This window comes from Falco peregrinus, chromosome 11, assembly GCF_023634155.1.
Source record: "Falco peregrinus isolate bFalPer1 chromosome 11, bFalPer1.pri, whole genome shotgun sequence".
NCBI lineage: Eukaryota > Metazoa > Chordata > Aves > Falconiformes > Falconidae > Falco > Falco peregrinus.
Genome location: NC_073731.1, coordinates 7,265,349 through 7,388,181, shown reverse-complemented (window position 1 = coordinate 7,388,181; position 122,833 = coordinate 7,265,349). Strand labels below are relative to the sequence as shown.

The window sequence follows — 122,833 nt, the reverse complement described above, 5'->3', positions numbered from 1 at the left end:
AGACAAGTCTTGAGTCTTCCCATAGCATGAAGGTCAAGCAAGATTTTATGTAGGACAACAAGATGCTGGAATTGCAGCTTGCCAAAAAAAAAAGTTAGTATATACATACGTAGATTTCCATTGGATTAAAATATGACAACTTGAACAGTTTTTGTTTATTGAAGGCAGTTCTTTTTCAAAACCTTCGAAAACAATTACAGAGGACTATATCTCCTGAGAACACGCATGCCTGAAGATGGAGTATATTCTAGGAAATATGTGACCCTTAAGCTAGATGTGCTAATTCCCTAATAAGTACTCCATCGTTTTTTTTCTTATGCCAGTTAAAATAGAGTCTCCAAGTGCTGATCAACTCTAAATCTGTTAAAATTGATGTAAATCTGGAAAAAATCCACTGAAATTACACCGGCGGAAAAGCCAGTGCCAGACCATAACCAAGCCTCATGGGGAAAATCTAAAAGTCTGAGGTTCCTAGGAGTTTTATTATTGCACCAATGGAGCAGGGATTGCTCCCTAACTGCTCCCCAAGCCCAGGGATAGTCAGCCTGTGCTTTCTCTAATGTGTAAGGGATGGAAGAAATCAGAAGAGAGCATATAATAAATCAGCTGACAGTCTCTGAAAAATAGCTGTCCTGTCTCCTTAATATGAGAGAGAGTAATGTTCTGAGGGCAGGAAGAATTCGGCTTTAGACAGAAAACATTCCCCTATAGGGGGACAAAAAGCGATCATTCTGTAGTTTAATCAATCTCAGGCCTCTCTTTGAGGGAAATAGTGTGTTGCCTGCAACAGCACGTGTAAGAACGTTTGCTGAAATATAAACTATGGCTGTATACCCCAAGATAGAAGGTCAGAAGTCAACCGAGGATCTGGCCACAGAAGTTCAACAACAGATCAAAACGCGATGTATCAAACTCAGTACTTTTCCTTGAGGAACAGGTTGCAGTAATTTCTCAACCCATCCCCTTCACAGTAAGTGCACTCACCCGACACAGAAGGAAGCTGTACATCCCAAATTGCCAGGTTACTCAAAGACAAAGTTCAAGTTTCTTAATTTCTCCTCATCCCGTGCTTGAGTATTTTAATATTTATACAGTGAGTTTGCTTTTATCCACAAACACAGCTTCCTTGAACCTCTGCAGTGTTTTTCAGGTCCGCCTACCAAAGTGAAGGATCATACGGCACCATTTAGTCCTCCCCCAGCCCTTGATATATGTTTCCTAAAGCCGACATTTGATATTATGGAATGTGTTGTAATCAATTCTTAAAGTTATAGCACCACTGGATTTTTATTAACTTGCACAACAACAACAAAAATCCAACAAAAAATGGGCCCTCATAACCAATCAGCCTTGTTATATCCTGAAAGCTGCTTTAACAAGCAGGGAGTAATATAGTGTAATTGGTACTCCACAATTTAATTGTTCTGTTCTTAAATCTAATATTGCAGCTGCGGGTTAAGTTTACACCACAGCTTTCAAGAGAACATGAAAGTGTGGTACATCTGTGCAACAGAAAGCTAAACATCTCTCATCTGATGTGTTTACAATGACATTTGATAGCGTGGAATTGTTTGGAGTTCATTCTTAAAGCTGCAGAACCACTTTTCAACACCGCAAAAAAGGGAAAAAGCCTCCAAATCTCCTTCAAGCAGCTCAGCCCACATAAGCCTGACAATAATGCTGCTGCAGGCGTTGCAGGGAAACTGCCAGCTGTAACAATTCTTCCAAGTATCTTTGAGCGTTTGTCACCCTGACAGTGGAAAAGGGGAGAAGGACATCTTCCTCCTCAGATGACATAATCAGTTATTTGAAAAACAAACCACTCAAAAAAACCTGCAACTAGACAAGTAAACCAACCCCGGACGTTCATAAAACAGACAAACATATTTCAAGAAATGTTATTAGGTGGATGACTTTAGCACATTTAGAAATGGCAGAGTTTTCAATTTAACAGGTGGCAGAACTGCTTATGGTATCCTGAACTTCACATTCTGTATAACTAACAACTTCAGCATTATGTACTTGTTAGTGAATTTATTAAGCCCATAAGGAGTTCAAGAAACTTAGGAATGGGCCCATAAATGTCATCTGTAGTTTGTGAACTGCAAGTATCTGACTGTTTTGATCAAGATTTTTACGGGAATGTTAAATGGTTATTAAAATTATTTACTACTGCTACACGAAAAGGGAGCAAGCCTGCTGAAGAACTTACGTTGTGGTAAGATGTGCTAGGCTGTAGGTCAAACGCATTAGCAGAAAAGCATTTCTGTTTATGTCTAAGCCCAAATTTTTGTACATTACAAAGCTTATAGTGTATTTAAGTAGCAGAGAAAGAGCCTGTGGGTTGGAGGAGGCATTTTCCCTTTCCATAATCTACTGTCAGAAATGCATGATCTGGTCAGGCTACTTTTCTTGTTCTCAGCATTAGCCAATTTTTAACATTTTCTGTCCTTGGAGAAATGTGTGATAGGGCAACTCAGAGAAGCTACTTTCTGCTCATTCCTCTGTAGCAGTCCATGCCGATGTCTTGATATATGCTTTTCAACAGATAAAAGTCCATCTCACTGATGAAGCTCAGCTATATCACCATACTGCACTGGAATCCATTCCATTTTTAAACTTTATTATTTCAGTCACAATTAAGACTATCTGTAGCCTTTTCATAAAAAGGGGCCATAACAAAAGCTGTATGTTAGCAACTTGATCAATGGATGCATTCATTCTGCATCAAAAATACCGTAAGAAGGACAGATCTCCTGGGAGGCAAATCTGTATCAATATTTCAGTCTCTTGAATACAGAAATCTGATACAATAAAATGCAACACCTGAGCTTCCCCTCCTTTCAATTAACCAAGAAACAAAAATTGTCCTTAGAAGGAAAGAAATGCATTCATATTTTTTAGTTTTCAGGTTTTCCCCCCTTTCGTAGCATCATAATGTTCTCTTCATGGGTGGAAAACTTAATCTTCAAGTTCAAGCCTAGTTTCTTCATACAGTTCGGGATGAGATGACTTGGAATACCGTGAATATTTCAGATGTAGAAAATCACCCAATTCATCCAGAGCATTCAAAACCTGTAAGACCATCATACTGTGTCAGTTCTCTGGGAAGAGAAATGAAGTTCTAGTAAACTCTACTTTACAGCAGAACGGGAAGATTATAAAAGCATCAATTAAAGAAAATGTAAAGGGCAAATGGGCATATTTTGTTTTCATTCTCCTGTAGTGAATGTTAATGGAGTCATAGATGTACAAAGCATCTACAAGAATAGAGTTCACTCTTTCAGTAGGTTAGAGCTTATTAGTAAGTATATTAAATGAGCACAGATGAAAAAGAAATGACCTTTTTCTAAAAGCACAGGGAGATAATAGTCCAGATAAAGTCATCTTTGCTTGTACAAAAAGTATGTGTAAGGCAATACTTCAATATTTCCCTGTAGAACCCAAAGGTTGGAGTTGCCACTGCATATTCTTAGATGAACTCAGCCCACAGTGCTGATCCAAGTCATCATAGTCTGAATAATGTAAGATATTTTTAGTGCATTCAATTATCTTCCTGTATTAATATCACAAGCATAATTAATAATGCATTAATATTGTAATGCAATTTGCTGAGCTGCGTCCCTATCTTTCAGTAGATTCAAAAAGTAGCCAGGGAACTCTATACCGTAAAGAAGCAGGCTCGGTGTTTTGCATCATCTGATCCACATTCAAGAGCAGCCAACCTTTTGGCATCAAAGAAGGAAACAGCAATTTTGATTTTGAGCCTGTTTCTGTTAAGCCTATAAAACAAGCTCAAAACCAAAAAGAAGTAATTTAGTAATGGTTTATGCAGAGAGATAGCTTCAAGGTCATTAAGGAAGTTATTCTTGGGAGCTTGCCCTTTCATGGATCTTTCCTCTTTTTAGTTCCAGGCTGAGATTCAAATCAAGTTTTGCCAAAGGGAAAAGTTTTCATTGTGCTTGTTACCTGTTGTTACCATGGGTTTAGGCATAGTCACAAAGTGTTTGTCCTAAAACACTTTCCACCTGCAAGTAATTAAACTCAGGGTATTTCCATTCCCCCATACTGTAAGGACATGTAAAGAATGCCACAAGTGCCACAGCAATGATCCCACTTTCAAAGGCACGTTCAAGAATGATGCCTGGGGAGTGTTTCAGACCTTCACTGCTATCAGGAAGCAGCAAGGAGTGAATATGCAACGATAGCCCAAAACTGTGATGGGCTTGATATTTGGGGGTGGGGGAAGAGGAAGAAAATTAAAGCAGCAACCTCAAGAGATTAGTCATCAGATCAACTTCACCACCTATTACTAGTTACATAAGCCAAAATCTACACAGTCAAACCGCAGAAGCTGACAATGACCAACACAAGTACGTAGCTATGCCTTCTTCTATGCAATATATCATCATGGTATTATACTTTGTTAATAAGTATTGCATCTTTAAGAGCAGCAGGAATTTTACAGTGCACACATGCAAGGCAGATTTTTTGATGTTTGGAGAGTGTCTACACAGGCATGGGAGCTGGTCAGCTGGGCACAGCTCTGGCCTCAAGCTTCACATGAATCTCAGAATGCAAAGAGTGAGCCAGGGGCTCTCTGCAAGCACAGGTGCCTGCCTGCATGAAGGAGTGGCATCTTTCACTCAAATGCCTTCCATGTTCATGATGCTTTGCTTTGCCCATCATACGTGTGCAAAGAGGAAAAAGGAAGCCTGAAATTTACTGTTAAGCCTCTGTGTTTCATGCCTCTAAGTCAGCTTATTCTGAGAATGAAAGAACGTATATCAAGCCAGGCCAAAACCACCTTTGGCAAGAAAGGGAGATGGAAAATTTCAAAGAATTTATTTTAAACACATTTCTGACTGCATTGGAATGGAGGTTTATGATGGAAGTCTCAACATACTCTGAACAGTATTTCTGATATCAGAGAAAGATATGGAACTTGAGACAGGCCAGACAGCACCAATTAAACTTCATTAGGTTCAAACAGTTCCAAATACTGCTTGCAATTTCCACCTGTACCCCCAAGGCTGTCCCATATACTTCTGCAATTCAAGAAACACGTGGAAATATGGAATGAAAATAAGGGTAAGGGAATCTTGATTTTCAATTATTTTCATATCGTTTCAGGTTTCCTACTCTGATAGTTTTGACCTAGCATTTAACTTTTGTCTTGCTGTGCTCTTCATGTAGGTCTTTATTAGTGATGACGGATTTGTTCACTATTAGAAATAGAAGAACATAACAAGTTAACTGTCCTGTAATCTATTTTAAAAAATAAAATATATAAGGCTAAATTGCCTTTAAAGATCAAGTGACAAGGCCAGAAAAACAAATGTAAAAATGAATTATTGAGATTCAAAGTAACACACAGAGAGCTTCTCCTAACCTCCTTTGCATCTGAAGTTAATTTCAGCGGGACATCTGCTGTGCTTACCGTGTTTAACATCTCCCGTGTATGTGCAGCTGATACACAAAACCGAGCCCTGGATTCTGTGATAGGAGTAGCTGGAAACCCAACCACAACCACCCCGATATTTTTTTCTAACATGCGTCTTGCAAAAGCCCTAAGGAGAGAAGAAGAAGAAAAAAACCAAAAGCAAATTATCTTCAATAAACTGACCACAGAGAGAAAACATTCAAGTATAATAAAACAATGGGTAAAATCCTGTCTTCAATTGAAGTGGATGGTAATATTCCCATTGAATTCAATAACAGCCAGAATTTTACCAGTAGGACTGAGATTCTTTGCTGCTTAACAGCTCGTGAAGCCAAGTGTGTGTCAAATACTAGAAGTGTGATGGCAGAGAGCACTGTAGAACAGACAGGATTCATTGATGTCAGTGAAAGGCTCTGAGTGCAAATCAAATCGTGTGGGCATTCACAGTCCCTAAGCATGAAGAGGTTGGGCTTTTGGAAGGTGTAAGAGCTGAGTTCCTGCACAACAACAGGAATAAAACAATCTACGTGATGGTGTCTTTGTGCTCACAATTACTCTGCCAGTTTAAGAACCTTTTGTGTGGTATGTACTAGACCTAGAGCATATCGACAGCCTAAGCCACTTGCAAATATTCCCTTACAGCACAACCCTTACATTATGCTGTTACCGACTTTTGGTCTGCATGTCTGAGTCAGTGCACAAGTGCTGCTTGATAGGTACCAAATGGTAAAAAATGCAAAGACTGTTCAAAGGTCAGATGGGGGAAAATAACATCCATCCAAAAAAATTCATACATCAAAGGCAATATGTCTCTTGTAATGATTACAAATTAAAAAAAACCCCAAACAATCCAACAAATTCAAAATGGTGTCAAAAAAGTATTATTCCAGAGCAAATTAAAAAGGATAAGAGAAATTTTAAAACTTCTGAATACTGAAACAGCTCAAAATCAATCCTAGGGCCAAATCTAAAATAGAACATAATTAAGTGATGAATTCACCTAACAGCATATGTTTCTCCCAAGAAGCATCTAACACACATAATTAGATTTTTCGGAGTGTATACCAAACAACCTATGAACTTGACCAGTGTTTGTTTTGACAACAAGGTTTTTTTGGTACTTACCCTATCTTACCAGGCATATAAAGGAGTAAAGGAACAACAGGAGAATCATCATTGCCATAAATGATGAAACCCATTTCATGCAGTCTTCGTCTGAAGTATCTTGTGTTTTTCCCCAGCTGGCGCACTCTTTGGAGTCCTGAAATGAGTCAGTCAGGAGAACAGTCAGTGCAAAGATCATAACTGGAATCTAGTAACAGGCAAGAAACAGCTGTGGGTAACAGTTAAGAAGTTTAGCTGAAACACGTATGTTGCTGTCTGAATCAGAAAAAAACCATGGAAAGAGCTAAATGCAATGACATTGATTATTATGGCATTGTAGGAGAGGTAACTGCTATTGCTGTACTTGTGAGGTGCTTCCCCACCGGCAGAACCAGTATGCCTGCAGGGGATAGGCAGGTGACCAATTCCCTTTGCTGTATTGCATTGAATAAAGCCTACTAAATGACACACACTATAGAGAAGTAGTTATATGCTTCTGTGGATACAATACATGTAGTGTGTGTTCCTCCTCAACATAATTCACTCTAAAGGGAAACAATCAATGTATACAGATGTTGATGACAGATGTCAGTATATGCATATCTTTTCTCATTTACAGTATTACATAGGGGTCCTCATATTTTAGTTGGTTCTGTGCATACACTTTTTTTTTTTTTTTTAATTCTGTGACTGTAATAAAGCTTAAAGGAGAAAATACCGAATTTTGGGTCAGCTCATACTGATGCTTTTGCTGCAACTTTTTAGACAGAGGAAAAGCATCCAATGGTTACCAACATTCAGCATAACTCCAGTTACTCTAACACGTATCTACAGATGTAATCCCTTGCTGAGTTCTGCTCAGTTTCTCTGTACTCTTATCTTGCTATTATTATCTCAATATCATCATCTGACAAGAGACTAGTCATTCAAGACTTTCAGACACAAGTTTTGTTCTCTGCATTGTCCCTGGCCTCATTCAGTCATGAATCCACTGATGTGTCCCCCAGCAAAACTGACAGGAGGGTTGAAAACAATTATATTTAACGAAGGAAAAAGGCAAAAACCAGCAGAGAAAAGATGTGCTTGAAAAGTCATCTCAGTCTTTTCTTTTGCAGTGTCACCAAGGAGGTGGTTTCTGACAAGTGCAGTTTCTTCCCCACCCATTGCATACAAAAGGGAAGAGCCATACTCAGCATTACTGTAGGCAGGAGATAGAGTATGTCCATTCCCTACTCCACCTGCATTGTATTTCATCAGAGAGCTGATATATGCACTGCTCTTCCAATGCTGGAAGGTGCTGACAGGGATGGTGCCACCTACCCCATACCCACATGCTGCTCTTTCCCACCAGTACCAGTCCTAGGTTCACCTAGCCACACAATGAATCAAGTCAGGTCTGTCATCTGCCTGACCCCGCCAGAAAGAAAACTGCCAAACCAATGTCAAACAGATGGATTCTCTAAACCTAATCGCTGTGCAGCTGCTTGTGCCTGCCCAGCAGAGGTGGTGGGAACATGTGGTAAGGCTGGGATTTAGCAGGACACATCTCAGCTACGCTCTTAACTTTCATTTTCCTGCCGTTCATCAGCCCATACTTTCAATATCACTTACATTATGTCACCAGACATGAACACTGAAGCCTTCAGTACAACTCATTTCCTCTTTTTCCCTTTGCTTTTAAGGTGCCTTTGCACAGATGTATTACGTTTTCACTCTCCATTTATTTTTTCATTTTACTTTACTTTTCGTTCGCTTCATTCTTCATTTACTGCTTTCTGCTGTCAGCCTCCTCTGACTGGATGCCTGTTTCCTAATTTCCCATCTTCCTCCTTGTAACCACAGTGGTCAGTTAGGCAGTTGTAACTGCTACCTACCACCTTCAGCAGATTTGTCCTCAGACCGCATTCTGCCCCACCACCTGCTGTGGCTTTTCTTCCTATTCCCTCTTGACTAAGATGGGGATTACCACACCTACACAAACCTCTTTTCCATTAATCATTTCTGAGTGCACGTAGGTTTGAACAAGATCTACGGCTTCATCTGTTCTGTATCTTCCCAAATCAAGGTTCTGTCAATGTTCTGACTGGGAAATTTATAGGGAAACTGGGACTTGCTTCACAGTGATCAGTGTTTTGCTGAACAAATTAAAAGATCTCATAAAACCAGTGTATTTGTAACTTCATGCACAAAACTGCCCACACAGACAACCTGTTAGTTACAGTTTCAGTCATTCAGTTTAAAGCATTCAGTGGAAGAGATCTGCTGGGTTAGAAAGGGCCACAAATAGTTTAACCATCTCTCCAATGCTGCTAAAACAAAAACAGCTGTGCCAGAGCAAGGAAAACAAATGAAACACAAAAGCATCCTACTACAAAGCTTTCCAGTCACTAATAAAAACAATAGTCTGTGGTATTTCCAAAAATATTTTTGGTGTAGTAGATCTCAAAGAACCAGGAGGAAATATTGAGGAGGAGGAGAAATGGGGGCAGGGGAGATGGCAAGGAAAGGGAGTTAGAGAAGAACTGCAGGATAATGTGTCTGAAGTCTAAGAGAGTTTTTCCCTTGTTAGAATTTGTCAAGATGTTATTAGCACCTCCTGAATGCCCAATTACAAGGAGGGTGGAGGAGTAACCTGAACTGGGGTCTCAAAACCACTGCTGCTTCTTGCTATCTCAGCAGCCTCTGAACTACTTTCCGAACTCTCAGTCTACAGCATTTGAAACTACTAGATTTTCAATTAGGGAAAGTTTTCACAAATGCAGATGTTCTTGGCGAGTGCAGTCTAAGACTCACTGCCTTCTCCTTTCTATTCAGCTGTTTACCACAAAGCTGGAAACAAAGTGTCAGCCATGCAGGATTCCAGGCCCTTTGCTGTTTATCAAACCATACGCGCATGGCCCCAGTTATCAGTTTGTCCCTACTTATTTTAGGTACTGGAAATTTAGACTCCAAAGCAAGAGGGGAATCCAGTGAAGGAAACATCAGAGCTGAAAGGGAGTTTCAGGCAACCCCCTAAAAGTCAAACACCTCTTCCTTTTCCAATCTTCCCTCACTAAATCTATATCCTCAACCAGTTTGTGATGGGATGGATCCCCTTTGGAGACTCCCTGTGGGGCTCATTTCAAGCCAGCCAGTGCTGATGCAAAAGAGCCACTTTAATGTTTTAGCAACAACCCAGAATAGTAATTTCATTTGCAGGGATGTATTAAAGAGCCAAATAAAAGATCAGAGCTCTCACATATATCTGGAGAGAAAAAAAGCACATTAGGAGACGATTGCTACAACACTGCATTTGTGGGTGGGTGCCTGGGAGGAACCTTTTTCTTTACCAAATGTCAACACTTTCCTTTCTCATGTTAAGTTTTGTGGTCAAAGACTACTTGCACACATCATATACACACCCATCTTATATGCTGTCCTGATAAAAGCAATAAAAAAACCTTGAAGTTTGTAACTGTATTTCAATGCTTTTTCGTTCCTTTATGGGACCCTCCGATGTCAGATAAGGAGGCAGATCTGAGCAAAATGTTTATTTTGGTCTCATTGGCCCAGTTTTTCCCCCATGCTGTAGATTAAATCAGTATAAGAGTGATGAGTTCAGTTTAGAATTAGATCTTAGTCTAAATTCACTGGGGTATGTTTAACTAAAGGCATTGCATTTAAAAACTATTTTCTTTGATTCTTGAAGCTGTGATCTTGCATCCTTTATTTTTATGGGGTCAAAATCTGCCGAGTCAGACCCTTGAGCTAAAATGATATAGCTGCTTATATTTGACTGTAAGAATTTACCTGTAGGCAGTAATTAGAGAATCAGGTCCTTAAACATTAAATATATTCGTTCAAAAATTCTTAATTTGCAAAAACTTTGAGGATTTACAGTCTATGCAAATAGCTTACAGCACACATGCAGGATATCCAGTTATATTCTATAAAATATGTGAACCACAACATAGCATATGTTCAGAGAAAACAGCCTGGACAGGGAAAACTGACCTTTAGCTAATTAAAACTAAGCGCACTAATGCTCCAGAGTTTTCAGCTAAGGTTAAGCATGACCTCATATTAAGAGCTGTACATGTTTTTATGAGCTGAATTAAGAAGGAATAGAAAGAGGGAAGACCAAATGAATGATCAAGGATTCTAAATTTTGCAAGTTATTTTCACACTGCTTGGAGCATAGCCCATGATTATTCCAGCCTATACCCGAATTTTGTTGAAATACAGTATTAATTACCTGAATGGTACAACAAAAACAGATTTACTGCATCTGCAGTCCACCTACTGCTGGCAAATTTAGGATTTACATTCATTGCACTGCTTTAAAAGTATTCGGTTTAATGCAAAGTTCTAAGGTGTTTGCAAGTCTGGGGAAAATGCTGATTATATTTTTATTTCACATGCATTATTGCATATTGCCGTTTTTAGCTCCTTAATTTCTGCAGCCTTTTAGAAGGCTTTATAGCTCTAAATTAATATGGTTTAGTGTAAGGAAAAATACAAAGAGAAGGCAAGAGAGGGAGAAATGATAAAAGATAGTGGCTTGCTCATAATTTCTTTGAAGCAACAAGCTTTTTAAGGGAGCCACTTGGAGTAAAATTTGGTAGATATTTTGTCACATGCCAGCCTATGGCTTGAGACCTGCTTTCAGTGAGGAGCTGCTCTGGAGTTGGACAGCAGGAAGGCATCCTGACTACACATCTGAGGGCCTGATCTCAGGCCCGTGCTACCTGGCACAGCTCCACGCACTTCAATAGAGCTCTGCTATTTATGCCAGCTGGGGACCTTATCCTGGCAGTGAAAGAGGTAGTAAACCTATCAGCTCTCTGAAACAAAAGTTTGTTTTCCTCTTCCAGAGATGTCTGCTTTTCACTCCTGCAAGATTTTAATAAGCAGGGAAGCTGGCTGTGTTCAATTCCTGCACAAACATTCTACCTTTGAACTCTTCCTGTAGGCTTGTACCCTTGGAAATTCTGACTCAGTATATTGAAAACAGGAATAAGCAACCTGTAGCCTTTCATAATCAAGATCTCAGGTGTATTTTAATTGAAGGAGAGCTGTTTTTCCTGAACCCATTCCAGGAAAGATAATTCCACGCCATACTTTTTTTTGGCATGCTGTGGACTCTTCAAGGCACAAATCCACCTGCTTTAATCTTCTCCAGCTGTTGTTTCATGGAGTCTTTCTAGATAACTAGTTACACAATCAAACTTTTACATACTGGTGTCAGTGTGTCTCTTCAATCTGTGTCCCTCGGATGGAGAACTCCCTTCCCTGCCCTGCTCTACTAACTAGATAGTAAAAAGCAAACTTTCATAGGCTGAAAAAAATTTGGAAAACAATAGCTCTTCCCCTCTAAACTGTTGCAGATGGACAGATTTTCTTTTTTTTCTCTGGTTCCATTGTAAGAGTAACACACATGTACCTCCATGTGCATTAAATCACAAATAGAATGCTATAAAACTGGGGTGCCTAAAGGAAATATGTTCTCAGATAAAAAATCTTTATAGAAAAATAACTTTGCTATGAATTGGGGAGAAGTGAAGACATTTTCTTCTACAATCTAATGCCAACTAGAAACCTAGTAATTTCAACTTAATTCGGCTGCTAAATAAGCCCTTAAGGACTTCTTTAGTCAGTCCAATTTTAACTGTGAACTGCTGAAACGCTTTCCAGAGCAGATTAAGGGAAGAAAAAGTCACAATTTCAGCTGAAGCAGAAAGGAGAAAGATTGTACAGATTCTGTCATTTTTACCTTATTTCTCAAATGAGTCAGCTGTGCCTACCCAGCACCTTCATTCAGATATATAATGTAAGCATTCAGTGTCCTGCACAAAAGTGGGGACAGAGCAGCCAGCCTTGGCCGAGCCTTATTTACTCCCAGCACAGGTGATTAATCACAAAGCACGTCAGTCCCCCTGCTGAAAGCCAGCCAGTGCACAACACGCTCCATCTGTATCACATTAGGTGTTTCTGAAATGCCAGTGATCTAAACGCTGTTAGAAAAGGCACTTCTCTCCTTTGTGCTTCTCAGGCTGATAACAGTGCTGGATTCCTTGGGCATGGGCAAGCAGCATCTGGAACAGAGGAGGGATCCTCACGCTCTGTCCCAGCAGCAAAGGCACCCTTAAAAGGCGACTGTGCCATGGAGCTGCGTGTTGCTGTCCCTGGGGCTACGAGTCACATCCAAGTATGATCACATCCCTCCTCAGCCTGCAGTTAATACTGATTTGAGAATGCAGGGGACACCTATCCATGGGTGGAGTCTGCTGGAGGACTGCAGCACTGATTTAAATTTGAATATGGAGAAAGTGACTTCAAACGAGGTAGAATTTGCTCAAGCCTCAGAGCTCTTGCAAATCACTGTGAACACTACTACTCCAAAGCCCCTGCTCGTTCAGATCAACTGACCTTTCATGGGTACATTTGGCTTCTTTTAGGAGGTGGACCATGTAGCAGGTGGCTCCACTGGACAGTGCTGCTCACTCATTTTGGGTAAAGATAGCAGAATTTAGCTCTGTTTCATCATCCACTGCTAAGAGAGCATCTGTGGTGTTCAGCTTAGACGAGTAATAATCACAACGACATAGTGTCATCATTAGCATCTTCACTGTCATAGTGACTCGGAGCCCTGGTCATGGAGCCAATGCTTGCAAAAAGGAATAAATTTGCTTATGTGCTTTAAATGTAAGTGCACGGTTATAGGGAATATTAACTTAAAATTAAGCCAGGGTTCAAGCATTCTACTTGATGAGGACCCAAGAGAAGCAAACATCTCAGAATGAAGCAGCAAAATGAGAATTTGAGAGGGAACAGTAAAAAGATATATTTTAGTATTACTGATTCTGCAAGCTGTTTTGAGCAGGTTCAAGGGCTTCGTCACCAAGTAGCTTGAGGTATTAAAGCTTACAGCTGCACTTTCATGATCAGTTCAGTGTGGCACAGATTTTCCTAGCTGCAAAAGGGATTGTTCCTTTCAGCTCCAGCTGCGCAAGTGCTGGCACTGTAGCCATATGGTAGATTGGCTCAGCAAACCGGTTTGGCTGTAGGCTAACCATTTGTGGGAGGGCTGGTTATTTTTCAGCTGGATCAGTTCTCTGATTCAGTTCATTGCATGACTGCACGAACACTAATGCTGGTGTTAGGAAAAGGGGCATGAATAAGGGGACAGGCATGGGGGAAAGGAAAAAAGGACAGCAAGACTGCCCTTCCTTGCGCCAGCGCTGGTTTATGGCAGGTTGTAGTGATGTTAAACTAAGGTTTTTGAATTTACAGAGGACCCTGACAGGCAAAGCTAATATTTTCAAAGGATTGCTGAGCACAGGTAACAGTGGAAAATGCTGGAAACTGAGCATTTTAAGAAGCTGGTCGTCCAGTTATACAAAAATCTAAGGCAGACAGAAATGTTTTAAAAAGGAACCTTTAAAACCAGATCTTTTTAATGCCAAGCCCAAACAGAAAGTGTTCTGTTGCTTCTCACAATCTGAATGAGCTCAAACGCAAGAACTCAGTCTACCTAAAACAAAGATGAAAGTCTGCCTAAAACAAAGATGAAAACTAGTAGTTGCAAAAAGACAATCAGTAAAAATGACAGCATAAATTAACATTTTAAAGAAACATTTTCTATCTAAACAGCCTTAGGAATTATCTTTTAACATAACAATGGCAGTAGATTCCCGAGGATAGGGTTTTAAATTTTTCAGCATCCCATAAAAACTTACGAAAAATACCTGTTGCTGTTGGTGAATTGTTGTTTGCCATGCATTAAACAGAAAAAAATGATGCCTTTGCAATGCTGTGATTTGTTTTTTACACCACTATAATATATTATTAGTTATCAAGAAAATTACTTTAGATTTTTTAGCAGTCTTAACTCTGTCTGCCTAGTAGTTCTATTTTTTACCTGTCATATTTAAGTGTAAAAATATGCTTTTAGCATTGTCAGGCAGAAAAGGAAAAAGAAAGGTCTGAGGTCACAGCTGGAGGGGCTGTGTTGCATGCAAGTATGTGTACTTGAAAATCTGTGCAGGGTCCAAACACTGAGTCAACTACAGTCTTATCATGGGGATAAAACCACTAAGGCAGCTGCTGAGTTTCCTGAGGTATCTCCAGTGGTGTAATGAGAAGCTATGAGGAGAACATATAAAGAATATCTATATTATGAATTATAAAGAGTAAAGGCCATGGGAACTTCTGCTTCTCCTATCTCCTAATAAATGAGGAGAGACACATTTGAGATGAAAAGGCCACAAAGGCTTAAGAGGGATAAAATGATATTTTTTTTTAATAGAGTCTATGAACTGAACCGTGGAACTTGCTGCCTTATGACATTACTAAAGGAAATACAGCTGCCAGAAGTTCATACACTTTTGAACAACTCTATTATAGGCACTATGATAGTATCTATGACATTATGGTACCAAGAATGAATGTGCCTTGTTCTACAAGCCATCAATTTTCAGAGTTGTGTGAAACATGGCATTGAAAAACATCAAGCCTCGAACTCAACTAAAAACCTGATTTCACATAAAAATGGAAATACATTTGCAATTTTGCTTGTCAATTTCTGACTCTTCCGCCAGTCCCTCAAGAAACAAAGGACTCTGTCATAGTGACCCCAATGTACTCCTCCTTCCCAGGCAGGAACAACTGTGCATATCAGTTTTGAGGGAACTACTACTATCTTCTCCTAATTCAGCATTTCTTGTGCTTCATTTTCTCAAGTCACTGTGGGCTGAGGGTTGGCTGCAGGCTCTGCAGTATCCTCCCAGTCACGTTGTCATGACATTAGTGTCTCACAGCTATCACAAATATTAATATGGGACATACCCATCCATTTATAGATGGTTTCTCTGGGAGTTACTATGTCTTCTCTGTATCTTTTCACTTACGTCGGTGCAAGGCTTTTAAAATGAGAACTTGCCCATCCAAACTGGAGTCTCCTACTGCAAAGGAAGGTAAACAGACATCTTGCTAGCCTACCTCCACAACAGTTTGTTGGCCAGACAAGGCAAAGGAGTGTTTGAGGTACCAGCACCAGTTTGGAGGGTTCTGTGTTTGCTATAGTTTCATGCAGACACATTTGTCCCTCCTCCTCTCCTTTCCCATACTAGGCCCTTTTTGTTCACTGCCTTTCCAGCCCATCTCCTCAGCACCTCATTTTATCCTGGTCTCCATCCTTATCCCTACGTGCTATCTGTTCCATGTTGTGCCTCCTTTGCTTGTCAGTCTCTCCTCTCTTTAATCTTCCTGCTTCACCTCCCTAAGTGCCTCACAGTGCAGGATGGATGCAGGTGCTCAGGCCCATCCCAGTCATCTGTTCAGGCTTCAGATGAGGCAAATTCTTTTCAAGCCCCCCCAGCTGAGCTGGAAGTTGCTTCCTCACTCAGTGGATCTTGGCATTTGTCTGTGTTCTAAGTAGAGATTTTTTAGAGATTTGCAACATCCCAAAATTCAGATGGTATTCCACAGACATGGCAAAATTTATAAACTTGGCTATCAAAATCAAAATCTTCATCCCAAAGCCTGGAGAAACTGAAGTTCTTCAGGACAAAAAGGATTTTCTAAAATCTGGGGTTTTTTCCCCTTTTTTGTTTTTCCTAGATTATCAAACCCCCATATGTATGTCTAGCCTTCTCCTGAGGAAGGACTGAACCTTTTTGTTGATATGAAAAAATTGTAGCCTGAAACAGACACCTGCTGTAGAATATTTCCAGCTAAACAGTTTACGTTTCATAGAATTATTTTTAAAGTGCTAACCTGTTCCTTCCTTGTAATGAAGCTGCTGTGCCCCCTATGTCCATAAACATCTATTCATATCCTGCAGTCATGTGTCCGGTATACCAACCCTGTCCTGGAAATGCACTTCCTTTCCAAACGACCATATTCTTACTAATTGAAAAGAAGGGAAGAAAATGTGGGAGATCAATCGGCTGGATATACACCAGGATAAATGCAAGCAGTATTGCTGCCTTTTGGGCCTCTGGCAGCACCACTATATAATTCCACCTATGTTACTCTTTTCTAGATCAGCTGCTTAACAAATCAGTGGAGAATAGCAAGAAATTGAAAGGAATGTAAAAGCTTGATAGCTGGGAAAAATCAGAAGAAGATGGCTTGAAGTGCTAAAAAATATAAAGAGTTTTCAGAGCAGCAATTTAAATTATCAAATCAGCCTTCTTTCTCTTAGATTTCTATTAATCTACCGAGGCATCAGTCATGAAGTTCAGATGTAAGAACATGCTGGATTAACACATTTGTCATCCCATTATTTCATACTCTTTTCAAGAAGTACCCTCCAGTTAACATGGAACTTTCTAGCAAACTCTAATTACACTCTTTCCCAAAACATTCCCAGTATTTTTTGCAAGGCTCCCTCCCCCACAGAAATGCTCGCTAGAGGACAAACCATCAGTGGACATCTCCTTATAAAGGATTCCCCAAATCATCCTGTGGGAAGAGAATGCCATTTGAAATAAATTACAAAATAAACTCCTTTTATCGATTCAACAGGTTTCCAGAGAACAAAGGTTCCATACCACCCTGTGGCAACTCTGGCTCACTTAAAACTTCTCTGCCAGGTATCTCTGCTACACAGTGGCTCATGCTCTCACAAGGACGGCTCACATGCAGGATTCACCATTTTCTATGATAGCAGACCAAAAAAAAAAACCTCAACCAAAGCCACTGTTGCACTTAGAAACAAAAATATCTAAGAAAAGACAGTGCTTTCTCCCTTCTGTTCCCCCCTCTTTTCTAAGCCACCACCTTCCTCTCTCTGATGTCAAAGCAGCATTGTAGTATAGTCCAGCATAACATTTTTTCCTGTGTTTTGGGTTGTGGGTTTTTTTGTAGTCCACAAGACAGCCTAATGAAGGGAGGCCCACATGAAAGAAAAACCAATAGACTAAAATAATGAGTCTGGCTCAGAAGGACAAGAAGCATTTTTACACATCATAGCCAGTTTGCTAGCCTTTGTGCAATACTTTAAGTTGAGATATATGATTTATTTATTTGTTTTTCTATTCTTTTGCATTTCAGATTACAAGACACATTTGAAAAAAAAATGACACAATTCTAATTTATTTCATAAAGGATTTACAGAAGACTTAATAAGCACTTATTTTGTGCAGAAGTACAAACATTGTGTCATTAAGCAACCACTGCTTCTGGAAGAGAAAATACTGCAAACTCTTAGCCCTAAGACAGTCAGACACACGCATCTTAAAAGACCGTCTTGAACCAAATTCTCCTATTAGCCGGCACTGAACTGCGTGCAGAATCACGCTAGCTGAAGAGCATTTTTAAAAGGCTTTGAAGGTTTGGAAACGCTCTGCATGTTTAATACTTTACACGCGGCATCTAGGGGAGCCTGGTAGGCAGCCCTGGGGACGCTCGGTGTAAGGCCGCCCTCTGACGGCAAGCGCTTCCCCCGGCCCGCGCAGGGAGCCCCCGGCAGCGCGGGCGGCACCTGGTCCCCAACGTCAGGGAAACGTCACAGCTGGTCCCTTCCACGGAACAGCACGTAGGCATCTGCACACGCAACCTCGACCTTTCGAATTTCAAGCTGGAAACAGTTGTTACGCTCTGACTTCTCTGCCAAAACGACAAAAGCATCGTTTCCTCACTGTCTACACGTCGCACTGGAGTTCTGCTGCGCGTTGTTACTGCACTCAGCAGTTTGGCGCTAGGACCAGATTCTCTGTCCCTCCTTTTGTACACTGGGGTCTTGTAAATTCTGGCCTCATTGAAGGGCTGCAATAAACGTCTTAACAGCCTCGTGCCTATCACGGTTTGAAACTGCCCTCTAGGGCACTGCAAAGAATAGTGCAGAGCACTATCTTACCTGCTCTCATACGTTCTTTTTCCTTTCCGTTCCCACCTAACCCTGGTCCTATCTATCAGGGAGGACTAGTAAAGAATTGCTCCATTAGTCCTACACAAGGTAGGAGAAAACAGCACAGCACAGTGCTGCTGGACCAGTATAAAAGAGATTGCAATTCAGAGCAGAGCCTGCATCTTTAGGTTCATGTTGCAAAATAATATGATTCTTAGGCATTCCTGACAAAAAATATACAAATTCAAAACCCACCAGCTTTCCTCTGAGTTTAGATTTAAGACCTAGAACACTGGATACATATCAGTACTACTTTGAGACAGTAACAGATAGATAGGTCACACGATTGTTTTGTTGCTTGCTGCATAGAAAGCATGTTAAATGGAGGAATGAATGGTAGCTGCATCTGAAACTTGAGGAATTTATATTCCTAATATACCTAAATAAACTTATTTTTTTCATACAGATACCCAGTAGTCAATTCTTTTGGCACAAAGTGTACTTCAAAACTAGCTTCAGGACAGCATAATCAATGCCTGAGAAAGATAGGAATTATCACAATCATCTTCTCACACCATTATTTAACATACAATACCTGTTTTGAAATTCTGCACCATGCTTGAGTTGCTTGCCATTTTGAAGGTTCACACTTACAAAGAAGTTAAACTGACAGCATCTAGCCCATAAACAAAGGCATGTTGTTACGAACCCCTCCTACAAAGTCAGAAAATCTACTCAAGGGCAATTCACATACTCCTAATTTGTTGCTGTAAATCAGATTGGGCTGGCAACCATAGATCCAGAATTCCAGAATGTTTCCATCCCCGCTGCACGGGAATGAGTGTGGAAAAATAAATAGAGTTGATAGGACTTATAAGCATGATGATTTTTATATTAATTTTACAGTAAGAATTATTTCCTTTGTGTTACGTTACCATACTATTTTGCTGCTGGATGACATTTTGCATGTGCCTGTAAACAGTAGATGGTCTGGTAGTAATTGAAATAAGTGGTTAAAGAAGGTGGCTTACCTTGTGTTGTCCCGTCTAGTCCCATGAGACATTTCATTGCCCTGATGATTTGCTCTGCTACAGGTGGACACATAGATGTGGCGTACACAGCACTGTGAGAATGAGTTCGTAAAAAGTCCACAAGGTCCTTACACAAGCAAAACAAAGCATGAATGAGCTTTGAGCTTGCCAAACAGCAGATTTCCCTCTTAACTACTGCAGGAGTGAGAACACGCAAAAGGAGGATGATGTTGCACCAGTTATTGGTTTGCTTTCTTGGCTGCTACTGTTAATACATGGCCTGAAGAAACATCAGGCAGGTGCAAACACTTTACCGTTTAAGTGGGGCAATTACAGCTGAAACAGAAGTCTGGAACAGAATAATATTTACTTCTGCGCTAAGATCTATTATAAAGGAGCCAAAATAATTTAAAGACCAATGAACAGCTGAACTTAAAATACTGTCGGTTCCTCTCTGTGAATGAAACAAAGCCTACATGACATCAGCGTAGTTTCTCTGCCACAAGACCTAATGCAGGAAAAGCAAGCTTATTGCAATCTGGTTTTGGCTATTTAGCGTATAAGTTTCTTCCATCTGATACTTTCCATCAGTGCAGCAGGGGCAGTCATGTTAGAGCCGGTATAGTTGCTTTAACATTTCCTTGTGTAACTAAGAGCACAATCTGCATTGATGCACTGTTGGCACGTGTAAAGCACCAATAACTCTCCTGAATCCAAGGATACTGTTGGAATTTGGCCCTTGATTGAGATCATCATTGTTATGACAGCTGATACCTCCCACTGCAAAGTATCAGAGTAACAGTTACCAACTAAAAGCTAAGCGCATGTTAGTGAGAAAGGGGTGCGGCCTGCTTGAAAACTGGCTTTGATAAAAAATACCACCAGAAAAAAAAAGCCAAAAAGAGTAACACAAATTATTGCCAAAAAAGCTGTATGAGTCTATGCTCCAGTGTTCTAGTCTAGTAACTTCAACGCTAAGGATAAAGATTACCTAACCTTATACAGGTTATGCATTGCTATAATGCAATTGTAATCCTAAGGGTTTGATTGAATAGCTGAGAAGGCTTCTGTGCTCTAACTGACACAGAATAAAAATGCCACGGTGAACTTTTGGCTACAGAAATGAATGTAGGTATGCTAGGTGTGTTGGGTGGGCAGCTGCCACCAAGGCCCTGAGACAAAATTTAGTGATACATGCAGCGAGGAAAAGAGTGACCCACTTTCATTTCAGAAGACTTCCAAGGATCAGGTAATGAATTAGTTCAGAGTGCTTTTCACAGGTCTAGGCTTACTATAATTTCTAGTACATTAGCCACATTGTCTTTGATAAGAGTTAAACCTTCAGATACAAATTCAGGAAGCAAAGGAAACAAAAAAAAAAATGATTCTTGATGTATTATGATAGCCTGCTTTAAGATCTCCAGGGGCAAAACCAAAAAAGACAGTAAGAAATATACACTTTATACTTTCTTATAGCCCTTTTATTCTACTCAAGTGCTACCCTTATTAATGTTGTCCTGACAGCAACCATACGGGCTGTCTAACCAGACTTCCTACTCATTCAACAAACTGCTTCAGAAATACATTCAGCAGGATATGAAAAGGGTAAATAAACAGCAACCACTTGATATCTCTGTCAAGCAGCAAAACGGATGACATTTCACAATGGAGATGATTATGCTTTCTCTTCTTCTACACCCCCAGTTAAAGCAAGCTCAGCTCTACTTTTTGTTGACATCTGTTGTTGGCAAGAGGTTGTTTTGTTAATAGACATAGAGCAACCAAGGACATGGATTTTACTATTGCAAAAGGCCCTGAGTAACCCTCTTTCTTCATCCTCCTAAAAATGCAACTATGAAAATTCACAGCTGCTTAGGAATTTTATTATCAGTGGACGAAACTGTGGCTTTAATCTCTCAATATTGCTCCACACACTGTTTACAAATGTGAAATAAAGTAATGAGCAATCTGCATGCAAATTAATGTAGTGAAGTATGTTTAGCCAACCACAACGTGTCTAAACATTTCCAAGACAAACAACAATCATCAGGGTGGCACAGAAATACCCAAAACAAGCAAATTACATAATATGAACATGAGACAAAAATAAGAAAGTCTGACTGTTTGATGTGCATTTGGGATCCAGACATAAATGGTACTAACTTTGGAATAGTGCTCCTGTGAAGCAGTCAATGCAATAAGATAATTAAATATATAACATATTAACATAATAGGAAGGTACTCCCCACCATGTTAAAACATTTGTGTTTTTCTTTTACCTTTCTGCCAGCTATGTATCCTCCAGCTGCGCCAAAGCTCTTTGTGAATGTTCCCATTAACACGTCAACATCATCAGGACTCATACCGAAGTACTCCACAACTCCTCGGCCCGTTGCTCCCACTGCACCAATGCTGTGAGCTTCGTCCAAGTAGAGGTAGGCTTTGTATTTCTTCTTCAAGGAGACTATCTCTGGCAGACGCACAATGGATCCTTCCATGCTGCAGATAGAGAGAATCATGGATGAACAGCAAATCCTGTACTCTCTTTAAGATACTGCCAGAAAACATAGTCATTAATTGCTTTATTCCATGAAAGATCTTCTGGAACCTCGATTTGTATTTACAGTTCAAAGAAAAATTGCAACCCTTTCCCACCTGTAGGTGAATATAAAACAGTCAAACAGTTCTAGCCTTCAAACAATCCAAACCAGTCAAAAGTCTTTGAACATTTAAAAATTTTCAACGCGCCAGAAAAGGAAGGAAAGGTATAAAGCAAGACGGAGATACCCAAAGCAGCACATTGCAATTTACTACAAAACGAATATTGTAATGAATTCTAAGGAATTTCTATAATTCAGTCTGGTCCCTGCTTACTTCATTGTCAGCTACTGTGGCAACAATTGGAGGTAACAGCTCTACAGTTACGGGCGCAGAGGAGCTCGGTCTGACATGCACAGGAGATGGGCCCCATGAAAATCACAGATGGTGCTGTGCATAACTCTAAGCAGCCCCAGTCTTCAGAGCGGACAGAATTGGTGATTAGAAAAGGGAGCTTAAATCCACTCTTGCCAATAGTTGCTCCTAACATGTACTTCTTGGGAAACGTAGCCTGCTACCTAGTACTCAAAAGGGAAAAAAAGTAAAAATCCACTTTTTCTTTTTAATTTCTTACAGCCATGCAGGAAAAAGAAATATTCTGAACTTGCACTAATGGTGTACTGAGATTTGTAGAAATGAGAAAAGATGATAAATCTTTTGTATTGTTGGTAATCACATCAGTATGTTAGAAGGCACAGAGGAGTTGTATAGCAAAATGAAAGCCCAGGGAGATGAATAAGAAATGCACTCTAATCCCATTAAGATAAGTATCAATAATATTGCTGTGAAGACTATTATGTCTTGAAAGCCTTTGTGAGATGACTATAGCTATGCTTGGATGTGCTCTGATGCGCTCAGTGTCTGTTTCATAATGAGTTAAACATATTCTCTTCCGCTAGCTGTAGTGAGCAGGGCCTGAAATGCTAACCCACTTCCTACCAAACACAAAGGGAGTACGCTGTGTGCCAGGAAAACCAGCGCTCCCTGGCTAAGGTGTGCAGCTAAGGGGTATCCCCTTGCAAGTGCTACAAGAGTTTCAGGTAAGCAGAAACATTGTTCACAAATAGCATGTACAAAAGGGCACTACAATCACCACAACTTCTTAGCAAGTTTTAGGTCCTGGATCACTGGCTTTCACAGAGTTTTTTATTGCCACTCTAGCTGCACTATGCAGCTGGCAGTTTGGTAACACAAAAGGAGCAGGATGTGCTTTTAGAACTTGGGAAATTTCTGACAATTTTAGTCGTCCTTCATCCTTTGGTCTCCTGACTAAGCTTGGAAACATCTTGGTCTCCAGCTTTGAAGGAGACCTGCCCATAGGCAAGTCTCCATTAGTTTGAATGAACAGCATGGGGGAGCAGCCCTGGACAAGGGTTGCCTGGGCTGTTTGTACTGGGAGGTTCAGAAAGCCTGACTGTATGTGCCTGGAGGCATATTTTTGGCTGTCAGGTGACTGCTGGCAAATCTTGCCCTTCTCTCTTGCTCAGACATAGAAGGGGCAGCTGTGGGTCTGTATATCGGCACCATGGCCGCAGCAGTAAAAAAGGGTGGGTTTGTACTGCAAGCTCCTGAAGACTGGGCTTTCTCACTTTTCCCAAATGTCACTTGGCAGCTTGGGGAGTTGCAACTTGAACTACCACAGCTATTTTCCTAAGGAATACAAGGGCAGAGCCCACAGTCCTCACATAGCCCAGAGTCAAAGCATTAGTCAGCTAAAAATTATATGGAGCCACTGTGTGCACTTGGGCACGCAGCACCATACGTGCTGGGGGTGGCAGCTTTGGGCTGCACCTGGTCAGCCTCCAGGTTGGCTATATGGTCAGCCCGCTATATGGCTATATCAGGTCCCTCTGCAGAGGGAGGTAAATAGACATCCCACCCTCCACCTTCCAGCAATACGTGGGCAGACCAGCTAGGCAGAGAAGGACAATAATACTTTTCCCCACATTTACGTGGATGTTATTAGGTTTAGTGGCTCATGGCAATTCAGATGGGAGAGACAGCATTTATCTTCAAAAAGAGAAGAGTAAGAACGTTAAATTAAAAATACAGAGCTTGATTAGCTGCTTATTTATGGAATGGAAGCAAGTTGTTGCTGAATCCCAGAACACATAGAGCTGGTACAGGGCTGTTGTCAGATTTAATCATTAAAAGCATTCATGAAAACTTTTCTTACTTGTATGAGTAGATTTCTCTCTGAACTCTAGGCTGTTTAGCAAAACTAGGCACTTGTATTCAGTTCCAGTGTTGATTTACTGCTCTTGAAAGATGCTGTCTGACATAAACATTACAATAGTTAACAGCGATCCTAACATGGCCTTGAAGTGTCCATGAAGTAAAGTGCTGCTGGTTTCGTGTACATTTTCTGTGCTGCCTTTCAAACAGGCCTCAGCCCTCCTGATGGCAGAGATGAGAGTTGTTTTGCTGCCTACTCTGTTCTTGGTCTCTCTTTTGACCCTGGGAGATGGTTTGTGATATGAACACATAAGCTCTGTTTAGAATTGCTCCAAGATAAAGCTCACTTCACATAACCCCTTGGATAGCCCAGATGGAAAGTTTACAGGATCCTTCAGTAAATATTGATGTCAACTGAGTTTAAGCCAGAGAGCCAGAAGTTCTGTCTCAGTCTGGTTGTGTCACTTTTACAAAGCTATTGATCTGTTTCCAGATCTGCTCAAGCGCGCAGGGCACATTGAAAAAGCTGTATGCAGATAAATATAAACCAACTCTGCCCAGGCCAGACGTTCTCATTACGTGGTATTACATCCTGTCTTGTAGCAAAAATTATTAGCTTGGTGACAGGGATGTAAAGCTGCTAGATTTCAGCTGATCCTCATCTCCCTTGTTCAGTGGGCAGGCACAAAAGCTTGCCTCAGTACACGCTTAGTTTAAATCTGCTTCCAGATGTGAGGAAATAATCCAAAATTTTGGGATCACTGAATTCTAAAGCTTGATTTAATCCCTACCAAATCACTGATATTCCTCCTGATGCAGCTAATGAATTGTGGAGCCAGGTGCTTTGAGAGGCAGGAGGTGTGCAGTTGTGCTGGTCACTTCACTTGGAACACAGGCTCGCGCTTGGTAAGTTTTTGTCCAGTTTATTTCAAAACTTCTCAGGAAAAGGGTTTTCTACATCCTACTATGGCACCACAGTTTCAATTTAATTTTTCTGTCAGGAAAGTTAATTTACCAATATTGAACCTGTTATCTTCTTCATAATTGTACCACTCAATGTCTTTAAACATGTCCTATAGTAGCACTATCCTTTCAATGTTTGCAAACTGTATCTGTTCCTCTTTCAGGCTAGTTTGTAATTGGGAATATCCCTCCTTTCCTGACCTGTTACTCCCAAGACTTATTCATTCCATTTTAATGTTTACTTTAGTTACTGTTTTCTTACATAAGCCTTGCACATTCATACAACAATCTGTTTTGCAGTTTAGAGCAATAGTTTTAAGGAAACTTTCTGACCCTGCTCTCAAACACAACCCCATACGCTGAAATGATAGAAATGTTAACCTTTAATGCTGGTCCCCAGCCAAAGATATTAAACGTTACCTGATTCTTTTCTGGAAGTCCAGTCACTTAATCCCAGGAAATAAAAAATAACCCTGATAAATTTCCTAAGGTATTGGCACTGAATCCCAAGGAACTTCTAATGTACATGAAAAGGCACTGGACAGTATCTAACTGATCAGAGAGCTATTTTCTTAGCTGGAAGGGAAAATACCCAAATTAAATTAGAAGCAGGGAAAAAACAAATGAAAAACAATCTGTTCTGAACAGTTTCTGGTGCCCCATAATTCCTGCCCTGGGCTTTGGCCTATCTGACTCCTAGGTAAGCATGTGTGCAAGACAGCAGAAGCCTACCACAAATCATGCAAGAACACAGTAACTGATTAATCCTGAACTGGAAATGGTAGAAGCCAAGGAAAACATTATCTGGAATTTAAATAATAGAAATATGATTTAGCAAGTCTGTTTAACCTGTGTCCTGGACACTGCCAAAACTTGTTCATGCTTTTTATACTGAAGATCAATGGTTAGATGGTCTCAGTTTGGAACACAAATGGAATATATTTGCTCCTAGGCTACCCAAGTTAAGAACCAACTTTCACTAGCAGTTACATTTACTTCTGATTTTTTTTTCTTTTAAAGATAATAGAGACATTAAAAAGCAAAGAAACATATACTTATTGCTATTTATTTGACATGTTGCTTGAGTGCTTCCCAAGTCGAGGGGCCAATTCTGCTTTCAGTTGTAACCAAGAAAAATCTGCGGCTTATGGTTTCAAACACAACTCTGATTTCCAGAAATGCTCATGTTGGCTAACAATGACCCTTTTTAAATTCTGCCAACTGGTAAGTCCGGGCTCACGCACAGTGTAAACACTTTAACATACTCCTAATGGAAACAGAAAGCACATTTTTTTCCATACCATCAACTTGACCATACTAAGACTATGGTGTCCCATATAACAAGTTTTTTTAAAGAAGGAAAGCTTAGTGTTTCTTTTGCATCTCTGGAAAAAGCATTTCTGCAAAAATTTGCCAAGCCAAACTTGCAATTCAAGATATTTTAACATGAAGAAAGGCTCTAAGTTATTTAAATTCTGTATTAGTTGTCCCTGAAGCATAACTTAAGTCCTTTAAGGAGGAGTTAAAAAAAAAAAAAAAAAAAAGGAAAAAAAGGCAGTATTAACTATTGTAAGAAGAATACTCTAACAACACTCTACCTCCTCTTAAACCCTTTAGATGAATGTTAATTTGGCATCTGGCAAGTATTCATAAAACCTAACATTAGCCAATATGGGGTCTGGAAAATTTTAGTCTCTCAAAAATCAAGGACCAAGAAAAGAACGAACATGCACACAAAAAAAAGTAAGACTATTTCTAATATCTTTCTCCGGCTTTTCTTTTGCACATGAAATGTTATTAGCTACTTACTGGATTAGACTATATGGCCTGCAAATCTGTCCCCAGCTGTGCTGTTAAGGACAGATCAGCTGTGTGTGTCTCGGGCTGGCAGTGGTGGCAGGGATACAACACGGTGGGGCATGGTGGTATTCTGCCTCAAGTCAGAGACTTGCTTTGCAAGCAAACCGTAATCTTGTACTATCAAAAACAACTAATCAACCAAACTAGCTACTGCTAGGGCTAGTTTCCAGTGAGAGACTATTAGAGACCTGAGTTTTGTTTTTCTTCAACATTATGCCTCGCACAACAATAGACACTGAGAGCACAAGTGGTGTCAGCGTTATTTAGCCCTTATGAGGCTGAAGGAACTTTACGGTTCCTTTTTTGTTGAAGTTCTCTGAGGTTTAACATGTTTTTATTTTGCATTCCAACAGAAGGTTTTTTGAAGTTTTGAGAACAAAATCTCCTTTGACAATGAACTGCAAAACTAGAGGAAAACTATATCAAATACACATCTGGAAATATAAATTGCAAATATCTTACAATGGGTTTGTCCCACTGCTTGGACCAAGCTGTGCTTCTGTGTCACCAGTCTACCTTCTTGCTCCTCAGAGATCAATATCCAGGGTAAAGGATTTAAAAGTGAACAAAGCTCAGCAGCCAGAGCATTTTCTGCAGGCCATGTGACTGATGGGAATATTTGTCAGTAAAATGTTGGTGGTCTACTTAATTTCTGCATGATCAAAGTCCTTAAATCTGAACTTTCTTTTAGTAGTGCCAAGCTATGTTTATTTGCAGATTTGCTCTGTTTATTCTGGTTGAAAGGAGACATTCAGCCTGCTTTGGATCAGCTGATCTGCTGTCGACCCGTTTCAGCTCTGAGTAACAGGTGTTTAGATAAGGGGTGATTCGTTCTCTATGCAGATGGAAAGCGTTAGGTAAAAAGAAAACACTGAAAGCTATGAAGTTGTGATGACATGAGAGCGTAAAAGATTCCTTAGGAAAAAAGCTAATCAGCTCATCTGTGCTAGCATTTCTTGATAAAATGGTGTAAATGACTGCCCATTCAGACTGTTTATATTTCAGCAACACATGATATGATCCCTACATATAAAGTTTAATGTTGCTTTCATAAACCATGTCACATCCTGTGAATGACTGGTTCTGGTTCCCTTCTCTCTGGTACAGGTGGTGCTACTCCCCAAACTATCCTTCTCTTACTCCCTTCCCTCTCTCATCATCACCACAGTAGCTTTGCCTAGATCCCTGCAAACCCTCTTACTGTCCAGATCCCTGCTTCTTCAGCCCTTCCCTCCTCTTCACGGTCTCAGCCTCTCCCTGCTACAACTCCTTGCCCACCAGTGGCTCCCCCTTCCATGCCACCCACCAGCCCCATGGCTCCCTCCTCAGCAACCTTCTCCTGACTTGAGTGGTTGCCAGGATGATGCTTAGGACAGTGAGCGTGGCTGGTGCCTCTGCTTTGCTGCCAAATTCTAGTGAAGGTATGTCTTTCTGGTTGGGTGTAAGATGCACCACACTAGTGAACTGTAGCTATCTGATTAGGATGCTGTATAATTACATGACATTATTGATGCTGAATTTGATGGATTATCAAAGGCACTTCTCTCATTCAGATTCCTACAGGGACTGGGGCTACATGAAAGACCACTATATAATTCTTTGAAAGCCAATCTTTTGGTGGTTTTTCCTGTTAAAATGTGAGTCCATTAGACCCACCACTGGTTACTAGAAAGGTGCTGATATCACTTGGCCTATATTTATCTTGAGTTTTTAGATTCCAACAGCCGGGTAAGAACTGGGTATGCAAAACTTAATTAGTTCTGCATAGTTAGTTGTCTTGTGATCTGTCCATGCACAGCAAACAACTCTAGAAAACTCAGCTTACTCCATAAGTAAAACTCCACCCCTACTATAGTTCCACGGATTTTATCACATCTGTGACAACATACAACAGCTGATGACCTGTCTTGCTCTTAAAGTACATTTCCCACTTCACTGTGATTTGCTACATCAACTTTCAGAACACCACAGAGGATCTAACTGGAGCAAATTACACCAGGACTCAGATTGATGTAATGGAAATCAACACATTTATAAGATCACAGAATGTTATTATAGCCTCCACTCTCATTAAGATTTCTCTCAGATACCTAGAGTCAATGTTCGCTTCACTCAATATATAATTTTGTCCTCAGAAATGATAAAGGTTACTCACGTTTCTAGAACACAAACATACCTGTAAATGCCCTCCACAAGGATGATAATTTTCCTCCATGCTCTGCGGCTTCGAGGCTGCCCATATATTATTGCATCTCTCAGCAACTTCTCAAGGCTCTGCATATCTTTAGTTAAAAATAAGAAAAAGGAGGAATAAAAAACATTAACAATGATTTTTCTAAAGAACTTTCAATTTTCTCCTGACACTATTTTTCCTATACAGAAAAGAGAACATTAAAAAAAATGTGTCCTGAAGACAAACTCATTTTATTAGTAGGCAAGACCCAATGATTAATTTAATTTGCCTGCCTGCAATCTAGCGACAAGACAACTTACAAAACCCCTCCAGTTATGCACCTTATCTGGTAAACTTTTAGAAATTCTAAAAGTAAATTTTTATTTAAAGACAAAAGGGAAGTGCTTTGCTTAAGTACTGAGGCTAAGTGCCAGCAGTTCTCTGTATGCATTGCTGACATTCATAATGTCTCAGTGTTTCCGGATCGTAAGTTTTTGGTTGCTTTCCAACATCACCATGGGCTCATGAATAACATCCATTCCTTCAGCAAAGGCTTAGATCAAGCTGCATGAATCATGTCAGGATGGCAGCAAGAGAAATCTTGTCCTCAAGAAGGAAAATGAGTGAAAGATTGCTGATGAGAGAGGGAGAGACAACTGGATACAAGCACATGGCATAGATGCATTGATTTGGCACCAAAATGCTTGGCGCTGGTGGGACTTTAATATAAGGAGCCTGGAACAATGCTAGAAATTTAGCTTCTTTCTCAAGGGCTGAGTGTGGGTAACCTAACAAAATTCTAGAAGGAAAGTCACCAAAGTTTTGAAAAACATGGAAGAATAGAAGAAGTAAGAAAAAATATGACAGGAACAAGGGTCAGACTAAAGTGACTCTCAAGGCAGAGCTGAAATCTAACCAGCATTCTGGGTTTCTACGTGAGTGAACGCTCCAAACCGAATTATTCTGGTACTTTTCAGGAATCTAGATTGACATTTCAAAATGTTTCAAAGAACATCTTACAGAGACTTGTAATGCCCCAAGGAACCCCACAGATTAACTCAAACTGTGGGTTGGGAAAATCAGTGGCATTTTTTCACAATATAACCACACTGTTTCAGCAACACATTTTAACGTAGTTATTAGAACCTTTGAAAATAGTACAAAGCTAATCTGTAAAATCCAATTGTCCAAGTGAAGAAAATACACCTTAAATATATTTATACTGATGTATAGTTTGGTTTCTGCCTGAGTGGAACCCGTCCATTTGCATATGAATGTCCATCACGAATAACCCATGACCTGAGGGATGGCTGGGTTATGACCTGAACCCTTCCATCCTGATACCTCACCTCTTGCTCGTACCTTTTACTGATGTCGGTAAAAGATAAATTTCTCAGAAACACCTCTGCCACTCTGCACCTTAATGCGTAATCTCTTGACCTAACAAGACCTTGCTATAATTTCCAAAGCACAAAACATGCACGATAAGTTGCCCCTTATTTCAATGGTGCAATCATTTGCACAGCTCAAGGAACTCCGAGATGGAAATGCATTATGAATAATGCAATGCAGACAGCACAGTTTCCACTAGATGGCAATCAAAGAAATAAAAGTTCCTTGGTGCTTTAAAAGGGGAATTCATTAGCCAGCTGACCATTTGCAGCATGTAAATATTTCATGGAAAAGAGCTGCTCACCTTCTCTTTTGTTTTGAGTAGATAACGTTCAGAAATCCTTCTGAGTTCTGAGCAGTAAAGGACAGTCCAGGATGACAGAAAGCTCACTCAGACACTCAAAAGCAAAATTTTTGTGTCCCCCTTTTTTCCACTGATTTTTTTCTCTACTGATGTCATTGTCATCCACATTCTTTTGGGACCTTTGAAACCCTCTGTCTACACGTCAGTCCAGATCATATCCAGCCTTCAAGAAAGTCGGTTCGCCCAGCCCTCTGAACTAAAAGCATAGCTTTGAAGATTCAGGTGTTTCAATGTACTTCCACGTGAAACAGAGAAAGAGGATAGGATAGAGAGAAGTGAAATGCATACAACTGTTTAATAGAGCTGCTGAAAAAATCCATGGATGTGAGGAGCTCCCCTGTCCAAACTAGTGTGGGACATGAGACCGCAGATAGGGAAGAACTGCTCTGAGGGATGAGCTTGCCTGACTTTACACGTGACATAGCCCTGCTGGAGTACAGGCTAAGGACTTGTTTGTTTGCAAGATCAGGGTTATCTCACTTTGATTTTGCCGTCTCATTCTGAAAAATTTACGTGTGACCATTTCTTAGGCCTGTAACTGTCAATGCATGATTTGTTTAGGTGCAAATGAATTTTACTGACCTTTTTACTCTATGCTTGTAGTGCCTTATCTGGAAAGGGGAAATTGGGAGGAAGAGAAAATCTGTTACCTTTAATCTTCCCCCCAAAAGGCTGTTTCTGTTATTCCAAGTGAAGATGCAGTGCTCTCTCTGTGCTCGTGCTCAGACTTTCCAGAAAGTGGGATATACTGAACCTCAGGAAAAATAACAGTGCAACTCCAAGTGACTTTCAGATATCAAATTATTTGCCCATTAAATAGAGTTACACTGTGAAACACTGGAACATTGAGATGATGAGTTGCACAAGTCCATCTTGAATAACCAGTTATGGGGAAAATAACTGTCCTTCTTGTTTGACCATCACAAGCCCAGGCTTTTCAGTGGTAATGGCTAACAACTGTGCACCAGCCCAGGAGGTGGTAAGAATTTCACTTGATTAATTAGTCAAAGCACAACCAAATGTATCCTTGCCTTACTTCCCACCTTCTCCCTATGGCATATTGTCTAGATGTGGAGGGTAAAGTTTCCTAAGCAGGGACAAGGAATCTCTTAGGGTTTTTAGAATTTAATACAGACTTGCATAATCCTTGTTTGGGATCCTTCAAAATTACTTCAACAGAAATACCAACACCACAAACTGCCAGTGGGTGTAAGCAAGCCTGGACCTGGGCAGGCAGCCGTGTGTCATGTTGCCTCCAGTGCAGGTGGGACTCCAGACTCCTGGAGGGGCACCTGCCCTCTCCCAGGCACACTCACTGCCTCCTTGCAGGGAGACACAGCGTCTCCACCCCTCATCCTTACACTGCAATGCTGGCGATGTCATCACCATTCCTCTGCATGGACTGGAAATCTCCTGTGTGATGTGAGCTAAAGCCTTTTTAATTAAAATAACAGGCTACTACTACCCTTATCACATTCTTCTTTCCTTTGCCTTGTGTTTGCCACTGTCGTTTTCAGTTTCTCCTCTTATGCAGATTCATGCAGACTCTGTGGCTACCTGGCCCTTCTCAGCCTCCCATGCAACCACCTCTCCCCTGCTACAGTGCATCTGCTGCAGCACCTGCCTCCTCCTCTCTTGCTTTCCCCCTGCTGGTACCTTTTCCTGGTCACTGTCCTTTCTCGAGTGACTTCAGTGGTTAGTTCCAATGCTGTCCCCTCTTGATCCCTAAAGCAACGAAGGGAAACCACCACAAGGGTTTTGTTGATGTAAACAGTAGCTGTATGACAGTAGAAGGTGGTTTTCGTTCTAGTGAAAATTAGCCTTTGAAAAGTCCCTGAGTGCTGGCACAGCGCTGAACAGCAAAAACATTTTTAGATCCATTTCCCTGAAATCACAGCTTTGAATATCTTTGTTTGGAATAGGGTGGTGGGAGTGGTGATTACTGCAGCCACAGTAACAGTCTGAGACTCCCCTCCCTGCCCCTCAGTGAATATATATCTCTGGGAAAGTTAAAGGGCACTGGCTCAGGAAAGCTTCCTATTCACACTTGGCAATCAGACATGGCTTTCTCAAATCAGAGAGGGCAAATGCAGACACAGCATACTAGGAGCAGGATATACCAGTCTCCTCTCTGTGGCAGCGTCTGTATGTGTCACAGGGAAATACAAGCCAAACTGGATTAGGCTGTGGTCCACCTATCTGGTGCAGTAATCTTGTCTCTGAGAGTGGCCAGAGGCTTGAAGGAGGACAAAACCCAAGTGGGTAACGTGCCTCTCATCCTGCTCTGTAGTAGCTTAACACTGCCCTCCCTTCTGAAGTTCAAGGGCCACATACACCTTTGGGGAAAAAAATAAATATTAAGAAACTGTCTTGTACCAAGCCACTGCAAGCTCTTTGGTTTTTTTGACTGACAAGGTTTTTCACTAGTTTTTACCTGCTTATTTATCTCTTTTGTTTCCCCCCTGTTTTGTTTGCTTGTTCACTTAAAGGCATGCACTTATAGTTTTCCACTTCTTTTTTCTCTCCTTTCCTTCTTTTTTGCTAGATAATATATTTGCACTGAAAGATGAGGACATTCTGCTGCCTAAAAGTTCTTTCACTGTTAATTACAACTCCTCCTGTGTTTTCCTCCTGTGTTGCTGTGTTTTTGCTTTAAGGTGTCCTCGTGGCACACATATCTGAACTCCAAAACATTAATCTGAGTGAGTAGACTCAGAAATGTCAGAGTTGGATTAACATAAATTCACAACTGTTGTCCAAGCAGGAAACTATATTTTGTATGGAAACCTGAACAGCTCATACCTGCATGACACACTTCTGTCATCAACCACCTGATTTGTGAGAACTTAAAAAAACCCGTACTACTTCCACGACACACTGGAAAGGTGAGTAAGGAGGAGCTAGGAATGTACTGCTGTGATTCCCATTTCAGATGTAGATTCAAGCGCCAGATTAGAGGCCAGGTTTTCACCTAACCAAGGTGCTTGGTTGTGCCTTGCAATTGCCCGCCTTCCTGGTAGCATTTGTTCTGATTCCATGTTGAAGTGTCCTTGCAATGAAGAGAATTAGATGATTTTTTTTTTTCCACATGGCCTGATTTCTGTGTGTAGTCAGGACATTCCCACACACTGCTCACACAATTGCAAATCTAAACCTGAAAATGTGACTGCAATTGATTTGCTTGATGTTATATGGGAGAAATATAGTAGAATTAGAAAGAATAAACAAATCCTAAGCCTTGTACAGCACCTTCTTATACAGGCTGATAGGAACAGAATTCACTTGGGTGTAGTTAGTCAGTGGCACACTCATCTGTCCACTGAATGAACAAAGACATTCTTTCACCTGACACCAGTACAAGACCCAGAACTGCTGCGCCTGATACCAGTATAAAACCTGTAATTGCTGTGACACAAAATCCTTGATAAAATCACAAACCAATTAATGGCTAGCTATTTGGTTTTGCTTTTTCAAGTTTTATTGGATGGGTCAAAGGATTTTGGCTAATATTTAACCAAGATCAAGATTAGAGGTTCTGAAAAAGAGCTTTTAAATATATGACATTAATGAAAGATTGTCTTAGAAATAGAAATAGTTTCTCCTGGGACCAGGAAATAAAAAAATCCAAAAGTGTAGCACCCATATAGCTAAGGGACGCCCATTCCAGTCCCTTGGGGAGGGTGGGAGAGGCTCCCTGGAGTCCAGGCCTGGTGAGGGTAATATCAGACACCTTCTGACATAAAACTAACCAAGACCGGGCTACTACTGCCAAAGAGCCTCCCACCTTCCTCCCACTGCATACTAGTTGTTGGAAGGTGCAAGTGTAGAAATGCAGCCTTTTTCTAGTGTCCTAAATGAAACACTGCCTGGGAAATGGTGACTTGAATGGTGCCCACACTACAGCAAGGGAGACAAAAGGCAGATGCTTTATGGGTGCAGGTCAGAACAATTCTAGCCCTAAAATCACTACTACATAAATTTAGGACTGCTCAGGTCTTAAAATAAAATGAAACCCCACCAATTAAAAATCCCCCTCCACCCATTCCTCAGAGCAGGGGCTCCAGGGAGCTGAGCTTTGCTGCTAACATCCACAAAAACTCACAATTACCTGAAACAGAAAAAGTCCAGTACAGGCCAAATACCCTGTGGCATACTGGTGTGACCTTGGCAGGGGGGAGACTAGGAAATGAAAGCCCACAGGAAGGGAATTCCCTGTTCAGTAGTTTTTAGTTATAGGGCTGAAATATTCTCCTAAATTTCTCTCACATAGATCATCTGTAGGTGTGTGCCTGTGCATTCTCTCAGCCCAGACCTGTAAATTCCTATCTGATCACAAGGAATGAATTGTTCACTGGCAGGCAGGATGTAGGGCACATTCCTAAGTCCAAATAAAAATGGACTTATAGGTCCACAGCACATTTTTGTTCTGTTACTCACCTTAAGGCTTGAAGACTTTCTCATGCACCTGTGCAATATTTTTGTTAAAAAAAAGAAACACCCAGATGCCTTTTATTTTACTTAGGAGAAGCATTAGAGGGCTAATAATTTTGTCTCTTCTAGAAAAGCTGTTCAGATTTTGTGAAAACTGTAATGCCTAGAACAGATACCCACTTATAGAATTAGAATTTTGTTAACTTTTGTAAGAATAAGTATTATACATAATAAAGGTAATAAGCAGAGATTACTTGTTAGCTTACTAATGAAATAAAAATAATCATTTGCTTTTGAGCAATGAGAAATAGATCCAGTATTACAGATTATATGCTCTGAAATGAAATGAGTTCTACAAAATTAGGTACAGCATAGCCTTTGAAAGATGAATGTGCTTCAGTAGCAAGTTTTAAATATCTGGGTTTAATTTGTTTTCTGTGAAATATTTTTCTCATAGGACAAAGTTTCCTGCATTTTTTTTTTCTTGTAAAAATACTTTTTCCATAACAGGTGGGAAAAAGAGAGCAGGGAGAGATTTACAACGCCAATCTTGTTAGAAAGAGAGGTTACTAGCACACACCTGTGTATGTTTTTAGTATAACATTCCGGAAGTAGCTGGTTGAGAAAATATATCACTACTTCACTAAATTGTTACTTGGTTATTCCTCCTCATTTTGATAGCCATTTATAGTAACTGCAAACATTCACACCTCACCTGTCTCCCAGTGTCTCTTCTACACATGTGCAACCAAGGAAGCTGGAGCTGAAGTAAATATGTTCTAGGCAGTTTTAACAGGGCATTTATCACAGCATTTTAAAAGAGGCTGATGTAAGCAACAAGGAACATGGAAAAAAGTCTGCTTTCTCAAGCTGCATTGTAATAGCAAGAAGCTAACTTTGAAATCTACTGCCTGATTTGAATTTATTTTGATTCTCCTGCACAAAAAGCGTGTCTCAGGCACTAGTGGTGGTGCCGCCTGGCATCTCTTCCATTTTCTTTACTATAGGGCAATACTTGGTCAAACAGTATATGTGTGTAAGTTGGCAGAGCTCCAAAGGAGATCGGCCAACTCACGCCAGCACACAACTTGGCTTTGTACATACAAGTAAGAATGAAATGCACATTAAGCCCTAATCCGATTGGTGCCCAGGGCCAGGATCTTTAAAGGGTCATTGATTTCCTTCTATGAAATGACATACATCAATCCCCTGACCTTGGAAAGAAGAGGTGGAGGGTATTACCTTTTTTGACTAGAATACAGAGGATTTTCAAAAGTAAGATGAAACACATTACTACCTGATGCTGAAATTAATGATCTTTAAAGATCTTCAAGTGGTAACTCAAGGGGCAAAGTTTTCTATTCATCCACAGGGCCAATACAGCATAAGGAATCTTTCTTTTACATCAAGCAGTATGACATGGATAATGGCTTAATTCCCCTGTTCATAAGCATGACAATAACAGCACAAACATACTCTGACAATTCAGGCAAGAGTGTGCATGTCTGTATATATGCTATATATCCACATATTAGCAAGAAAGATAATCTGGAAGCATAAGCCACACAGCTCTGATCTAACAAAACAAACAAGCACCTGCCTTGCTGAAAAGAACCTTCCCAACACAAGGTGGAAGTTTTGGTTATGCGCCCTTAATTAATTTGCTGTACTGTCTTTATCACACATCTCCCTGGCAAATCCATATAGAACAAGGCTGTCTAATTCATTTTGGGTGAAAGTATGCAAGTTACAGAGGCAGTTCTGCTGGATTATGCTTTTCATTGCTGTCCTCCCCGCATACACATCCTATTTTCTCCAAAGCAAGAAGCATATCCATACATTTCTGCACATGTGATTTTAAAAGCTGTTGGTGATGTGTAACTTACAGGTATGATGAAGGAAATATTTAAAAGAAATAACTTTCTAAACATGGAACAAAGGTACTGAGAGATAGTAGGCTAAGAGAGAGAACATGAACATGTGAAGTTTCTTCCCATGAAATGCTCTCTAAATGCAACTTAGGTTAAAACTCAAGGCCTTTTTGTAATTTTGTAAGATTGTGATGACAAAAGCTGGCATTTAGATTCCAAACAGCACTTGCATAAGCTCCCAGTTTCATTTTGAAAATAAGTTAGGATGATGTCTCAGAAACAGTATACAAGACTGACTTTGTCAAATCAGATCTCTAATCTAGAAGGCAATGAGTTTTTCAAAGCAGTCTGAATAGGCTTCTACTGATATTTGCTAAAACCCTTGAAGGGACTGTCTAAGTTTTCAGGTGCTGCTTTAGTGCTTTTGGGACAGGCCACTATTATTTTTAGGTTCACACATTATTTGGAAGAACATCAGCTTTAATTTATCGTGAGTGCAAGCAAAGGCTGGTTAGGTATCAGGTGCTTGGGAGCAGAATGAAATATTGGGAGGTGGTTAGAGACTGATTTCCTTAGAGAGAGAATGAAGCTCCCAGTGATGTCTTCACTGCTTCCCTAGCAGTTGAGACTAATACACTCCTCAAAGTGGAATGTTTGAAATGCTATGGGAAGCAACACAAGCCAGCTGGGCTGCACACAGCGTAGATGGGTGGAGAAGCTGAGAAAACTTGAATTTGGGTAGCGAGAGGTCATCCTGCAAGATGTGATGCAAACCTAAGTTTGAATGGGATAAGGCACTGAACAAACTAAGGAAGCGTTGAGAAAAGCCTGGTGTAGCAACCATGATAAGCATATCCAGATTTGCGGAAGTGAATCAAACTGGGCTACACTACAGTCTAATCTATGAATAATTACTTCTGTAAAAATATTCAGGTTCAGATGAACTTTAATTCTTCTATGATCTTCAGAAATTGCTTCTTGCCCAAATTATGAATAGATATTAATTATAACAACACCTTATATTATAATTATAGTGTGCTTTTCATTCCAACAGATCCTTGGGCCTTTTACAGCATATGCATAAATCATTTTTGCTCACCTCAGGGCTGAACAGAACACTTAATAAAGAGAAGGGACTGTATTAGCTATTAACAGAAGTGATCAGACCTCTTTTCTCATTCCTTACCATTTCTCTAGCTTCATAACTTGTGTGGCAATCACTGCCTGGTGGCAGCAATGGGGATGGAAAAGGGAACTGCAATGGGGAATAAGGGAAAAGAACAAGCTCTTGTCATCAAAGCCAGTCACAATGTCTCTGACAGTAACCACAGCAGCATTAGCTAAAGAGAAGCTAAAAAGCATTTTAGAAGTATTTTAGAAGATAGTTATATGATTGCAAAGTTAATGTGTGATTTCTACACTAAAATTATACTTCAAAAAATACTGGGGATGATGCTTTTGATATAACGATCTGCATCTTTGGTATAGTCCCCTAGGAATTTGAGGTAACTGTTTTAAAGTAATGCCACATTAATGTAACTCTGGTTGCATTAAACCTGCTAGAAACAGGCAGGAAATACGGAGTATGTTTCCATAAGTATGTTTGTACTATTTTGGCTATAGTGACAATAACAATAAAAACTTTATCACAGCACACCGTCATTCAGCCTGTCAAAAAGACAGCAATGAAATTAAGACTCTGGATTTGGAAATTAAGATCCAACCTGATGACCCAAATCATGTGCAATAGCAATTACAGTATTACACTATTAATTTTTCCCCAACAAAAATCACTCATAATGTTTAATAGTTAATCCTTCTATCTGGACAAAAGTATTATCTGGGATTGACAGCAAAGCAAGCATTGAAAGGAAGCATTCTTGCCTTTGAGGTGTGAACAACTCTGTCTCTAAATATTTCCAACTTCAATACTCACTATTATGCTTGAAGATTCTAATAGTAGCACCTGAAAGCCTCGCACCAAGAACGAGAGAAGTGTGGTTCAACTCATCACTTAAAATGAGGCAGCCCTGTGGAGAAGGAGTACAATAAGCATCTGCATGAGTTGGGAGGCTGTTGACATGTGCATGTGTGTGCCAGCATACATGTGTGTCTATGATATAGCATTGCACCAATGAAGCTGTAGGTATTACGCATGAACTGGATTTTCTGCCACTTTTCTGAATGTGCCAAGGACTCACTGCAAAGGCAGGCAGAAAGTGGGGTATCAGATTCTCAGACATTCCCAGGTGGTGCAAAAGAGCCAAATATTTCCTGTAACTGGAAAGTAGTGAATAACACTAGTAAAGATTGACTGCTTTAAAGTAAAACCAAGTGATGTTGCTTCCTCTACCATCTTTCTACAGTCTATTTGTGTTGCAGGGAAAATGCAGTCACCACTCCATTTATTCACCACTCCATTTATAAAGACCGCATGACAATAGTGGAAGGAGGCTGGAATGACATCTGATCTTGTTTCTGCAACCCAAAGTGCTGAACAGATCAGTGTCTCATAAATCCCACCTCTATTAAAATGTGAGGTGGGGCCTAGGCACCAGACAGAGTTGTTCTCTGGTAAATGCATATACAGTTCACCTGTAGTATAATTTTTCATCAATTAACTCTGTTGAAAATTCATTTTGTTTTTGGAAACTAAAATAGAAAAGCAGAATAAATAAATTTGTATATTATATTGACAGGAGCCAGGTTTCATGGTAGAAATTCACACTGGAACCCTAATTTAGCTCTGCTTTCTATTACACAATTACACATCTTGGCTGTGGTTTCATTACTCAAAGGGCAACACAACATTAAGTAATTTTTTATTTTGGAAACACAGATTATACCTATGAGAGATACACAAACCTGCCTAAAATCTGGTATGCAGAACTAACATACTGCAAGAGTATGTGCATCTTGACAAGGAAATGTAGCTGCTAGGCTTAATTATAGAGGAAAATTTAGGAATAAATTAATCTCCTCAACATAGGGCAATTATATAATATCTGTAATATATATATATAATATATACTAAATTGTTATAGTTATAATGTATATAGTAATATCTTTATCTGTGGCACTTATACCTAAATATCCCACCTCTGACAGAGGCCTAAGTCTCCACATAAGGCCAGCTAAGTGGGGGGAAATTATTTTGTAGGTAAGCAAGGGACAAGCATTTTATGCTGTTATGTATGTCTGCAATTTCATAAATTTATCTTTATTAATTCTCTGTATCTATTCCTTATGAAATTGTTGGACAACTTCTCCAGCACCATTGCAGACTGAAGTTCATGTTCTGGGCAGCTGAAGCAATTGTCCCTGCCCAACCCTTGTACACATGTAGTATTTTAGAAATTTCTTGCAAAAGCTGGATTCATCCTCAATAGTGAGTAAAGAAGTAGCTGCACCCCTATGCCGGTACTTCAGAAGAAATCTTAATTACACACCACACAGTGAGCTCTTTCTGTTTCCATCAAGAAGAAAATACTGTCTCCCACTTGCATGACACACTTCTGTTTCACACTTGCATGAACTAAAGAGGAGCTATGCACTTTCCCAGCTAACGGCACAGTTTATCTGCTTGTTATGTCAGGAGCTGTGACTGACAGGATGACGAATTTTTAGGCCTTTGTGTTAGGTACCTCAAATTGGAGATGAAGTCCCTTCAACACTAAATAAAACCCCAACTTTTGGTCACACGGTCACAACTTTAGACTTGCATTTGCTGCCTGCTTTCTTTGCAGGGCTGGCTGGAGATCTGTTCATCAGGAATGCTAAACACTGTGCTTTCTTTATTCTGAAAGTGTTGTAAAAAAATATTTTAATCATCACCTTTCATCACAGGCAACTGGACAATATCTCTGCAAGTAGCCTGAATACTTCATCCCACAACACCTGAGACATGGGATGCAACATTTGCTTACTTTTTAAGGAGAAGCAACTTTGTTAAGAGAAGCTAAACAACCATATTGCTGATCCTTAAACAGACGCTAGGTATGTGTGAAAGCAACACCCAGAGCTAGAAAAAATGATGAAGGAGCATATAGTGAAGGTCATAACGTCATCAGCCTTATGACTCATGCATTCCTGGTATCTAGCTTTGTTCCTTAATCAAGCCTTTGCACTTAACACATGCCCAGAATACTGGAAGAGTTCTTAAAACAGTTAACAAATGATTGTTCTGTATATTCCTTAAGGAAGTACTCACCTTTCCAACAAGGGCTGGAATATTCATCGAGTTAGTTGCAAAGCCCATACCAAACACCATAGCATCTTCCACACCAAGGAAATTGGCCACAAGTTTCTCTAGTTCTATATGTTTGTCTAGGGTGCCTGCAGAAATAAGCACAGGGAATCTTAAATCTCATTAAACTGTGGAAATTATTTATTCTAAGGACATAAAACATACAAAAGGAACAGGCCAGAAATGTGTCATTAAGCTATATGACATTAAGTTCTAATGAAGGTTTTCCATTTATATCTTCTGCATGTGGGATAAAGCAAGAAAAAGCAAGGATGCAAACTAACTATAACTAATGCTAACAAATACAAGTGCTATTAAGGCAGCAAAACAGTTGCTTTGGGAAGAACTTTCCTTTTCCCATAACAACAACTTTGACATAGTTTATTCTGAAGAGTAATTTTTTGCCATTTCCTCCCCCTGCAACACCTCCTTTTCATAGGAAACGTGGGACAAACATCTTGGGCATTCTTTGAGTTCTCTCTGGATGTGAAAATAAAAACAAATGACAACAAAATTCTTCCATTTTTTTCTTGAGTGCCTAGGTATGTGTACAAAATCCTTAATTATGATTTTGTATGGACAGAAAACCAAAAGTGTTCTTCATCTTTTTCTGTTTTAGAAGGTGAAAGCCACACCACTCTCCATAACTGATGATAATTCTCCTTTTTCCTCCCTCTCAACAGTCAAACATAAATGATAAGGCAACACTGGAGAGCCTTCTTTATCACACGTTACTGATCTAATATTAGTGCCTGCAGTCTCCAAACAAATGAGGTGTTCCAGCTATCCAACAAAAACTGTATCTTTCCCACCCAACTCACAATGAAGGGTGACAAAATAAAAAAGGCAACAAATGAAAGAGTGGTGTTAAGAGATTCAGATAACAAGTAACTTTGAACAGTAATGAATCATCTCAACTTGCCAGCTCTCTAGTCTTTGATTGCCTGGCTGTGCATTGCAGGTACCAAGGCAGAAGGAACTCTTACAGGACGATCTGTAGGGAAAAAAAGAAAGTGGCCTGTGGATTCTGACAGAGCATTTCCCCTATGAATAAGGCTGTAAGCAGGGAACAGAAGAAAAAATTAGGGAAGTGAATATCTCACCTCACTTGCACTGCCTAAATTGATCTCACAATAATATAAGGAAAGTGAATTACAGCTGATGGAAATAGGAAATCTGTGTTCACTGTGATGGACCACGGGCAGAAGAATGGAGGAAAGCAGAAGTTTGGCTAGAGTGTCTTGACAAGAATGGTGAGTCACAAAGATAATCTTACCTTCACCATGGAGGAAAGCTCATAAAAAAAACCCAACCAAATAAGAATGGCAGCATTACAGTTTCAGCAACAGCACTAACTCAGCTTGTTACAGTGAGGTAGTGTTTTTGTTATTTTTTCTTGTTAAATATCCAAAGTAAGACTGGCATTCACTTGGAAACAGAATGTGAAAAATATCATGCAGGCAGGTAACTCTCCCATACCCAGGGAGATAAGGAGCAAGGATCATGTGGCTTCTGGAAAAACCTGTATTACATGGACAACAAAGAACAGTGGCGCCATGATTTTGCACAGAGCCTGCCTGGGCTCTGCTAGACCTGAGCCAACTCTGGCAGAGCGTCAAGAGCACCTCTGCACTAGTATCACATTGGGTGTACATTGATCTGGGTTGTCTCTGGCTTTGTGCTCTGATAAGTTAGGTAACATGATGCAGAAAATTTGGCTCTGCAGAACCTCCATTAGACGTGAGCTGACTCAGCATAAAGTTTTTTGAGGATTTCTACTTTTTGAATTTGTAGATCCCAAGATATACAAGGATACGTGCTGGCTTTGCACACAGCCACTGCTTAGTAGCCAAACTCCTTTAGCCATACAAAACCACACAGTGTTTCATAGTTGAGCTGCTCACTAAAGATGTGTGTGAGAATCTACATCTTAACTTGTAAGCCCAGTAAGTCCCAGGGTGTATTTGCATGGTTAGTTCTGTATTTTTTGCATTTTGGGCCTAGTTAGGTTTCAACCTGGTTGCAGCACTCATTGACAACTGGAGGTTCCAGCATAATCACCTGCCCTAGTGTTCCCTGCAGATGTTATTTTGTCACTTGAGGGTTATTGGCACACAAAGAGAAGACGAAGTCTGAAATGGAAGCTTGAAGTCAACCACACTATGGTCACAGCTTGAATTAGGAGGAGGTTTGTGCAAGCATGAGAAACAAGTAGTATGTGCTTTGCAAGACAGGCATCTTAAGGCATGACAGAATTGTTGCTGACTCTTCCAGGGATAAATCCAACACTACTGGGGTGGAGTTAAATTGCTTTTTGGGGTTACATCATATGTTTTCTGTATTTACAAACAAGAAAAGCCTGACTCACTACAGACTATTCTGGTCAAGCATATATTAGATGAACCAGAAAGGAACAGCACATTTTTGACCTATTTTTATTGATTTTGTGACTGTGAAGAATGAGACATTCTGAAATTGACTGATTCCTACTTATTACTTACTAATCCTAGCAGAGAATGCAGATGATATTATGTATTGTTATTGCCTACAAATCCTGGAATACAAATTGGAATCAATGAGGGTTTGGTTTGCAAAACTAAAACCTGAATGACAACTATTTGCAAAATAAGTCCTTCTTTTGAATTACTTTAATTATAATGGCAATAATGTATGTGGTAGGTGAGGTGTGGTAGAAGCAATACAATACACATCAGTACTGACAGTGGGAGGTTTGTGACAGCAATATACATTGAATAGAGCTGATAAAGCACACCAGCTTGCATTTTCCCAGGTTTAAAGTAAAAGGGGAATTTATTGAATAAATTATGCAATTATTTAACCATATCATAAGATTTCTCCGGTATTGGTCAGTCCCTGGACACCATGTAAACTGCACCAGTTATATCACTTCTCTCCAGTGGACCAGTGGCGGAAACAAGGGGTCAAATATGCTCTGCTGGAACGAAGGTTATCTACTAGCATTCTCAGCTGGTTACAGCAACCACCCCAACAAGTAAAAACAGCACTACCAGACACATGCAAATTTGATCCAAAGGAACTTCCACTGGCACAGGCTGCTAACATCTCAAGCTACATAAGAAAGGCAGGAATTACACTGGTCTTCATTGAATACAACCTTAGCAGCCTCAAGTCAGGTTATCATCGCCCTTAAAATATCTTGTTATTTCTCCCTGCTGAACAGCAGGTGTTACTGTGTTCTGGGATTGTACAGGTGTTATGGAGAGTAAAATTGAAGATCTTATAAAAAATGGACTTTTGCGATGTTAACCACCTCCACAAATTTCCACACTTTTCAAAGCAAATGCCCTCCTTTTCAAAATCTGATGACCTAGTTCCCTCCATTAACTTGCCACTGCACTCTGGGGACAGGGAACATGAAATACACTGTGCTTTGGCAGGCTTTCATAGTTTTAACCATGCTTTTGGGTTGAAAGTCACTGTCATTCTACTAGACAGATAAAGCCTGAAAACGCACTTCCCATGATCTATACAGTTCATTATTTAGTTTTGACACTTTCAGCTTGGACAAGGTGGTTTATGCCACTGGTTAGTCTGCCCAATACAGTCTTTCAGGTTCTTATGTGCTAATGACATGTACTAGTTAAACTGCCAACACTGGCAACAGTATGTAATAGAATTTCTTGTTTGGAATTCTAAGACCCAAAGAAGACAGGAAAATACCTTCAAGTTAAACAAAAGCTGGAGAAGTAAGCTGATATAAGCAACAAGTCAACGAAAGAAAAATAACAGATTCCCATAAAAGCTACTTCCACATAAGGACAGCGACTGGAAATCCTATGGATCACTGATGTGACTTACTAAGATGAATAAGTACCATTACTGTATGAAAATTATGGTTTGTCAGAGGTATTCTTAGGAGGGTGGGGAACAGAATAAAATACCTAAACCTTCCTGCCACATTTGAAACTTAAGGTCACAAACTCACTCTGGTAAGATATTTGTCAGAGATGAAAAATAACATTACTGAAACACCTACATACTTTTAAAAAAGCAAGATTGAGTGAGGTTTTATTAGAAGGATGAAGAAACAGAGATGCAGAAAATGTTTTATTTACACCATTCTACAAGAGTGGATGATGCCGATAGCACCACTACCATACAGAGCCCACTCCAAGAGCAAAGCCTAAACTTGTAGAATGATATATACTGGCAAGACAGAGGGAGGGAAGGACACAGGAATGTTATGTAGTTGCTCATTTAACACTGCATGTGCATAAAAGAGCCCCAAAAGAATGGGTTTTGAGGAAGCATTTGAAAGAAATTAAGTGCTCAAGCTTTCTTAATGTTCTTACTAGTCAACAGGGCTTTCATACCACAAAGATGCTGCAGGTGTCATAGATATAATAATGTACCTGTGTAATTTACTGATTCTCAGAAAAGAAAAGGTTCATTTTAACAAAACTTATAATTTAATTTAGATCTTCCTGTTTTGTTTCCTTTTTTTCCTTTATAAAAAACCAAGCTAAAAGTAACAATTTAAGTCCAGCCTCTTCATGACAAAGCCTGGATGGCAGTATCTTAAGTATCTAAATATTTGTATGTACATAAATAACATCATATATTGGAGACATTTGAACAGGTTTACACAACCCTTAGGTACTCCTGATGCCTTCAATTCCACCTGCCAGAAGACGGACTATCCAGAGCTTAATCATGTTTTGTAAGGCATACTTTTGCAATGGTGAAATACCAGGAACAAACTTGACTCTTTGATTATAAGTTGGACCAGTTATTTATGCAAGGGTAGGCGCGAAAAGGAGAATTATGTTAGCAGGAGATGACAAAGAAGGAAAATTCCTCTTGTGAACTGTTTCCTAATTTATACCATACCTTATCAGAAAGTAGCCAAGATGACAAAACACAGATATATATATACACACACACACACACACACACACAAATTCTCATTAACATGGTTCTATTGCTCCTTAAGCTCCTCTTTGGAAACTGTAAGTTATGGGAAGTTTAGTTCTTTATGTTTTTCTCCTAACTGGAAAATGGACCATTTATTTCTGTGCTTGTACAGAACTGAGTTTAAAATGAGCCCTGGTCCTAATTAATGCATTGAAGTGGTATAAAAAACCCAATGACTGAATAACTATTTTTACCATCTTGAAATGCTGCTAGAAATTCATATTAGGCCTTAAAACCTAATAGAAGGAAGTAGATGGAACTACTTTTGTAGTTTTAATGTTGGCACAGGTTTTCAGATCCGCTTTTTAGAAATCAGATCACAATCAAGTATTAAAAAGTCTTCAAACAAAAAGCCCTACAGCTGAGTGCAAGCCAGGCGCTCAAAGGTGATCTCCTAACCATGCCCTCCACAATGAATCACCCCTGCAAGCCTTCTGTGCAGGCTCCGTCTTGTCTTTCGGTCCAAGGCATAATCACTGGAGAAGGATTTCAAAAGGCAGGAATCCTGCTGGGCGGCTTAAGCAGTGCTAATGATACATTTGCTCCTGTTACTCACGTATATAATCTCCATAAGGAATAATAGTGAGTTAGATAAACAGAGCATTGGAACTACCAGCTGCTCACGTGACCAGCCCCGCCACTACCCTGGTGCTAAGCCTAGAAGTGTGTTCAGGGCATGATAATCTGCTTTATTTTAAAAATGTGTAACATTACTGATTTTATTATCACCTGCAATCAGCAAGCAGGAAACAGTGTTAAATAATAATTTGCATGTTTCTCCCTTAATAATTTTAGGTTACGTTGCTTAGGAAAGGCTCACTGTAAACATAAGAATGACACGATGGGCTCAGACAAAAGGCTCGTAAGCTTGCCTCCAATAGTAGCCAACTCTCACTCCAGCCATTAAATAAATTGATTTGCATGGGAAAGAAGGACTTTACATTCAAGTTGTCATTCTTTTCACTATATAGAAGGAATACATACTATTTCAAATTTATTTAGATACCCATTAATCAGCATTTTTATTAAGCTGAAAACAATACTTCTGATAGGAAGATTAAAATACATAAAATACAACCAAAACATAAATAAAACATAACATAGAGAAATTTTGGAAGTAGTTTACATGAAATACCCTAAAGTTCCAAATGCTCCCGTTACTTTAATAGCTGGTTTCCAGTTACATAAATCCTTTAATATTTAAGAACTATTGACAGACCCAGTATTTATCCCTGGAAAATGAAATTGCCTGCATTGTGATGTCCTGATTGGTTTCTTGGCTTATAATAAACTAGCCAAAGAAACAAAAAAATTTACTTTTTCTTCACCTGCAGGAGAGACTGCTGTTGGACAAAAGCTGTTTTAATTTAGATTACAGCCATGGCCAGTTTTGTTAGATATGGTAGGTGCAGATCTCTATCCTCTCTTGACATCTCACATTGTTTATGCAGCATCTTTCCCCCTGGCTTTGGTAAGTTTACCCTTGGTGTTCTCAGATGTGCTCAAAATACTCTTACCGTTCTAGGTGAACAGCTCTATCTTTCCTCCCAGCCTGTCCCTCTGACCAAGAGGATCCTCATTCTACATATCCAGCTTCTCTGAGATTTTCTGAAGGGTCTTACTTATGCCTACATTTTTGCTGCCAAGATCCTTCCATCCCATGCACCACACAGAACTGAAAAGTCTTTCCTCTCTAAGAGACCATGATATCAGCATTTTTTGCCTTTTGTCTACCATCTGCAAACAACCACTTTCCCACATTCATCCAAGCTACTGCTCTTAGAAGACATGCCCCAAGCATATGTGCAACTCTCTTGTTGCTCTTTGTGTTGATCTCTTACAAGTGTCTTCCCTTAATGTCTTTTTGATCTTAGTGTCCTCAGAAATACTGAAAACATCCATGTTACTGCTTTATTATTTCCTTATATGCTACCTCTATAGCAAATACTGCTCAACTTTACAGAAAATATGAGTATGTGCACGTTCCTGATTGAAGCCAAATTTGGACAATAATTTGCTAGTCCACAGGTCTGGTATTAATGATTGCACAGTAATGGCCATAGGCACATAAGTAATAATATAAATTAATACTAAACAACTAATTACAGAAAATAATGCTAAACAGCTAGTATTAGATGCACTGTGCCACACAAAAGGTCCCTTTTGCCCATAGTACTTCATCTGACAGTGGTCTTGTATTGATGAGTGGGGAATAATGAAAGCAGGACGAACATGTATATATAGTAGCATCCCAGCTTCTAACTAATTTCAGCATAATGATATCCTGAATCAGAAAACAGTTTTTTGGTATTTCTAGTAACTGTCGATGATCTGTCCTCTGTATGTGACCAGTGTCCCCTGGAATGCAATGGACTGTAAAGTTTTAGGATCTGCAGACTTCTTTGCAATGAGTTCCTTGGGTCTGCCAGCCTCCAGTGTGAAGAGCTGCCTCCTGTATTTAGATGGAAACCTTCTACCAACTTCATATGATGGCCTGTAGAATATTGTAGTGGAAGAGACAATGAACAGCCAACCCTGACCACTCTTCCAAGCCACACATAATTTTGAAGATTTCCGTGATGTCCTCCTTTGGGCTCTGATAGGCATTTCTGACAGCTGAAGACAGCTAGCTCAATAGCTTTTTACCCAAAGCTGTTTGAGGCCTCTGATGATCCTTGTTGCCCTTCTCTGACACTTCCCAGTTGTGCTAAATGTTTTTGACCAGAACTGCACAGAGTACTTGAGACGACAGCCAACCACAGCTTTATGCAGTAGCATACTGAGGTTCTGTGGTTGGCTTCTGTTCACTTCCTAATGATTTCTAGTATTTGATTTGCTTTCTGACCACTGAACAATAAGCTAATGCTTTCATGGAACTACCACTTATAACCCAAAGATCTTGCTCCTAAGGGATAGTAGTTAGCTTGGTCTTAAAAAAAAGGAAAATATTTTTTTTTCAGACTGAAAGTCCCACAAAAGCCCCAGGAATGTGTCTTAAATGTAACTGTGATGCTAAGAAAGTTGTTTATTATTATTTTAAAAGAGCATGGAATTAAAAATGGAGTGAAAAGCCTTATATCTTTTTACGGAGGACAAATCTCAGAAGAGCAGCCACTGTTTTTATCAGTTTCCTAGCCATCCCTGTTCAACCACAAAAGCATGTTCAAGTGGTGTGTGCATTATTATTTTACAGAAAGCACGAGCAGGGCGTCACAGTTCTCACTGAAGCTGGTTTCCAAACTGTGTTTACACACAGTCTTATGTTACTGTTCTGGGAATGTAGAATAACTATTTTACATTTAGCAAGATTTAGCTTCACTAAGTTTCCTTACTGAAACACAGTTTTGTCAAAATATAAACCCACCATGTTAAAACGTCCGTACTAACTTATTTTGAGAGCAGCAGCATTCTCATATGACAGTATTTCATAGACACTCCATAGCCTGCATAGTTTTAAAAAGAGAAGTTTAGGCAGGAGACCACAAAAGACAGTTTTACTATCATTTAGTCTTTCAAACAACACTTGCATTACTTTTATTTGTTTCTTCTTTGTCTTCCCCTCTCTGAAATCTTCCTAAAGTAGTGGAATGATCCTTCTCAAGAGAGACCTATCACAGCTTTGAGAGAGATCTTGGTAACCCCCCAAACATGCCAGACACTTAAATGCACGTAAGCAGAACAGTACTTTCAAAATCAATTAGCTTGAAATTATAAATACATACAAGTGCTCTCTCGGATTGAGACTTCACAAGCAATTTATAGCCTTGCCTCCTATAGCTCACTTCATTTTTACTTCAAATCCCTTTAGCTCAGCCACACAATAATGACAGAAGTTTTGAAATGTTATCTGCCCAGGAACAAAACCATTCGGTTCTATTTTTCTAAGATGAAGATAGCAAATGATAATTACAAAACATGAGACATTTCATATAGACCCTTCCTTACCTATCTTTTGAAAGTATATATGTATATATAGATTTAACTCCGATAGGATTTCTCAAATCTGCTCAACTGTGAACCAGAATAGAGCTGAAGCAGCACAAGAGGGTAAAGCAAAAAGAAAAGAGGGTACCCACACTACTAATAAGAAGGTAATTTCCTTAGGTTGTTTATACAGCTTTTGGTGGTAGACAGGCTCCAACACAGCCAGGGCCAGTGAAGTAAGAATTGCTCGGAATTGCTCTGTGGAGCAACTTCTCTCCACTGACTATACAAGCACAGGGTCTCTGCTAGCTGCCTAGGACAAAATGCTATGACTGCGCATCTACACCATCTAACCCAGGTCTTAACACCCTGCTTCCCTATTTTAATGTCTTGTTGTCCAAGCTGCTCTCTGAAATTCACTCCCTAAAAGACTGATACTGACAAGACTTATACAGTGTTCTTTATCTGTAGCGCATTCTTGCATTGTGAATAGCCTGAGTGGGATTATTTGTTGTGAAAGCAATTAGAATTAATCTAAAGCTTTGCTCAATCTATCAAGATAACTTTAAGTACTGCACAGGAGTTCAGATGAAGAGAAGGTCCTAGAAATCAATATACATTGGCTGTCAACAGACCAAATGAAGTTAACTAATAAGATTTTTAACATTTGAAGACAGAATCAAATCTTTGCATAAGGTTTTTGAGAACAAGTCACACCAGGCATATTCTTTGACATACTGAAAACAACTTGAAATGTTCTCAGACAAAACAGAATCCAAGAGAAAAAGACAGAGAAAAATGTTCCTTTAATACCTTAGATGACTAGTAATGGTGACCACTGTCAAGCATATAATCAGGTTAAACAATATATTGCAGTCCCCAGATAGGTTGCCTACAAAAGGAAAGTAGGGTCAACCTGTCAACCCTCTCTGAATGGAATGGTGACACTGACATATTTGTTACTGGAAATCAAACCATGATGACAAGAAGCAGATGACAAGGTTTGCATTATGTTTTTGTCTGGAAATGAGACTTTAAATAAAAACCTAAATGAAGTACAATACTTTTTCCATGAGATATCTGGAGGAAAATAGTTTGCTTTGAGAGATACAAAGTGACATTTTTTCAGGTTCCTAGATTGGGGTGGCATGAAGTATATAAAAGACTTCTCCATGCTGAGAAGCCTACCTTTTTCTTTTACTTTTTTTTTCTTTTCTTTTTTTTCCTCTTTTGATAGCTCCCAAGAAAGACAAAGACTGAAGAATAATCTCCCCTTGCATTTCTACAGCTCAAAACAGTTTTCTATGAAATGCAGGCTGATTGCATCATTAGGAATGCACAGCTTTGTGTAAAAATATACAACTGTAGATAATACTACACACAGCCTACAAACCAAAAAACCAAATCATAAAGGACATATAAACCTAAAACATCAGATGGAGCCTTCCTGAATTTATTCATTGGAGGCACACTAGAAATGTCTACATTGTGTCCATTAATGTCACACAAAACTTTACAATGTGGTCTTAGAACATTAAAAAAAATAATATGTAAAAGCTCATTTTAGTAATCAAAACACTCTGTATGTGTTAACTGATATAAATCTGTGATGCAATTAAATTTGCCCTAGGATAATTCTTGAAGTCTCAATCTTTATTTTACTTTTTTAAAAAAGCAAGCCTGCTACTTCTATCATTAAAAGTCCCAGGCCATTAGATGACAAATTAGCTTTTGCTTTTCCAAAACCCAATAACATTTTTTTCTTTTAAAAAAAATCCTCATGTGATAACGAATAAAACACAGCATCATTTTTAATAGTGAAACAAGTAATTGTTGATGTAACTAAAATTCTCTAAGTATCCAATTTCTTCAAGATATCTGTAATAAAAAGCATGTAGTTACAGAAACATTGGTGGCCATCTAGCTGTTTACTCACCCATTTCCTGTCTGGTACTGCAGATTCCTGTCCCATATTTTTGTAACTCTATGGTCACAGTTTTCAAAGCGTTAACATCCGTTTCTGCAAAGCCGAGGTAGTTATAAGAACCCATATTGATTACATTCTTGATAGTCCTTCCTGTAAACCTATAATTAAAGAAAATCTTAAATAGTGCAACTTTCCCTCCAACCCCAAACTAAAAGAAAAAAACCCAAAATTTTCCCACCAAATTTTATTCCACTGCCTAATTCCTATTTGGGAATTCACAATCTTCATACTTTAATGTTCCAAATGTTTTTCTAGCCTTTCTGTTTTCCTGACTAAATACCGCTTCTTCATCAGAATGTTTTCCAGATTCCAAGCTGTAAATGGCAATATACTGGTATTAGGTGAAAGGGTGCTTCTATGGATTTAAATAAATAAATGAACCTAGGACTGTATTTCAGGAACAACTTACAGACCTATTTTTTCAAGCAAATTGTCAACAGCTTCCACAAAGTCATCAGTGTTCATGTACACACAGAAATTAAACATGAGGAAAATATTGCAGGAAACACTATGATACATTCTCAATAAGCTGAAATATAGTCAACCTACACATTGACCATGTGGTGAATTTCCATATTTATTTAATTCAGTAACAGTTGCGATACACTGCAATCAATCTTCAAAGCTGTGAACTGCTTAAAACTCACTGCCAAACCCTCACTACGTAAGTAGGAAGCCACATTTATGCAATGCAAGAAATTATGATTTAAATCGTAATTAATGGATACAATTTTTTGTTGTAATATTGACTAAATGTCTGCTGTTCTAAATGAAGCGTACATAGTCTTACTTGTGCTGACACACCAAATATCCATATTGATAGCATTCTGTCCCTTCCATACTGCATTTCCAAACAATATTCAGAAGAAAGGGAGAGATTACCAGCACAGCACTGATTTCAGAAAAGCATATGCTGATGTATATTAGTTGGGCATCTAGGTATGAGGGGCTAGGTGCAACTTTCTGTGCTTTGCAGATGTATTGGAAGTACTCTTACAAAGCTGACAGCTGCAGAGTGTAAGCTGACTCACCTAAATGTCCAGTTGTAATCATCTGTAACTCGTTCCATGAGGTCAAACTGTGGCCCTGGGACACTGCAAATTGGACGATTCCAGTTATCCCGTATTCTCATATAGAGGTTTCTGGTGTAAAAGTTCTCAAAATCTTGATAAAGTGGCACAAAGTCCTGGTTTGAAAACATGCACAGGGTTATGTTGCTAGGGAAATGTCTGCTTTGTACCCAGGTCAGTCCCATTAAAAAGGAAAAATTGATTCATTAGCAACCAGAGAGCTCTAACAGCCACGTGTTCCTATGTTACAAACAACTCCAACCAACAAATATCTTACTTCAATTCCCTGGAAGTACAGTGTTGGCTTTTTTAGGAGGTGGGGTTTTGTTGTTGTGAGTTTTTTGTTTCTCTTTAACAAACAACAAGTTGGCCTAATTCTCCAGTCTAATATTTGGAAAGTTGGAAACGACTCATGATTCTTTCACTCGGAGAAACAAAATGTTTCAGCTTGGGCATTTTGCTATGTGTGGAGCAGATTGCAGAACTAGGATAAACAACTCGTTAGATTTCATGAAATGCTGGATACATAAGATTAAAGATAGTCCAATGTATCTGATCTGGGCATTATTCACCTAGACTGGACATGCAAACAGCCAGTGAAGACAACTAGTTTGGTTGACAACTGATTTCTATCTATGGATTTTGCTTGGAAATTAAATTAAAAGAATGGTGTAGAATCTCAACAAAGTTTTATGTGAAAAACCAATATAGCCATATTAGACATTGGTTACAATAAAATGAAAAAAATAACATGGCATGTAGTTACATATGTGGGAGACCGGAGAATTAAATGAGCTTGTAACCCATGGTGGATGGCAAAAAGATTTAGCTGGCATGTCTGCAATCAAAATAGCTCAACAAATGGCCAAATCATGAAGCAAATTGAAAAGGGTATTCCATGAGAACACTTATAGAAAGACTATACTATGATATTTCATTAAGTTGTGCCTGCACCTTTGAAAAGCAAAAACAAGAAAAAAATTGGGGAATTTTATTTGTAAGTGGAACAGTAACACTATTGGCATTTTCCCTCCATTATGTCAGGTGCTACTTACTGTAAATGATGGCTCAAACTGCACAGAGAAAGAGGAGCAAAAAAAAAAAAAATTAAAAAAAAATTCTAAACAAAGTTGGAAGGCAATTGAGCTTGCCGAGGTGCAAGTTTCACTTAGAAGAATGCGGGATGAAAAAATTTCCAAGTTAGGACTCAAAAGAATTCAGGCTACATTAACTTTGTGCTGGTACAATGATTCCTGAATACTCTGTGTCCAGTAGTTCAGCAACTTAAGTCAGCAGTTACAAAGATGTTAGCTTTGCCTTTAGTTATGGACAAAGCAAGACCGCCGGATGGGACAAAGAAAAATTTGGGTTTAAGAGATCTGGAGAGATAATATGTTTAACAATAAGGCATTTCTGAGTTTTCTTTTTCTGTGGATTGACCTAGTACACTGAGATTCTATTTTGCTTAGAGTATTCTGACACACTTAGAACAAGGTGAACATCTCTTTGGCTGAAAATTACGATTTTACATATGTATAGGTACATATTCATACACACAAGTTTAACTATACTGCAGTGTGTGTCATTCCTCTCATCCCTATGGAATGTTCTTCTCTAAGGTGAAAGTTGTCTGCCTTGTTACTTTGGCAGGTTATTCTACACAACTTGAAAGGAGGGGAAAACTCAGCTGTGGATACATAATGTCTTTTTCATACATACTTTTTGTTGTTCTCTCTCAGTAGCAACGTTACGTTTTTCTAGTCCCCAGGCTCTCATAAAATCTCGCAGGTAGCCAAATACTGTTCCCACTCCAAAACCCAGGAAAGTAAGAACAGCAACATACATTGGTGCCTGTTCAAAGTGCTCAATAAATGTTTTTTTGTAGAGAGTTCCATTTGATATGCCATTCTTCTGAAAATATAGAACAGAAACTTGTGATTAATACATTTAATCTCATCAAAGATTACATGTTAGATCTTGAGGCAAATATTTTTCTGCAATATGCTACAGATTAGGAGAGACATTTAGAACTGACACCGTATCAGGTGGTTCAACCTATACCTTAAGAGCATAAATTGAACATATATATATATATACACCTTCAAGTTTCAATGCTGCGGTTGTTACTGACCACTACAAGTATCTTCCATTTTCTTTCCGCTCCACCAATGTTCTCAATTGCATCTGTCTTCAACACCACTCCCTTGTCTATTTTGAAATGTGAAACTTATAAAAGATTGGCAACATATTATTGTGTAATTGGACAATTATTTCAGAGGTGATTAAATAGAAACCACAATACTCTGTTCTTGCAAGACAGAGCTATAAAAAGGGAAGGGCAGCATTAAAAACTCACCTACACTGCACCTGACTCTGCTTCTGGAAGTCTTGTGTAATACATTGCAGCAACTAACCGATACACAACAAATCCCATCTGAAATAGGGCAGCTTTACCACGGTACTCCTCAGATCTGAGGAAGTATCCAAAACACCTATGATCTTGGCCTTCTATTTCTGTTCTGCTTTTATAAATGCTTTTAATCATATTTTCAGTGACCTTTTCCATACTTCTAAGGGAACTTAAAAAAAAAGGGGGGGGGGGGAGGGAGTGGGGGTAAGGAAAAAAAAAAAAGATAAGAGAGACACAGACATCCTGCTTGGTGGAATTAGTGACCCTGTTGTGAGGAGCTTCTAGAAATTTACAACCATGTGGGGACAAAATGTTTTGTCTTGAAGACAGTCTAAAATTTCCATTTTAAAATTAAAGTTTTTTAGTTTCAATCTTCTCAAACCAACTTTTATTCAGTAGCTAATCAGATTATTCTTTGGAAGAGAGGTAATTCCTTTATTTCTGCAAAATATGATGGCATTTAGAGATACTGGCTAGTAATAACCAACCTGCCAATTCAAATATAACAAAATTTAATCCAGAAAAAAAGTGTCCTTTGTTAAAAAAAAAAAAAAAAAGACACACAAGACATTTTTGCACACATTATAAAGCAAGACTTCCAACATATAAATCCCATTAATACATTGCTGCCTATGGGATGGATGAACTACAAAAAGTAGATTATCTATTTATGTAATGCAGCAAGCTGAAATAGAATCATTATATTAAGAACAACTGCAAGTTCATGGTACTTGTCAGACCTAAAGTATTACTGATCTTCATACTGCATTAAAACACCTTTATCCTTAAAACATTTTGAGTTCAGTAGCAACTGGCTGTTCAATCCTGGATTCACAAAGTTTTCTGGGGTGTGTGTGTGTGTGTGTGTGAAGACAAAAAGGTTTTGCCCACAAGACAGAATATAAAGATTTTGAAGGAAACCAAAAAAAAAAAAAAAAAGGAGAAAATTGTTAGCAGGGTTGAACAGAAACCATTTAGGCTTTGGAAAGACTTACTGCCCTGTGAGGGAGAAGGAATGCAGGGCTGGCTCTCAACATGTGAGTGTAGGCAGGCCTTGGGAAAAATGCTATACATGCACTCCTACCTCAAGCTAATTGCTCTTTTAGGGTAAACTATTTACCATGAAAAACATTTTATGAGCATGAGTTAAATACATGGTCAAGTCATATTTCACATGAGTCACAACAGCTGTGTGCATACAGCGTGAAGATAAATTCAAGGATTAAGCTCAGTCATCTTACCTTACATGTGCCATGGGCTAAGAGCATACTTATGGTCATCTGTGGCAATTCAATTGACATTGTAGCTTGTCAAGCTGTGACGATGTGGTAATGCACTTGAGCCCGGAGGAGAAAATTAGCATGGTGATTCTGTTTATAAATTTTATTAAGAAACACTTTGTTGTCACTTCTCTTATGGATGAGGGAACAGCGAAGTTCATATCCTGCACTGAAAAATCCTTCCAAAATAAAACTCTTCTGTGTGGAACTGTCATTTCAGCTGCTGCTGCTTTATGCAGTATGACATGCATTTAAACAGGTAACCACTGTCACCTGCTACCCTTAATACAAACAACTAGTAGTAAAAGGCATCAATAGTAGTAAAGCACTAAAGAATGAGGAATCAGAATGCAACCCATATTCTCCAGTTTATGAATGACTAAAATGAGGGGTCTTCAAATAGCTCAAGGTTAGTATAAGGCTGGGAGAATAAATTCAAAAGAACACAGTGACGTCTCATCTGAAAACTAAAATGAGGAGAGTAAAGAACGTTTGATCCAACCCTAGAGTCCCACAAAGTAGAGAAAGGGTCTCAGCATTGAAATAACTAAAACAAGTGGATTTGCTGCTTCTGGAGAGCAGTAATAATGATGCTTTTGTGCAGCACTTCAAATCCAGACTTTGGGATATAGGTCATTGACTGAACATCATGAGGAAGTTCAATTTCAGCCAACTAAATGGTCAGTGGATGAATGGTTAATTGCCATTGTGCATTACTTTACTGTTGATTTTTTACATGTTATCATAAAGTTTAATCTGAGAAGAAAGAGGTGGGATTGGAGACCGTGCATTTAAAACACCTAGACAGTGAAGGTCGATGTAACTAAGCTGTTGCTGGCACCAAAATTAAATACAGCAAATCTCCTACAAATGCCTGAAATGATTCAGAGATCACTAGTTACACTAGTTACATACTGGGTGCTCTGCTGAATTGTACACTCACAAGTATATTATTATCTGTAATAACACCTGTAGTAGGCAGTAAATTTTCTAGCTCCATACCTCAACTCTAGCAATCCTAAGTAGCAGACTATTAAGCAAAGATTCTAAAAACTAAAATGATACTTTCTTCAGCATATTCTCCCAGCTTCCAGCAATGGTGGCTTTGAGACTGCATGAGTCTGATTGTGTTACCACATTTAATAGTAATCAGAGGATAACTATGAATTTGTTCATAATCGCTGAACCCATAGACTGTGGAAAGGAATTATGAACTCTGATGATTGATTTAAACTGTAAAAACAGTATTTATTTTGTTCTACTATAAAATTGCCTAATAATTTCATTTGACAATTTACTTTGCCATTGTTGTCTGTTAAGCTTTTCTACTCAATTACACAACTCATAATTTTCTGTTCTTCAATGACGTCTGCCTCTCCACTTGTCTCTTCCCAAGCTGAAGAATCTTGATCTATTTAATTCTAATCTAGTCTAGTGTTGTTGTACTTGCACAGATTTAAAAGATAAAAAAAATGATAAAAATCCATATTTTAATGCTCAACTTTCTCTTCACTATACCAAGTTCAGTAATACTTTTTTGAGATGCAGAGGAAGGGAATTAAAATTGCATACAACACTTGAGGGCACAGTATGGATTTATAAATCCGTAAATGACACTTTGTCTTGTTTTCTGTTGCTTTTCTAAAGTTTGTTAACATTTTATTTGCCTTTTCTGCCACAGTTCACCGTTTCAGAAATATCTCTTATGATTACAATATATCCTTCCTTAGACCACACTGTTGCTTGTGCATTTTTAGGATCATTTCCCCCTCCAATTAATTAATTGGTTTTTACTTAGTGACCTGCAGTTCTGTCTGTTTTTTTTTAACAGCAATACACACTACCAAAGAGTATTTTCTGCAATGTTTGTTGCCCAGAGCTAATATTTCACTACCCTGAAGAATTTGGTCTTGTCAAATCATATTGTCACCTATTTCTCTCTCCCCCTTTTCCAGACCATTGGTAAAAATGTAAGAGAGTACAGGCTGAATTAGAGATTCCCGTGGGACTCCATTCCCTCTATCTCCCTTGTTGCCTTTTCAAAAATTGTCTCTTATATGTAATCTCCCATTTCTCTGGCAAAAATGTCAACTTAATCAGCAGCCCAGAGTTACTCAGCAATTTTATGTTTGTCTTCCTCTAAAAACCTTGAGTAAACACCCTTTGTCATATCGTAATCTGCATTTTATTGGCTTGTTTTAAAAATTCTGCTGGCATTCCAAATCAGAATGGTTTCTCAGTAGTCTGACACAGAGTTAAGCACACTGTCCAGGCACAAATGCAAGGAATCTACTGATACAATGTAAAAAGACACCCAATCCAAAAAGGTTACAGATGAAATTCAAAACCAATGGATGTTTTGCCATGGATTCTGAAAAATCTAGGATTTCATTGACTTCTTGGAAACCAAAAACACAATCAGGATATGCAATTTCTCTGTGTTGAATATTTGCTTAGCTTATTAGATCATTCTGTCTTTAACTTTTTGATACCAAAGGCCACACTGGCATATCAGCCTTATAACTCTGAGCGCATTATAACTCTGTAGCACATAGCTATAGAGAACACGTCAGCAGATTTGGCAGCTGCCTTAAACCACAGCTGCAAATTGGTTTCCAGTAAGGCACATAAAGAAAAATAATTCCTAGGGAAGATTATGATGACAAGGAAGTCAACAAGAGTGATGCCAGTGCAGTAAAGTCGGCTTTAAGAGCAGTACCTCTTAGATCCTCATATCCTGCAGTTACCCAAAGTATTCTGAAACTCTTCCCTAATGAAGAATTCCCTTCCTAAATCCCTTCAGTTTTAAAATGGAGAAATTAACGCTAACAAAAAATCTGAGTGCTATTAGAATGGATATCAGTATAAAACACTGAATATAACAGACACATAATCAAAATATCTTGCTCCAATAATAACATAAACTTATCTCTAAGCCTATTAAACACACTCCTGGCAACACCTTTATAAGGAATAACTATAAAACATGATATTTGTATTAGCAAAGAAAATTAAAAGATAGCTATGCAATAGCATGAATAATACTTGAATATACTACCCTTAAAGTTAGAAAATTTTTCATTGCATTTAGGTCCTGCAGCCTCTGGGATAGTGCTAGTTGGCATGAGCCAGATTTTGTATCAAGGGGAAACCTAAAAACTGAACAGCATAGACATAGTGTCACAGTACTAAATCTGTGTGTTGGCCCTGATTAATTTACTGGCAAAAAGGTAACCACCTATGCTGGCATAAGTTAGGAGTAAATCTGTGTGACTGGACCTGCATCAAGGGAACTGAGACCCAAGAATTCATGTATTCATGCAAGTCTATTCTGTAGAGACAACATAAACTCTAAAGAAATCCAGAAATCCCAATCTGCTTTTGAAACCCTCCTTGAGTAAATATTTTTTGAGCTCTTATGGCCACTTCCAATACAGCAGCAGTAGGTGCAGAAAGCTATATCCTTGAAATAAAACTACTGGGAGAATAATAAAGCATTTATCTTTAAATATATGTTCTCCTCTAGGAATAAAATCTGATCCAGAAATGGATGAAATTTTATAATTTACTCTCACTCAGTTTCAGAAGAATGTTTCTTCTGTTTCTTGATTACAACCTATTAAAAAAGCAATGCAAGGTGACTGATCTACATAAAGCTTCCGAGACAGATATGTATATTAAGAGATAGGTGTTGAGAACTATGAACCAACTGATAGGCATATTTGCTCAATATCTGCACATTTCAAGATGAAATTGAAATCTTGAGCAAATTAGGACAGCGTGTTGCTTCAGCTAAATACTGATGGGAGAACAGACTGATAATCACTGATGCAAGATCTGGTTGCTTGCAGATGGTTTGGTTCAAAACAGATGTTTCCTCCCCAACATTAGAAGAAAAGCATATGGGACAAGATCCTAAATGTGGGTGATTTTAGATGTCCTAGGATGTGTGAGACAGCCACATGGGTGTGACAGGACCTGTAGAGGCCCGTACCCTTCTGGTGCAGAAGCTGAAGACGGGGTACTGCAGTTCCATTTTATCTGTGAGAAGAGTATGGACTAGCTGAATGTCACTGAGAGCTTGCCACTGGATAGTCATAATTTGAAGTGGCTGATGTGCAATTCTGTTCCCTATGGATCATTGTCACCAGAAGGCTGGATCTCAAAAAATAAAACTGTCAGGTTCTATGCAAATCCACCAGTGGACTGCAATAATTAAAAAGTTTTCATAAAACCACCATACATAGGCATCCATAAGACATTGGGGGATTCTTAATGATTGTATGCAGTTCCCCAGGAACAGAAAAAAGGAAACCGAAACTATGAAAAACAAAAGTTTCCTATAATGAATGTACTATTGACACAAATTGAGATTACTTCACAAACCTTTTCAGTTACTGGCAATGATAACTTTTACTTTAAGTATGTGGTTTCTTTTCTGTTACAACACATTTCAGATCTTACAGGCTCAAGTTTCTAAAACACAAACCAAAAATCAATACATGGGGAACTCGTACATATACAGACAAAACTTAAATTACAAATAGTTGTGAAACTTCTATGTCTAGAGGGTGCTAAAATGAAGGTCACAGCCTCTTGCAATGTGACAAAGCCACAGGAAAATATAATCTTCACACAAGACAGACCATAAATAGGAACTAAGCCAAAAAACCTTTAGTTCTTATTACTGCATGTCTGCAGAATCCTTGTTTAGACTGATTATTGATTTCTGCTGAACCTTCAAGAAAAAAATATATGCGTGATAATAAGTCAATCAATAAGGACTAAGAGTAAAATTTCCAAGACTGTCCAGAAGGTTTAGGAAATATAGAACACCTTTAGAATAACTTGGGAATCCATGTGCAATTGAACTCATCAGAGGTTTAGAATTTAACAACTCAGGAACTCTGAAAAGTTTGTTCCCTGTAACGGTATTAGCTGCTGCTAGTTCTGTTCTGCTGCTTGAGTTTTGTATGAAGATTGGGTCCTTTCACCATACTTTTCACAAGCACCAGTAAAAAGGTTTTCATTTTTTAATCAACTGTCATCTAATTACTGTCTGGAAACTTGCAGCCTCTCTACAAATTCATGACAGCATACATACAGGCCAATACCCACAAAGGTATGCAAAGACAGGACCTTCACCTTCCAGACTTGCATAATTTTTTCAGTTGAGCACAAGTGAAACTCCAAAATATTCACCTTGTAATAAATTCTTTCAGCACCAAATAGTCAAGTCCTGCAATGCTATGACAATAATGCTATAAAAATACAGATCTGAATGATAAGCACATTAGAAATATACAGTTAAAAAGAAAACATCATATAATAATTAGGAAAACAATACCCTTACTATATAATTTTCAGACTGACAGTGTACTCTGATGCTAAAATGATACTTTTGAGTGCAACACGGGAGGTTGAAAGGATGCAGAAGACATTATAAATAACATTCAGGAAGAAAAGAAGTTGGTAAAAGCCTAGAGACAGAAGTGACAAGAGGTCCAAACAAGAACAAATTTGATCTTGGAAGGTACATATTTTGTTATCTTAATTTTTTAAGTTTTAATGCAGATATTTATATTCATTCATGAAGTCTCTTAGCCCGATACATCAGGATATGAATTTCTAGCCCTGCACAAAGCACAAGCAACATGCATTCCGGCATCAGTGAATGATTATTTGCAACTATTAAGTTAACTGTCTACTGTGTGCAATTTTCGTAAAACCTATAGATCAGCGCTTTTCATCTGGTATGACTTTGGTCCAGCAAGTAGAACTGCATGTTGCAGAATGGTCATACTACAGTGTTTGTCAAAAGAAAGGTTGCACACATCTCTCTACAGTACCAAAGCTTAAAGTCATACACACTGACTTTAGAAAAAATACCACTAAGAAACCATAAAAACGTAATGTGATGATGGAGACAAAAATCTAAGGAAGCACTACTTTGAACTGTAGGTTTCAGAAATTGCAATATAAACCATGACAGATACTATCCAATACCAACCAAGGCACTTACATCAGACAGTACATGGGAGATAAAAAAAATCCTGCATAGTAAACTCTTCTCCCAATGGCTTTACATCTGTACATTGCAAGTAATAGCAAGAAACTGCTCTGCTTGCCATTACCCCCTGAAATTCAAAACAGACTCAACTCCATATAACTAGGGATGCACAAGGGCAAAGATGGAGTTTAGTAATTTCAGATTACTAGAGACAAAACAGTGAAGTTCACTACTCGGAGAGATACTTAAAAACAGCAGAAGGTATTTCCTAACCTTACAGCAACCATGGAGTAGAAAGCCAGGCATGTTGAATCAGACAAAAGAACTGGATGAAACACCTAGGTTACAGCAATCCTGACATAGTTCGGGGCATCAAGTTGCAACAAGTGTTCGCTATTATTGCCAAAGCTTATAGTAAGCTACAAGATTTGCACTGCTTGGCCACATCAGAATATCTCCTGATCACTCAAATCCCATAGCTTTGGCTTTAAGAATAAACAAACAAACTAACAAGACGATAATTAAGTGGTATCACTTCAAAGGCTGTTGGTTTCTGCACATCACTGGTGATGATCTGCTAATACAGGAAATTTCTCCCAGAAATGATATAGCATTTAGAAATTAATTCTGTGCACCTCATATACCTTTTTGATAAGAAACTTATATTTGTTGGGATCAAGACTAGCTGAATGGAAGGATACTTTAGATGATCCAACCAGAGTGTTAATGATTCTGCCCAGTGTGGATTCTGAACTAAAATCTCCTTGAAACAATCCACCAACTCATTTGCCCCGCTAGTGACTTTGCAAAGAACACCAGAAAACGTTTTAGCTAGCATCACATTGCCCTCCCAGCAAAATTATTTTGTGAAGAAAATGCTGTAGGTGAACAGACAGATCTTATGCATGAACTTGCATAACTGAATCATCATTGGATCCCAGAGCTTTTCCCATTATATAGTACAACAGCTTCAAACAGGGCCAGGCATTTGCACGGGTGACAAATGGAAACAGTTTAATAATGAGACACACATCCCTGATCAGAATGGATGTGTGTCTGGACTTCCCTGGATCACACCAAATACAAGCTTCAGTCTTAATTATGTTAAAACTTCAGAAACAGATGACAGTACCAACTTTGATGAGGATTTCTGGAAGGTATAAATACATCAGGTCCTTTGTTAAAGGACCACAAATGTAACTTACAGCATTCACACTTCCTACCTGAAAGTTGCACCTCATTAGAATAATTTGCATATTATTCTAATTATTCTGAGAGTTATGCATAGGTTAAGTTGAAACACAGCACATTCCTATTATCGCAAGGAGTAACATATCCTATTTCAGAACTGTGACAACAGAAAAAATCATTGCCTATTTTGTTAATGCAATCAGTGTCTTAGCTGGATTTATGCTATATCTTCCAAGGTAATTAACTCATTTTAAATGCTATTTAAAAGCAGATCTCTTGGCATACCATGGATGGAGAGAATGTGAAATACTGTAATCAAAAAATTACCGATTTAATGATGGGGAAAGCAGAATTCCTCAAGAACAGTTGAGAAAGAGGCAATCAGGATTTGCATTGCTAGTTTTACAGGTAGGGGAATTAAAATCTCAGTAGGAAGACCACCACCAGGGTAGACAAGGTCCTTTTCTGAGCCCTAGTGAAAAAAAAGCATTCAGAATAAACCCACTTATTGTATAGCACATGAGTTTTTAGGACAGAAGAATTCAAGGAAGATGAAGGAGAAAGCCATCTTATAAATGTGCCAGCAGTCTCACAGCACATCACAGTGGGAATAAAGTTGAGAAAACGGATAGCTTGACACCTTCAAACACAGGAGAAGCTGTCTTAAGCAAGAAGACAGGAATCCATTTAAGCAATAGTTAGGCAACTTGGCAGCAGTGACCATGGCATAATTAACGTCAAACAGACTATAACAAAGCCAGCATCAGAACTGGGATACGTGATCAAATCAGTGCACAATTTAGTTTCACAACATGGCAAGAACTGCAACCGACCTATTGTCAAATTATCTTACAAGAACCCCAGAAAGTTTACAGAGTAACCTGGATCCACCAATTTCTGCCTTAATGCAGAAAAGCTATAAATTTTAACAGATGACAACCAATTACTTTATGTTTTTGCTTTTCCACCTGAAACTCTACAAAAACAGTAATATCTCTCTCTAGCTATTTTTTGTTTGGAAAATATAAGGAAAGGGTACTTTCGATCTGCTATGATTAAGTCATGTCCACCTCTACGCCTATGAGGATCTCACAGGTGGGCTCTTCCAGGATCCCAGAGGTGGTACAACAGTTCTGCAAGAGGCTATGTCTTCCCATGGATCTCAATTTCTGCCTTGTACAATTGGAAAAGATGATCTGGGCCTTGATGACTTCTTAATGTCTATTTAATTGTAATGATATTCATTGATCATTATTAAAGCGGCTAATTCAATCTCAGAGCTCAAAAGAAAATAACTATATGCTACCTCAATTATTTAAAGATTAACAAATAAGAATCTAGAAATAAATTGTTACATGATTTTTTCTGTTAGTACATCATACATTACAATAGTCTTTACAAGCTGTTCCAGTAATTATGTAAGTCATAACACTGAAGATGAGAATGGCTGGCTGGCTTTCATCTGAACCTTCTGTAACTACCAGGTTTGCAGAAATCACCCTTAAGTAAATGCTTTCCTCAGGTTTTATATCAGTCTAGATATAGACAAAAAGGAAAGTCCTCACCCACCATGTACTAACTTTCATCAGTAAATCCACATGTACCTAGAGGCAAACACCTAGAGGCTGTGGTTCTTGGCTGAAAAGACAAGGATTAGGGAAAAAAAACCCCACACCAGAAATTAAATAGACAGAAAGCAGGTTCAAGAATTCTGAGGGAAAAGGGCAACTGAAGCATGTTTTGTTGGTTCGGCAAAGGAAGACAACTTTCAAATACATAGTAAGAAGCAAAATGTTAGTTGAATTAGCCTTTGGATTTGAAAAATTGTAACCTGTATTTTAAGCAAGCAATGGCTTATGTCTTTATGTATACTCCTCAGTCTGCAAGTACCCCTCTAGTAGATTTTGAGATCATAGATCAATTTCAGTCAAATCTGATGGAAGTCTTCAGGATATGAACTTTCCTGAAAGCTTCAGGAAAATCTGAACCTGATAGTGCAAAGAGATCCAAATCCATGTGGTGAAGGAGAGACAGCAATAACTTGGCTCTTTAGCCATTCTTGGAGCAAATTACACGAGCCCAAGTGTAATGATCCATGAGCCAGCACCTACGTATCTCTAAACAAGGTTCAGCACACTCTACCTCTTGTGCATCTGGAAAGAGAGGACATGGTAGGTAAGCTGGGATGTTCTGGGGTGGTAGAAGATGCTGGACAAAACCCAAGATGCAATCAAGCTTCATTAGAAAAAAATGAAAAAAACCCAGTTGTGGACATTTCACAAGCCTTTGTCTTACCTCCAATATTATTTCTTCCCATACTGATGTAGGGCAAATTAAAAAACAATGCTCAAAACATTACTCCACCTTGGAATTAGTTTAAGCAGACATTAGGGTATCTTAACTCAAAGTTTTCATTTATACTGATCGTAAAAAGGTAGAAATCAAGGGACTTAGGAAAAGCAGGAAATGGAACAGCAGAATAACAGATTTCTACTCAGAAATAGCAGGCAACTCTACAGGAAGCAATATTAAAGGTAAAAGGAGTTAGGAAAAAAAAAACCCACAACAGCCGTCTTTTAAGAAAATAAAGTTTAGGGCAAAAGGACAAACCCCTCTAGTGCTACTAAGCAGTAAGCAGGTCTCGGGTGAAGTACTCCATCCAGCTTTGGGCAATGGTTTTTGAGAAACAAGAAGTGAACCAAATGGAGAGAGCTAGGAAGAGAAGCATAAAGCCTGGTCAAGTAATTTGTGAGGAAAGAATGAACGAATTTGAATTGTCTGTCTAAAAAGAAAACACTAATGGCTGGCATGCCAGGAGTCCTAATATGTAAAAGGTAACTTGCAAGAGAAAGAGAATAATCTATGCATCGACATTCGTAATTCACAGCCAAGGTGATTTAAATCAGACATTAGAAATAACTTTCTACTGATAAAAGCAGTTAAACATGAAGTTATAGCAATGGAAGTGTTTAAGACTGGTACAAACAAACCTCTGTCAGAGGTTAATTAAAATTGAAGTTTGGACCAGATGATCTTTCAAGATCTTTCCAGGTCTCCCAACCTGGGCTGTTCTATGGTCCTATGTTTTTATGAAAATAAAGTAAAAAAAAGAAAATTATTCTTTTAAATGATACTGGTCAGGAAAAAAAAGGGGAGGAGGGAAGATCAAACTACTTATTGTGCTCTTGTGCTTATTATGTAAAGTCAAAGCTAATAATGTCTAGCAAAAGATATTAGAAAGCCATGCTGTCAGTCTCTTAACAATCCCAGAACAGAATGGCACAGATTATAGGCTAAGAGGCTCCAAAACAGCCTTAAAGATATTCTAGCATGAAACTAGCCCTGGATAAAACTGAATCTGCCTGGTATAAAAATGGTCTACATGATACCTCAAAATACTTTTAAGCCCTATTACCTGTTTTTCCCCATTTACCTTATGTTCAGAAACCTCACCATGACGCGGAATGTGGAACAGGAAAGACCAACACTCTGAAAACAGCTGATATATGTTTTGCACAAAGTGAAATGCAAGCAGATAGAGAGAACCTTTAACCATGGCTGCTGGAAGAAAGAAGTAGTTTGTTTAGAATTAAAATAAGCTTATCTTGACTCTGGCTTTTGTCTGGATTTGGAGAACTTAAATCTGTTCAGCACACAACTCAGTGAAAAATGTTCTGACTAACAAAGACTGTATAGACTACTTTTTTTTTCTTTTGTGGCCATACAAAAACCTCTGTTATCTCTACGTCATTAACATCTTTGTGTAGCACCATCATAGTATACCAGTCCTCTGAAAGATATGATGTTTCTCTGACTTTTCCATTAAAATAACACTTCACACATCTGTGCCTGTTTTCTTAAATTTGAGAAGTACCAAGATAGACCAACAGTAGTCAGCAAAGCAAAGGCTAGACAGGACCATCTAGAAGGGATGTGCTGAAGTTCTGAGCAACCACTCTCCTGAGCCACTCAACACATTTCAAGAGTGACAGAAGATGGCCATACACCAATCTTATTTCTAAAATATGACTATCATCAACTAAACCCAAAAGGAAGGTGCGTGCTCTCTCAGAAAGGAACGTAGTTTTAAACCCTATTAAAATGCAAAGGTTTTAAAGTACTAGTAAAAGAAATAGTCTCATATTTCTGAAAAAACCCCACAGATATTGCTTGAAGTTATACATGATAAGCAAGTCACAGTAAAACTTCACATAGAAGATAAATAAACCTTTTTCAGAAGACCTCATGTTTCACCTCTACACTTCCACAAAAATAAATAAATAAACGAATAAAATAAATAAATACATACATACAAAAATAAGATTAATGTTGTGCCCTTCCAATGCTACAAATACATTTGTGCAGTGGGGCAAATAATAAGCAATGACAAAAGGTGCAGGTGCCTCTCTCAACTGCAGCAGAGAGGTGTTAAATTTGACAACTTTAAATTTGTGATAACTTTAGTTCATCTAGTAACTACTCTGAGAGGATGAACTACATACCTACATCCTACCATCTAGCAGAGACAAATATCATTTACTTTTGAGGAGTGTCCATGTGTGCAAAGTAATATGATCTCACTAGCACATCCCACAGTACAAATGGGTTGATGAAGAATTAATGAAGTTTAGTTACAGTGGGGAAAAAAAAAAATGAACTACCTGAGGTCTCATAAACATCATCAGGCACATAAACACCTCACAAAATCTGTCTAAGGAGACACTCCTTTAGGTAAGATGTTTCAGACATAATGCTTCACAGGGAATGCTGAAACAATACTAGTATACTTTGGCAACTCCTTATTTTACATTCTTTCCCATTCCACAGGGACGGAAGCTGTGCACTCCACTCATTCTCATATAGGAAATTAATCATCCTAAACTGAATTAAGAAATTTTATGTGTCCATTCTGACAGCTCCCTTAAAGACTAATGGAATAACTTAAGCCTGTGTAAAAAATCAGTTGATACAAAACCAAGAGTGACAAGAGGGACATGCAGAATAACTACCATAATTCAAGAATATCCCCTTTTGGGGACAAATTAATACCAGATAGTATGGTTGTCTCTTCCCCCATTTTTTTTCTTCATTTTCATGGATGAAATTAATCTCTTAGAGCATAGCAGTGCTGGATGATAAAAGGGTTTCTGCATGTTAGTATTTTTTCTGCATTCTGCTCATGAGGAAGAAAGTGGAACTCCTAGAATAAAACTCAGGTAGAGCTGCCCAACAGCAGGGACTCATGAGGCAGAATCCAGGGTATCAGTGTGGGAATATGGTTAAGGCACTGTGAGCTCCAAAGAAAGCACAACTTGGGAAACACAGCTATGAGTGCTAGCACAAGGCCCTAGAGAAACTTCTAAAAAAGATAAATCTTGTTTCATCAGAAATGTAACTGTCAGCTGCAAAGGCTAAACTATGTAATTAGCTTGAGTTACCTGTTTAAATAATTGCTTGAACTATGGGAGGAGCTGATGTTTCCAAAGATGTCTCTTCCTCTTCTCTTTAACCAGTGGTGCTTCCACGCCAGGCTGGCAGATCACACAGCATGTCCTTCGCTGCCAAGCTACACTCCTTATTTTGCAGTAAGTCAGTCCATGTGGCAGGTGGTTTCTGCAATGCCTGAAGGCATGGTCTTGCCTTGGTGACATGCAGGGGCTCCTGGCTCACAGCTTGTACAGGAGCTGGCAGGCTTGCCAACTGCTTTCTGATGCTGAGTTTTACAAAAGCAAGATACCTTGGCAGTACCTTCCCTCTGCAAAAGGTAGTGGCTCTGGAATTGGACTCAGCTCAGAGCAGTGGTCTGGTTTGAGTCTTGCCTACATCCACACAGAAAGAGATGGCAGTTCACATCCCTATCCAGTTCTAGAGGCTAATCCCAGAAGTGTACTATGTGCTCTAGCTTTAAGTCAAATTAAAATAGAAATAAATGAGAGGTTTCTCCTTTTGGATGAAAGGAGGGTTAAGGCAGTTCAGACTAAGCTAAGTGCTCAGTATTGCTATACCCTTTGGAGCTGTTGTGTGGAAATGATCTAGAAATGCACAGTGAACGACATTGGCTTCCCTGAGGTACCAACCAAAAGTTATGACCATTTCAGAAGACCTGGAGAAAAGCATGTAGAGAGATGATATCACTTCATGTCAAATACTCCAAAACATAAAAATCTATGTTCACATAGTTTATTTACGGGTTTGCTTTACCAAATGCATTGCTGCTTCATTTTCACAGAATCACTGTAAGCCAAGGCATAGGGGTAAAATCCACTATCTTCTGTTATTTGTTAAAGAAAAAAAAAAAAAACAGATTAGAAGTTCTTCTGGAAAGAAAAAAACCTTGAACAATGGAAAAATGTCCAAACTGGGATTCTACTATAGACACATTACCCCAAAAGGTAGGCTTGGCCAGTTCTATCCACTATATGCCAAAAATGCTTGAGGACAGCCAAACAGCAAGATTGGGTCCTACACCATGCCTAGAAAACTGAAAATGCAACTGTCAGAGAGTGTAGTGGTAAGTGAAGATATACAGGAAGGTTTAGAAACAAAAAATGTAATTATGCTTAAGGTTCAGGTTATTGCTTATGTTTTTGACTGGAATAAAATGTCACATCTTTAAAGTACACTCATTCAAGTGTGTCACACCATGTAGATTATTTGCATTAAAACGGAACCCTATCTCGGGGGGAGTAAATTCATGTCAAGAATGGAAAATATTTAACAATGGCATTCCTGTGCTACCAGGAGAAAGGATCACAGACCACAGAATTTTGAAAGATTTTTATTTTCTGTGGGAGCTCTTCCAAAAATCTGACCACTTAGTTTGCAAAGCTGAGCTGAATTATTTTGAAATTCCATGTATGTCCATGTCTTTAGTGAACAAGAGCTAAGTGTTACCAACTTTTTCCTGTGTTACAAATCTCAATAGAATAATGTGGAAGGCTTGCATTCCTACACAGTAAACTGCGTTTCTATCCTCGTTTCCTAAGATCCATCTCAGCCCTACACAACCCTCAGATCTGGTATCTTAAGAGACATACTGCAGAGGAAACCACATTTCCCCAGAAATACTACAGCCCAATTTTGGATTTAGAAATAAAATTGTAAAATTTAAGTATATTTTTGAAGAATGTAGGACAAAAGAGATTAAAGCATGCTTACTAGCCCAGATGAACAGAACACGGGTGTCGTAAACAATTATAAAAAATATTATGCTAGAATTCTCCTAATAGGACTATGGTAAAAAGCTGGCAGTAACAGCCATGGCCAGCACAGCTGCTTTTGTTTTAACAAAATGTTCAGTCAACACCAAAGTATTTAATTTCAGAGTGCTATGTGTTAGTCAATACACTGTGAAATAATTCATGTTTCTGTGGCTACCCACCTGCCAGTCCTACTTCTTTGCTATTTCCAAAAAATAGGAAGGAAAAAACCACACCCCAGCAACTCCCTTTCAGCTTGCAGCTGCTTACAGATCTGCATCTTCCTCTCCTTGTGCCATTCCTTCCCCTCAGTTCCTTGCCTTCACCCTGGCTGAGATCACCTGCCACAGACTCAACCCATCCACCTTTCACCTCCTCTTGGCTTTCCCTCTCTAGCCTCTGGCTACTCTGGCAGCCCCAGCGAGCTGGGCACTCCCCTGACCTAGTTCTCACAGTGCATTTTGCTCCCTCGGGCAGCTCCACCTCGCTCCACCCGAGCACTACCACACTGCTGAACACAGCTTGCTCCTTGGGACAACCAAGCAAGCCAGACTCTCCAGTTCAACCACTGCTTTATCTCACTCCCACATTTCCACCCTGCCTGGCCAACTGTCACTTGTGAGAGAGGTCTGTGTCCCTTCCATTGACTAATACGGATTTTACTGACCTTGACTTGAAAGTGAGAAGTTACAAAGTTCAACAGTGATTTCTTGTCCCTGGTATTGCCACTTGAATAATTAGAAGCTGTTCCAGGTAGATATGTCTTTTTTCTCACTACAGATGTGAAAGTGGGGCCTAAATGAAACTATTTATAATTGTAACCTGCTTGGCTTATAACATACATGGCTTTGTATCTACCTAATGAGTAATCTGAATATGAGAAACTAACCAATATTAGATAAATTAGATATTATGCATCTCAAGAATTAATTTTCCTATTCCAAAAGTGATCAGTATCCATACATAAGGGCCTATTTCTGACAGCTTTAGGGATATCCTTCCCTTCCAATGTCTCACATGTGTGTGCAGATTTGATTGTGTTGGTTTTTTTTTTTTCCAATTCAATTCTCTTTTCTAATTACAGAATGTCTCAAAGTCCTGGCAATGTCCTTACCTACTCAACTGTTAAAAGAGTGTTATTTATGAGCTCTGCTAAATCTTACATGGTAAAAATATGGGTTGAAAGAAACCCCCAAAATCACACACTCCTGTTTAGCTTTTCAGTCATCTGTCAGAACACGTGACTAGATAAAATGCAGGTGTGTCTGCTTGTTTTAACCAGGGCTAAAGGAGGCTAATTAAGAAACAAGACTCTAGCAATTGTTTCAAGTTAAGAAAAAAGTTCTTTGTCCAATAGCATAGAAAGTAATATTGGTTCATTTGCCTCTACCATGAGTTTCAAGAAATTGTGCCAGAAGATTTCTCATCAGACTTGGTAACTCTGTCTGTTGTCATGATCTCGTAGTAAAGCTGTTTCTTATTCCAGGAAGGTATAGTTGGCAAATCTGATTGCCAACATGTTTGATTACAAACATGATTGATGCCCATCTTTCCTGAAATACTATGTTTCAAACCCTGCACGAGTCCTGTGGGAAATGGCTGGTTTTTAGGGCCACACACCAAGTGAGCCTGTAGCACAGCCACTAATGGAACACACTGTGCAACAGTGGCTAAATGCGCCTTGAAATGTTAGCCATAAGCCAGGAACATGCGGGGGGTTGGAAGAAAAAAAGATAAGAATAAGCAGCAAACAGTGAAATCCGTAAACAAATTCTTGTCTGTGAAGCACGGTGCTTACTTACTGAGAAGCGTAAGGGTGTGGAGACATTTTGATTAGCTTTCCCAGCAAAACATGACTCAAAATAATAAGAAAAATACCCCCCCCCCCCAATCGTCCTCTGCCAGTATTTTAGACTACATGTTTAAAGCAGAAGCTTCCCTTGGATATGTGGTTATAAGCTCTTTAACAAGCTTTCCACACTATTCAAGTTATTCTATGGGTAGCCCTGAAAAACAAAATATTCTAACTGTGATCACCTAAATCTCAAGGAAGAAGTAGTGAAAGCTCTCTAAAATGCCTACCCACTAATGTTCAGCCCAAGCTTACAGAAACTACCTGTCATTGAGAGGTTTGCATCCGTTCCATTTCTGTCTTTATGCTGGTGCTCCAAAATACAGCTCCCACTGGAATACCATTGCTGAGTAGGTGAAATACTTGATCAAAAGTAGGTGAACTGAAATCATGCAGCCTTTGTGGAACAGGTAAACACCAGCCAGATGACAACAATGAGTTTGAATCTGCTCACCTTTGAACCAGTGTCATCTAAAGATGAAGAACTGATGCGTGACTGAATTAGAATTGAATTACTGCAAACCCACAAGTATAACAATTAACTTGAATTCAGGCTTAATCTGTAGATAGACTGGTAGAAATGTCCCATGAGAAATGAGACCAAGATACACTTTTCTATCTTGACTTACTATCTGCAACTAGAACAAGAGACAGGTCAACTGCTTTACACAATACTGATAAAAAAATCACTGATATTTGACAAAGTGGGAAGACATTGATGAAAACCCCTGTGAATGAAGGTACACTTAATAGATAGATACCTCTCCTACGTGTACCAAGTATTTTACAAGAGGAGGACAGAATAATAATAAAATCTTTATCTCAGGAAGTTTACAGACTAAATACATTCCAGAGAAATGCAATTGCAGGATATGCACCGTGCAGAAATGAGTTAGAGCAGAAGTAAACAGAGTACTGTGAACTCTGGGAATAATAAATTATGGGCTTCTACATGTGTTTCATGTTGACTGCCTTTGGTGTCAAATAAAGCAACACACTGACAAAAACTTCCTTCTTATTTGGAATGCAGACCAAACCTTTCTACTGCAGATTCTCCAGCGTACTGGAGGAATGGGTTCCTGCACACTGCAGGAACACACACTGCAGCTTCTCTTTCAACAGTGAATGTGCAGAACCTGTTTCCTGTTCCCAGCTGCTTACTTTAAGGAAAGAGTGGATGATATGCCTTTGTCAAGTCTGACTGAAAATGGCTTACTAGCTCACAAGCTGTTAAGGATCTGACAGAGAGTATCACTAAATAAGTCTTGTTGTTATAGGGAACGAGGCCAAAACCAACCAAGATTGCAGAATGCTACTATGCTGAAAGAACAAACTATATAAGTGGTTTTTGTTTTCCCCTCATACAATACTCCCCGAACTACACACATTTTTGACACCTGTAAAATTTTCAGCAGGGAATAAAAATAAGCATGCCTACCTGATGTTTTAAGAATCTGCATAACTTGTCATTGAATTAATTTTTATTTCCTGTAAATGTTAACATCTTTATAACAAAATCACAGGATTACAATGCCTTGTTTCTCATCAAGTACATACTTAAACAGTCAAAAAAGCCTAAGTCTCTGATAATAATACTGACAAAATTGAATAAAGATATGCTTCGCTTCACTTATATGAACCCATGTAATTCTCAGCCCACATACGAGACAAGTTTTCAAAAGTTCTCCAGATACCTCCACTGAATCACAGGTATAAAAAACTACTAATAGTACCTTATCTCTGCTAGTTTTAAAATATTTTCCATCTATTGATGGAAAAATCTGATTCTTACCTTCTGATTTGCTTGATTTGATTATGCCATGCTGAAAGCATAAAGAAGTTCATATTAACATTTTCAAAAGCATCAATTAATTGATACTTTGGGTTAGGGGTAAGATGGAAGCAGACAGAGCTCCATTTCTGATCTGTTATGCTTGGTAATGCTGTCTTGTTCATTATTAGCAGAGAGTCTGTTGACTTTCACTCTTGCATAACCTCCAGAGGTGGATCTCTAATGCAAAAGCCACAGTGATTTCTTTACCAAATCAAAGAGGTGATGACAGGACTTCCTTTATGTAGTAAGACAATAAAGGCAAGAGATTTCTCATTACAACAGAAACTGAGGAAGAACCAAGACATTAATGAACTGCAGAGAAAAGCTTGTTGGAAATGGACAGGTGAACCTGTGTACTTGGGAAGACATTGTACATGGAGGAAGATGGAAGGCTCTTGTAGACATCACGTTAGGCTGAGAACTGCTGCTGTAACAAGTCCTCTGCTAGGCTTCTATACTGAGCACCAGTGCCCAAGGGCCAGGATTTTGGGGCCAGCTTGCTCAGCTATCCATCCTTACAACAGACATACAAAAAAAGCAGTTTCCTTGCAGCCCTTCTTGATCCTATATATCTCTGGTTAACAAGTCACCTTTTTGATTTCTTTGCCTTTAACTGATGAGCAAGAGGTGTGAAGGGGCCAATTAATTCCTTTTCAGGGATGCAATAAATTACACCTTTCCTGTGACAAAAGTTTAAGCAAAGATGAAACCGGATTTTATTAAAGCTATTCTACAGTTCCCCAAGTACATCTGTCTCAGGACACAAAATTACTCATAATTTTTTTGCAAGCACATAGCATATCCAACATTTCACACAACTGCATGTCAATATATCAATTCTAATAATATACATCTGAAAATAAAGATGGAATACAAAATTAATAAGCTTTCTATCCCTTGAAAATGTGTAGATTTTATGAACAAGCAATTAGACAGCATATTCAACAGCATACTTGTCACAGAATGAAAACCAAAAATACTACCATTTTTCTTTAAAAGGTGTAGATTTTGGCAAACACTTATTTCTGTCTTGGAATCTATATTTGTTGCTGCTTAGTTATGGGTAAGAATTAGGTTTTGGAAACAAAGGTTGTGAGTTCAACTTGAACAGACACTGTTAAGAAATGTATTGAAAGCCAAAAATTACATAGACAAGTTCAACCCACGTGGGTTTCTTCCTAGATTATTCGATAAAGCACTTTTGTATTTCTCAACCTGGGATGAAACTGGAATACACACACACAGCAGAATCTACTTTGTAACACCCCTTATATATTCACCCACGGATACACCAATCCTATACTTAAAGGCTTATAAAAATCTCACTATTGGTTCTCTTATAACCTAAAGCAAGTGAAAAGAAACAGAGGATGATGGCCTATGGGTAAAGAACGATTGTGATTAGAAGAAAAAGGGGTGGAGAGTGCATCAAAACAGTTTGAACAGGGTTTGTTTCCTTTGTGATCAAAACAAAACCACAAAAAATGAAGAAGATTTCTGCCTTCAGGATTAACACACCCTGGTACCTGCTAGAACCTCCCAAACAATCTTACCGCCCACATATGCAAACAAAAAAGCTGTTTATGTAACAATGATGCAAGGAAAAAATTGTACAGGAAAGCAATGCCTTACATAAAGAAAACAGGACTGCAAGAGACATGCAGACACACATTTTTGTGCCCAAGACAAAGCAAAATGTTGCCTTTGAGCATGCCTGATATCAAGATTTGCTGGAAGTTCAAAAGCTCAAACTCATGAACTTACATGACTATGATCTTAAAAAGATGGGAAAATATATTGATTTTTCAAATGCTTTCTTAGACCATGAATTACCTTCAACAAAGGTCTATTTGCTTTGAATAGTTTCATTGTTTGGTGTTGATATCTGTGTAATACCTGAAACTTTGAGGCTGATCAGCAGGTGACCTGAATAGGAGATATATTTGATCAGATCACAGGGCTGGGATTCTTTCAGCTGACAATGAGGTATGATGTGACAAGCACGGGTGATTTTAAATTGATTTCTCAAGTTATATTCCCTGGCCTCCAAGCTTCCCATATAAATCACTACAGTCACTGACCCATGGCTGCTAGGACTGGGTGGAAACATCCGTAACCTGCCCTCTTCAGGCAGTGGCTTGAGTGATATTTACAGATGTCCTCTACAACAGTGTGCACAAATGCCTGATGGCAGCTACCTTTACCTTCAAGAAGTGCAACCTGGGGGGCACAGTGGAAGAAATGGTCCTTTTAGAATACGAACACAAAGTTTTGTGGAGACACAAGGAATGGACAGGAACCTGAAGTACAAGGACAGGCTGAGGCACTCTCCTGAAGAGCAGCCTCAGGAAGCTCAAGAAGATTAGCCAAGCTGAAGTCTCAGATAGCTGCAAGTGAGTCACAGAGAGGGATGTATGGCAGCCCTTCAGACCATATGAATCATCAGCAGCATCAGGGAAGAAGAAACTCAAATGGAAGTTCATGGAGGAAGCAGAGTGCAGCATGATGTCAGCTGAAATGGTTACGAGTCTCAGCTCCTTGACACAAATATGACACTCCATATTCCTGTCGCTAAGTGAATAAATCCTCACTTCTTGGTAGGTTGAGTAGGAAAACCACATTTTTCGGAAGAGAGGGAAATGACAGAGCACATGCCAAAGCCTGTGCTTGGCCAAGTAAATGAAGGAAAGGATACAGCTGAATAATTTCCAAAAAGACTGAGATGATCAGAAGAACAGACAAGGCTTTGCTGTGTTACACCTACACTGGAGGTTCTCAGAGAAATTCAGAATACTCCAGGATGGAGAAAGTCACTTGGCCACAACAGGATAAATGTTACTTTGTGCTGAAGACATGGGTGTGCATAGATGGTATCTGCCCTGGAAATTCAGGTCTTCACCTCACAGTTTTATACCAAAGGTATCTCATCGAAGGCTCTAGCTATCTGACTGAATCAATACACCCTAAAACATGAAATGCTCCAGATCCTCCTCAGTTTGGCTCACAATACTGCTGGTTCCTGCTGCCTGCTCTTTTTCTAAATGGCACTTTTCTTCCCAATTCAGCATCCATCCCATAATGACAACTCTCTCAGACCATAGTCTCACAAAACCTCTGGCTTGGTTGCTTTCTGAAAGTGTTTTCTGTGGAAAAATTAGCTGCCAGGAAGGGCAGAAGTTCTCTGGCTGAGCCACTGGTTGTTGTAGGGAAATTTAATTTCCTGTTTTGCTGGTTAATCCCACAGTCCTAGCCGTAACAAGAGTTAATGTTCTTTAAAAAGAAATTAAAAACAATAATCCATGAGAGAGTTCATACAGCAGAAACAGACCTGCATATTGTGATAAATTAAGGGATCTTTATGGTTGTCTAGTAGCCTGTAAAACAGTATTTGAATTGCCACTGCACATTTGCAAACAGCAGACTGTGAGAGGCAGCATGATGTTAACCATTATTCTGGCAAAAAGTCACGTTTTACAGAGACTGTGGGAAAATAACGGACGTTTGGTAAAGAGAATTATAAACATCCTCAAGTGACCTGCAGCTGAGGTGTAGAAAAACACCTATATCTTACTAATTGTTGTTTAGCTTTGTGTGTTGGACAAGTAGAACATCTGTGCTTCAATAACACAGGCCTGCGATAGACTTAGAGGCATCCTATCAAACATGCTTGAGATTCCTGCCCTGCTGTGGGAAAGATCAAAGCACAGTGGCAAACTGTGCCTGCACGAATCCCTGAAATACCAGTGAAAACAGCAGGTCTGGTGATCATCTAACATGGACCAAGCCCCATGGTGCCTGTGTCCCCACTTGTGTGCGCCTCTGCCTGGGTGCTGCTTTGGGGATGCCCCAGTGAGGTAATGAAAATAAAATTACTCTCTGCCCCTCATCCATGGTTTTGTGGTTGTTCTTGTATCAGCTCACATGTCTGGCAGGATCCAGGAACAGCCATGACATAGCTGGCAAAAAAACTGGGGACTGGGGAGGCCACAACAGTGACCCCCTGTATTCCGAGATGGCCCAGTACTGAGCGCTGGACCCCTGTGGCTACTTCTCTAGCTACATGGGTTCTTCTGGAAGCATGCCTGAAATAGATAACAGGGCAGTGATCACCTCCCAGACAACTGAAATGGCCAAAGTTAGCACCTACGCAAAAATGCCAACTGACCCTGGCCCCACTGCCAACTCTGCACCCACCGTCCACCCCCACCTACCTGGGGTATAGGCTAGACAAGGTACTACCTGGCAAATACCAAAACAGCAGAAATGAAGGTTTGGCAGGTCCCCCAAAATTGCTACCACTGTAGCCTCTTACTGTGAGGGGGATCTACGTCCCTGTGTTCCTTTAACTCTAAAGTAGTGGTCTGGGGGGATTTAATATGTTTTACCTCTGGTGGGTACTGAAGCTGAGGTTACTGTATTGCACAGTAATATTAAGAATCCACATCACAGATCTGTGGATTGGGGGAAAATCTGACATCTGCCCTCTGAACACTAAGGTTATCTTAACAATAGGAAATGCCACTCCATTTACTGTGACAGTGTTAATTGTCCCAATTAAAGAATATATCTTGGGTATTTATATGTTGGCAGGAGAAGCAGTAGAAACTTTAAATGGTTGCTTCTGCTTAAGACTTCACAAGTGGGATTTGCTATTCCATCTATAACCATTTTGTGTGGATTCCCAAAGTGCTGCCTCTGCCTGCCAAGGTGATAACTGTAAAACAATACCATAATCCAGGAGGTGAGGGGGAAGGAAATTACTCAAACCATTCAGGCACTTCAGCAAATGGGAATCATTAAGGAAACCATGACTGCTTTTAATAATCCTATTTGGCCTGTTCAAAGACCAGATGGCACATGGAGAACAACTATAGATTATACGTTGAATAAAGTTACTCCCCCACTTGCAGTTATGGTTCCAGACATAGTTACTCTTATAGAAAAAAAAAAATCAGCAAAAAATTACAGCCCTGGAAGGTGGTGATAGATCTTGCTAATGCTTTCTTTTTGATAGTCATTATATATTTACAAAGCATGTGCACCTAATTGTATTATTTGTACACAGCTTTATTTAAGGGCATTACATAGGCCATGGGAAAAGATAAAACAGTGTCAGTGGGCCTTGAATACCTGGCATGTTGATTACATCATCCCCCGGCCCCTGTTGAGGGGGTGGCAATATATATTCACTGCTTTGAATATACTGTCAGGACTGTTTATTGCTAACCTCACCAAATATGCTAATTAACATAACACTATTGAAGCATTAGAACAACTCATTCATCAGTATAGACCTCCTCACCAAGTACAGTGACCAAGGAACACATTTTATTGGACATAACGTTGAAGATTGCGCTCACGGGCTAGGAATAGGTTAGACATTCCACACTGACTGCCATCTCCAACCTAATGGCTTGATTAAAAGCATGAATGGGATGTTGAAGGAACAATTTAAAAAGTTAACCAGTACTAAAATTTATAACATGAGTTCATGTCTTACTGAAACAGGTTTTTTGTTAAACAGCTGGAATATCCATAATCAAACACCCTATGATCATATTACAACACTTCCCTTACAAAACATGGTGAGGGCTGAAATTCTTCCAGATGGTCTCTCTCCCAAAATATTAACTAAAGGGGAAATGGAATTATTTACACCAACAGATTACATGGTGGGACCATGACCTATTAGTCTAGATGTGAAGATTCATATAATAAGCCCTGAGAATGCTGTATGTTCTGTACCCCAGTTTCTCTTATTTTACATCCTCTATCGATATCAGATGCTCGGGAGGGATTTCGCGTATCTTCAATGCATACCTATGCCTATATATCTAGAGGGGATAGCACTGGAACGGTGTTACTGGTGTCACAAACCCTACATCAAATTGAAGTTTAATCTAAAAAAGTGCAAGCCATAGCTCTTCAATACGTGTGGGCAATTACCCCACATCAGGTTATCAAATCCAGAGTGATATTAGCTGAAGGAGTATTACTGAGCTGAAATACGTATTATTGGAAGAAGATGACATTCCTGTTTTCCTCCCTTATCACAGATTGGCTCATCATGCTTTGTAGTCTTACACTACAGGCACATGCTCTGGAAGCATTTCTGCGAGATCAACATGTAAATGGTTGTGGTTGGCCTCTACTGTAACTAAGTCATCCGCCTTTAGTACTGAGAGGATTTACAGCTGCAGATCTTTTGACAATGTGTTTCATTGGCATGCCAATCCCAGTAGCTGTATTACAGAATTATGCTATGCCAAGTGCTTTTCATATTGATGTTCCTTGTTGTTATTTTTTCTGAGTAGGTAATGGCTGTACACCAAGAAACATTACAAAATTGGTTGGTGGTGAACTATCTCCTTCTTTGACATCACTACCCCAATTTTAAAGGCACATGTTGCTTCAACACAACTGATGAATCAGTCAGTGTAGAGGATGACATTCAACATCTCCAGGACTTAATGCATCAAATGAAACAATCTACTGGTGGTGCCTGGCTGGCTGGGTGGGTTAATTCCCTGACAGGACAAGTGGAACACCTGATTCAAAGCATTATTGTACAGATATGTTCCTTCCTTTTTCCACATGTATTTATTACTTGCCTCTAAATTACTCTGCCTTATACCCCAGAGGAACAAACAAACACCTCCAACTTTGCCAGCATCAGCAGAAGTGGTCCGTTGAGTGACGGGGTGGAATGTGGGAAAGTAACAGAAGTTTGATAAGGAGGATTATAAACGTCCTCAAGTGACCTGCAGCTGAGGTGTAGAAAAACACCTATATCTTACTAATTGTTGTTTAGCTTTGTGTGTTGGACAAGTAGAACATCTGTGCTTCAATAACACAGGCCTGCGATAGACTTAGAGGCATCCTATCAAACATGCTTGAGATTCCTGCCCTGCTGTGGGAAAGATCAAAGCACAGTGGCAAACTGTGCCTGCACGAATCCCTGAAATACCAGTGAAAACAGCAGGTCTGGTGATCATCTAACATGGACCAAGCCCCATGGTGCCTGTGTCCCCACTTGTGTGCGCCTCTGCCTGGGTGCTGCTTTGGGGATGCCCCAGTGAGGTAATGAAAATAAAATTACTCTCTGCCCCTCATCCATGGTTTTGTGGTTGTAACTGCATTCTGCCTGCACTAGCTCACACCGAGACCCAGACAGTCCCTAAACAGCCGTTATCTTACCATTCTGCCCATTATATTAATGAACTTGCTTCTGCAATGGAACACAGCCAGCTATGTCCTTCGCTGACAGAGCAGGCAGAAAATACATATTACCTTATTTGTTTCTGAAAGCTAGACTTCCACTTACATCTTACAAAGGTAATTAATTCTCATGCTGTAGGGACATAAGTAGACAGACAATGGAACTAGTCACTTCATCGGCTTTCTTTTACTGGTTACTTCTGTTGAGCAAGAATAAGCTGCTTGCCAGGTACTTGCCCACAGAAGCCCTTCTGCAGTTCTGCATCAATTCTGTCCATTTTTAGATCACTGCAGCGGACTCTCGCCAGAGAAATGCTGCCTCCTTACACTAAAGGGTCACAGACTCACTTCAATGTCTGAGTTTACACAATGACCGGATGGACCCTCAGCTGGCCTCTGGTTCATCCTCACATTCAAAGGCAAGTCAACACCAAATTCCCAGCAGGGTGCTTGGGGTTTTGTCCTGAAAGCCTGCATGATGGAGACTCCAGAGCAACATGTCCCAGTGCTGTTATCTGCATCTTCCTTTTCTGCTCCCCCCATACATGAAACCTCTCCAGCCTCCAGGAAAAGTATGAACCATTAACCACTACCTTTTGAGCCCAATGATCTAGCCAGTTATTAGCCCATATAGTAGTCTACCCATTGAGAGAGACCGTAATGTCCCAAGTAGCATATGAGGATAGTATGGCTAAAGCTGAGGTAGATGACATCTATCACTCTCCCCTCCTTCACAAATCTAGTCACTTCATCATAGAAGACAATCAGTCAGTCAAACATAGTTTATCTTTGGTACATCCCTGTTTGCTATTTCAAATCACTTTCCTCTCTGTGCCCCAAGAAACAACCTTTGCTAGAAATGATCTGTCTTTTAAAAACAGGCGGAACGTTTGCCTATCTTAAGTTATCAGGGATCTTCTTTGAATATCCATGACCTTTCAAAGATGATAGTGTGTGATGTCACTGTGACATCAGCCAGCACACTTGGGTGCCTCCCTTGTCATCCCATGCATTTGTATGGGCTGAGATTTCTCAAGAGCTCCACGACTCAGTCCTCTTCCCCTACCGGCAGCCTGATGACACAGAGGCTTGAAAGATACTGTTGGTGAAAACGGAGGCAAAGAAAGTACGGAATACCTCAGCTTTACCCATGTCTGCAGTCACTAGGTCACCTATTCCCTTCAGCAATGGGCCGCATTTTCCATGTTTATTAGTTTACTGCTAATGCAGCAGTAAAAGCTCTTTTTGCTTCTCTTGATGTCCCTTGCAAATGTCTACTGCAAATGAGCTTTGGCTTTCCTAATACCATCCATACATGCCCCTGCAATGTTTCAAAACTCCTCTTTCTTAGCCCATTCCTGCTTCTACCTCTTGTATACTGCTTTTTTTGCACTAGAGTTCAACCGTGGGTTATCTGGTTAGCTAAGCCAGTCTCCTGATACATTTACTTGTTTTCACATGTACAGGAATGAGCTGTTCTTGTGCTAAGAGGACCTGACATGCTAGGTTTTTCAAACCAAACCAAATTAATACATGCCATTTTTGTCAGGGCTTAAACTCCCAAAATTTAATTATATGAATTCAAGGATTTCCAGGTGTTAACAGGGTAGTGACTCCAGCCTTGCTGGAAACTTTTTGTGCTATGTGAAAAATCTCTAACCTTGCATGTAAAGTCTCGTGCAACACACTTAAAGAATTGCTATGAGAGTCATTGACTGTTAACATGTGCCTACACACTGGTCACATCTCAGTTTGCAGAAAGAAGTCTTCAACATTTCCTGCTTCCAATGCATTGAGCTCATCACATAGCAGGGTAGATGACAGAAACAAGGGTGTGGATCTAAGACCTGTGATTATTAGCTGAGACTGCTGGTGCAAAGCAACGAATTTCTGGGGCTCGAAACCAAGGAGAAGAGAAGGCAGGAACCGAGGATGAGGAGGTCATGTTTGTGGTACAACTGAAACAACAGGTGCAGTAATTGGTAAAGAACTCTGACTGGAAACCAATTCTCAGTATCTTCCTTTTGTCACTACAGCTATGAAACCCAGAGGGCTTAGGGGGATTGCACCTTCCACTAGTATGTGCACAATAGAACAGGTCCAAAAGGTTGTGCTGCAGGTGAAAAAGGCTGGGCCAACAAAACCTCCTTTCAGTTTGTTTTTACCCAAAGCAACATCAAAAAAGGAAGATAATTCAGAAAAAAAGACCCTACTACGTTGATAGATCATTATGGTTGCACAGCTGAGGCTGCAAGCATTTGGAAAGGTAGTAGTCTGATCAGCGTTAACAGTCACTCCTTGCTCTTCTCTTATCAATAAACCTTATCGCACAACTCTAATTGTAGGAATTAGCTTACTATATTTCCCCACAGGACTCATTAACATTTATATTGAGTTAGTATAAATAGGACATTTTGGATGCAAACTACTGTAAAAGCACATGAAGAAGTGCTGTGTGTATATATATATATGAGAGGACAGAGCACAAAGAAATTCCAGGGGGCGTTTACAACATAGAAGATTCCTACAAGAACAGTTGCATGGCAAACTCCTTTCATGACTCTTTTTAAACAGTCAATGTTTTCGTTAAGATCTTCACTGAGGAGTAAGTGACATTGTAGTGCAGAACGGAGAGGAAGAAAAGCAGGGGAGCCAAAAGCATGGAAGGGACTGAAACTGACTGCTGGAGTATTGAATAAATAGTGCAGTAGAACAGTTAGGATAAGGTTCAGATGTCCCAGGACAAAGGGTAAATATAATCAGCTTCTGAATGTAGAGACCCCAAATGCTGGAGGCTATCATACTTCTGGGCTATCAAATAAGAGGGGCAGGTGTTACTGGGTTTGATCTCATTCTGGGCTCTTTTTTGCTTTCTGAAAGGAGCTTGAAAGCCCTGCAAAAGGCTGAAGTCTTGTTCACTGCAAGTTTCTTCCAAGCTACTGCCATTCTTAGTGCAGGATAGAAAAAAAAAAAAAAAAGAAAAAAAAAAAGAAATTGCAGGTAGCTTTATACTGCCTTGCAGGCTCACTAACGCACTCAAAGAAATGATCTAAGAAATAAAACTGTTACATGTGTACTGTAGGAAAAACATATTTCCACTGGAGAGACATAATTATTGTTTTAAAACTTAAATGTACCCTACGATTAACACACAATCAACAGCAGTATAACAGCAAAAGTAACCATCACTAGGAAAATAACCTTCTCCTGGCTACTACTGTCACATAAATAAATAGGTTAGCTCATGAATTGTGCTTTGGATAAAGGCAAGTCCAGGCTACAGGTTCAGGAGGAACACCCAGCATGTGCCTGTGTTATAAGCACTAACGAAGTGGAAGACATGGCCCACAACCCACCTTCCAAAGCTTAGGTCTTACTTTGGCCCAACTTCCAATGAATGCAAGGATGCAGCATGGTTGTGGAGACATGGTTAGGCCTGGTGTTCATTATTACATGGGAGTCTGTGCTATCAGCTAGAGTTAAGTCAGACTTAAAATAATCATAGAAGCTATTCAAACATGTAGTCCCACTCAAAAGTAATATAACTTTTTCCCCAAAGCAACAGCTTCTTTTCTGGTAGGATGCTTCACTGCTTCTTTATCACTTAACTATCCCCTTTCCTGGTATACCACAGATTGCTAGAAGTAAAGAAGACCTCACTACTCCCCCACATTTGATCATCCAACCCATTAAAGAAAATCCTTTCTTCAGAAACCTGGATTTTTTGCTATATCAGAATCACTTCTCTATTTCTGCCATGCACATACAGACACACAAAATGTTCTTACATCATTAAGATGCAAAACACATTATTCCTGAGCCCGTGTTTTCAAAAGCACTGTTTCCAAAGCCAGCATTTCCTGAAGCTAGTGCTTCCTGTGGGCTCTCAAGAAAATAAAAAAGGAAAAAAAAAAAAAAAAAGGTTTATAAAGCAGATTTCTGCAAAGCCTGATGTTCCAGTCAGTCAGTTGTGTGCAACTATTGCTACATATTCCTGGCTTAGAAGCCTTCACTGTGCCATGCCCTCGCTGTAACCTCTGCACCACCAGTTGCCTTTCTCAAATCAGAACACATCTCCCTCCTTGCAAAGTAACACAGTTGTAACTAACCCCAAGAGTTTCAGAACTGCCACAAGTCTCAGGTGCTAGAACCAGCCTCATCAGGCACATCCCCTGAATATTCAAGCACTATATTTCCCCTCCTACTTAAGGTCTTTAAAGGCAATTTACTAAATAGGCAGTGAAATACATGCATGTGTGTCCATGTCCCAGTGTCCTTGTGCGTGTGTCAGAGTGTTAGGGGAAACCAGGGCAACATGGAGAATGTGCAGAAGAGGAGGAAGGGAGGAAGATTACTAGAATCGTGACAAACATGGGTATCGTTTCTGCACAAGCTTCCTTGAGCACCCAGCTGCCATATTCCCTGCTCCTCACATCCCTGCTATAAAGTGAGAAGCACACATCAGTGAGGTGTTGCAAATATAAACACACTGGAAGACTGTGGGAGTTTGCACACCTACAAGCAGTAAGCCGTGTAAACAGAGCAGGTAGGAAGGGACAGTATCTGTTCGTGTAAAATAGGATAAAGCATAAGTACTGAACAGGGTGAGGCAGCTGAGGCGGGGAAACAGACCAGACAGGATTGGGAAGATTCCTACCAGGGATGAGATTCCTGGTTCATACAGGACTCTAGTCTGTTATTGTTTCCTTCTTTTCCAATCTGTGTTTGAAACAGGAAGACAGGGGAACTGGTATGTAATTCGGAACACAGTACTAGACCCGGATTTACCAAATCTGCCTTTGATAAGCTTCATGAACTTTCTAAGGCTTTACTTCCTCAGCCATGGATGATATTTACCAGTGGTTCAGTGCCTCTTTCACACATCACATGGCAGGGTAAAACTCCCTCTCCAGCCATACAGTGCTTGTAAGACTTTACTAATCTAGCAGGTATATCTGCTAACATTTCCTTCATTTCTTTCTCACCCTTTTCAGGTTAATATTTATTTCCTCTTTGCTCACCCCTCAGCAGTATTCTACTTTATGTTTCTAGCCATGTCTTTCCTATTAAGGAAGAAAACCTAATTAATCCCCTCCTGGGAGTCTACTGCTTTCAAAACTGCTCATTTGCAGCAGCTTAACAATAACTGAATGGCAAGGTTTAGCCCTTGAAATTTGCCACTTAAGCTGAAAGCAAAGATTTCAGACATCATTGTGGCAAATAGCTAATATATAAAATGGTGAGAAGACATATGTGATACGTAAAAGGATGCTAGATTAGGTTCCTGGAAGCAAATACCAGGAAAGGCCTTTTCAATCATTGCACAAGCTTTTTTGCTTTCCTCATCCTACACAAGCCAATGATTGGGAAACACCATACCAAGGGAGACACCTAAAGCCAGACAATCATCAAGCATGACACTGGGCGTGCCTTCATTAGTGTGTTAGGTGTGTAAGAGCTCCATTTAGAGAAAGATATAAGATAGCAGTTTATTTGTAAAACAGTGGAGCTCTCTCCATCTAAAGCTTTTAACAAGGATGGTCAGGTGAGTGCTCAGGCTCCAAAAGCAACTTCCTCCATCCCCCTCTCACCATCACACTGTGCTGTAAAGCCAGCCTTTTTCTAGTCACTACAAGATTTTTATTAGTGACCACATCAACATCTAGAATTAGGACACTTCAAGACAGACAGTATGTTCCCAGTCAGGACAGGTATCGCAGACAGACCACATTTAAGATTTGGGCTTTTTTTGGCAAAAGCATACCTTCGGTTTTGTGGTTCATTCTTTAGGATGCTACATGCCAACTGTTCCACAAAACATTCACATAAATGAGAAGTGCTGGTTTCAAAGAGAACAGCTTGAGAAAATAGTAAGTAAACTGACTTGTATTTTCAGAAGTACAAGGCTGGAGAGTAGACATCAGTAAAGTGCAGGCATCAGTTAAACCAACCTTGCAGTAATGTAAACATCAAGAAAAGACAGCTTCCCTGCCTAAATGTTTTTTGGGTTATACTTGTACGGCAATAAATCACACTCTAAAAACCACTCCACACATGCTTTAAGTTGATAAAACAGCTTTCCACTAGTGATTAATACATCGCAAAGTTGACTTCACCATCAGTTAATCTTTAGAAGGAAACAATTACATTTCAGTGTGCATGTGTTTGTTGTGTTTGATATGAACTAGAAGCCAGTTAGTCCACAGGACCGACATTCACAACGCTCACAACAGTTCAGGATGATAGAGAAAAAGCAGCGACAGGTCCTAAGACCACAAAATCTGACACACAAGCCTAATCCATACAACCTATTCAATGGAGACTAAGACCGCCATAAAACTAGCTTAATAAGTAATGTTGCAACTACCTATTTGTTTTCAATATTGAGGCAATTAAGGTAAACTATTACACCTTACCTTCATTCCTTTTGTAATTCCATTTTTCTTATAGATTCCACTTTTTAAGAGGTTATTCTGTTTCTGATGATGATGTAGATGTCCATTGCAGACTGCACTGGGATTAGCCATCTGTTTAAATTAGTCAGATTCTCAGTTCTTAAGGGTGTCTTGGGTCTTTCAACTGTAAAAAAGACAGTGGGACGAGCAGATAAAGTTCTTGGTTAAGGCCTGAAAGGTATCCAACTGGTCTGTCAGGATTTTCCAGGATGAGAGGAGGAACTATCTTTTGCAATATCTTAGAAACTTAAAACTTTTTCTTTCATACACCTTCAGCCCCAGCAAGCTAGAACGTGAAATACATAGCAGGAGGTGTGCTATTAAAATCTCTGAAAAATACTGCTCGTTGCCGACTATTGTATGAATGCAGCTTCTATGAGTCAACAAGGCTGCTGCAGCTATCAAGAAGTGGGTGGATTCAGAGGCGGGGACACTTAAAGACATATTACCTCTTAAACATCTCCCAGTGAGGAACATCACATTTTTTTTCTCCTTATTACACTCAACATAGAGCTACGTTACTCCATTTAGAGTAGAATAATAAAATGTTTTGAAAATTTAAACAGAGTAATCTTTTAAATTACATGGTTCATCTTGCTAAGAGTATACTGGTTGAAAAAAGTAGTATTTTGCTGAGTAGAACAGAACTTTTTTTTTCTTCTTTTTTTTTAATAAATATTTTCTTATATAGGTAACAGACATGACAGACATGATATTAACCAGGAAATGGAAAGCATTTTAGTATTAGAATGAAATTTTATCTAGAGGTAGAAATAATATATTTGTCCCTATCCTACAGGTGTGTGCACAGGTGTTTACTAGTGTGAACTGTCCCTTTAAACTCAGTTTAGCCAGTAATAGGATAAATGGCATGCTATTACAATTAATGAGAAACAGATTTTTATAAAGTTGATTAATTTAGTTTTAAAACAAAACAGGTTTTAGTCACATGTGAAAGTATTAGGCAGGACTAACATACAACCTTGCCTTTAAGACAAGAGTTTTTTGACTGTGGAAGTACTCATATATATTGTCTTTCCTGAACCAAATTCTCATATTTCAGATTTCAGTGGCAAAACATAAAAGTATAAGCATCTCTGGCAGCATTTCATAGAATCTCTTCCTCCCCAAAAAATTAAAATTAATGTGGAGACAGATTAAAGGAAAACTGAATTATAATATCCATTTTGAAAAACAGTAAGGACGAAAGGCAGGGAGAAAAAAGATACTCGGACTGTTTTAATTAGAAAAAATTCTGTGTCATCCTGGCAAGGAAATGCAAATGATACAGAAAAAGCAGCCTAGAACTTGAATATGTGGAATGCAGGAGATGTTAAATGAACCACTGCAAAAATATACTGGGAAACACATTGCATTTGTTTTGAAAAATTGTTTTAGACATGTATAGAACTGCTAAAATGTATTTTGTCCTTTGAAGTGATTTGGAAAGTAGAATATCTTCAACATGTTGGAAAACTTTCAGTCTCTACCTAAGAGAGACCTGAACTGAACTGTGTTTAAAACAAACATCCGTGCCTCTCTCCTTTTGCATTTCACCTCATTTCATACCACCCAGTGGTCTGCAGACCCCCATTAAGATCTGTAAAAAAACACCATGATAGACTATAGAGTAGCACAACTGGAAAAGCAGTCCACCTCTAACTAGGTTTGAGTTCTATATCCTTGGAAAGAAGCCTTTTACTTGCATATTTCAATTAATAAGACAGTAGTCATTTTGGTCAAGAAAATATCTCCTTAAACAACTAAAATGACACAGAAACATTAAAACACCGCTTCACAGTTACACCAGATTCACTATCAGAACTCAGATTTCGTAGGTTTTTTCTTTGTTGTGTTTTTCCTAGGCAAGAATGCCTCATTTCTATATGACTTGGTCTTCTTTAGGTTTCATTAAGGCATCTGTAGGGATAACTCAATTACAGACTAATTGTGAATATGTAAGGATAAGACAAATTGTTGGTCATGATAAGTGGCTTGGAGTTCATATTCACAAGGAGAACACTGAGATGAGGACAAGCCATAAGCATGCAGTAAAAATGGTCAGTAATACTTCCCTGCATATCTACCACCTATGGTACCGTGATAAATGGAACAAGATAATGTAGAGCATGCTCTCTGCATCTAGCAACCCCCTTTCACCAAGAAGCATTCTTCATTTGGGAATTATTTCTTTGATTGTCACAGCATATCAAACATCTGTAAAATATATCATCTGCTCAGTCAGTTACTGATCACCTTGACCCTGTTGTGATAAAAGACAAGAAGACTTACCAGAGTAATGTTCTTCCCCTTAACAGCTTCCAGTGTCTCAGCCAGCACTTCAGCCAGGTTCCTGTCAATAGACTCAGCACCTTCCAGGGCACAATATGATATAATTACCATCTCACGTGTGTCTTATTCTTTTATTTTCAATCATGTTTATGAAAGAGTGGAATCTCTGATTAGATAACATTTCAGATGATGAAACTTCTGTCTCTAGCCCCTGGCTGTAAGCCTAAACTTGTTATTGATTTCAAGGCCCATGAAACACTGGTGCCCTTACATCAGTAAAATAGTGAATTAAATAGGCTATATTAATTTTAGTTTTCAATGTCTCTAACATTTAAGATCAGAAACAAGCAGCACTTAAAAAAGAGACTACATTTAAACATGAATTTAAATCAGCAATTTTAAAAACCTTAGAGAACAGCTGTCCTTTTGGATTGCTTTTAACCATGCTCTAAAAGCCATAGCCCACAAAACAAATACCACTAGGAGCTGAGTAAAATCCCTGCTCCGATTCCATTCAGAGCAAATGATTCATAGAACGGCTAAGTCTGGCCAAATACACACAGATGATCTGTAAACAGGATGTGGTATTTCTCCTGCAGAAGAAAAAGAAGGTTGAATTGTGCCTTTCAGAACTCCATCTTACTCAAAGCCATCTGTTATTCAGGCTTCGATATCCATTATCTATCATGCTACCAATTAGCTGCACCTAAATCTATTACTCAAAAATAAGAGAATCTATGCTGCCTGGACACTGGAGGAAGGACTCAATAACTGTGTCCTTTGCAACACCAAAACTGCAAACAGCAATACCCTGTCTCTTTTTACCATTCTGGGAAATGGGAGGAGAAATTTTACTATGCTAACCGTACAAGAACTGTGTGTATTTAACTGCAGGGGACTCCAATCCTACAAAGGTCATATGTGTTTCACTTTTAGTGGCTTGAGTGCTGGTCAGAAGTAACACTGTTAACCATCATACACTGGCAAGAAGTCAGTGAATTTCTAAGTTTACTAGCAGACCACACATTGTGTTCTACATAGATGCTAGTAAAGTTTTTAAGACTTGGCTGCATTTACTATAAATTTGTAAGAAAACAACCAATGAATTCTCAGGAACTAGGTTTTATTCCTTGCTTTGTCATTATCATGTTAACACCATTGGGTGTTTGCTGACTCACCCCTTCAAATCAGGATAAAGTGTTTAAATCCTTTGTAAATGCTCTGAGACAAATCGCTGAGGAGCGTGGTACAGAAATGAAGTAAAATATATACAGTTAATTAGATGAAGTTTAACAACACAGTGAAGACAATAGGAAGGGGTAGGGTTCTGACTAAGCAGTCTCTCAGTATTTGAAGAAAATTTTCTGCTGTGCACTACCATTCTTACACAGGATAGGTTAGAAGCTTGACCTCTTCAGATGCACTCAAGAAACGGGGACAAAACCATCTAACCTACCATTAGAATTTTGGCTCATTCACACCATATAGTGTCATTATAGTGGCCACAGGGTTCCCATTTATAATAGCACTACTGGATTACCTATCAATAAAAAAAGTATGTGTTGCAAGAAGGTGTGAGAGTTGACCCCCAGAAAACCGTAATGTCATTAGCCAGAAGGATTTTTCACAGGATTCCTGCTAATCCCAGAGAACGGTTAGTTATGGCATCATTGTGAAATGGTCTTGCAATCCGGTTGCAAGATCTTGATAATTACAGTTCACAACAGATGCAAATTTACATGCCACATGAAACAATAAGGATCTACACAAGGACACCTGCTAGTTTTATGCTTATTTTCGCTGGACAGACACCAATGTCAAATAGGAACTGAAAAAAACTGGGAGCCTAACTATTACTTCATTAAAAGTCAGGGTTCTACTAATATTTAAATCAGCTGCAGAGCATGTCCCAAGTAGTGGAGTACACAGTTAAAAAGCCTTCTTGCTCTCCCAAACACTTCTCTTACAATGTAAGTCCACCTTTATAAATTCTATGTACTACTGATGACCTATTCTCTGATTAGGATCCCAGTATTATGTTTGGTACCTGTGGACACATGGATATTGGAGAGAATTCCTACTTCAGATCTGTAAATGACTTACAATATATAGCAACACCAATGAGGCTAAAATAAATAAAAAAATAGGGAGACACCATAACAACAAAGCAACAGCAAGTATCAGGTATCAGCTGGCCAGTCATCTCCCTGGGTATCTTTCCGGATTCCTCCAGACTTCACCAGCACTGGCTGTAGGCTAAACTTCCCAAACACTCACATGGAAGAACCCCTAATCCACGTTTGCTGCTTTAAAACCTATCTAGCCATACTATATGTGAGAATGAGTAGGGATAATAGCCTACACCTGGGCGTAAACCTGCACACCAATGTTGATGGATCCCCTCAAGTGCCCTTGCACAACTGCTCCTTGAAGGATATACAAACTGCTTTGAAATTGGTCAGGAACTGATCCTAGAGCATCTCAGAACCAAGACCTATGGCACAGGCAGACACATGCAACCAGCATTGCAACAGAGAGACAAGGTACAACAGGCAGCGCTCCTCCAGCTCTGGCGGGTCCATGTGACATTTGCAAAGCCCTGGGTTGGCATGGCTGCCTTTCTCCACCTCTGCATTTTGGGAGCTGGGGGGGAGAGAAGGGCACAAAGAAGCTCCCCAGGGGTGAGTTAGAGGGGACTATGTACTCTGAGTTACGTCTGATATTAATAGCTGGGAAGATCAGCCACAGCAAAAATTTGCACATTTTAGAGCTTTGCTGGATCGTATGAAATTCTAGGACAGAAGCTGTAAGACCTCCAGAATAGGAGGGTCCTGACAACAAGGTAATCTTGCCCCACTTGTAAAAAATAAATTTCCTTGAATCGACTGCAAAATGCTCACACTCAGGCAGGAAAAGCACAGCCAGAGGTGTGGGCACAAGTGCAAGAAGACATGTCTAGCTGTGAAAGCTGAGCTAGCCCTAGGAACCAAGGGCCAGCGGAGCAGGCAAGGACTTGGAGGGTGCACTTTGACATGTTTCAAGCTGTTGCACCACAGCCTGTTTTTGGACCCAATTCTTGAACAGACAGATTAGACTTATACAGTCATTTCATCGTTTGCTATGAAAATCTTTCTGGGTGAAGCAAGAATAGCAGTTTGGCAATTTCATCCTGTCAGCATATACAAATGACTACTGTGTGCTAGAAAGCAACAGTATTTTTCCCCTACTTGAGAAAACTTATTTAACTTCTGCTCTACAAGTCATCATGAGCTTTCCTCAACATTGCTTCTGTTCTAAGGGACATGGAGGTTGCCATTCTGCTGGCAGAGATCCTTCCTTTACACCTCAGACTGCGACTAAATCTTAAAAGGGATGGAGGCCTCTTTAAGGGCCAGTGGATGGAGAAGTGTTGCTTCGTAGCTTGAAATGTGACTCCAGGCTTCTGAGCTGCATTGGTTTTCCCTAAGAGACTGTTTTAGACAATTCTCTCTGGCTTGTGAACTACCAGAGTGCAAGAACTTCTTAGGGATTATGGATGTAGGTACCCAAGGAAAAAAAGCCTATTGTGCAATTTTTCAGTCTTTACACATGGATTCACACATTTGAGGGGTCTATAAAAAACTGAAAATTTCATTTGGTACACTATGTTGCATTCTATGCAACTGTCTTGCATCAAAAAAATGTCAACTGATTTCTTTTTTGTCCAAATGAATGGGCCTTGAAAATTTGTTATTTAGTTTAGTGATAGCCCAGATGGATTTGTTGATTTTTAATCACAGAGGTGGGAGATCACTGACCTACTTTCAGGCTCATACCTCAGAGTGGCACAATAACATGATTCTGTGGGAAGTCACACATTCACAGGTGCACAGAGAGCATGTCTACAAAAAAAAAAAATACATAATTCCACATTTTTTCAAGCGGTTAGCACGTTTGTCACCCTGCTGCCGCCACTTCCCCCCCCTTGCCCTGATTACCTGTCTCTAAAAGGAAAAAACCCAACCTGTAAGCCAGCCTCCCCGAATCCAGCAATCCAGCTCTGGGCAGTTCAGAAGAGGTGTCACCTTTAAAACTTGACGCACCTCATTAACCCTCTCCAGCTCTTTCTTTGATGGGTGACCCAAGAGAAACTCTTGGGAAACAGCATGAAGCAGGCAGAGTCTTGATCTTTTACATTTTCCATCTGAATTTCATCTGTATTGCTTTATCATCACAATCTATTGTTTCTCTTTCCTTCCTTTCAACAGATTTTTGTGGATAGGCTCTTGGTAACGCACAAAGAGCTTTTGGCCTTCATCCATTCTGCTTTCCCACAAAATTGTCAGTGGGCTTAGAAAAAAACCTCACAAACAAACAAAGAGCAGCCACTGAAAATTTTGAGAATTCATATTGGATGGCACTAATAAAAAAGTGTTTCCATGGGTATAAGGAAAGGGAAAGACTTTCATTTATGATCACACAGTAGCAGCAAAGCAGTGATGTATGTGAGTATTTATTGGGAATCAAAGTTTACTTTGATGTGAGTAAAGTTACGGTACTAGGCAGAGTGTGAAATCTACACAGCAGACAGCCATAAATCGATACACCCATTGAAAAGATGTGGATAACTAGACACCCTGCATGGACACTTGTTACACCACTCAGGCTGGCAGTTCCATATGCTGTCAAAAAATTTCCCTCAGGCTTATAACTCCTATGAAGACAGGGGTGAATTCAGTTTAACAACTTGATTACACTAACTACGTTCATGAAGGGATCAGAAAACATTTTAAAAACAAATGACTCTCTTATCTCAGAAACTGTTGGCTTAAGGGACAGAAAAGAATTGCCAGTGAAAGAAAAAAATTTTTGACAAAACTGTTACTTAGAGAGGGATGAAGTGCTAGTAATTTAAATGAAGATATGTTTCTAGTAATTGTTTTGAGGAGAAAGTAGAGAGTTTCCTCACACCTACATGACAGTATGTGTTTTCGAAGGGAAGCTTAAACGTTGCTGACTAGAGCAGATGGTCTATTTATATTAGTTGCACACCCCTGGCATAGAACACAGAATCATTTAGGTTGGAAAAGACCTTTGAGATCATCAAGTCCAACCGTTAACCCAGGACTTCCAAGCCCATCACTAAACCATGTCCCTAAGCACCATATCCACACATTTTTTTAAACACCTCCAGGGATGGTGATTGACCACCTCACTGGGCAGCCTGTTCCAATGCTTGACCACCCTTTCAGTGAATTTTTTTTTCCTAATATATTCCTACCAGCTTTATGTCTTTTGTTTCAGATTTCTCGTAGGTTTCTCATTTTTCATATGAAACATAATGGAGCTCCAATTGTACCTCCAAGTGCTTTTAGAACACTGGAAATAAATTATATTTTCTTGAAAAGCAGAATAAACCACAGCAGAAAATTTTGCTCTTTGATATCAGTACACACAGTACTAGGTGTGTGCAGTAGTGGACAGCACTGCATGAATTGCCAGACCATCATTGATAACAAAGGCACCCTCAATCATAGTGGATGCATCTAAAAACCCTATACTGAACATGGTATGCATAAAATGTCTCATTTTAATGTTGCATTCTATTAAACACTCCTTGGATGCACTTAGTGTTAATGTTCCAGTGCTACAGGGAGATTTATTGAAACCTTAATGTACATTTCTCTGAGCAAAAAAAATGGCTAAAAGGAGATGCATGAACTAAGTGCAGCTGTTTTACTCATTTGAGTTACGCACACTATTGTATGTCTGAATGCCAGATCATCCTGTTGTTGGATAGGAAGATCTCTGCTTAGGTGTCAAATTCTTTCTGTCATTTTTGCTTTCACCGCTTTAATATGTAGTTAAAGACAAACACAACATATTTCTTGCTACTCACAGATGTTGTTCCCTCCTTGACTAGGGTTGAAGTCTTATTCTACTCTTGCACTATAATAATACAATATTTAAGTCAATACATGTCAGCAGAGTAATAGTAGTATGAATAAATTACCAGTTGACAGACATCTTCAATTTCTAATGATTTTTTAATCCTAACTTGTGTTGTGTCAGCAACTAGCATAAGTTTTGGTGGCCTTTTGAAAAATACTTTAGATTATTAAATCCACAGATAATTTATTATAGGCTAGTAAAAGATAACAGACTGGCATATTATAACCAGACCTAAGCTTAATGTATCAGCATGCACATGACTTTGGATGTCATTCTTGAAGTATATAAGGAAGCCACACATTTCAAATCTTCGGTTTATATTCCAGAGTCATTCATCATGAAAACTGCTATTCAGGCTAAGGTTTAGATAAAATTAATAAACCATTATCTGCTTTTTTCCTGTTTATAATCAGTAGTACACATATTAAATAACCTAAGTCTGCGTTAGCTCAGCTATGTAAATAAAAGGGGCTATAAGCTTTGAGCTGATAAAAAACCCCACTAGGTTTTCAGGTAGCCAAGTTTCTACTAGTTAATCAGATGTATTATGTTATCAAGGAAAAGCATCATGGTTCAGGATAACTTGGTTACCATGATTAGTATTTTGGGGTGTCTTGGCATGTGATCGTCATCGATATTTTTGGAGATCAATTAATGTTGTAGGGCTGTGCTCCTTTTTAGATCTATTAAATCTTAGGCCAAGGTCTTCTGCTGTTTGGCTGTCACTACTGTTATTTTCATAGTCTTTTCTGTTTTTCTTTAGTGTCTATAAGCTGAAAATTAAATTGTAATACCCTTTGTATGGTCTAAAAAGTTTGCATATAACCGCTGATTTTGGATATCTCTGTTGAGAAATGAGGCTTCTAAATTAGTTTCTATTTTCCTTTTGTTTATTCTGCCATAAAAAGAAAATCCTCAAACTACATGTACTCTGTATTAACAGTCTACCATCATCATAATGTGATCTACTGGAAATTCAATCACAGTTGCACTTTCCTCTGAAAATACTTAATTAGCTTTACCATTTTCAATTGTTATGTAGATTACAAAATTATTTTATCATTGTTTTCATGATTTACTGGATACAGTCAATATCAGGTATTGAAACACCATGAAATAAATTTAAAATAATAATGGTTTAAGACCTTCTCCTTTCTAAAACTTTTGGATGCATTTGAGTCATATTTTCAAATACTAATGCAAAATCTTTTGTTGTTATTGAAAGCTAGGAATCTCTCTTGACAGAAAGTTAAGTTTTAACAGCCCCAAATCACCATAGTTAGAAACACAGGCTTTGCTGCAATATTCTCAAAGCGTTTGCAGGGGAGAAGGAATTTTTCTGACTTCTTAATTTCAAAGAATTCTGCTAACTCCTGAGTGCAGAGAGTTGCTGGTACAAACATTTTTCTAAGAACTTTTCAGATGGACATATAGAACTCATGTCAGGTAATAAAAGGAAGCACAGAACAAGCTACTCTGCTTGTAAGGAAAAAGCATCAGAAACTACCTTGGCTTCAAATCCCTAAACTTTCATATTTTGGGAACTATTCATACTCTTAGCACAAGAATCACAGGTTTACCTTTTTCCACTCACTGTACAGAATAGTCTTCTAGCAAATAGCCTCAACACTGCTAGAGCAGTCAAGAGTAAAACAGCTGAACAGTTTACCATTTGTAAAGGGGGTGGAGTTTATCCACATATCACTTTCCAATCTGGATAAAACAGTTAATTTTACTCACTTTTACTTACCAAGCAAGTAATTTTGCTGATTTTATTTTTAAATATACCACTGTGAATATTCCTACTCCTTCCAAACTATAAATATACCCCTGACCAAAACTATGTGTTCACCAAGGCACAGAAGAAACCTCATAAAGATTCATACTAATAAATATCTTACACTGAAAACTTGTATTTGGTGTTCTATAACAGCCTGTTCTGCAGGCCTGAGAAGAAAAAGTCCAGCAGGTTTCTACTTTCGTGGAACAAACAACAAAATCTGTTTTTCTTTAGTTACAAATCCTGCATCTCCTTGTTCTTTAATGATATACAATAAGACAACAGGAAAATGGTTGCAAGCCATGAGCATATAAATATACTGTCCCCCTGGTTTCCTGAGCAATATTACTGGAACTTGTTCTCTGACATCTCATCCAGATGTCAATCAGCTATGAGTACTCACAACATTAGGAATTTGTTGGGATTTTTGATACACAATACACGCATCATGTTAGGAATCTGTACCCAACCCCAGGACATCTGTGGTACCTGACCCTTCAATCTCCTTGCAAGGATTAAGACTATAAGTTGCACAGCTGATATGGTTCTGTGTCTAATTTATGATACAAAGATAAAAAAAAATATCTGACTAGAATGTCATGGTCAAACAAAACCAACAGTAATACAGAAAATCAGATCTAGACAAAAAGAATAATGGTATAGTACCCAAGATCTCGGTGCAAAAACACAGCAGTAGGCATAAGTAAGCCTAGTATACCCTTTTACTCTAGTTTCTTCCACTTAAAAGTATCATGCCATTACCATATTCTTAACTAGGATGTGATCATAACGTCAAATCTACAATTCTTACTCCTTAAATGAAAACCTTCTTCATATAGCTAGACCCAGTGACGTCAATAGAACTACTTACTCATCCAAGCCAAAGGCTGAAAGAACTTTACAAGCACCAGGTAGAGAGAAAACCTCATTCTTGGGACATTTTTCTAGTGATCTCTTTCACCAGTGATGTGATCCATGATCACGTAACCTCTATAGCTGTCCAAGGCAGATTTCCGTGTACTTTTCAAGACCTCCTGCAAGTCAGGCTAATTTGTTTGCTGGGCTCCATAATTTGGAACAAGCCAGTGTGGTATTGTCACTGTTTCCAGTTGTTGACGTGATGAATGGAGCAGAGGCAGGTCTGTGCCATCTGTTGCTTCTCTGTGTCATCACCACATCAATTCAGACAAGTTTTTCTTAGCTACAAACATCTGGAACATTAAGACAACTGATATTTAACCAGGAAGACAAATCTCCTTAGTATTACTAATAAAAGGGAACCCAAACCCATAGGTTTAACCTATGTTTAATGATGAAATTTCAGTCTCTGAACAGGAAATTAAAGAAGTGATTTCACACAACACTTAAAGGTTATAAGAAGAATGAGCAATAATGTAATTGTTCAGTGCTTAAAGAAGCATAAGATTTATACAGGCCCAGATGACAATTAGTAATGCTACCCTGTTTTTAAAAAAATAATAAAATAGTATATTGCAAAATACCCAAATTGCATTTTTTAATCTAGGTACAAGTGGCTCCGTTTTGCAATTCTTACTCATTCAATGAAGCACTTCATGTGATTAGACCCAGTTAGGTCAATAGCCCTACTCATCCAAGTAGTAGTTATGCTTCAACACCTTTTTATTAGCAGTACTAAACATAGTGACATGATACAGTAGATTCCTTGCCTTCCACATTGCCAATAAACAAATCATTTCAAGATGTGACATAAAATTAGAGTATTGTCTTAAATGTGACTCCATACATGGGCTACCTATAGTCTCATTTCCTGTTGTCAATACCTATAGTTTTGATATTCATCATTTCAGTTCTGTCCATACTATCTCTTAGGGAAATACAGGCTGAGAGAGAAAAAACAAATTAAAAAAACCCTGTGTTTATTGCCAGTTATTATGGTAAAGATCTGGTAGCTAGGTTGCCTTATAAAAAATAAATTTTTTTCATTTGGTTGACTCATGATACTTTACTATGGTTGACATTAATTATTGCTACCCCCCACTGTCAAACAGATGGAAGAAACCAAATTATTGTTCACTTTACCTACCTACTGTAAATTTTCAAAAAGTTTTCCAGATCCAGTTTTTTCTATTTTCCCTTGTGAAGAAATTCTTTTGACTTTTGCTCCATCTATGGCTTTAAAGACTTAGTTGCAATTCTGTTTTAAGCAGACTTAGCTGCAATTCTTTCTAAATTTCATGCCTCGCTGAAGGTAATGAAGCTCTGAAGAGGTACCAAGGGTCAGATGGGAGGATGAAAGAGTAAGTGAGAATTTAAAAAATAATCCTAGAATTGGTCCCAAATGCCAGAAGGGCAACATTACAAGATCATCCCAAGAATTTTTAAAATCCCCAAAGTTCTGAGATAAACACTTTTTTAAAGTTGGTTTAAGCCTTATATTTAATGGCACTATGTAATTTTGTCAAAAAATTAAAAATTATATTGTTCTTTACTTGGGGTTATTCATATTTAAGATTTAGTGTACAAGTCTGAAACACCCTGCATTTGTACAGAAGCTTTAGGAACACATTCTGGTATTCCAAAAACTCTGCCATGTTTCAGGATCTAAACTACAAGAGATCAGCTCAAAGCTGGTACATATGCCAGAGAATAAAATAATCTTGAAGATTTTCCAGAGCAGCAGTTTCTATTTTGGTATATTAGTTTCAGACAAGAGTTTCATTAAACACACTTGTATTCTTAAAGGAGGCTAGCTTATGATTAGAGTCTTTTAACTGTCATGCCAAGACAATCGAAAACTAAAGCTTCTTTCCAATGTGTTCAATTGTTTTTGTATTCTACATAATCTCTAATTTTAATGTTATGCAAGATAAGTTTGACAGACCTCAGTAAAGAAATAGAATCAAGGGTTTCTTTCTCCCGGTCTCTATAAGTTCTTTTCAAACAAACTCTGATGTCAAACAAAGCAGCATATTTTTTATCACCAGAGAATACCAGGCAAGTTGGGCCTTAGAGTAATTTAGGCAGGCTTCATGCCACTGTCCAGCTACATGCGTTATCCCCTAGTCTGGGAGGTGACTATTCCAGCTATATTTAGGAGGCTACTGCTTGCATGGATTTCAAAGTAACCTTTCCTATACATGAGACTGTAGCCTAGGACAGAGGTCTTGTGCTGCTAAATTTCAATGCTAAAGTTTCAAGCTGTTAAGTGATTGTCTACAACTTACTCTGAGACTAGTGCGTGCCCTTCAGTTCCAGTGCTTTCACTGTAGCTAACAGACATCTAAAACAGTCTTTTACCTTGAAAAATTCTTTTCCTCACCTGCTGGCAAACAGCAGCTGATGTCATAGATTTACTGCAGCATTAATGCACTTTCTTTGCATAAGGTGTCATTCTCTTCCTTTTCTTTGCTGGAGGAAAGCATGCTAAAAATAGAACAGAGGTGACTCAAGACTTCTGACTGGGCTAGGCAAAAACTGAATACTCAGCAGGGAAGGAGAAAACTGAGGGCTGGGGAAAGCTTAATAGACTTTTCATTGAAAGCAGGTGTATAGAAGAAAGAGGTGGAGCAGGGACTGAGAACTGTCAGGAGAAAATCTGGAGTTTGAGGTTTGCTATTGTACTTGTGTGAAAGAAATAGGAAGAAAAAGGCCTTACTAATTTTTTCCTTCCCACAGCAATTGCCATGCTTCAAACTCCAACCTTTCCCTTGTCAGCTTTAGCAGTCTGTTTAGCTCCTAAGATTTCTAGTCCTGGTAATGGAGACAGCTGAACCATGGCCCTTCTACTGCCCCAGCTCCCTGCTGCCCTAAATGACTGCTGCTTTTACATTATACTTAAGATTTGGCAGAAACACTTAGTTTTGGAGGTCATTTTCTATAGCCCTATACACCAACTGACTTATATCAACAGTATTAGCAAAATATGTGCTACTCCTTGTCATAAGAATTTCAGAATTCTGATATTATTTTTAACCTTTCAAAATGGTGTGAAGATTACATCTTTATCACTAGATTTTTGAGGCCAGGAGATACCACTAATCTTGAATAATTAGATTCAAGATTAGTACAATTTTACTCAGACAGCCTGGTGCTCCATTAGTGATCTGGATTTGACTAAAAGAGCTCTCAAGAAAATTCTCTGATTTAACCAGAATTCCTCAACAATGGAAAATATAATACTTTAGGAAAACATTCAGGATTACCCAGTCCAGACGTTGATGTCTAAGACAAAGACGCAAATGCACACACAAAATCAGCAGTTCTGTGTAAAAACAAAATCTAGAAGGGGGGGGGGGGGGGGAAGTAATTCTGTTATAACCCTGCGGTGAGTCATGGCCCTCTCCCTAAGAATACACATGTGCCTCTGCAGAGCTTTGTTGACTCTAGGCACTCTGTCCAGATTCAGATTTACTCCCAGACAGACCCAGACCAGTGTCTAGCTAGGCCTAGTTTAAGACTGCTTGTGTTCTTACTAGCATAATTCATCGTGTCTTACTGAAACTTGACAAGAAAGTTAGATATCCACCTTGACATTAAGCACAAAATGTTTCAGATCAAACCCACTTCCACCTGATGCTTAGGGCAATACTTTAATTAACTTCAGGTAGCAGTATAATTAAAGATAAATCCCAGATTTCATACAATATTGAACAGCAAACAAATCATCCATATATTTCCTCTTTTCCATATATGCTTAATTAGAATTGCCAGTGGACTTTACAAGAACTGAAACCACTGTTCAATATCATGACCTTTTGATAACACAGAACACCTTTGAATTAAGTCTTTTTATCTAACTAGTCACTCCCAGAATACCAAAGCTTTTCTTGCAAACATCCCTGCCTTCTTACAGTTACACAGATCAAATATTTCTGGTTAAATTAATACAGCTGTTCACAGTGTAAAGGTAAGGCTGAGAATAATTGTTTATAAGATACAGCAAAATTCCTGACCATTCTTGTAACATTTCTCAAATCATGATTATTAAATGTGGTTACAGTTTAGGTTCTAGTGAATCTTCTTTCCAGGGTTGTCACTGCCCTATAAAGACCTCATAGTGCACCTCTGTCCCTCAGCATCACCTTTGATAAAATCCAATATTTTTTTTCCTATTTTGTGATGGAACAGGATAGCTAATTATTACTGAGTTAACACCAGTAAAAAGCAAAGACTTTTGGCTTAACACTAGTTGACGTGGCAAGAACAGTCAGAATACTGCCTTGTTTAGTCTTTGTTCAGACTTCAGGGGATATGTGATGATGTTTGGCCCTGATGGAGGTTTTATCAGATACTGGGATTTCCTCTATCATCCACCAGGACTATGAAGGTTTCCTAGTCAGTTCAATGCTAGTACTCTTAATATGTATTTACTGGACTCCTATTTGAGCTAGATACTATAAGAAGAATTTCTTTCCAAACTCAAAATTGCCAACTGTCACAGTTCTATCAATAGTCTAATGGCTTTTAATGCTTTCTCTTGCAGCCCTACCTTCTGGAGCAGTGGGACTCTGTGAGATTAGCTTTATATTTTTTTTTTCTTTCAATGACAGTAAAGGAACACTGGAGTTCATACTTTTTGTATTTTCATATGTTCCTTTACAGGCAAAAAGGAAACAACATGGTGTCTAAATGAAAGCTGAGATTTTCACATGATAAATGACTGTGGGAACTAGTCTTCAAGATAAACAACAAATATAGTGAGATCCAAGTCGAACCTGAAGCCTTGGCAATTCTGATTATGCAGCATTTTGTAATATTGTCCCCTGAGTCTGTGTTTCAGTGTTTCTTCCAATGAAACCAAGTTAATAAATTGCATTCTTAATTTTCAACTGACCTTCTACACTTAAATTTTATTTTCATAGTTTAGTTACAGATAAGAAGCAGTTCACATTACTATTTCTGCTGTCTAGGGAGCTAAAATTATACTTAGAATTTTTCTGTTTCAATATTTCTTTTGTGTCAAAACCAAAATTGTTTAGAAAGGCTTTTCCTAAACAAACACTTAAACTCATGTTAGTTACCAATTTTTTGTTTACCTTTGACATTTGTCTGTAGAGGGAGAAGATCCCACAACAAAGACACGCTTTTAATAGTGGGAGAAGAAGGTCAAATTTGTTCTCTGCCGGCTTCCTAACGAAGGTTCTCAGACCTTTTCTGCAGCAGGGACTTAAACCACTAGATTCACTGTGTTTCTTTCACTCTCCCACACTACAGCCAAATAGTTTTATTCATGTTCCTCTAAGGAACATTTTTCAGTGAAATGCAGGTGGATACAGAAGTAAGTATTGGTTTGGGAAAATTAAGTTCAGAATTTCCTGAACCTTCTGTTCCTCAGTTTGCTAGACTTTCCATTTTTAGCAGTTTATAGCATGCTTTTTTGAAATAAACACGGCATATTTTAAAATCAGTTATAAATCCTCAAAACGTAGCCTTTAAACCTTCATTCTTTTTAACAGAAGACTATTCAGATTTATTTTTTAGAGGGCACTTTGCTGTGGCCCATTAATACTGGGCTTAGATGAGCCACTGGAATAACACATTGCAAGGTGTAGGCCCTTTACTGCAGCTGTCCTGGTGCTCAATCTTAGCAGCTTAAGCTTCATAAATGGTAGGACTAATGTCGAACATAAACATTAATGCACAAGCACTAACCAAAGTCTGGAAGAACACTTGGTATAGCTATTCCGCTCATTCCAGTCCTTTGGCAATTGCTGAATTACACTCCCAAAACTAGAACAAACATGAAGTTGAACTTTTCCTGGCACACTATATAGCGTCAAGGTATTAGCATAAGCATATATTTTGTGTTCATTAGCTTTTTACAGTTCCCAAGAATCTTCTTATGTAGTAAGATGTCACAGACATGAAGGCTTATTCTCTTACTTATGAAAAAGTTGTTATACAAAACTGGAAGAATAAAGGACCTTAAAACTGCTCAGATTAATGAACTTGTACTGACCTCTGATGGCTGTGAATGTGTATGAAACATGGTTCTGCAATTATTTGTGCTTCCTTAGGAGCTCCAGTGCTCTAATTAAAATAATGTTGACATGACAAGAAAAAACCTCTTTTGAGATGGAAATAAAATGATTTATAAGGGAGCCTTGGGATTATTTTTGCTTTGCATCATCATTTTCTTTTGAAAGCATATTTAAAATATATGCAAGCCAAGTATTTGCAGAAAAAATTATTACTAACAGATCATCTGTTTTTCTATCTTTCAGCTGTTTGGAAATTTCACAAGAAGGTTTTATTAAAACACCTGTCCACCTTATTCCTTCTTTATAAATGGATTTTTCTGATCATAGGGAGAAAACACATGAAGCTTGAAAAAAAACCCTGCTGTCACAATTTTCATGGCTGCTAAGTTCACAATATATTACGTAAGTCCCGATTCCTGGCACAGCTAAGTTGGGAGAAGCACATGAACTTAAATCACTAAGTATGGTAGAAAATGTCTTTTGATCTTTGGAATGGGCCAACCAAAAAGGTTAATGAGGTGGGGCAGAGAGAAGCTGCCTTCATTCTATCAAGATTTTCTCCCAAGGTTTTGTCCCTGAGGCAAACTCTAACGCTTTCTAGAGCTTTATCTAGGAGCCTTATTAGTAGCAACTTTCAGCCTTTAAAGTAGAAATATCACTCTTTATTAACACAAAACCCCCACAAACCAGCACATGGCTCTTGTGAAGATAGCCTAAACAAGCCCAAAAAGCAGGCTGAATAAAAAGCTTTGGGAATGAAAGAAACAAGTGCCTAGGTTCCCTATCTGGAGGAAAATCATTTTTCAAGAAGGAAGTCTTCAAGGTGCAGGAGCAGACCATCCCCATGTACCCAAAGACAAGCTATTGGGGAAGAAGACTGGCCTGGCTGAAAAGAGAGCTTTGGCTGGGACTTGGGGGAAAAAAGGAGAGCTTGCCATCTTTGGAAGGAGGGACAGACAACTCTGGAAGACTATAAGGATGTCACAAGGTTATACAGAGCAAAGATTAGAGTGGGAAAGGCCGTGGATGTTGTCTACTTGGACCTTAGTAAAGCCTTTGACATGATCTCTCACAGCATTCTCCTGTACAGCTTGGATGGGTGAAACTGAGTTTCACGGGGAAACTGAGTTAGTCTATTTAAGTGCAGGAAAGTCAGAAAATTTCAGGCTGCCACTCTGGGGTGAAAAGACAAATTGTGCAGAGGTATCAAGTACTGTTCCTATGTTAATTACACCTGCTTCAGTGGAGAGCAGATGGCAGCAGCACAGGAAGCCCACAGCTGTCTAAGTACTTTAGAAGTAGCTAAATCTGAGCAGGAACATCTAGTAAGGAGAACAGCAGAATGCCACACGTGAGTGAATCAAATTGAAATATACAATTGAATAATGAACCAGGAGAAGGAGGAAGATTACTTGCCTATGGGAAAAGATAAATTACATCAGCAGTGTGATCTCCATACTAGCATAACCTAAGAATACTGCAGTTAAAACATTTCATTCATTGCTCAGGATGCACTGTGTTTTAGCTGGGGTAATTAGCACACACAAGGTTGTCAGAGGTTTAAAAAAAAAAATGCAAAAAAGACAAAAAAAGAAGACAACACTGTCAAAGTGTTTCAGTTTTACTGCGAGATGAATTTAGCTAAGTCAGCCTTAGGCAGATGTATAACACTGATCTTGTAAACCGAAGTGTCTCCTCTTCGCTATGTTTTACCTCAGGAAAGCTAAGGTATATTCGTTACCCTGAGGTTAAAAGGAAGAAAAAAAAAAAAAAAAAAGCTGCTTCAGCCATACCAAAGACAAGAAGTCAGTTTAATTTATTCTAAGGTAAGCAGAGAGGCTGAGCCTAGGTAAGAATATAGCACTAGCCTTACATACTTAGCCAGAGGCAAGCACATGAAGTGTCACCCTCTGCTGCAATATTTGCAGTGACATAATCCACATTTGTTATCTTGCTCTAAAAAACTCATCTGTCTTGAGCAATGAAGGCAAAAACTTCTATTTTGGTTTTGGGGTCAAAGGCAAAGCTTGGAGAAGGTTATTAGCAGAATCAAACTTATTCAGCATTGCTGGAAAACTGTTCTGTTCTATCAAAAAATTGGTTTGCTTTTGATCCCAAAGTTCTGAAGGCCTTTCTTTTGCTTTCAGTAAACATAATGTAGCTATTATCTTCTTCTATTGAAGCTGTTTTACCTTTCCCTTGTCTTAAACACAATCCCATATCCCAGCCCAGATTGCTTCTGAGAATGAAGTTATTTATGCAGGACAAAACTTCCTCTGAGGTTAGGGATCGGTCCCTCTTTCCCAGGAGCTTCTGGAAGTGAATACCCCCAAACAGCAGCAGTCAGCAATTTCAAAACTGGGTCATTTAAATTAAAGGGAAAAGTCCAGGCTTTATAGATTAAAATTTATGCAGAGTCATGAAATTTACATTAAATATAACATAAAATCAGAACCAGACTAGACCTTTTTTGTTATGATATGCTGACTAATCAAGAATAAAACCTTACACAGCAGAAAGGCCAGCTTCTCTTAAAAACAGAACACATTCTGTCAAACATCTCCCCAGAAACTGTATAACCTTTTTCTTCTGTCCTTTCTGCTTATGTAATTTTAAAACTCCCAGAAAGTTACAACCTGAGCAGCAGGTATTCAGCTCATAGTAAGATCTGTAGGAATGTTAACAAGCTGGCCTACCACAGCTGGTACCCTCGTCCTTCCAGCTGTACCGGTCTGGTATCAGCTGAACTTTATTTAGAACATATATTAATCTGATGATGATAGCACATGGGATGAATACATCACAACCAGAAGCAGTCATAGTCTAAGTCAAATTACTGGGAAAAATAACCAGCACAGGAATTCAGAGTATGAGAGTTATGATTATCACATTGAATGCAGTGGTCAAATCCTCAGTGTTTGCAAACAATTTGAGTATCTCTGCCAAAGCAATCACATCTGTCAAATATTCACAACAGATGCCTGCCACAAAATGCAGCAAACAAATCATCAGTGCAGATCAATGAGTATAAACTTCTGCTCCATTATATAGCGTAACTGATTATTTGGATACCTTTCTTATGCTTCACACACCCTTGCTCCTCTCCCCTTTAGCTTTTACAGCTACTGGCTGTTATCCATTCTTGTGATTTCACTGACCTACAGAAAAGCATGTGACAGAACTTAAAGACAAAGAAAGAAACAAAATTAGTTTATGCCCATTTTGAATTACATTAGAATTAACAAGTGACCTTTTACTTAACTGTAATTTTTAATTGAAATCCAACCTGTTTGTACTCAGAGGAACATGTAGGGTGTGATTTTCAACACTGGTTCAATTTTTTCTAGCTTTACATTTAATTGGCCTCACCAAGGACAAAAAAAGGCAAGCCAGGGAGCTCTGAAAAATTGCATGGGTTGTGGTAATATTTCCATTCACTTCACTGTGGTTTGGAGCTTAGTCCTGAGTACTAGCATGCAGCTGTAATGCCTAGTGACAGCAGCAATACGCAAGAGGCTTACAACATCCCTGCCCAAACACCCAGCACCATGGTACCTTATAAAGAGTTCCCCTTTGTGTCATTAATCACCTAGAAGAGAGAGTATGTGCTCAAGCATTACACTGAAGACTGCAGTAAGAGAGGGAGGCGGTATATGCACTATTTTATTTCTGTCTACTAAAAAGATCTGGAGACAGAAAGCAGAATGAAGTCACTTTCTTTGTTTTGGGCACTAAGCCTATCTAAACAGCCCCAGATCTAAGAAAGGTACAAAATCAGTTCAGAATAGAAGTCTGGATGGGAAAGAAGATGGCTTAGATCCTCAGCATGAATGGCAATGACATGCTACTAGGCTAATTTATCAAACTGTAAATCTGGATCAGTAGATCTGGGACAACCAAAGACCCAATTGTGGTCAATATGTTGGAAAGGCTTTTGATAAAAACTAATAATATACAAAATATAAGGATCCAAGATATCTAATCCAAATCTTACAGTAAACCCAACTTTTCAAAGATAAATATGATTGTAATCTTCAGTAGTATGTTCTTTACAATATATATCTGAAGGTGTCATACAAGCCCAGGAACAAACCAGTCTTCTGTTCTACGTTGATATGCATGTTGAGATCAGCTGCACATTTACTCTCCTCAAAAAGTGTATCAGTGTGAATCCATCATTTTTGATGGTAGCTGGCCACGTAGTACTGCAGTATAGAATTGTGACTTGTGAAAAGACATGGAAAACCTCTGTACAACCAGTGACATGCTGATGACAAAGCCCTGCCTGAATGCCAGTTGTCTGCAGCACTCCTAGGACCCATTTTCACATGCATACATTTTGGTTTTAGTGGACTTATGCTCGGTATGAATTTAAACTGTCCACAAACACCATCTGCCCTTGCAACAAGCACTGTACTTGTTCCTTTCTGGGCTACTGATAGCCCACACTGGGACCTGGAAACCAAGCATGTTGCTGTGCATTCCAACAGATGGCTGTCTTGCATTTCTTTCCATTAACAAATCTCATTTGCTATAGAGAAACAACTGTCACTGTTCTCTGGATTCTATTTCCCAACATGATCCTACCTGATTTTGCAAAAAGAAGGAATAAGAAATTCCCTAAACCCTTCCACCTTGTATATGAGGAAATTTTAACTATGACATGACTGCTGCACTGTTTAAATAAGAGATTGCTACACTAAACATTCCTTACCAGATTTTTTCTACTTTTATTTAAACCTTTTCAGTTTATCTACACTCAGCAGAATTAAAACAATAAATATGCATAGATATAATCTTCACCCAGCATAACTAGGTAAAAAGCACCTTGCCTATACTACCTAGTAAATCAGAAAAATGATCCAACAGTTCTACCTGGTCTTCAGAATCTGTAAGTCAGCAGTTATTTATAGATCCTGAGTAGACTTGGCTAAATATCAAAAAAATAGAGAATAATTTTGTTGTAAGCACTGTCGGCTCATTCAGTTATTATTTGTGGCTTATTATTAACTGCATATGCGTATCTGCATGACAAATGTTTTTAGGCTTGAAGATGTTTATGAATCCTAAATACTTCACAAATAGTCAGTGAATAATTATCCATGCTGAAAAGTAATACTGCAACTCATTATAGATTAGACGTTTTTGGTTATTTTCTCATTCTAACAGACTAAATTATCTAACCATAGCATAGAAACAGAAGACTTGCCTAAGCAGACAAATCAAATGCCTGAAAAAATACCAGATTCTTAAAGAAACAGTAGCAGGGATAGTTCATAAAAAATCCTTTGTAATAACTTTTTTTTATTGGCAAGATTTAGAAGAATTTTTTAATGAATTAACACATTCATAGAAAACCTGATTAGTTCAGGAACATGACAAAAGGAAAAAAAGAGTAATCAGTTCAATAGTTCATCAAGAATAATTTTGAACACTTCAAGTCCATAACGGACTTAAAAGATTTAAATTAATCACCGTTGTCAGAGTAAAATCGCCCCTATTCTTTTGGGTTTAAAATAAATTAGACTGCATTCTGGATAAGTTGTTCAACAGACATAATAAATACAGCTTGAAAGAGTATTTAGTTCAGATAGTGGACAGAAGAGCTAAAGACAAACTGAAACATACTGCTTGCAGGTATTTTCACAGGTGCCAGTTTTAATTCAATATTGCCTGTATTCACATTCGTGGTTGGCATTCCACAGAGAAAATGCATATCAGACATACCACCAAATATTTCTGTGGCAGTCACTTGAAAACTTATCAACATTTCTTCTTCCTCACCCTCTACCCACAGAAAACTTCGTGGAAGACTCCTCCCTGTTCCATTCTAAATGCTTTAGCCAAAAGCAATAATATTTTGGGGATTTGAAGCACAATCTGGGAGCTTCAGGGAATTTACACTCCTTTATATACTGGGGTAAAAAATTAGCATGCTTTCTCCTCTTAGGAAATACATATAATGCTATGTGTAGACATTAGGAAGAGGACCCAGGGAGAAAAAAAATAAGGACATAGGACAATAGGATAGCATTTTGTCATTAAAATGCGTATAGTTTTGGCCAGATTATTTGACCAAAGCTGAAAACCAGTTAGGGGTTGTAATTCCCTTTTCAAATATATATGATTTTCTAAACAAACTTACTCTTTCTCAGGAAGTAGACTGTCTAGATTAATTTTTTTTCTTAAAGTAAGTATTTCTGGTGGAAAACACCACAACCAATCCATATAGAAAAATAGTTTCAAATTCACTATCCTAGGAGAAAAACTAGAATTGTAATTAAAAGTTTTATGGTTCAGCTGTTAAAAGAACAGTACCACAATCACATGGCTAATGTCAAATAAACTATTACCTCCTCTGAAGCAGTGTCAAAAGGAATTTATAGTTCAAAGTTACTCAGGGTATCATTCTAAATAACAAATACGTTTGGAAAAAAACAACTGCTAATCTCAAAACAGAAAGAAAAATTGAATTTCTCAAATACATTTTCTGCTATTGCTTACTTCCCATAATACACCATTATTCAGTATGCAGTTGCTAGGCTTACAAAACTGGGCTAACAGATGAAAGAGAATGATGATGATAAAGCAATACATGAAAGGCTTGATTTTTTCCTGTTGTAACAGGAAAAATTATTTACAGGCATTTACTCTGGGGACAGTTTACACAGGATCAGTTCCCCATCTTGCTTTTTCCCCCTCTCTTGGTAGGGAGTCTTTTTTGACATTGTAGAGGCCAACCAGACACAAGGCCAGTGGATGAGGCCAAAGTCAAAGAGGAAGCAGCAGGTAATGATTTTGCAGAATGTCTTTACCTAGAATCTTTCACCAGGGTTCACCCTGCCCAGGTCGCCAAAGTTTGTGAGGATGATGATGAAGAGCACGGACCTGCACACGCCACCAGGATGGTTAGCCACTTGGAGGAAATCTGATGTTTGCAGTACATTCATATACTGATAAACAAAAGCAGGCAGAAGACCAAGGATGAGCCATGGTTGCAGTCGCGATATCCCTGGGGTCCCTTTGTTCCATGTACCCTGACACTTCATCCAGCAACATTTGGAAATAGGAGAGTGAATAACAAGTCCCTGGGCTGAACCAGCATAGCTATTTTTATAATCTCACATCTCCTGAACAGAACTCACATTTCTTCTGCAAAGGGAAAGAAGACAATCTTGCCTTTACCGGGATGCCTGTATGTATTTTTCTGAAAGCATATACTGCATAGCACATTTTTCATCTGTAATAATCAATGGCCTAATATTTTTGTGTAGACTAAAAAGAAATCAATAGCCAAGGTTTTACTGGAAAAAATATCTAGCCCACATTTATATGGCAGCAGAATATATTAAAAGGCAGTATATTTGTGAAGCGAAACAACCACAGGTAAAATGTTCCTGGTCTAGCAGCTGACACAGATTGTAGTCTAAGGGAAAGTTTTATGGTTTATTAAGTCCTTGCACAGTGGGGACTCACAAAGCAAATATCAACACAATCTTTGCTGAGAACCAATCTTTTTTCACTCTCAACAACTCTTAAAATCTGTGGTCTCATTAGCTTGCATGCAGCAGGCTTCTTTCTTGTATGACTTTATTTATTTAAGCAGAACATTGTTTTCTAGTGCCAAGATACTGGGTATTGTCCAAACTGCTGGGTTCTGCTGAAGCTGTGTGACCTCTTCACAGGCACTTGTCTCCATATCTAGCTGGTACAGTGATTGATAGTCACTCTCTCATCACAAGCAGACTATCACCCACAGATGAATGATCACAGCCAGGTCTCCTTAACATACTCCAAGGTTACCTTGGCATTTAGATGAAACTTAAAATCCTTAGCAGTCCAAAATAACCTCCAACATTGGCTATGGAGGAGTGACATTCTGCAAGTCTTTCCTGTAAGTGCATTGAAGAGGGTACTATAGGATGTTGCCAGGACCCTTATCAACATGAGTACTTATTCACTCCAGTGTTGATAGACATTATCAATAGCTCCTTCTAAGCAGCCTGCATTTCATATTTACAGCTAATGCATTCATAATGGAGCTATCAAATATTTTGTTGTTACTTTTATTTACTTTCATACCAGTTTGGATAAAACTTGGGATTTTCCCCTGCAGCTTCCATCCCTTCTTTTACCAAATTCCTTTCTGCTTCAGAATATTTTAACTTTCTGTGGTTCTGAACTGAAGCTAGTGAGACTTGCTGATCTGGCAAGCGAACAGACTAGTGCTACATTTCTAGATATGGACAGAACATCTCACACTATGGCAGTCTTCAAAAGAGTGCTCCTCACTCCCAGACCTCTTGAGTTTCTGCAGTCACTCACAGCCCTACCCAGGAATTTGCTTTCCTGTTAGGAAATTCTTCACAGTTTTTGATGTTGGGGATGATTCACAGACGGCATTGCTTGGCCTTGACGTCAGAATGTAGCAGCTTCAGCAGACCATTGCCACTGGAGCTAATTTAAAAGGCACAAGGCAATTATGGTTTGCCTACATGTCTGCACACTTACTTCTATGCTCATTTGAAGAGTGTTTGTAATACAAGATTGCTATGAGAAGATATTTCTCTATTTCACATATACTTGGATATTTCAGATTAACTTGCAAACCCCTGGAATAGCATTTCTAGATAAAATATGGTCTTTGAAGATGCTCATGGTGCCCACAACCCAGTAGGTCTTCAGAAATTACTAAATGGGTGAAGACTGCATGGGTTATTTCAGAAACTGAGTAGCAGGCAGGGTCTCTGTGAAAGAGATGTCTTCTAGTAACTGTTGTCACAGGAAAGTAGTGGCTTTTCTGTAGTTTATCTCTCTTTGTAGAGGTGCAGGAAGATCACACAAATCCACACCCAGTTAGGTTAGCTTCATAAAACCCTTATCCTTAAACAGGGAAACCATTCTGGTTTCTCTGCTTCCATGCTCTTCTGGAAAGTGAAAGATTTACCCTGGAGGAACCACTGGACAACAGAAGTAACAACTGTAAATACAGCTGGAAAAAACATCCTATTTTTCTAACTGGAATATGGTCATAAAAATATCTATAAGCAAGTCATACTTTATAGTATGATGTTGATATAAAAACCTAACTTTTTAACACTGAAAAAAAAGGAGTGAAAATGGTATGGAAGAAAAACCCATATATCATCAACACTGCCCCCCCAACCCCCCCACCCCCCGAAAAGTCACTAGCAATAATCATGATCATAATTTCCTTCTTCCTTTACATTAATATTTGTCTTTTTTGACTATCATATGCTTACTAAACCCCCAAATTTAACAGCACATACAAAGAACATCTGGGACATCCTCTTCTCTGAGGATTGTCTCACAAAGAAGTAGGTGAAGTGATTATTAAGACCTTACTAGAGGTTCTTCCATTTAAGGCTGTAAACAGTAGAGTTGACTGCAATTGTAGGAGGTACATGCTTCATTGCTATGACAGATTCACTGCAAATGTTAATTACTCCCAGTCTGCTAACAGAGCATGCATGTATGCAACTGATCAGATGGGAGCCTGCTCTCCTACTCTTTAGCCTACTTCACACACACCAATTAGTTTCTAAAAATATTCTCTCATGTAAACCATGTTCTCTCATGGATTTTGCTCCTGCAAATGTAGCATTCTCCTTATTCCCAGACCTGCTGTGATTTTTGTCTAGCTTAACTTGATAAAGCAATCTCCAGACTAGTTTCAGACTAGGGACTAGAATAGTTTTAGGTTTATTGACACCATTGTTATTAAGCCAGACAGTAAAAGGACAATGAGGGGTGGTAGCACTGTGTTATTAAAATTATTTCAGCTTCTTTTCTTATGGCCTTGGATTTTGTTGCTGAAGTCAGGATATGGACAAAAGACAAAAATCTTAAAAATAAAGAACAGCAACTGTTTTAAACAAATATTAATATCTTTTATCTGTCCAGCCACTTCCTGGAGGAGTTTATAAATTAACATTCTTGGTTTCCTGAGTCAGGAGGCTGACAAGGAAACACAGGTCCTTGAATCTATGAGATGCTGGTTCACATTCAGTCTAAGAATGGCAAAACTTAAAATTATCCCCATAGAACACTGTTCATATTAAATGACCTTGTTGAGATACCCCCTCAAAAAAAAAAGTTTCCACAAGGTAGAAATGCCAAGCTTCTCATCACAACTGGCATGCTTTAACCCCTTTTAGAAGAGATCTGATTAAAATTAAATCTAGAGATATCCCCAGCTAGAAGCTGAGACACACTGCTGGAGAAGCTTATTCTCTAGATCAATATAAAATTAGCAGTTTCTTGGCTTCTAATTGTTGAGTGTGTACTCCCTCTGAAGTCAGTAATAAAGTACATATTGACTACAACAACGCAGAGCTAACTGGACTACAGCACTGCTCTTTAGCAAGTACTACTCATACGTTATAAAACAACAAAGGATAATTTTACAGCTCAGACCTGGACTAGGACACAGAAAAACTAGATTAATCTCCTGTTCTACCTTAAAGTTCCTGTGTGACTGAAAAAAAGTCATGCCATCCTTCTGTATCAGAGTTGCCAGTTCAAAACCAGAGCAAAGCAGCCTTCCATCCCTTGCTTTGTGTCTCGGTCTAGATGGGTTAAGGAAGATTTATTCTCATCTCCTACATTCCTGAACACCATACATGTAGGAACATCGCATAATTGTGAAGTGCTCTTACATACGCTGAACACCACGGACACAAGCCTAAAACTGATGAGAAGAATACCAAGTAAGGGGCTGTTTGAGCTCATGCTAGCAGGGCAGCTATCAGACATGTAGCTCTTGGAGCCACTTCATTGCAAACAGTTGCACAGAAACCCCCAACTGAAACACCTATGAAAGAGGAGTGCTGAGCTGGGACAGCAGAAAACTTCAAATATGCTGCCATGAGTTTACCAACTATTTCCCCTCTGTGCTGCAGCACTGACATATCCTTTGTTAAAGGCCTGACATCATTCATCTCTAAGTACAAATGTCTTACAAGTCAATTCTGTGGTTAATGCAAGCTGACAAAAGGAGGTTTATATACTGTGCAACAATACTCGCTGCCACTCACTCGAACAGAAGATATTTCAAGGGCAGCCTGCTCCTGTGTGACACAACTACTGCTTTGCCAAACAGAACAGATGAATTGCACCAGTAACAATGTTTCCTGCTTTAAGTCCCTCAGCTAGGCCATTAACTTCTACCTTGTGGCACATTTGAAGATTAGTCTGTATCTTAGCCTGCAGTGGTCCAGCTGATTTAAACACAAACACTGTGGAGACTAGAGAGCCTGAAGGAGGTGGGAGAGGAAAGCCAGTGGGCTTTGAAGGAAGTGCATCCTGCTATTATCTGCAAAAACTGAACAAAAAATAGATAAAACTAAATGAGCTTTATTAAAAATAAAATAATGGCATTTGCAAATGAAATTAAATCTAAGATAATCATTCTAATAGCGGGGTCTCTGGTGAGCAATAATGCTTATTTTTTCTTGTATTTGATGAAGGCATCTATTAATTAAAAATATTTATACAAGGTAGGGGCTTGACAGGAATACTCCCGTGCAGCCATTAAGGGAGCTGCTTCTGTTAATCAGCTATTTTAGAAGAAAATGCCTCTACTCTATACAACAAAGGCAACACTGTACTTCAGTAAGTCCTATTTAAGACCTGTGCTTCCTTAAATCTCCTCTGTGGCTGGAATTGGATGGATAGGCTGCTTTCTACAAATGATATAATACACTTCCCTTCCCATTGTTTAGTTAGCTTGTACTGAAAATAAACCTGCGTCTTATTCTCCCCTTCTCTTTTACCCCCTTTTTATTGTTAACCTTTTTTGCATTGTTGAACATCTGAGTACAAAAGCAGATGATCTGATATGTGTGAATGTATTGTACAAATGAGGAGCACAAAGCTAAACACACATTCAATAGTGGGTATGAAAATATTATCGGACTTTGAGGCAGGGACAAACCAAGACCATGTGTCATTAATGAGACTATTCAAAGTAATTTTTATGAAGTTGTGATTCTATTGTCATCCAGTACTTAGAAGGAAAATTTGAAAACGAATCATTAATCATTATGCAGTTCTCTGGGGCACTAACTCTTTCAGGATTTTCCTCTTTGTTTCCCCACCCTCCTTTATTACCTTTCTTTTTTCCTCTCATCTTTTCAACACAAGCAGTGTTACAAAGACAGAGAGGATTAGAAGTTGTCCCTGACAAGTTTCATTGTAAGGTTGTTGGTTTGGTTTTCCTGCATTTATTAGTTTGAATTCTGTATAAGGCACCTGTTGGCTGTTGAGAACAAATCAACAGGAAGGTTACACATGGGTTTGTATAGCATGCTTGCCCTTTTTAAGCTTGTTGGGAACTCACGGCTTTGCTATACAGGAATAAAGGCTGCAAAGAAGGCCAACCATGCTGTTTAACTATATTGCATTATGTGAATTTTGCGTGAACTGTGTAGGTTCCTCAAACAGAAGTTAATCTTAAAGTCCTATTGCTAATATTGTCATAATTAACTCAGGCTAGTGATGGTAGGAGACTCAATTCACAATACCAGTTAACTAAGCTGTAGTTAAACTTATCTACCACAGCTATTGCTGTGTTGCATGAAGAGAAATGAGCACTGTGAAAGGGCACTTAGAGAAATAAACAGGGAAGGTGATGTATGGATGTAGCTTTCTGAAAGCTCTGATAGAAAGGCCTGGCTTTGCAGTCCATCACACTTGGTAAGCCAAGGATGAGTGTCATAAAAGCAAGTAATGAATGTATTAGATTGCTAAAAAGTGGAACAGAGGACAGCCTAGCACTTTGACTTAATGATTTCTTTTGATTATGCTACTACTATGATATAACACTGTGGCCAGCCATGTGGGAACAACAGAGTAAATGCTCCAAGCCCCCTCCCTTTTTTAATCCATCTGTGGTGCAGTCAAAGGCAGGCACAGAGCTGAAGCGAACTCTGGAGTAAGGAACATTTTTTTAAAGAAAAGGAAATATAATAAAATACGTTTTAACACATGACTTGATAGACATTATGGGTCATGAGAATTTCCAGTTCCCCATACCCTTTAAAAACTACAGTTGGACTTTACAAATGAGATGTTTCTCAGAAACATTGCCCATTTCTTTAATGCTGCAGTATATACATCAGACTACTGCACTTACCTGGGAGATGAAACACAAACTCGATGCCCTGCTTGGGATGGGGAAGGAAAGTGATGCAACTGTCCCAAATGCAAAAGCCTTTCTCACCTGGCAGTTGGCTCCACAGGCACTCACTGTGCCTCCTCCAGAAGCGGTACCTCTCCTATGGAAGAATTCAGCACTGATGAGGCCAGAAAGAGGGAGCAAGGGGTAGCAAGCTCCAGTCCCTGTCTTAAGTCTTGCTTATGCATGTTGAGTGAATGTAGATAAGAATCTAGACTTTCCCTCACTTTCTGAATTGACCAAAAAAAACCCCCTTCTTCCCTTCTTCTGTATGATCCCCAGAATCTGGATTTTTCTTTTTTTTTTTTTTAATTTTTATTTTTATTAAATATACTTGCTAGTTATATCTCCTTTATTTTTTCATTAGTAAAATATACATTTACAGGTAGCTCTATATTGTTTTCATCAGATTGGGTGTTCAATTACATATTTATTTTCATTATACTGTTATTTTTTAATCATCCCTGCAACTTGGAACTGCAGCCGTTACCAAAGTCAAAGCACAGCCAGAACATGCTTTCTTGCACAAAGTGGAAGCATTAAAAGTTGTGAGTTAAATTCATTCCACACTGAAGCTCATGGAAAAGCTTCCACTGGCTTCAGTAAAGGTAAGACTTCAAGTTATTTCAATACCTGAAGAGATAAATGTTACAATCTAATCTACCTTAATTTTACTTAACATTCGAATTACAAGTAATTACAAATGTCAGGCAAAGAACCCTCAGTTTCTCACCCAGAAGGACCATTTAAAATGTTGGTCAGTAAGGTTCTTTTTTCCATAAAAAAAGCAACTTCCCCATTCCAATTTTACAGATGTTGAATGTACTGGTGTGGTAGGAATATGTATTTTTCAGATTCAAGAGAATATTCCAGTAATAATCAAGTAAGAACTCTTAAACTTTTAGCATTTGCCCATCATTAACATATAGCATGAATTGGCCTATTCCCCAGACACTTCATCCAACAATAAATTCTGATGATAGCGACATATTGAGCAGCAAAGCAGAATAGACAATAGAAATATAATGAACTGCCAATCTGTCTAAGCGGACTAGTGTTATTAATGTTTTTTTCAGTTCCATTGATGAGCACCATGCTGCAAGTAATATGCAGTACCAGCTCACGCAATTTGTCATTTTTCTGACAAAGTTAATGAATCTATGTAAGTTTTCCCCCCAGGTAAGAGCATGTGACCCAGCATTTAGACATGACATTGCTTTGATAAACTTGCAATATAAAGAGGATGGTGACACAACAGGCAAAAGCCTCATTGTGAAGGCAGAAACAGAGACAACTGTAGTCTGTCAGCACAGGTGAAAGAAGGGAGTTTGAAGAACAGAATAATAGTGATAAGCACCATAATTTTATTTCATTAGCCAGAGAAGACTGAGGCTTGCTGCTGGCCATTTTACAATTCTCTCACTTGACTTGTTTACTGATGGAAATGTTTGCCAAGGAACTTTGGAAAAATAGTGACATATGAACAATCTGTTGCGGCATATTGTAGTGGTGTTGTTTGTGCTGCTATAGTTACTAAGCTTTTAGCATTTTTGTAATTTGTCTTGAAAAAGCTGGAACTTGGCATGAAGTTTTTGGGTGCCTCTATCTTCAAGTCAGATGGTTTTTGTATTTTTTGTTACATTTCTGTAGATTTTTCTTTCCTATGTGAAGAAAAGCCCGAAGATATGCTGTGTCAAGGCAAAGGAAAAAGTGTGCTCAGCTGAAGAAAGAAGCAGAAGGTGGGAAAAAAACAAAATGCATTGCAAGATGATGAGAAACAGGTGCAAACTTCTTTTCAAGGTGAGAAGAGTGTTTACAGGATATTCACACGTCTTATGTAACTGCAAAAATCAGTCAGGCTATGCAAAACAGCCATTGGGATTTTTACGTTCTTTTGGTTTCAAGATCCTACAACAATGATTCACTTCAATGCTAGTCTTTTGCACAGGACAGAAACTTGACTCAGATCCCTGGGTTTCAGTGTGCTCATTCAATGGACTCCATAAGGATTAAATCAGCACACTGAGGGAAGTATAAACTTCATGTATGTTAAGTATGGACACAAAATGGGTGCAAGAAACTGCAAGGGCAGAGAGATGTACAAGCAATTTAAGAGAAAATGAACTACGCCATCAGCAATACCACCAAAACAGACTGAACAAAGGAAAAGCATGATTCTCCAGCTTCTGTTTAAGAATGCCTTAGTTCTGCTGGTCTAACACTGATCTGTAAGATACATTTCCATTGCACAATAAGCCTAGATCAGAACCTGTTCAAGTACTTGAACTCCACGTGTCTCTGCTGCAACAGGACAGAGAACCACCTACCAGAAACGTGGACTGTACAAGCACAGCAGACATCTGTTGGAAAAAAGTCTAGAGAGGAACTGAAGAACAGGGAAAGAGCAAAAGACAACAAACCCCAAACAAAATTATTGTTGAGTAATCCAACAATAAGGAGAAGAGAATACCATATAAAAACTGGTCATGAGGGAAGTTGGGAAGTGATAACTGTGGCCAAAATACTGCTTTATGTTATTCCATTTGGGAATCTTTCCCGTCACTTCCTAGGGCTCTATATATGGGTAGTTCCCATTACTGCTAAAAACTATATGAAATATTAAGTTTCAGTGTGAAGAATAAGTCTGTTGTCCCCCTCCTCAAACCACAGCCCACACAGAACAACATACGGTCCTTCCAGGCATCATCCTAAACACACAGAGACATGTAAGATTAATAAGGCATTTAGCTAGTGTTATGAAGTCTTCACTGCTCAAATGCAATGTTTTATTACGATTCTGCAACAGTTTTGACACTTTGAACTTTCCATAATTTTTTTTTTTTGAGGGAGAAGGAGGCTGAAAGAGGAGTGCTGTTGAAGAACTTGGTAACAGTAATGCTTATTCTGTACAACTTGGGGAAGAAAATGTATAGATGCTTCTGTTTGCTTTTAACATTTTGGTTTTCATAGTAGTTTAACAAGTGGATGCATAGAGAAGTTAATTACGGCAGCTTTAAAATTGTCAAAAATAACTGAAAAATTATACAGTGTGTGCTTAACCAAAGAATTTATTAACTCAAGATAATGTAGCTAGAGGTTTGGTGTGTTTAAATGGGATTAGGTATGTATGCGTATCATGAGGTATAACCTACCAACATTTGCATGGGGAGAGTAATATCCTTTATTATATTGCCTGAATTACATATCCGTATCTATATATAGTTTACAATGAGATATCAATGCACATATTAGAAACAATTATGAACCAAAGCAACAATGGCTATCCCAGACCTCACCGATGGTTATTGGAAAGAAAATTCCCCCTCTGGGAAGTTTATTCCACAGTATATCTTCTAATTTACTCTTCAGGAGCTCACATCAGCCACTGTTGCGTGCCAGAATACCTATTTATCAGCCTCTAGTACTATCCTGCAACATGACTTCTGTGTTCTGATGTTTTCCCCATCAGTCCCTGTCCTGCTGTCTCATACCGTGAAACACAAATTACCCATAAAAATGATAATTCTCTTATTAGTTTTAAAGGTCAAATCAAATGATGTGGAAAATATGCAGTGGTGTGACATGTAATTTACATAATTGCCACAAAAACACTGCACTAAAGCTGTGTGAAAAAAAATAAAAAATAAAAAATAAAAAAAAAAAAAATCAGGCTTCACTGACGAAAAGCTAATCAGCCAGATTTGCAGTGAAAGTAAAGTGGAACTGCACCACTGGCACATGAACAACACTAGCAACCTGATGCTCCCCATTACATTTGGTTCTGAATTTGCTTTTTCCCC

General features: G+C 38.9%; 1 protein-coding gene across 1 annotated transcript; it reads right to left on the bottom strand.

Moving 5' to 3' along the window:
• Positions 1-2,317: 2,317 nt before the first annotated feature.
• On the bottom strand, positions 2,318-89,170 carry SPTLC3 (serine palmitoyltransferase long chain base subunit 3). The gene is made up of 12 exons (XM_005238601.3): positions 88,832-89,170; positions 55,141-55,332; positions 53,383-53,537; positions 52,301-52,449; positions 41,449-41,573; positions 39,175-39,268; positions 29,184-29,289; positions 21,691-21,910; positions 19,412-19,538; positions 6,569-6,704; positions 5,441-5,570; positions 2,318-3,075 (listed from the first exon to the last, which is right to left on the bottom strand). The coding sequence occupies exons 1-12, from the start codon at positions 88,940-88,942 to the stop codon at positions 2,962-2,964; spliced, it is 1,659 nt and encodes a 552-aa protein (XP_005238658.2). The 5' UTR covers positions 88,943-89,170; the 3' UTR covers positions 2,318-2,961.
• Positions 89,171-122,833: the final 33,663 nt, after the last annotated feature.

What these genes read in the sequence shown, in the direction of transcription:
- SPTLC3 (XM_005238601.3), bottom strand. Translation starts at nt 88,942, where the DNA reads ATGGCTAATCCCAGTGCAGTCTGCAATGGACATCTACATCATCATCAG. An exon ending in GATTACAACTGGACATTTAG is followed by an intron (nt 52,450 to 53,382) that starts GTGAGTCAGCTT and finishes CTTTAATTATAG; the next exon opens with GTTTACAGGAAGGACTATCA. An exon ending in CACGGGAGATGTTAAACACG is followed by an intron (nt 3,076 to 5,440) that starts GTAAGCACAGCA and finishes ATGGTCTTACAG; the next exon opens with GTTTTGAATGCTCTGGATGA.